This window comes from Gadus macrocephalus, chromosome 19 (genome assembly GCF_031168955.1).
Source record: "Gadus macrocephalus chromosome 19, ASM3116895v1".
Lineage (NCBI taxonomy): Eukaryota > Metazoa > Chordata > Actinopteri > Gadiformes > Gadidae > Gadus > Gadus macrocephalus.
Genome location: NC_082400.1, coordinates 1,381,591 through 1,525,769, shown reverse-complemented (window position 1 = coordinate 1,525,769; position 144,179 = coordinate 1,381,591). Strand labels below are relative to the sequence as shown.

Here is a 144,179-nt window from a genome sequence, read left to right as displayed (position 1 = left end):
CGCCATTACCGGAAGTCTGGGTCTAACAACATTCTTGACTGCCTTTCAACAAATTCCACAACATGATAAAATCTTGCTCTTCACTGCGTGTCTTCCTGTATGTTCCATGCTTTGACTCTCCATCTTTCCTGTAGCTTGAATGGTAATTTTGACAGGATCAGCTTTAAGTTGGATGGGGTGTCAAGCTCAGACATCTCCGACAAGTCTCTGGCTACGTTACAACAGCTTCTTAAATACAGGGCATAGCTGTGCAGCTCTTTTCCGTCCTCAGCTCTAATGACATTCCATGCCAGGGCCTTCTCAATGTAGGCATTTGTGAGGTGATACGGATCTCCAAAGTGAGCATTCAGCAGACGCTTAGCTTCTACGTACCCATAATTTGCATCCATATGTAGACAGCTACGAACAAGCTCTCTTGGCTGACCAGATGTGTATTGCTCCAGGAAATAAAGACGGTCGAGGTCACTGTCTGTCTTTCTTTCCACACAATGTGCAAAAGCCTGAATAAATGGACGGTAGCTTAAAAGATCACCATTAAAAACAGGTATTTCTCTTATTGGCAGAGAGGCTTGTCTTTGTTGTTGAATGATTAAATTTGCAAGATAATTCTGTGTGTTTAGTGGACTGTGTGGCAGTCCAGGTTGCAGATCGAGAGGGGGGGTCACATGTTCATGTTCTATCCGATTACGAATCCTTGCTGGCTGGTCCACATTAACGGTGGTTGAAGTCTGTGCTTGTGCTTCTGTTTGAACCGTTAATCCAGTATTGAGATACATTGTTTTTGGTGCCTCTTCAATCATTCTCTGGAGAGGTGTTTTAGGAACAGCACCCAGTCCTGTGAATTCAGCTGGGGATTTCTCCTCATAGCTTTCCAAATATGCATTCATTCCGTCACCTGGAATGTGTAAAGTCACTAGTGGATTGAAGGTGAACACTTGAATCTTAACTTTCTAAAGCTTTCAATTTGGCATCAGCTGCAGCCATTTTAGTTTGAATATCGATCATCTCCATTCTGGTTTGGAGTTGTGCTTGCTCAAGTTCGAGAGCGTGCTTTTGCTGCAGCCCTGCTGCAGTGGCCGCAAGGGCTGCTTTCTCCGGATTTGCTTGTGCGCGCATGGATGAGAGAGAGGAGGAGGCCTTTGATCCAATCCTAGACGCACTGTCTCCGGGCGTAATTTCACTCTGTAGAGCGGTTTCTGTTTGTAAATCCAATCGTTGTGGTTCTACTTTAGAATGTGTCCACTCATCCATATGATTTACGTAGCTTTCAAAGTCATTTCTTTTAGGTTCATACCATTCAGTATGATCCGTCTCCTTCTCTTCCTCGGACATCAAAGCTTGAACGGATGCGTGCGCCTCCTTAAATCCACTCATTGCACATTTTAACGCAGCAATGCTCTCGCTTATTATTTCAACACCTGAGTGTCCATCAAAAAGAACCTTAGTTTCCTTCATTTTTCTCGTGCATATTCCCAGTTTTGCACGTCGGGACGCAATTAAATCCTTTAGTTGCTTCATTTTTCAATCCACGTCTTTTTCCAGGTTAAAGTTCCACAGTTAGATTTAACTCCGTTTTAGTTATTATTTGTCGCTACTTTCAGCGATCTATTTTCAGCATTTGCAGTCAGTTTGTTAGGACAATATTTACAATCTCCTTCGGAATAGTTGGCTGTGGTTTGAATAAGGCATTTTATTTCTCTGTAACAAACGTTTTACTCACGGACTGCTGTAGGATGCGTCAAACAATCCTTCTAATGCGTTGTCTTTGTATCGGCAATCCAAAACAGGCAAAGTCCTTTGTTTGCGAAAGTTTGTTTCCTTGGCTCAAATCCACAGACTGACACGGAGGCTTGTTGATTGATTCTGAGAGTTTTTGACTTATATTGTGGCATCCAACGCGATTCATGGCCTATGGGGAGAGTGACAGAGACAATCCCGGACAGCAGAGGACATGTCAGACGAGTGAAGGTCAAAACAAAGAGCAACATCTTGGAGAGGCCCATCACTAAACTATGCCTTCTCCTGGAGGCCTGAGTTGATTTGACTCTGACTGACCCTTACGTAGACACCGACACTTAATTAATCTTTTCTTTGCACTTTACAGGAAATTAACATTATTTTTGGATTTTGAAAGCCTTTTTTCGAAGAAGAATGAATAATTTTTTCATTGGACTTTATTATGCAAAATATGTGGACTCTTAACATTTAAGAATTGCGAAATGCTCCATGTTTATTATTGTATAATTGTCAATTGGATATTATGGACGATTAGGGGCCGGGATGTTGGAGCCATTTCTGCTGTTTATGATTTATTTGTGATATTTATCTTGTTTGGTAATTTCTGTTATTTTGGAATATTGTAAGTATCGCGATCTAGACTCTGATGTGATGTTTGGTGTAGCCTGTGTCACAGGGTGCTTAGTGTTGGGCACCGATTGGGTGTCTAAGCCCCGCCCTTTTTGGTGATTCACCTTTACTTACAGGTAACAGGTGGTGGGTTGTTTGAATGAGTTGGCGGGTGTAGAAGGACACAGTTTTTGACCGTGGTCTATATCGTGTTTGTTGCAAACCCTAAGTTGTGTACAATAAAAGCTGAAACTCGAAATACTGAACTTGCGTACTGAACATCTATCTACCCTCGTCAAAGTGGATCCATGCGAAATCGCGTTGGATACCACAATAGGGTGTGTCCGATAAAGGCAGCCGGCTTAGTGCATCTGCGTTTGCATTATCCTTACCCGCTATTGATGTAGAAAATAACCGAAATCTATCATTTCAACTAACTAAGAGAGCATGAGGAATCGAGGAGTCTGGATCAAGTATGACAAGAGACCTTATTGCTGCGAACAAGCAACAACAAAGCCGAGTGAGGTTTGCCAAGACACTGACAGATCATAAGATCCCGGCCTTACACATTCAAAGCTATACTCCATATGGTATGATCGCCCACAGCATGCATACAAGATCTCCTTTCATGGTAAGGCCGGTCAGCCACACATTCCTTTAAGTATGTGGTCATCATCCGCAGTTATTCTAAACATTAGGTGGATGTCAGTACGCCTTGGCCCCAGACTCTCTGCATCCGTGTGAGTCTCTCCTATGAATTTAGAGGTGAATTTGCTGCTTTCCACTATTAATGTATCTATATGATATATAAGCCTTATAATACTCATAGTTAAGATAAAAAGTAATGGTTAATTTCTCCCATACTCTGTAGACAATATAGTACTGGTAGGCTGACAGTGTGAGTGCCCAATGCTGTATCGTGGCTGATGCTAGCGGGGGAATGCATCGGATTTCACTGAACAGGCTCATTAGTGGTTTATGGTCTGTATAAATTGTGAATGCACGACCATAGAGGTACTGATGAAAGCGCTTAACAGCATAAACAACAGCCAAACCTTCTTTGTCCAGCTGTGAATACCCCTTCTCGGCTGCAGTCAGTGTATGTGAAGTGAAACCAATGGGCTTCTCTGATCCGTCCTCCATTACATGTGAGAGCACTGCCCCGACGCCATATGGTGAGGCGTCGCATGAATGATTGTGCAGCAGCTTGTACAGTGGAGATAACACCTTTGAGAGTTCAGGCATGAACTTGCCATAATAATTCACCATGCCCAAAAAACGACCTGAGTTCTTAGGGCTGGGGGCCTCTTTGATAGCTCTCCCTTTATCTTCCAGCAGGCAGATCCCATCAGCTATGATTTTGTGTCCAGGATAAGTCACACTCTGCCGCAGAAACTGACATTTGCTGCGCTTTAATCGCCGCCCTGCGTCTGAGAACCTCTTCAGCACCTGTTCTAAGTTAGCCAGACGCTCCTCCTCTGTGGCCCCTGTGCTCCCCAAGATGATCGTGTCGTACTCTTTTGAATCTTCGTCGAGAAGGAGCTGCTGGTAAGCCTGGCTCATGTCCAGCTTTGTGAATAGCTTACCTTCTGCCAGAGTTGTAAACAGGTCCTCCACCCATGGCAATGGGTACACCTGCAGCTTAGAGACTTGATTTACTGTGAGCTTATAGTCCCCGCAAATCCTAGCAGTTTCGTCCTGCTTCAAAACCGGAACAATGGGGGCCGCCCACCTTGAAAATTGGATGGGCTCAATGATACCCAGCTTCTGTAAGCGTTCAAGCTCCTTCTCCACTTTGCCTTACATGGCATAGGGCACCGATCTTGGCTTGAAAAAACGTTGGGTGGCCTCAGGGTCAACACAGAGTCTCACTTTCACGCCCTTTAGTGTGCCCAGCTCATCCCTAAACATGTTCCTGTACCGCTGCAGGACATCCTCTGTTGTGTGTGAATACTTAACTTCATGCTAGTTCAGTCGGATCTTGCGAAGCCAATCACGGCCCAAAAGACTGGGCCCTCCGCCTTTAGCGATCACCAACCTGGTCTTTCCCTTCTGTCCCTCAGCTGAAATGTCCACAAATAGCACCCGTAAATGTGGTATGGGCTGTCCCGTTTAAGTCCTGAGTTTGAGCTTTGACGGCCTGAGGGGAGGCAGGTTAGACCCCCATGTCCTCCTGTAGGTCTCCTCATTGATGACTGATGCCGTGGCACATGAATCAATCTCAAACCTGCCCCTCTACCGTGACTGTTGCATAATAGGGTTCAGGCGGTTCCTCATCGGTCTCCACTCCAAACATGTTATAGGAACACTCAGCTTCCTCTGCTTCTCTGTCAAGGTGGTGTGTGGCTGCCTGAGAATTTTGTGTTTTCCCCTGTCCTTTTGAGCAACTGCATGTTTTAGCTAAATTACCCTTTTTGTTACATGCATGGCAAACAGCATCTTTGAATTGGCAGTAATTTGCGTAGTGTGCCCCTCCACACCGAAAACATTCCACCACCTTGCCGGTTTATCAGTCTCTCTCCTGACTTGGTGCACTAACACTGCCTGCGGCACTCGGATATCTCTTACATTATTAGCTGCCATTTCCATGCCATGGAAAATCTCTAGGGCTTTCTTAAAAGACAATGGAGTTGTTTCCCCCAGCAGGCGGCGCTGTATGGCATCATTATTTATCCCACACACCAATCTGTCATGGAGCATATCATCCAACACTGCCCCGAAGTCACAATGCACCGAGAGCTGCCGTAACTCGACCACAAAGTTGGCAACAGACTGACCTTGCTTCCGGAAAAAGCTGTGGAATTTAAACTGCTGGACTATCACAGACGGTTTTGGATTATGGTGGTTCCCCACCAGCCGGACAAGTTCATACGGGATCTCCCCGGGTTTCCGCGGTGTGGCCAAGTTCTTCATCAGCTTGTAAGTCCTGCCTCCACACGCACTCAAGAGCAAGGAAAAAATGTCCCAACCTTTCCTCATACTCCAGCCAGTCTTCGTTTCCCTCCACAAATTCACTGATAGTCCCAAATACAGCCATTTGCACTCGAGGTCCCTCGTCACCGCTCATGTAGCCACCGCGCTAGCCGTCATGCAAGCCTCCGAGCATGCTAACAAAAACATCGGGATGACACGTCCAAAAATACCCGTTCTCCTCGTTGCCAAAAATATGTGGTAACTTCTGCCAAATACAGGCAGGCGGCCGAGTTGTAAAGGAAGAATACTCGAGGCGTAGTGACCGTTAATAACTTTATACGTAGGGCACATATCACGGTACACATCAACTGGTGATAGCAGGAAGTCAAACTCGAAACGACAGAAGCCCCGAGGTTTACATTCAGAATCAGAATCAGCTTTATTGGCCAGGTTTGCGTAAACAAACAAGGAATTTGACTTCGGCAACCATTTGCTCTCCAAGTACAACATTCACTAGTAAGTAAGTATTATAGTATTATAAATTTACAAAACGAATACACAAGAACAATTCAAGAAATGGTGCAATCAGTCAGTTACTGATTAAGATTTAAATATAAATTAAAAAATATATATATATATACAGTATATATAGACGGTCAGATTTAAGATTACAATATAAATATAAATACAGTGCAAGGCAGATCAGTGCAGAGGTAGTGTTAACAATATTTGAATTGTAAGTTTGAGAGATATACATGAGGTACATCACAATTGTTAATGGACCTTATTCAGCAACAGGATGTGGGAGTTCTGAGAGTTCAGGCGTGGTGAATGTGTTTGTATGTGGCTGAGTTTTGCACGAGTTCTGGAAAGTGAGAGTGTAGGCTACTATGGAGACCCTTAAAGCAAAACAAATCTGCGCAGTCGAGAACTGTTTTTAAATCGCGATTTTGCGGTTCAGCCATTTCACAAACGTACGTAGGAAAGTTAAAATGCAAATTAATCAACTTAATCGAAAGAATCGCCCAGCCCTTGTCTGAGGGTAATGATTAGTAGAGAGAGTTTGCATCGAGTCTGAGGGTAATGAATAGCCCTCTCCAACTGTTTGACTGACATCAAGACCTGGATGCAAAACAGCTTTCTCAAACTCAACTCCAACAAATCCGAAATCCTCATCATTGGTCCTGACACCCTCACTCACTCCACTCTGAACTTCACCCTTAACATTGACGGCTCCACCATCACCCCCTCCACCAAAATCCGTAACCTTGGAGTTATCCTGGACCCCACTCTCTCCTTCCTCCCCCATGTTAACCATATTACCAAAACTGCCTTTTTCCACCTCCGAAACATCGCCCGCCTTGAGGCTCCGCCCCAACCTGTCAACTACCGCTGCTGCGACACTCATCCACGCTTTCATTTCATCCAGGCTTGACTACTGCAATGGTCTTCTCTACGGCACCACCAACAAAGTCCTCAAAAAACGTCAATGTGTCCAGAACTCAGCTGCACGCCTCCTCACTGGTAGCCGCTCCAGAGAACACATCACACCTGTCCTCCGTGAACTCCATTGGCTTCCAATTAAACACAGAATCAACTACAAAATCGTACTCATCACCTACAAGCCCCTCAACAGCCTAGCTCCCCCCTACCTTGCCGACCTCCTCCATCACCACGCCCCCTCCCGATTCCTCAGGTCCAATTCTGCCAACCTGCTACAAGTTCCGCGGACTGAGCGACGGACTTGGGGTGATCGGGCCTTCTCAGTTGCTGCCCCCACCCTTTGGAATTCACTCCCCTCCCACATCAAAGTCTCTCCAACCCTCTCTTCTTTCAAATCTGCCCTCAAAACATACCTTTTCACACTAGCCTTCCCCACCTCACTCCCACCTTATTCTTCATGTTTAACCTCTGTTTTTCTTTTATTCCTAGTCTGTCTTACATAGTTTTGATAGGGCAATATGTAAAGCATCTTAGAGTACCATATTAAGCGCTATATAAATTTCATTTTATTATTATTTATAGCAGTAAAACCTCACATTTATTGTGAAGATAAGGAATAGTAGGGGGATCTCACACAGTGACTAATTGTAAAGAATAAGAGCTTGGCTATTGTCATACAGATAGGAAGTCATTTAGAGCGCTCACTTATGGTTTACAGATAGAGAGACTATTATAATTTATCTTCTATTTTGCGGCATTTATCTTCTATGAGTCTGGGTGTATCTTAAGGGACAAAGAGAGATAATGTGTGTGTTTGTTGGTATCTGGATATGTGCTGCTTGTGTGCATGTGGAGGTATGTCTGTTGCTTCTACACCACCACGCATCTTTAATTATTCCTCTGTTATTGTTGTTGCCTCATTAATTTTTCTCCCCTCATGAAGGTCACATTAATTTACTTTGAGAGAATCAGCCGTTGCTTGAGCTGTATGAGCTCAGTAAAGCACACTAACCTAGTGATGTAGGACCGTAGGCCCAAGAGCTGACTGGCCCTTTACCGTTGTAGAGATCCTTGTAAAGCTCCATCATCATACCAGTACTGTGGCTTACTGCCCTGAGAAAAAGAACATTTATAGCATCGTCAGCTGTCATGTTGATGAGCCATTACAAGCTACTTCAAACCTATGTCGCTGTAGGAGAGATTTTAATTCATTGATTGATATTGTTCGATATATTTTAGATGTCATTATTATTTTCTTTATATGATCTTGCCCATCCTTGTAGTTTGGATCGGTGGTGGACATCATAGCGTGGCGTCTGTGTAGCTGTTCTTGTTGGCAACACGAGCCAATTAAGGTTAATTTAAAACACTGCTTTGAAAGCATTGGTGTACTTCAAAAGGATCGTAAAACTGAGAAAATAGTACATTGTGCAAAGTTTCAAAGAAATTGCACCGCAGCACTGGCGCTACGCAAGAGCATGCAAAGAATGATAATAATAATAATAATAAATTAAATTTATATAGCGCTTAATATGGTACTCTAAGACACTTAATGATGATAATGGATGGAGAAAATACAAACCCTAACTGGAGTACATGACTTCATTAGCAGCTAGCTATTAAGAGAAAGAACGCCAATGGTTTAGGTCATTTCAAGTGGGGGAATCCTTTCAAATGAACGTACACAGATGGACGTTTCAAAGGACAAACCATTACAGGTACACAGTGGTCAACAAAGGGTGGCAAGATCTGTTAGGGTGCCACCAAATAAAAAGGATTGTGGCACCGTTGCCTTTAGTAGAACATGTCAGTCTTGCGCCGTGGGGTGGTTCTGAAGCAATATTAACGATTGCAAAAACATACATGAGTTGAAGAATAAATGTGTAAGGTAAAGGTTCTCCTGGGGATGGTATCTCTGGTCGGTCTGAGATGAGCCTCAGTGGAACCTCCTTCTCCTGGAGAGCTGGCTTCTCTTTCCCTACTGCTCTATTCTCCTCCCTTCCCTCCACTTGTCACTACCCTTGTTGTGTTTATACTGATTCTTGAAGGAGCTCAGCATCCCCACAATTGGCATCCGTTTGTTGGTTGCCACGCTAACCTACTAGGGCGAGATATTTATAGCCCCGGATCAACACAAACCCCAGATCAGCACCACGCTGACTTTAGTTGTGTGTGTGTAATATATGTGCTTGTGTGTGTGTTTGTGCGTGTGTGGTTGTGTGTGTTTGTGAGAGTGTGTGTGTGTGAGGGTATGTGTGTGTGTGTTGTGTGTGTGAGAGGCTGTGTGTGTTTGTGTGTGTGTGAGAGAGAGAGGTTTTGTTTGTTTGTGTGTCTTTGTGATTGTTTGTGAGTGTCTGTTGTGTGTGTGTGTGTGTGTGTGTTTCTGTTAGTGTGCGTGGGTGTTTGTGTGAGGGTGTGTGTGTGGGTTTGTCTGAGGATGTGCGTCTGTGTTTGTGTGAGGGTCTGTGTGTTTGTGTTAGGATGTGTGTGTGTGTGTGTGTGTGTGTGTGTGTGTGTGTGTGTGTGTGTGTGTGTGTGTGTGTGTGTGTGTGAAAATGTATGAGGGTGTGTGTGTGTGAGGGTGTGTGTCTGTGTGTGTGTGTGTCTTTGTTGTGACTGTGTGTGTCTGTTTGCGCATGATGCCCGTCAGGGTTGCTGTTGTCCCTCATCAATAACCCTGTGTCTACCACACACATTACATGTGTGCACAGCACACATGGTCATTGTTAGTCACACAAAGCTAATAAAGTGAGAAAATCCCAGAGCCTTAACTCCAACAAACAACAAATCACAGATTACAGAAAAGATGAGTAAGACTATAACTATTAAATCAGGTTCTAAATATACACAGAAAGCTGAAATAGACTCCAGTCTTCAGCGTCAGCACACAGATAGATGATGTTAATCACAAGCAGAGATGCAGTGTCAGCTACACCTTTAGATAATCATAGACTACGATAATTAAGGCTTACTCCCAGGACAACCACAAGTCTACTAGTCACAAGCCTCCTGTCCATAGCCAATAGTCTTGAATAACGCCTGAGACCTGATTGATCTACATCCCTGCTGCAGACTTCATGCGGTCGCTTGTTTCACTTTGAAGCACGACACCTACAGAGTACGTCTAAATGATGTTCAGTGTTCTGCTCAACCCTGGGCTCCCCCAGGGTAATCGGGGGTCCCGTCTATGAGTCTGGGACCCGGGCCGTGATGATGGAAAGGCTCCACAGACAGACAGACAATCAGAGACTCACTTCTCAATGGCAACTCTCAGTCACCACTCAAAAATATGGAGTCTAACCCTAACCCTAACCCCAGAACGTGCTACTGTTGGCCTAAAGGCCCAGAATGAGGTCCTGTTGGCCTGGCTTAGGGCCTATAACGTAGCATTGTTGGCTTGAGGGCCCACAACGTGGTACTGTTGGCCTAAGGCCCCAGAACATTGTCCTGTTGGCCTGTCAGTGGGGCTGAGGCCCCAGAACTTTGTCCTGTTGGCCTTTCACGTTTCATTATGTGGTACTGTCAGTGGGGCCCCGGGCAGCAGAACCTGGAGCCCACAAACAGACGTCAGCAGAGACAAGAAGTATTGGATCACAACAGCAATGATCATTTACTGTACAACTATCCAACATGAACATGCAGAAACCACATCAGGCAGTGTGTAATATTAATGTGCAGCATCTTGCTGTTTCCTGTGTGCATTAGATTGTGTCTGGCTTTGAGCAGAGTCCTTAGTCCATCATTATGAAGGAGGTAGTAGTACATTTAAAAGCTCCTCGCTGCCTGGATAGATGTATGTTTGTGTGGAATTTATTATTCAGTGTTCAGTCTGTGTGTGTGTGTCAGTGTGTGTGTGTGTGTGTGTGTGTGTGTGTGTGTGTGTGTGTGTGTGTGTGTGTGTGTGTGTGTGTGTGTGTGTCGTCGTGAGAAACACTGATCACAGCCAAGGCCGGCGCTTCCCGGCCAGCCTGTCACGTTGCCATGGAAACCAGTCCTGCTCTGGAGAGAATCTGGGAAACCAAGTACCCCGAATCAATACACTGCTTCACACACACAAACACACACGCACAAACACGCACAGATACACATATACACACACAAACCCCCAAACACACAAGCACACAAACACACACACATATAACAATGTAAACACACACAAACACACTCAAAGCCAAAGAGTAGCTTCACTAGTGCTGAGTTTCTGGCCACAGGCCTAGGTATTCTGCTCTGTTTTGGCCCTCAGCCAGATAGAAGAAGATGTGGAAGGATCAAGCGATGGCTGGGTGGATAGTGAGGATGGGACGGTGAAATGTGGATGGGGGCAGGATCGTTTATAGACAGTATTTTTGGACTGGTTAAGGGGTTTTCTCCCTGCCCAAAATAACCCTGATTTATTATCGATTCATCCTCCTACCAGCCTGTACCCAGTGCTCTGTACCAGCTGATCCATCCATCAGACATGTCGGTTGACCCTCCCACTTGTTTTGTCACTAATGGGTCAATTTTGAACTGGGCCCCGTTTTCTGAAAGCATCGTTAGCCTAAGTGGATCGTGAAGGGCGTTGTACGAGCATCGTACAGTTTTCACACCGTTTCCCGAAAGCATCATTGGTAACGAACCTCGTGAAAACGCTCGTAGCTAACGAGGACTCCAGGGGTACTCGTAGGATGCTAGGAGCATCGATAGCCTACTATAGCCTCAGTGGCGTCACCAGCGGACATTCCGTGTATTGGATTGGCGTTTTATTAAAACGCATCCAATACCACGGAATGCCCAGCTGGCACAAATTCGCAACCAAAAACAATGGTTACTGCCGATATATTACTCATAGACTACTGTTAGATTTAAACAGCAAAGATAGAGACATGTTAGAAGCCAACAACAACATCATTTATGCAGCAATTGTTCAAACGCAGTGCCGCTGCTAGCTATTTTGGGGCCCTAAGCATAACTCCTTTATGCCCCCCCCCCCCCCCCCCCCCCCCGAATTCCCCCTGCCAGCCCCCTGCGCTGAATTGTTGAGGGGGGGAGGGGGGGGTGGTAGCGAACAATTGTTGACGGGGGGACGGGGGGACGGGGGTGGTAGCGAACAATTGTTGACAGGGGGGAGAGCATACGTGGCCATGTGCGACTCCTAACACTATGGGCTGGTGGATAATTCTATATTTATTTATTTTTTATTGCCATGGGCCCCCCCTCTGCCTTGGGCCCCCCCACAACTGTCTCACTTTCCCCCGCAGTCCGTCGGCCCTGCACACAAGTATTGGAATGTCCAAAATCTTTTAAATTAAATAGTTATCCATAAATACAAACTTAAAACCAGAAGATTTTTTTTTTTTTGGGGCCCCCCTGAGGACTTGAGGCCCTACGCGCAGCGCGTAGTGCGCGTTATGGGAGCGGCGGCACTGCGCAGACGAAATGTACCGATCAAACGCCACGTCACAAGGCATATAATAAAATCTAATGATTCCATTGCTCATGTGTGGGAGGTCGCTTTTGAGCTGCACTTCCTTTCTCCCTCTGATTTTTATTCAACCATCGTGGTTAAAATGTCCTCATGTTGATCAATGACAGAAGACATAGGCTACTAGACATGCATCATGCTGAGACCAGCGGGTGTCTGAGAATTTCTGAAGGCGTTTTTTGTTGCGATTGTTTGCATTAAGATAAGATAAGATAGTCCTTTATTAATCCCCCTCTGGAGATATTCACAGGTGACCAGCAGCACAGTGGGAAAAGAGAAGTGCGAAAAGCAGTATATATACAATAAATTTACTAATTTAAAATAAAATTATAGTACAAAACTATTTGAATAAGATAAAATAAAGATAAGATAAAACAAACATACTATATACATGTAACTGTCCGTTTGTAGGTGACCTGTGTGTTAAGTAAATAAATAAATAAGTGATGAAATATGAGGTATAATATAAATATAAGTATAAATATAAATGTGCCAAATGTGCAGTGATAATAAATTAATAATAAATTAATAATATTATAATATAATAATAAATAAGCACTGTAGGCGCTTCGGTGAGGCTGTGATGAAGTTCACTATTTATTGGACCGTGTGTTACCTTCACAGCTTCCACGCTCCGAACCGTAGTTGGGAGCGAGCTGGGCCCCGTTTGCCGAAAGCATCTTTAGCCTAAGTGGATCGCAGAGTGGTTCGTACGAGCATCGTACAGTTTTCACACCGTTTCCCGAAAGCATCTTTGGTAACAAACCTCTTAAAAACGCTCACGAGTCACGAGTAGCTAACGAGTGCTCCAGGGTACTCGTAGGACGCTAAGAGCCTCGTTAGCCTACTATAGCCTCAGTGGCGTAGCCAGCGGACATTCCTAGTATTGAATGCGTTTTATTATAACACATTGGTAATGGTGTATCACGTGCGTCTGAGCCTAATGTGGGCCATTATGTTCTTAGTTTGAGAGAGACAGTCCAGGAAATGTTTGAGCAGGCAGGGCACTTAAAATGTGTGAGAGAAAGTGGGGGGGATTTGTGCAGACTGACATAGGCTACTCATAAAACGTAGCATAAAATAATGTAAAAAAAAAATTACAAATTAAAAAAAAATTACAAATTAATTTCTTTTATAAAAAACAAGTAAAGGAGCAGGCAAAAGGCTGGGATATGGTGGGGATTGGTCACGTTGACGGGAATGTTTAGTGACATGCACGTCTTTGACGTGCATGAAAACCAGCCGCGTAGTTATGAGGGAGGCCGTCCTCACACCGATCTTCCTCGTCGCCATCGTCCTCAATGTCCTCCGGTTCAACCAAAGCTACCCCAGCTTTAGCTGCAATTTTGTGCAACATAGCTGTCATACATATCACAGCGCATGACTTGGCCGGCGAAAACTGGAGCCTCCGCTGGACTTGTGAAGGCATCTAAAGCACAACTTCCACCTCCCGATCGTGCGCTCAGGATTAGGACTGATATATATGTCGGCCTAGGCTTAATCAATTGTGTTTTAATATCTTTAGCATTCATATTATTGCAATCTATTCTTTTCGTAGGCTACTCTGCGGTTGGCCTTGATGGGGAGATATTTTAACCCTTTTTAACCCCATTTTCCTCCGACATTCCTGCGTCTCCCCCTGCGTCATAGCCCGTTTCAGCACCATGTCAGTGGACAGGTACAATCCTACGATCGTCGTGAGTGCAGCGAATGCACGTTCACGTTAAGAGGAGTTTCGGGAAACGCTCCAAAGAAATTATCGATGGTTCGAAAGATCCACCTTTCGAACCATCTTACGAGCGAAGATCCATCGATATCGGGAAACGGGGCCCTGGTCTCATACTAATGACTTGGCTCGTTGCAGGTAGCTTGCGTCTAGTGGTCCGGGTTAACAGAGCCGAAGCACAAACATTGAGGCGTTGGTTGGTTGCACCAATATGAACTAGGCTTTATTCCTTCACAGTAGTACATTCACGAGCATCAAAGGCACTTGCTTGCTAGCTTTCAGCTGGATATTGGATTACACTACTATCACCTTGCACCGTAGACTCAGACTGGTTCCCGCGCTGTGATTTGTTTTCCTTACCCACAACACACCTGGGCCCCGTTTCCCGATATCGATGGATCTTCGCTCGTAAGATGGTGCGAAAGGTGGACCTTTCGAACCATCGATAATTTCTTTGGAGCGTTTCCCAAAACTCCTCTTAACGTGAACGCGCATTCGCTGCACTCAAGAGGAACGTAGGATTGTACCTCACTGACATGGTGCTGAAACGGGCTATGACGCAGGGGGAGACGCAGGAATGTCGGAGGAAAATGGGGTTAAAAAGGGTTAAAATATCTCCCCATCAAGGCCAACCGCAGAGTAGCCTACGAAAAGAATAGATTGCAATAATATGAATGCTAAAGATATTAAAACACAATTGATTAAGCCTAGGCCGACATATATATCAGTCCTAATCCTGAGCGCACGATCGGGAGGTGGAAGTTGCGCTTTAGATGCCTTCACAAGTCCAGCGGAGGGCTCCAGTTTTCGCCGGCCAAGTCATGCGCTGTGATATGTGTGACAGCTACGTTGCACAAAATTGCAGCTAAGGCTGGGGTAGCTTGGATTGAACCGGAGGACATTGAGGACGATGACGATGAGGAAGATCGGTGTGAGGACGGCCTCCCTCATAACTACGCGGCTGGTTTTCATGCACGTCGAAGAGTGATTGAGACTTTTTTTTAACCCCCTCCACCCTCCCACATGTCACTAAAGATTCCCGTCAACGTGACCAATCCCCACCATATCCCAGCCATTTGCCTGCTCCTTTGCATTTTTTTAAAATATTTTTATAATTAATATTTTTATTTTTATATATATATTTTTATTTTTACATTATTTTATGCTACGTTTTATGAGTAGCCTATGTCAGTCTGCACAAATCCCCCCCACTTTCTCTCACACATTTTAAGTGCCCTGCCTGCTCAAACATTTCCTGGACTGTCTCTCTCAAACTAAGAACATAATGGCCCACATTAGGCTCAGACACACGTGATACACCATTACCAATGTGTTATAATAAAACGCATTCAATACTAGGAATGTCCGCTGGCTACGCCACTGAGGCTATAGTAGGCTAACGAGGCTCTTAGCGTCCTACGAGTACCCTGGAGCACTCGTTAGCTACTCGTGACTCGTGAGCGTTTTTAAGAGGTTCGTTACCAAAGATGCTTTCGGGAAACGGTGTGAAAACTGTACGATGCTCGTACGACCCACTCTGCGATCCCCTTAGGCTAAAGATGCTTTCGGGAAACGGGGCCCTGTTCTACTACGTCACACACATGCGCTACACACATATTTTCCCAACAAGCCGCCAGGGGGAAGCAGAGATTCCAACACGTGTCTAGACAGTAACGAAGGAACGATCCCTGACCATAGTTAATCGCGTTTGTAGTCTACACTCAGACGTGAACTCATTATTCATTCATAAAAAATTTAAACATTCGGGGGTATTGCAATAATACAAATTGTTCTACAGAGGTCTAGACTCCGTGAGCAGCCCCGCCTTCTCCAGTGAACCAAGAAAGCCCGCGCCGTGACGACCAGGGGTTGACCCCCTCGGTTTTACACAGGAAACTTGAGATAAGAAGGTGAAATCGCCGGGTCTGCCAAGCTGCGGCTTGAACCGGCTTGGCAGCGTAAAAAGACCTATAGCCTACTTCATCCTCCCCAACAATATGGGCAGGATCTAGACCAAGCTCTCCTAATCGGTTCAGCAATAGCCGTGTGTCAATGCCTATTCTTTTCGTAGGCTACTCTGCTGTTGGCCTTGATGGGGAGAGATTTTAACGCTTTTTAACCCAATTTTTCTGCGAAATTCCTGCGTCTACCTCAGTACGGAGCCCATTTCAGCACCGTGTCAGTAGACAACAATCCTACGAACGTCGTGAGTGCAGCGAATGCGCGTTCATGTTAAGAGGAGTTTCGGGAAACGCTCCAAAGAAATTCCCGATGGTTCGCAAGATCCATCGTGAGAATGATCGTAGGAGCGATGATCCATCGTTATCGAACGATGGACACCCAACATGGTGGGAAAATAGGGACCCCTTAAAAGTTTGAGTCTGTGTTTCCACTGTGATGCTCACAGACGTATAGACTGAGGCATACAGTTAGAAGTAAGACTGGGGCTGTGCTATAGTCAGTGTGGTGATTCTGAATTTTGAATGCAAAGCAACATTTCCATAAGTTAGGAGGGTGTGTTTTGTTTAGTTACTGATTTGAACACAGTTTATGCATTCAGTGTTTAAACTCATTCATGAGCCTGGTGGTGAATTTTGGAACGGTAGCTTTGTGTTGCCTTGACCAACTGGTTGCATTTGAGAAGCTCGGTGGGGAACCAGTGAATTTGTGTTCAGTGTCTCTTTCTACGTACATTCATTAAACCAGGAACCAAGCACCTTACTTCGATTAAGAAGCGAAGGCTTAGGCTGCATTCCAATCAGTTCAAAATCATCGCCTCCTACCCTTACCCTTGCAACTTATTGAAATGTTGCTCTGCACGCAGAAATTCTGAATGATCACACTACCTATAACACAACCCCTGTCCTCACACAGATTCCTCAGTCTCTAGGTCTATGAGCATCACAGTGGAAACACAGACTCAAACTTGTGGATTAGTTTGATTGTGGGCACTATTAGAGAAAGTTGGTATGAGCTTACTGTGGTTGGACAAAACAAAGATAGAGCTATGGGAACCGATAAACAGTCGTTTGGGATGTGACTGACCAATTGATGGCCAGGTGCCTAATGTTTGAACTGGTCTACAACACAAGAGGAGTTGAGTTGAACAGGAATCATGGTGGACTTACATCTCAACATAGATAATGTCAACACTTTGGGTCTTAACAAACCTTAACGAATCTTTTAATATCTCACAGAATGTACTCCAGTGGTGTATTACATCATCATCTTGATGTTTACCTTGTGAAGGCGAATGATGGAGGCTGCAGGGACGCGGGAAGTGGGGGTGCTTAGGGTGCTGCGGCACCCCCCTGGCGGTCCCTGGCTGTAACTGCAAGTGAGAACGTTTTCTGAACAAATCAATATTTTTTTTTTTTAAGAGTAGAATTTTATCATACAACATGATTTTTCATGAAATTATTGACATCCACCCTTTTTGTTATATTTATCATATTAGCATTTCATTTTATTTAGGACATTGTCTGTGTAGGTTGACGTAGGCTATGACGCAGAACGCAGAACAATGCTATGTGCGCGACGGGAAAATTCGAAATGTCAAGCTTGTTGTGTGCAATTGCAACAAGTGCAATGTGTCACAGAAAATAAGTATTTTCCAATTTTTTTGGCCCCAAGAAGGCAAAACTTCGCGATCAAAACACCAGCCGGACATCCAATTCCCTGCATTCCGTATGTAATCTGTCCATAGCTGAATATGGTACTATGCTGATTGTACATAAGCATGTTGGTGTTCAACATCTGTTGTAGTGCAAAACATTCTAAAACTGGTGTAAAATGTTGCTGGCCATATTAATAGACGCGTTGAATGTTATCGTTTTGATTCTGGAATCCCGCAAATAAACTGGTTGCCAAAAAAAGAGCAAAGACGGACGGTTCACTTGACGGAGAAATCATCACTTTCCTCATATCAGACAACTCGTAACTCTGGATGAAAATGAAGGCTTTCTTTTACTGTCACTTTCCTTTGTAAACCTTTAGAAATAACCTCCCGAATCCTTGTTATAAAGCTGTGTATAATCCCGGACCGCAACAGCTTGTCGGCATGTTGTTAGTGTGTGAAATTCAGCACAGTATCAGCCGAGTTGTCTCTAATTTCCACATTGTTTACTTGCTAACGTTTGTGAATAACAGTGGCTAGTTGGCAGAGTTAGTCTTTTTACACACCAGAAGAGTGTTTATCAGAGCGGAGCCCTGAATGTGACTTCACCCTTCATCTCGTCTCTGTAAACATTGGATGTTGCGCAGCATTTATTATGACGTCATTATATAAACTCTCTCTCAGCACCCCCCACTCGGACTGACTTCCCACGTCCCTGCGTGTAGCTCTCTACACCCCATCTTCTCAATCAATATTCAATTTGTTTGGTCAAATATTTTCCTTAATGGCTTTAGAGTCTTAAGTTCTGCTGGAGCAGCAGGGAAATCCAAATTGAGTTGTATATATAGAGCTGGTTGGCCACTCTGAGCTTTAAATGTAATCCATACACACACATCCACCCATTCAGACTCACATCCATATACACATCCACCTATTCATACACACACCAATGCAAACATCCGACCATTCATGTATACATCCGCCCATTCATAAATGAATTTGAACACACATTGACCCATCCATAAACACACATCCACCCATCCATCCATATATAGCTTTAAAGCTATCATATTAAAGTTAAAGCATGAAATTAATCACACAACTGAATATCAGCAGTTCCATGGCTGTAGAAATGTTCCAACCAGTCAGGTGGAGCCCAGCATGACTCTCTCCTCTTTTCTATCTTTCATCAATCACACGTTTACCCAATTCTAAATATAGCACTGGAAACCATCCACTCCTTCTGCAGCTAAGGAGTGTACCACTGAGGAGGATCTACATAGAGAAATACTCATTTTCTATTTTTGCAGCATTTCTACTTTCCGCCCAGTTTAAATGTGTGTGATACCAGAGTGGAGGAGAGAGGATGTACCAGAGAGAACTGAGCTAAGGAAGAGAGAGAAGAGTTACGTCAGAGGAAAGTCACTTTGAATGAAATTGTCTAAATTAATTCCTTTAGATATAAAGTTAATGAAAAGAGAGAATATATGAGAGGGCAAAGTTAAGGAAGGGAATATGAAGGATGAGGGCGGGGGGGGGGGGGGGGGTACAAAGTCTAATGTGGCGTGTTTGCTGTATCTAGATCACTTAACACCCCTATAGCCAGAACCCCCCATTACACTCTCACTCCCCCTACCACTCCCATACGTTTCTGCTGGGAATATGTGTTTTAATCTCAGAATCCCTGCTTTCAGCTCAATTTAGATACATTTCACATCCACATGTCCTCATGATCTTCATCCAGAGCAGTTTACAAGCAAGGCTTCAAAGTACACTTACTACAGGAGCTACAGAGAAAGTGCTGCATGGTGTTAAGAACAGAGTAGGACAGTCGATGATGTTTATGGTTGTTAGCACTATGTTGAAATCACATTAAAGCCAAACAGGACTAAGCAGTTTGTCAGAGGGGGCTGGGGATATTTTGAATGAAAGTAAAAAAAAATAAAGAGAGTGGTTGCTCATATAGTCAAGCTGTTTCACCCTTCAAAGCAACCAAGACAGGCTGGAATAAGGGATGCCCTGCATTTCAATCTTCTTTTGTGCGTTTCCATTGGGAGATGCTGCTCCTGTGTACAGTAACCAATGTGTTGTGTGTCAGATAAACAAGACTTCTGTTGAGTCATTCATACTCTGGATACTTCCACTAGAGCCTCGCTCTGCACACCACACAGCTGCCTGGAGTACAGACACACACAGCTGCCTGGAGTACAGACACACAGTACTGACACACACAGCTGCCTTGAGTACAGACACACAGTACAGACACACACAGCTGCCTGGAGTACAGACACACAGTACAGACACACACAGCTGCCTGGAGTACAGACACGACACACACCATCCTGCAGTCCTGCCTCCAGACAGTGGGGATTCGGAGCAGCAGTGGATGACTTTGTGATCTCAATTAAGTAAATAACAGAGAAATGTTTAAAAGGAATATTCAAGTGTTGTGGGTTGCTCTGTGTAACGGTTGTCATTCAGTGAAGAACTGATGGGACAACGGCGTGCTTTTTATCTTCTTTATTTTTAAAGAAGGCCGGGAAACAGAAGACAACAGACAAAATGTCTTCATAATGGTGGTGTTGATCTTTACAGGCTCTCTGTCTCATGGCAACACTGCTCTACCTTATTATATCAAAATATTTATTTTTTTTACCTAAAAGAACACAATTATTTCTTAAACATTACAAAACAAATACAAACAGTAGTCATATAAAATAATAAACAACAGCATTGATATAAACTGAAATACAAGATTGCTATTTATATATTACACTTTGGAGCATACCTGGAAAGAGAAGACAACACACAAAATGTCTTCATAAAGCGTTGGGGTGTTTATTTTTACAGGCTCTGCATGTATGAAAACAAAATGAAATGCACATACCTTCCAATGCAGTAGCATTACTGTGTTAACAAAACCAACTTTTAAGCTATTTAGCATGCACATGGTCTGATATAAATAATAATAACAAACGTTTCATTAGTTAATACAATTATTCCAAAATCATCACATTGCATGCTAAAACAAATAATACACACACTGCATTAAAATATACCACCAAAATTATCTCTTTCTCCTTAAACAAAATACAATACAGGGAGAGCTGTTACTATGCACATACCTCTGGCTGTTTCCCAAAGTGAAGGCTGCAGCCTTGCTAGGACGCGTCCTTGCTAGTCGCATCCTATGGAGATGAGACTAGAGTGCTAGATCAAGTGCTTCCTAGCGTTTGTAACGTCGGACTTTGGGAACGACTTGGTAGTGTGGAAGCGCTTCCGCTTCCGCTTTTTAATACTGCGTGTCCGCTTGTAAACACATGTGCGCTTATGAATAAAACATGGCAGCAATCAAGCTGATCGATATTTATTTGACTTTTGTCTGTTATGAATGCGGTCATGTCTCCTTCGCATGGAGCCTCTTTGGGGAAGTCACAAAAGCTTTGTTGTGGTTGATCGAATTGTCTTTATTAAAAGGAAAATCCATTAAATTTTTATAAAACTAAGTGAAATTGTCTGAGAACTTAAAGGCACCCAGTGCAACTTTCGAGGCTTAAAAATAAACATTCAATTTCTAGTCTTTTTTACACGTAGTAAGTTTCAATAACTCCATACCATTACATACCGACATTTAAGCAGCAAAGATGAGACGTCGTTGTGTGGTGAGAACTGATACAAAATCGATAACAACAACAATGCCGCCATTTTCTTTATTTTTTGTAACCTACAATAAATAAAGCAGGCTTCCAGTCAATGGAAAAATGGCTTCTCCCCACCGGCGATTGTTGTTGTTTACGATTTTCTATCAGTTCTCACCACACAACGACGTCTCATCTTTGCTCCTTGAATGTCGATATGTAATGGTATGGAGTTATTGAAACTTACTACGTGTAAAAAAGACTAGAAATTGAATGTTTATTTTTCATTGAATGTTTACATAAAGTTGCACTGGGTGCCTTTAATTCATGCATCACATTTACAGTACGGTTGATTAGTATTATGCAGGGGGAAAAAGACAAAGAAAGAGATGATAAACGTGTATTTATTTGGATATATTATTTAACTGATCTGATTCATTCATTCATTCATATAGGCCTATGCCTACAATCTACCAATGCTTTGAACACATAAGTATATCATATAAAATACAATTAAATACGTTCATTAAAAATTACAAACATTGCAAATGATCGGTTGTGCATTAATTGTACAACATTGGATAGTGGCACTATCCCTTCCACCGGTAAACAAATGTTTGTGCGCCACCCTAAGGCGCACAAAAGCCTCCGTTTGCTGGGCTGACCCTAAAAAAAACCGATTCAACACAAACATAAATAGGTATACATAAATAATGTAATCTTGTGAGCGAGTAAATTTACATTGGTGACAGTGGTGTTTAACACCAGCTACGTCCATGCAAAATATAGCAACGTATCATTAAGTTGCAAAAACGTTTGAAAAGTGGCACAGGTCTTTAGGCTTGATTATTTGCATTAACATGATGAATCTATAAAAAGCAATACGGCACAAAATATTTCTGAAAACTAATATAACTTCACTTCGTTTGAACGTACTGCTCTGCCATTTTCAAGAACCCGCCCAGTGAACGCAGAGGATTGTGGGTAGTTTTGGCTCGTCTAGGATGCAGCGATGCATCCTTGAAAAATCTCGGAATTCTCAAAAACAAAGGACGCAAAAATGGCGCGGCTTTCGAGTGTCCTCAACATTGGAACAGTGCTTGTCGGCGTTCTATGACGTAGCGTCCTTAAAAGGGCGGCCGTTGAGCATGCTTCCTTGACATTGGGAAACAGCCCCTGTCTCATGTCAACACTGCTTACAGTGTTGCCAACTCTTCAGTAAGGAAAGTAGCTATTGGCTCTCCTAAAAGTCGCTAGAAGTCGCTAGATGACGTCATCGCCTAATTTGCATAACTGGAAGTAAAAATAAATAAACTAACCCTCCTCCTTTATCCGGGCTTGGGAAAAAAAAATGTGACCAAAAAGGGACACTGTGGCAGAGTTACTTAGGTGTTTTTTTTTGTTGTTTTTTATTTATATAATTTTTTTGGTTTGGTTTTTAACTTTATGGTCCACTTAGGAGCCTAAAGGTACGGCCACACCAACCGCGTTACTCGCGTTAGGGGCGTCGAAAATCGGCATTTTTGCATAGGGAACCATTGGTTTAGGCGCGTAGACGCCTTACACGCGCTGAAGCGTCGCGTTAGGGACGTTAGACGCGGCAGTTGCACGTAATTACGCACGTAAACGCAGTAACGCGCCCAACGCACCAACGCCCGGAGTTCAAAAAATTGAACTTTCAACGCTCCAACGCATGCCGCTTTAGCCGCGATAGCCAATCAGCGTGGAGCTTGACCCGACGTCACTGGCAGAGAGTAGTGACGCTTGCACAGAAGCATACGGCCGACATCTTTCTTTATTCTGGGTGGAAATAGTAACATAGTTACGCCATTAAATTGAACCACCACACACTGATCAAGCGTCAGGTTAGGCGCGTTACTCGCGTTATCCAACGCGAGTAAAGCGGTTGGTGTGGCCGTAGCATAACAAGTCAACAAGGATGTTTGGTTTGATAGTTATGACGCAGAGGGAACGCTCCATTCACTTGCATGGACAGCTTGCTAAGCAACCTCAACGTCTTGGCGGACTATATCTCTGCTGATCAACACTACGAATGCTGGAAACACACCAGACACACCATGTGAAGTTATTTAACCCGATTATTGTTATTTATATCCGAGATTATTTAATCTAACCCGATCTAAACTCTATCATGCACCCAAACACTGCGGCGTTTGGGTTTCCTACCTCAGACTCCATCGCAGCCACAGGCGCGTTGGGCGAGTTGAACCATTTTTGTGACACACAATGATCAAGCATCAAGTTACGCCTCGTTTCCACATACGTATGTTTTTCATATCCGTGCTTCCGTCAATTTACGGAAGTGGTCGCTAGTGTTTTACGTACGGACATGAATTTATTTACTCCAGACAAAAAGATGGGGGAACGTATGATAATGGCCGTTTTTAGGAGACCGGTACTTTGGAACATGAGGATCGACATATACAGAGATAAAAACTAAACCAACCAGACTTTGGCCTGCCAGGTACTTACATGTTTTGTGAAAAACATAAAAACTTTCATACGGTATCTCCGTAAAACGACGGCGAAAGTTAAATTTTTTGAACGTATATTACGGACATACCAGACAGAAATTTTACGGAGGGGAGGAGTCTCGGAGGTAAAACGGACATTACGGAGAATCACATAGGAATGAACGGACTTTCGGTCGGAGGCGGTTGGATCGCATACGAGAATGTACGTATGTGGAAACGAGGCGTTAGGCACGTTACACGCATTATCCAACGCGAGTAACGTGTTTGGTGTGGCCGTAGCATAACAAGTCACAGTAAAACATTGACATTTTTAAACATAAAATTTTTTGGTACACAATATACATTAACAATCTAAATGGACCCACTCTTGCAGAGTTAGTCCTTCTAAAGTTATTTTTGTTATTGTTTTTATTTTAATATGTTTTTATTTTTTTTTATTTTTTTTATTAAGTTAACCTTATGGTACGCATAGTAGCCTACAACAGGTCACATTTAAACATGAACATTTTTAAACATAACATATTTTTGTATACAATATATATTAACAATCTAAATGGCAGAGTTAGGCCAACTCCAGTCCTCCCTCCACACACAGACAGGCTGTGCTAGCTCACAGAACCAGTGAGTCATCGTCACTCTGGTCAAGGCTCTCTACTGCAGGTTCAGCTGAAGGAGCTACCTTGAATGAATAAGCAGCTGATGTTCCAAAAAGCTTCAAAACATGATCAGGCAGCTGGTGCTCAAAGCAAGCATCACCTGACAGCTCCATATCGGATGTATGGGATGGAGTTTAAGGTCTGCAAGGACATCCGGTTCCTGAGTTTGCTTTTTACCACACTCATCTGGCTGAACACTCTCTCAACTTCTGCATTCGAGTGTGGTAAGGACAACACAGACACAGCAGCCATGGCAAGTTCCTGAAATGGGTTGATACCAGCTGCGTCCCTGAACTTCCAGCTCTCACTCCAGAAGCCCAGTGTGTTTTTTTTCTCCATCCAGTCACTGAGATGGATGGCACGCCATTGCTGGACAATCTTGTCGATTACTTCAGGTGCGTAGCCAAGGAGCTTGGCTATTTTCACCATTTCTCCAGGGCTCTTGCTGTATTTAAGAGTTTCCTCTACATTGAAAACTGACATGTATTTCAATGTCTCAATGTTGTCCGGCAGTCTCATCCTCAACTCATTTGTGAGGGACATTGTGTTCATCGTCAGGCACGAGGTGGAGCTCAGCTGCCTTTGAGTCAAAAAGGTAACCAAGGTATGGTATTGGACTGATGTATCCATCTATTGGCCCTTTGAGAACATCAACCTTTGCCAATGGATTCAGGACCCTGCTGCTCACAGACTTGATGAGGCTTACCAAGCTGTCAAGTAGCTTAAGAGGATCTACCTGCTCTCCCTCAAAAGCCTTCATGGCCAACTGTACCTCACCCAGCACTGACTTCAAAAAAGTCAAGTACAAGACATTTTGAGGATCACTGTACGGAGTATAAAACTTCAGCCATGAACTTGGTGACCTCAAAATGCAGCTTAAGCTCCTCCCACTTGTCCAAAATGCGTGACACTGCGGGTTCAATGGAGAGCCAACGTGTAGCACACACCTTTGTAATTTGTAAGGGTTTCTCCCCACAGTTAATGGTCTCGTAAATGGCCTTGTAGGCCTCCCTGCGTTTGGGAGACACCGAAAAATATTTATATGTCTCCCTTACCAGATACTCCACACTGCGTGGGATTGTGTCATTGGATGCATGAGTAACCGCAAGCTGCAGGGAGTGACACACACATCGAATGAGGACAAGGTCTTTAAGGCCATACTCATGTTTGGGAACTGTATGGACCCCATTATTTTTCCCTGTCATTACAGAGGCATTGTCAGTGCCTATCCCTAGGAGTTTCTCTTTAAAAAGAGAGCACTTTTCTAAAAAAGCCAACAAAGCACGGGCAATAGAATGGGCATCTCCTCCGTCCAACTCAACAAGCCCCAGAAATGTTGAAACCACTGTCCCTTTAGTTTCACTGAAGTATCTGATGACAACACCAAGGTACTTAGACACACTGATGTCTGTGGCCTCATCGAGGAGGAGGCTAAAATGCTGCTCACCCACATCTGCCACCAACTTTTTCAAAAAGTAAGGTGCTAGGACACCATTGATCATTTCAGTGCACTTAGTCGGGAAAAGCTGACCTACATGCTTCCCCAATGTGGTCACATGCTAGGAGGGAGCAGTGTTCAGCAATTGCTAACGCTATAGTAGCCTCAGCCTTTTTGGAGACATCAATTTTGCTTACCATAAATGGCAGCGTTGTTTGAGCTGAACTGTAAGGCTTTGCCTTTTGAATATGCTTTTGGGTTGAACTGTGTTTCTTCACATCACTGTGTTTGGCACAGAAATCGACCTTGCAATAGCTACAGTATGCTCGTTTATCGTCTCCAATAAACGGCTTTAACCAACCCTTAAAAGCAGTGTTTGCTTCCCACTCTATTTTTGTTGGTAAAGTTTTGACTGCGACACGGTAAAGACACACACACACAGGGCCCTATCTTGCATCCGGCGCAAGTGACTTAGTCACTGGCGCATGTGTCGTTGCTAGTTTACTACTGGCGCAGAGCGTTCTTTTCCCACCACCGCCACTCGCCGGTAAATTAGGGATTGATCATGCGCCCCAAGGGGCGGTTCGGCGGAAGGAGGAGGCGTGTTCTGGCGCAAACGGTATTTTGCCGTTTCTGAATACCATTGCGCTACTGACCAGGAAATACCTGGTTTAAAGTCAGTGGCGCGTTGTTCAGATGCTATTTTAAGGGCGCATGCATACATGCGCATGCGATGCATACGGATTGCTTGTGCACCTCGCGCATACACTTTGCTTCTCTCATCTACCTAGCCGCACATTCTTGGGAAATTATTTGGGAAAGAACAGCTGATGCAGCGGTAATAAGTTGTACTTTTAAATCAATGCATCTGCAAACACCGTACAGCAAACACATATTTTCTTGACACAGACATCGTGTAGGCCTACATGCCCATAACTTTTAGGATTGATGAGTATTTGATCGTGAAAAACATTGTTTTACCGCGAGTGAGTGTTAAAAAGAATGAATGAATGCGGGCGTGTGTGCTCTGTTTAAACACACGCAAACTAAACACGTAACGCATAATACAATCAATGGCAATGTCTATTACCGCGGGGACACATGCATATTAGGATAGCATACAATACTGATAAGAAACAATGTTTATAATGTATTGCGTATATCATTAAATAGAACCACAGTTACCGCATATCATATGTTATATCATATACGTTTTCTTTGCCGAAATTTATTTGAGGACTCAGTATTTCTGAAGTTGTGGAAGAAAACCCCTTATTCCATGTGTGAATTAGGCCATATTATTTGGCAATAAACTGAGCCATTTGCAGTTTGAAATTCATGTGCATCTGTCTCATCGGAGACTGCAGACGCGCTGTCAAAATATAAACTCGTCCGATTCAAATGCGCTCATGGCTCTTAAAGGCACCCAGTGCAACTTTCGAGGCTTAAAAATAAACATTCAATTTCTAGTCTTTTTTACACGTAGTGAGTTTCAATAACTCCATACCATTACATACCGACATTTAAGCAGCAAAGATGAGACGTCGTTGTGTGGTGAGAACTGATACAAAATCGATAACAACAACAATGCCGCCATTTTCTTTATTTTTTGTAACCTACAATAAATAAAGCAGGCTTCCAGTCAATGGAAAAATGGCTTCTCCCCACCAGCGATTGTTGTTGTTTACGATTTTCTATCAGTTCTCACCACACAACGACGTCTCATCTTTGCTCCTTGAATGTCGATATGTAATGGTATGGAGTTATTGAAACTTACTACGTGTAAAAAAGACTAGAAATTGAATGTTTATTTTTCATTGAATGTTTACATAAAGTTGCACTGGGTGCCTTTAAAGGGGATGGGAGCTGGCACTCTCATTGGTTTGTTGGACGTTACGCCCAAACCACACCTACAGGTAATTAGGCTGCTTCAGACCAACCCTTTTGACACTTGCGCCGCGACGCAAGTGTCATTTATCCGCCTGTAAAATAGCGATAGCGCCGTAGAACCGCCCACAAAGCTACTTGCGCTTTGCGCTTCCCACTTGCGTTTCAGACCGTTAAAATAGGGCCCACACAGTGGACGAGGTGAGGTGAAGTGACTGAGCCTGAGGCAGTGTGAGTCAATGTAACACAGCGATTTATTATTTTATTTAGACAAAGAAAATATTACATTTTCCCGCCCTGACTGTACGTCAGGGGGCGGGATCAGTCGGCGGTGGCTTGCTGGCCGGGACGCGGATTCATTTGCAGCCCGGATGCCGAGGCATGAACGTCTCCTGTTAGCTCCTGCTAACAGAGCAGCTGGGAGGGACTGCTGCACGAGGACTGGGCTGCCTGTAAATGCTTTGAGACGGGGGAGGGGCCGCGCAGGCACCCGGTGCTCGTTGTGAAGAGGTAATAGCGATAGTGCTTTCACCTAAAAAAGTCGCCAAAAGTCACCAATAACAGCTGAAAAAGGAGCTAGATTTGTCGCTTGTCGCTGTTTTGAAAAAAAGTCGCCAAAGGGGTCTGAAAAGTTGCTAAATATAGCGACAAAATCGCTAAGTTGGCCTAAGTTTTGCCTACAGTGCCACCTCCAGGCAGAACTAGGGTAGTTACCCGTTCCAACCACTTTTTTGCGAACTTTCTAAAGATTCACATCACCTTTTTAGATGGAAACGCAGCTACTGTCAGTCCTGTGTGTTCAAAGTTCGCTACGTCACAGCTGTTTCGAAAAGTGTGTTTCCATCTCCCATTTTGCGAATTTACTCTCTTTTGCATTTCTCAAAAACCACCTCAACCGAGCGGATAAACTTTTTTGATTGATTAGGCCTAGGCCGACATATGCTATATCAGTCCTAATCCTGAACGCATAATTTTTTTCACGGCATTTCCCCCCCCTGAAATAATTCCATATTACAAAAATCCAAAATAGCAGCGTGACAACTACATTTGTCTTAATGTGCTGATTTCTGAAAACATACTTTGCGCAGCAAAGAGCCGACTTTATCTGATTCTGCATAAGGTTTCATTGATTGGCTCTCTAGTCTAGAATATTTGTAGACATAAAAAATGCAACGTTCCATTCATTCATTACATTCAAATGCAGAGGATAGGCATTGACAAACGGCTATTGCTGACCAGATTAGGAGAGCTTGGTCTAGAATCCTGCTAATAGGGGGGATTTGGGTTAGGGTTTGGGGGGGGGGGGGGGGGGGATATTGGACGTAAATATGGGCTATTATGACACGGCTCTTCTCAATGCCGTGGAACGCTCCGTTGACTTGCACGGGCCCTTCACAACAACGCCAGCGTCTTCGGTTGCTAAGCGACGTCAACTTCTTTGGCTAATTATTTCTCTGCTGATCAACACTACGAATGGTAACAAATAAATTGTAAAAAGACACCTTGTGAAGTTATTTCTTTCGTTTGGCAAGTAGCCGCTCATTACCGAAAATAAGACCCTTCAGGTCGAAGCACCTCCGTTTCGCGTCGGTGTCCGGTTCGCCCTGTCTTGGCTTATTTTCCCGGTAATGACCGGCGTTCTATTATCCCTTACTTAACGTCAATATTACTCTCCATGTGGAAGTGAAAATAGCTTTATTTGTAATAACAATATTATGCTGCTGTATTTTCAGAGACCACCACAGATATTTGAGTTTGCTGCTTTGAGCCAGACCGGTCTCTATCGGAGCTCAGCTCCCACTGGCTCCGACCTAACTCGAACCCTGGCTATAGGTCTTTTTACACTGCCGAGCCGGTTCGGTCGCCGCTTGGCATGCCGGGCGATTTCACCTTCTTATCTCAAGTTGTTGGGAAAAATAACCTGATGAGCACATCACATGGCAGGCACATTAATATATAGTCGACTCTTGCTCTAAACTCAACGAACACATAACACAAACATGATAATATAGTTAGGTCAAGGCCAGAGCCGAAGGCCCCATTTCCCAGGCAAATGGTAGACACTCAGACAATGCACCAGTCATCCTCAAGAACGGGAGAGCCACATAAATTTATCACACAGGAGACATTTTGAGAGCTCTCCCCCGTTAGGAGGAACCAAGAGATACACCTGCCCATACATGGCCTGAGAGCCACATTAAATTATCACACATGAGACACTTCGGGGGGGCACTCCCCCGTTTTAATTTATCACACCGGAGACACGAGGAGCTCTCCCCCGTTAGGAGGCATGGACCAGGGCCTGGGAGCCAAGGTCCAGCGAAAACACACAGAACCACACATATCTCAAACGCACACACCTCATCGAGAGGAGGATACAGCTTAAGACTGTATCACACAGGGACTCATCATCTTCTTCTGAAGCAGACCTTCCACGGAGGCGAAGCTCCGGACTAACCATCAGCGCTGATTAGGGACTTAGACATATTCGATTTCTCACGCTTTATGACTCTGTATAACCGTTGCCACTTTACTTAATAAATCCAAGGTCCTCGTGCCGACAGACTTTATTACCTCTCCGTCTCATTTCATCTGGTCCAGTAACTAGACAGATCGTTTTTCCCCTCAAAGTTAAGTTACGTGTGTAAAACCGAGGAGGTCAAATCCCCCGTTCGTCACGGCGCAGGCTTTCTTGGTTCACTGGGGTAGGCGGGGCTGTGCACGGAGTCTCTGACACCTCTTTAGAATAATTTGTATTATTGCATATGTGACCGTGGCAAGAATTTGTTAGATGTCGACAACGCCACCTAGGGGAGGGGATACCCCAGGACCAGAACTGTGCTAGCTAACACGTGCTATAGCCACCCCCGAGACGCTACAAAAGCTTTAGGCAATACAAGTTCGTACAATCTGGGCCAGAGACTTGAATTCAAATGAATATAATTTATTAGAACTACTGGATACTAATTACACACAAGATGTACACAATAAATGTAGCAGACTGGACGAATAAACTAAATGAAAAGGAATGAAAAGAACCGACAAATTAAACAAACAAAAGCATAAAGCAGCATGCAGGTCAAGCAGAGAAGATGGGCAGCACACCACTGCGTAGCATTAACCTATAAAGCAAAGAAAATAGAATGCGCATGGAGGTCAGCAGAGCCAGGAGACGCACAACACTGCATAACCACATTAGCACATACAGTAAACAGCATGCCATGCAGGGCAGGCAGGGCAGATGGGCAGCACACCACTGCGTAGCTGAATACCATAAAACAAAGAAAACAATAGAATGTGCATGCAGGTCAAGCAGAGCCAGGGGACGCACAACACTGGACAACCACGTTAGCACAAACAGTAAGCGGCATGCCATGCAGGGCAGGCAGGGCAGACGGGCAGCACACCACTGCTTAACTGAATAAACATAAAACAAAGAAAACAATTAAGTGCGCATGCAGGTCGTCATGCATGTGAGAGTTAATTTGTGGCGCAACAGAACAGCAGCCCTTCGGTGACGTCGGGGTAATTGGCCACGATCCACTTCAAGGCATGGGGCCGATGAATGCCTCCGTTTGGAACCGCCGGTCATGGAGAGCGAAGTCGCAGCTCATCTACGGCTAACAGCACAACCGGAGAAGGGCTAGCCTTTGGTTTACATACGTTGACTGACGAGAATAGTAAATTAATAGCAGCCTACCTCCAGGTGATCCCAAACCAGCACCTAATTCGTAAGCAACCAACTTCCAGCCTACGCCACCGAGTAATGGACGCCCCGGAAGCAAAACAACGGGTAGGACATATCCCTCCCGATGACGTCCACCGACCTTATATTAAAATAAAGTCCGCCCCCCTAATCAGGATGGCTATGGCTCGCCCAATCATACTCCGAGACCAGCCAGAGGTATAGCTCAACCTGCCACATTCTACCCCCCCCTTTTTGAGTCGTCGCCCCGACTCAAAATCCTGTGAGACAGAATTTCAGCCAACTTGAACGGGCTGGCTAACGCTACCCATGCATAATCAAGGTACCTAACCTTCAGGACCTTTCACAGCTGGCCTTGGAAGGTGGTAGACGTTGGAGTGCTGACCGGCCCTGGAACGCCCCGTCTGCCGCCGGACCGGCAGGGAAAAACTTGGCGTTTCACCGGAGAAGTCAAACGGCTCCCGGGGTGGGCTACCATACTGAACTGAGCCATGTTCCAAAACTGGCATGTTCTGTAATGGTGTTGGCTCAAGGGGCCCCGAGGAACTTGAGCCAGCATGACAAGGCTCGACTGGGGCTGGGCAAGAAACAATAAGCCATAAGTCCTCCTCCCCAGGAGGATCGTCAGCCGCTATGGCCGAGGTGGATTGGGTTGGGACCTGAGGTGGTTCCACAATGGAGCTTGGGGGGACTTGGCCCTTTAACATATCACGGTGGACATTTCTTGTCTTATGCAAGTTGTCCACTGGAGCGATGGTGTACACAGACCCCTGTCCCATAGGTACTGTAAGCACCTGATGAACCACTGGACTCCAAAGATCCTGGATCTTGTGTCGTCCTCTAGCACTGTGGTCCCGAAGGTATACCAACTGGCCCATCTGCAGAGGTGCCTCATGAACCCTTTGGTCATGTCGCTCTTTCCGGCGACCAGCAGCTGCTACTAAGCGCTGCTGTGCCCCCTCAAAAGCCAACCTGAGCCGTGTTTGGTGCTCCACAACCCAGTCCTGCACAGTTCCCGGTACTGGTTCCTGGACACGTCCCAAGAGGAAATCTATTGGGAGCGTTGGTTCTCGACCAAACATTAAGAAAAATGGGGATTCTCCCGTGGTTTGGTGAGGAGTGGTGTTGTAACAATACACAACCTGTGGGAGGCAACAAGTCCAGTCTCGTTTTCGTGTTGCTGGTAAAGTACGCAAGAGATTGTGCAGGGTCCTATTAAATCACTCGCACTGCCCATTACCCGCTGGATGATATGGCGTAGTGTGAGACTTCCCCACACCATATAGGGAGCAGAGCTGCTGGATCAGGTTGCTTTCAAAGCACCTACCTTGATCCGAGTGAATACGGCTAGGGACACCAAACCTGTAAAACCACTCATTCAAAAGCACCCGGGCAACTGTGGCCGCTCGCTGGTCCCGTGTAGGGATAGCCTGCGTGTATTTGCTAAACAAATCCGTTATAACCAGCACATTTTCGACCCCATTCTGTGTTGGCTCCAACTGGGTGAAATCAATAGCCACAATTTCATTGGGCCTAGATGCCAGCAAATGGCCCATGAAGCTATGGGGAACCGGTGCAGGGTCACATTCTCGACACCACTGTTTGACATCTGCATACAGACCAGGCCAAAAACAGCGGCGGCGTACAAGCTCAGTGGTGCGCTCTGCCCCCTGGTGGCCATGGTCCTGATGCAGCAGTTTCAAGACTTCTTGCCTGAGGGCTGCAGGCAGGAGGAGCTGTAACGTTTCCTCCCCCCCATCGGGACGGAAAACCCGACGATGCAATACCCCTTCCTTTTCCACCAATCGATCCCAGTAGCGCAGGAAACCCAGAGCTGGTTTAGAGACACAATGTCGCTCCTTGGTGGAAGGTGGCACCTGTCTTATCCAGAAGGCCAAAACTTCTTTCAAAGAAGGATCGTTGGCCTGCATGTAGCGGATGTCAGAGGGGGAGTGACCTGGGAGGACTGATATTATTGACTGTGTTGCCGACACCACAGGGTTTGGTGCAGAAGCCTGCTGCAGGCAGACTGGGACCAAAGTTCCAGGGAGAGCCGACCCACCCAAGTTCGCGCTGGACAGGTACTGCCTTGACAGGGCATCAGCATTTTTATTGCTGCGGCCAGAGCGATACTTGATCTCAAAATCAAAAGACGCCAGCTGGGCTGCCCATCTATGTTCAGTGGCCCCCAGCTTAGCAGACTGGAGGTAGCTGAGGGGATTGTTGTCAGTGAATACCACACATTTGTGCCCCAGCAGATATTCCCTGAATTTCTCAGCCATGGCCCACTTGAGGGCAAGAAATTCCAGCTTCATTGAACTGTAGTTGTCCATATTGCGCTCAGTGGGCCGTAGACCCCGGCTTGCGTAAGCAACCGGCCGGACCACTCCCTCCTGTTCCTGAGAGAGGACGGCTCCGAGACCGCTATGGCTCGCATCCACCTCCAAGACAAAAGGCAGGGCAAAATCAGCATAGGCTAAAACCGGTGCGGATACCAATCTGGTTTTCAAAGCCTCAAAACTCTCCTCATACAGGATCGTCCACGCCCCTGCCAGACTACGGCTGGATCCCCGCTTGCATTTTGTGCCAGAAAGGTCTGCCACTAGCTTGTGCAGAGGGCCAGCAAGTTTTGCAAAGCCTGCCACAAAGCGCCGGTAATAACTTGCAAACCCCAAGAATGAGCGCAGTTCGGAGACGTGCTGCGGCCGCTGCCACTTAGCCACTGCCTCGATCTTAGCCGGATCAGTAGCCACTCCCTTATTGGAGATCACGTGTCCCAGGTAACTGACCTGCTGTCTGAAGAAAGCACATTTTTCCAATTTGGCCTTCAGCCCTTCTTTATGAAGACGTTGGAGAACGACTTCCAAACGCTGTAGGTGTTGAGTGACAGAAGACGAAAAGACAACAATGTCGTCCAAATAAAGGAGCAGGGACTGGCACTGTTGGTCCCCGAACATACGCTGCATTAAGCGCTGGAATGTGCCCGGGGCGTTACATAGTCCGAAGGGCATCCTGTTCCATTCGAATAAACCAAATGGCGTGCAGAACGCCGTTTTAGGTATATCCGCTTCAGAAACTGGGACTTGATTGTAACCGCTGGCAAGGTCCATTGTAGAGAACCACTGGGCCCCTGCGAGTGCATCTAAGCTCTCCTCGATACGGGGTAGGGGAAAGGAGTCCTTGCGGGTCTTAGCATTCAGAAGGCGGTAGTCCACGCACATGCGAAGGCTCCCATCCTTCTTTTTGGCCAGAACAATAGGTGATGCATAAGGGCTACAACTCTCCCTCACTACCTGCGAGTCTAGAAGCTGATTGATGTGAGCTTTTACACCCTCGTAATCCGAGGGTGGGATACGCCGGTGCCTTTGCCGCACGGGTACTTCGTCGAGAAGTGGGATGTCATGGGATATTAGATTGGTGCAACCCAAATCAACCTCATGAGCTGAGAAAACAGTACTATATCTGTGCAACAGACTCCTAGCCTCAGTCTGCTCTTGTTCAGACAAGGCGGACAGGTCAATTGCATCAATCCGATCCTGTGCGGCGCTAGAGGCTACTTGGGAGGACATAGTGGCGGTGATGGGCCTGATCTCTGCCACACCAGCAGGTAAGCTTACAACTTCTACGCTACTTATGGAGCCCAGGGTAGCTCGGGGGTAGAGGAGGACTTCAGTCAACCCTACATTAACCACTGGGACATAGGCTGTGCCCTTGAGGACCTGGACCAAGCAGGGGGACGCCAGTAACCCTGCTGGCAGCCCTGAATTAGGAGGCTCAAAAAATGCAGTCTGCCCTGAAAACTCCTCTGAACAGGTACTGGCAACAAATTTCATAGTACCCCCGGCTATGCGAACAGCCCGTGGTCCTCGGAGCCGGGCCACGCCCAAATGCATAATCGGAGCCTTTACGGCCGCCCGATGGCACCGCTGTAATGCCTCAATGACGGGACCTGGAGCTTTGGACACCGACATGGCATCAAACAGAGAGGGGCCATATGCCCCAAAAAGCTCATGGTAACAACGGCTAATCACGTTCATACCAAGTACCCCAGGGACAGCAGGTGGACCTCCAGCAGGATCCTTGACTACCAGGATACCACAGTGAGTCATTATCTTACCACACAAAACAACCTCCAACTCTAAGTAGCCAATATACGGAATGGCCAAGCCATTCGCCGCATTAAGCTGAAGCCAATGACATGACTGGAGCCGTTCCTGGCCCCACGGTTCAAATTGGCGTAAAAAGAAATCTTCCGTTACAGTGGATACCATGGAGCCGGTATCTATTAGACAAGGAACAGTGACTCCACCAATCAAAACATCAACATTTGGACAATGTGACATAAGTTTAGGCACCTCCCCGCCCCATGAACCAGTAAACGCCCCAACTGAGCTGTGGCTCGGCAGCTCAGTTGGCCTCAGTTTCCCGGCTGCTGGGAAGAATGGGATGCGCTCACTTGACCGGGGGGGCGGCCAGAGGTGGAATTGGCACGAGGGCGAAAAGGGACTCGTTCCCCGTCACAGTCACTGGCAAAATGACCTGGCTGTTGGCATCTTCTACATATCAAGGAACCCGAGTGTTGGGGCCTACTAGGGAAAGAGGGGTGTTGCTTACTAGGGAAGGAGGGGTGTCGCAAGGAGGCCACCATCTGAGTAAGCTGGTTAAGCTGTTCCTGTTGTTGCCTTAAGAGCTCTTTCAACTCCCCAAACTCACCCCCAGATGGAGATACTGGGGAGCCTGAGCGAGGACAGCCCTGCACACCATACTGTATGCCATAGGCCGTTGGAAGAGAGAAACTACGTGCCCTAGCAACCCCCGGATATCCCTCCTGTTCCCATCTAATTGCTTCCTTGCGTACTTCCAGCAGGGTGGCCCGTGGCTCACGACGGGTTAACTGTTTCAGCTCTCTACGAAGAGCACCGTCCAAGACATGCTCAATAAATTGGTCACGAAGAAGTACCTCGGCATTAGGTACGCCGCCACTAGGGGCACGCTGTTGGACCCGATCCATCAAAGCCAACAGGGCTAGGGAAAACTCTTGCAACGTCTCACCTTCCTGCTGCTGTCTAGAAAAAAAGGCTTGTTGCAGGGTCAGGTATGACTGATTACAACCATACAACTCCTTTAAAATGTTTAAGACCTTAGCAGGGTCTGCTCTTTCTGTGCTAGGACGATACTTAATTTCGTCCTTCGCCTCTCCTTCTAAATGATCAAAAATATAGAAGGCCTGTTCAAGCAAAGACAGACGGCGAACGCGCATGCAAGCCTGCAACTCCTCTATCCACTCTCTTATGTCAATGCCAGTCTTACCATTGAACACAGGGCATTTTCTATCTCGAGGAACGACCACTAGCCGCTCTGTGACAGTGGACGGCGTAGCCAACGGGTCGGGCGCTGATCCAGGATCAGGGGGAGGCCGCTCTTGACGAAGGCGCTCGTTATCTGCCTCTAACTGGCCAATTATGCCTCGCAATGCTTGTAAGTCTTCCATGATAAGCAGTGGAATACTAGCTTATTACTGAAAATGGACCAAACCCTACCTTAGATAGAATTTTGGGGACCTTGGAACACGGGCTGCTGCTCTGTTGACACCACAAAGAAACAAGACTCACCTCCAGAATCTCAAATTCAACCTGAACAAAAAGAAAAAGAAAAAAACAGAAAACAATTTTAAGAAAAGAAAGAAAAGAATATATATATATATATATATATATATATATAAATATATATACACACACACACACACACACACGTATATATAATGAATATGCGCAGCAAATCAAAAAAAATTATATAAAAAATGAAAGAACCCAAGTCTCAGCCTTTAAGGAGTGCATCCTGCCGACAACGCCAATTGTGACCGTGGCAAGAATTTGTTAGATGTCGACAACGCCACCTAGGGGAGGGGATACCCCAGGACCAGAACTGTGCTAGCTAACACGTGCTATAGCCACCCCCGAGACGCTACAAAAGCTTTAGGCAATACAAGTTCGTACAATCTGGGCCAGAGACTTGAATTCAAATGAATATAATTTATTAGAACTACTGGATACTAATTACACACAAGATGTACACAATAAATGTAGCAGACTGGACGAATAAACTAAATGAAAAGAAATGAAAAGAACCGACAAATTAAACAAACAAAAGCATAAAGCAGCATGCAGGTCAAGCAGAGAAGATGGGCAGCACACCAATGCGTAGCATTAACCTATAAAGCAAAGAAAATAGAATGCGCATGCAGGTCAGCAGAGCCAGGAGACGCACAACACTGCATAACCACATTAGCACATACAGTAAACAGCATGCCAGGCAGGGCAGACGGGCAGCACACCACTGCGTAGCTGAATACCATAAAACAAAGAAAACAATAGAATGCGCATGCAGGTCAAGCAGAGCCAGGGGACGCACAACACTGGACAACCACGTTAGCACAAACAGTAAGCGGCATGCCATGCAGGGCAGGCAGGGCAGACGGGCAGCACACCACTGCTTAACTGAATAAACATAAAACAAAGAAAACAATAGGGGATTATCACGCTGATACGTAGTACTTCCGCATTCGGTGTTCATTGTGCACTGTGACATCCGGTGAACCACTCATCACTCTGGCGAACTGATGATGGAGGACCGGCAGTTCACTTTCACGACATCCCTGGTAAATGTACCCAAAGTCACGTTTTCTGAAGTTCACAGACTTACCGAACAACACTCCATAACAGCCCGCTCCAAACTGGACAAGGGATTGTTTATTTTTCGAGAAATATAACGACTACGAATGCGAGTGTCTGCTAGCTAGCTTACGCTAGGTAGGTTGGCTTATGCTAACGTCGGTTTGGCGTCAGCTCTGTCTGGAGGGATGAAATGATAAGAGATGAAAAATAAGGTAGATTTGTACTTCTTTGGTACATATATGAATGTGTATCTTCAGCAGAAAGTGAAATGAATGTGAAATGAACTGAATGAATAAAGGAACTGAAAGAATAAAAGGATTTAATTCATTCTCTTTTTCTGAGTACATCATTTACTACATTATATATTAACATTATTTTGAATACTTTCAGGATGGACTGACTGGACTTTAAAATTGATTATAGATGAAAGACTTCTCATTCAATTACATTACATGTCATTCAATATATACAATGTTTTCAGTGTACAAAATTACAGCTCCGGAAAAAATGAAGGGACCAATCCAAATGTTCAGTGCCTCTCGTTTTAATATTTATATTTAATATTTATAGGTACATGTTTGAGTAGAAACACTATTCAACAGGGATGTAGCCTTTTAAATCAAGTGGTCCCTGGAAGTTGGTCATCACACAGCAGACGGTCCACAGCTGATTGACTGTCGCAGACAAGGTGAAAGGACAGTGTGTTCCCAGATGCGGTATTCCTTGACTCTGCCTATTGCTCTTTCTACGAGGATTCGAAGTCGAGCGATTGCTTGTGTTTTCAGAGCATCCTCTTCAGTGAACTGCGCAGTGGTTAGAGATAAATTAATTAGTAATATTATTGTGAGTGCTTCAGTCCATCTTAAACATTTGTCTGCATATCTTAATGGTCACATTTGGGTCAAAGTTTTAATTTAAAATGTTCATTCCTTTCATGCCTACCTGTCATCTTGAAGGGTGGTATAATCAGCGTTGCCCCACGATCAGCTAGTGGCTTCTCGATGGTGAAACCCTTGTCTGCCATGCAGCCATCTCCTGGCTCCAGTAAATCCAGCAGTCCACTTCGTTCAGTCAGCTCTGGGTCGGAGATGGAGCCGGTGAAGAGACTTGACACAAAAGTCACAGCACTACAAGGGGCAATCCCAATCAAGGCCTTAAAGGTTGTTGTGTTCTTGTAAGATGATGTTCGGGTAATCATCGACTGCACCTTGGTGCAGTCGATGATTACCTGAACATCTGGACTGTACTGCACAAATTATCTTGGCATGGTGTTCTTGACTTGCAGTTTACTCATCCAGATGGGGAGGGAGCCAAGGAGCAGGTAACGGTAGTTGGCCCACGGTATAACAACATGGTAGACAGTGGACACACTGACCTGAAACATGTCAGCCAGCACCTTCTCTTGCAGGCCTGCAGCAACCCGGCAGCAGAAGAGAAAAAACTCAACCAGTTGCAGTCTACACGTTGGACTGGGAGAAATGGGTTCAAATGTTTGTATCTTTTTCTGAGCTTTCGACCAATAAACCAACATGGAGGCAGATGGTTGAATAACCTCCCAGAAGTCACAAAAAACATCTCTTGACGTGAATCTGGTGTAAAAAAGGATGTCCGCGTCTGAGACACAGAATCTGTGAAAATGCACTTGAACCACTTTCAGCTGTGACAGCTCTCATCAGCTCCTTGACTGTTTCTTCCAATTGCTGTATGTTTACAGCAGCAGCATCCAGTGCACCTGTATGAGATGAAATTAAAACATCTAACCCAGATTTTGGCTGTGACTTGCATATTGGAAGCAGTTTGGACCTCTAAAGAAATTGCTTTTTGTAGCTCAATATTGCTTTTAAATTTTGCTTTTTATAGCTCAATATTCACCTTTACAATTAATTAAGTAAGATATAAAATGCAACATTTGTACTTGTGATGAAGCTTTTCACATTGTGGTTTGGTCAAATGCTGGGACATTAATAAGACTAAACATGTTGTGCCTGAGTTCTGAAAAGTTGACCTACCTCCTCGGTATAACCTACTAATAGCCAATTCTGTGATTAAACCATAGGTAGTACATCCTGTCAGGTAGGTGGTTTAAGAACAGTATGGGGTAATAGTAGGCCAATATTTCAGAACACTAACAAACACTGACAAACCTGGTTTAGGAGCAGAACCGAAATCATGTTCTGTCATCACCACCGAAGCTGAGATCTCCTCCATCGGCTCTTATTCACAGGGCAGCGGTTGCTCCAGGGGAAGGGATGGGTGAACGTCATGGCCTAAGCGAGTTGATGCTCTTTTATAAACAGACCCCCTTCTTGGCAGTCCCCAGTTGTTCCACTGGAAACGGGAGGGTACAGACCCAATTTTCAGTCGCTTGGTGTGACCCCGGTTGGTTGCTAGCTGTAGCGTTTGTAGTCTGATTCACTAAAGTGCCGGCTACAAACAAACATGCTACCTTGTTTTATTTTAAAGTTTGGCCCTTCATCCCGGCGAACCGCTTGAATCCACTTCTTCCTTAGACTCATTTCAGTCGGGAATCCATGAAAACTTAAGTAGGGTTGGTGTTGTTTGTTAGATGTACAAAGTGGAACAGAGAGCAGTGACATCTCGCCTTTGTTTCAGCCATGGTGGAAGTGCGCCGGAAGTGTTCATGCACAACGAAGACAAATCCCGCCACCGGAACCAGGAAGCGTGATAATCCCCTATTAAGTGCGCATGCAGGTCGTCATGCATGTGAGAGTTAATTTGTGGCGCAACAGAACAGCAGCCCTTCGGTGACGTCGGGGTAATTGGCCACGATCCACTTCAAGGCATGGGGCCGATGAATGCCTCCGTTTGGAACCGCCGGTCATGGAGAGCGAAGTCGCAGCTCATCTACGGCTAACAGCACAACCGGAGAAGGGTTAGCCTTTGGTTTACATACGTTGACTGACGAGAATAGTAAATTAATAGCAGCCTACCTCCAGGTGATCCCAAACCAGCACCTAATTCGTAAGCAACCAACTTCCAGCCTACGCCACCGAGTAATGGACGCCCCGGAAGCAAAACAACGGGTAGGACATATCCCTCCCGATGACGTCCACCGACCTTATATTAAAATAAAGTCCGCCCCCCTAATCAGGATGGCTATGGCTCGCCCAATCATACTCCGAGACCAGCCAGAGGTATAGCTCAACCTGCCACACATACTCCGAATTTTTTAATTAGCATCCTACGAGTAGGCCTACCCCTGGATTCCTCGTTAGCTACGAGCGTTTTCACGACATTCGTTACCATCGAGGCCCAGGGCAGTTTCCCGAAAGCATCGTTAGCCTAGGATCGTGAAGTGCGTCGTACGAGCATCGTACAGTTTTCGAAAGCATCGTTGGTAGCGAACGTCGTGAAAACGCTCGTAGCTAACGAGGATTCCAGGGGTAGGCCTACTCGTAGGATGCTAAAAGCATCGTTACACCTGCTTCAAGTCCACCACTCGATTTAAATCCTATTCGATCGCTTTTTACTACATTTTATTTAGGACGCCTTGTGTAGGCATACTCTTTATGAGCGTACATTTGGGATTTTATGTTTCAGTTTGGCAACTGCTACAATTATTTGCATTCAATCTAAAGCTAAATTAACTGCAGTGGCATTGATTTGAAACACTCATTAATTATGAAGACTTTGAGGTTATTGTACTAAAATATATTTATTTATTGTTTGTATAAATTCCTTCCGCCTTTCTTCTTGTCGACTCGATCAGATTACACTCACTCAACATTCATAATTCATTCATGGAAAAAAATCGGATTGTTGACCTGGTGACAGGTCTGTCTGGGGCACGGGGGGGTGGACACACTGGACGTGTCGGACTCGGACAGACAGTCGATAGACCGTATACGTCTCGTAGGGTCCCAACGTGAACCAGTGCGCTTCACCGTCCAACCATGCGTGTGCGTGTCTGCTAGCCACTCCCATCCTACGTCACAGGCACGGCAGCACACATTCTTGTCCACGTGCACGAGCAGTGAGTGAACTGTACGCTCGCACACACGCTGCGTGGTAGTCATCACAAACGGAGAAGCAATGTGGCTTTCCTGATCGATGGGAGTAGTGGTATGAACGCGTTTGGAGACCATTTCACGTGTCTCTCTTGGATGGATTCAGCCTCCTCCCAATACGGTAAGACCTCAGCCGAGCGCAGACTCTGTGTGTTCACCTCCTCCACCAGCACCGCCGTGATGTGCTATTGTCTGTCTGTGGCCATGCCTGGGCAGAGGGAGAGCGGGCACGTCCGGACATCTGGGAAGCGGAGCGTCTTCTCTGTCTTTAAATGGCCTCCGCTTCGGATGCATGGTCGCGGAGCGGCGATGGACGTTTTTGTGAATGAAACACAATGCACATAGGACGTATGGTTACTATGGTCGTGCGATGGGATCGGTCGTAGTCTTAGCGGCTCGGATCGATGGAGGAGATGCGAGATAGAGCTTGATAGACACCTGCTGTCCCTGCAAGTAACCCCGACCTCATACCCGGCTGGGCTCAGCAGAGAAAATACGAGGGCGACAACGAGGAGACTACAGAGGATTTCTTATTGACTGCAATCAGTGATTAGCGGCAATTAGTCGTTTCTAGTCCCCATATAATGTGTCTTTGGTCGGAGCACATTCTCCTTTCCCCGCCCCCCAACCTCCACATTCCTATTGCAGACCCCCGACTGTTGCTAATTCGGACAGGATTCACATCTTCCACCGAGCCATGTGTTACAGTGATGCTGATGAGATAAGGCATCACTCTGACCACGACTACTGGACGTTATTAATCTGTGATCATTTAAATGTATAGTTGAAAAAACTCATCAAACCTAATACTAACCTACTACAGTCTAGCGAGCCAGACACTTTTGATGATATTGACTTTCATAGCAATATGATTATTTCTGTTTATTATAGCGTAGTTGCATCCCCGTACTCCAGATTTGGTGGACGTCCTTATGATGGTATACGCCTGTATTGGGCCTGTTGCTTCTATCACTCTTACGTTAAAGTATAGGGCTCTGAGTCATTATATCATTATAATGCTCGGTGTATTTGAATGACACATAATATATGATTCTTTGAAGTTCTGACATGTGATGGAGATGGAGGGCAGATTAACAATCCAGAGGAAAATAAGACGTGTTGATTCTTTGTATTTGTCCCACGTGACGTGCCATATACTTCTCCAACACAGCAGGACCTCAAACATTCATCATTGTGACCTGGAATGTTAATGGCAGATGATTTCTGTTTTATTCATCATATCGCACACAAGGATAATGTGGAACTGTTGCAAATGTGTAACGTCAGGTGAACACAAGTATTAGAATATAGCCTAGCTAGATACTACCTGCGGCTATAGTGCCTTCCTGTGTTTTGGGGCTGACCTTTGATGGCCAATGTGGCTACTGGTGAGGTTTATGAACCACGTCCTGCGTGCTATACATCTTGGTTGTGTGTCACACACAGAGGTGTCAAAAGTATTCACATTCATTACTCAAGTAGAAGTATAGATACTAGCATTTAAAGATACTTCTGTAGAAGTTGAAGTATCAACTCAAGCTTTTTACTTAAGTAGAAGTATAATGGTACTGGTTTCAAAACTACTTAAAGTATTAAAGTAAAAGTAATGCAAGGGGAAAAAATGCCATTAAGGACAAAAGCTGAGGGTGTGCCACAGGGCCCTATAGAATTACAATCAGCTTTTTGCCAAGTATGCTCACACATACAAGGAATTTGGTCACTGCATTTATCCCATCCGTGAATTAGTGACACACACACAGCACACCTCTATAGCACATTTCCCAACTTCCCCCAAAAAAACATTTTGCTAAAGGCCATCTAATGACTATAATGTTAATGTTGAAAAAATTGGGATGCACCTGTTTCAGACACATTTATGCCCATTGAAAATGAACGCATATTAGTACAATGCAAATACATTAAAGAACCATATATGTGTATTACTGAGCATTAACATGTGTTTCATGGAGCGGAAGATATGATGACTAGTTCCCTGTAACTATTGGAATGGTGCAAAAAGTCAAACTTCAGAGGCATGTTATCAAAAGCCTTTATTGGGAATGTAAATGTATGTATCCAAGCATAACTGCAGGAATTTAAGATGTAACGAGTAAGAACTGAGTTGTTTTTGCATCCAACCATTTCAAAAAAATCTTCCAGGTACGGCCAGGGATGTAGAAGGGTTGGCTGGTCTTCTTGGCTACCAACCTCCTCACTGGTGCTTGGTTGGGACATTTCGCTCATCTACGTCTGCTATTTCGTAGCTGGAAATGGAATGTGGCGAGATTTCTGTCATGTCAGAGAATGTAGACGGGCTCTGGTCATGCGCAGGTGCCATGGATCGCGTATAAACCAATTGTCAGAATGGTATATGTTTCTATTCTCATCCAACCAATCAAATTCACTCTATCCGATGGCGCGAAATATCTGGATAGGTCTTTTTCTTTGTATTTTTTTTAACGCCGGCGGAATAAAAACAAGCCGAAATTAAATAGGAGTAACGAGGCCATTTTTTTTAATTAAGGAGTAGAAAGTACAGATAAGTGCGTGAGAATCTAAGAAGTAGAAGTAAATTATAGATACCCAAAATTTCTACTTAAGTAAGTTAACAAAGTATTTGTATTTTGTTACTTGACACCTCTTCACACACACACACACACACACACACACACACACACACACACACACACACACACACACACACACACACACACACACACACACACACACACACACACACACACACACACAGAAGAAATAGCGCTCTTTGAAAGACAAACACCTTGGAGAAAGAGGGAGAGAGGCTTTCATGAGCCTGTATGTGTTTGTCACACATATGCTTATTTATCCAAACAGGGCCGATACACACAATGTGTCCCTTAGGCTTGTACTACTTCAGGAGGGATATGGATGTTATGACCTGTGTTAGGTTTATCTAAAGCAGATTAGCCAAAGGCTAGCACTGTTACCAGAAGCTAATATGACAGACAAAAAAGGAGTCTTGCAGGATTTCACCAGCCTGACAGGTTTAACCAGTGGATGGGTTCTTTATTAGCTTGGATTACTTTGTGACTGGCCCATACTCCATAGCCAGATGTTGGAGCCAATCAGCCTCATTCAAACACTTAATAGAGGAAGGTAGTGAGACAGGAGAGGTATAGGAGATGGGGGAGAGGGCGGTAGAGAGGCAGATGGATAGAGGGAGAGAGAGCTGGAGAGAGAAGGAGATGGCATGAGAGAGAGTTGTAGAAGGAGAGAGAGGTCAGAGAGACTTGTGATATATATACGAGGAGCATTTCACCGGTGGAAACATGAATCTGTATTGAAAGTGGGTTATATATGTAGTCGAATAGTAACATACATTTCTCATTTGGTGCCTTCTTGACCGAGAAAAGGCAGACAGTGACTTTTTGGCGTTTCTGGATTGAAGACGACAATGCACAGCTCAACAGGCCACCCCCCTGATCTACAGCCCACTAGTCCGACGTCCCTTTGTTAAAAAAAATTAAACCCTCTGTTCCGACATCCCATTCCGCCACCGGGGCTCCGCAGCCGCCGGGGCTCCGGTGGGAGTCCGGGCGCTCTGCACCGGGAGAGCTTTGGTACCTGACGCCATGGTCGCTACATGTTAGTTTATGCAGGTTTCTGCAAGTGTAGTCCCACACACTGACACTGATCTGTAATAAGTCTGTAGCGTCAGTGGGTCCCACCCCCTATAGGCGGGTTTGAAAATGAGGAACTAGTGCTTGTAGTCTTAGAATCCCCCCCTCTTACATTTCCTCTTTTAAATGATGCAAAAAACGTAATTATTTGTCATTTAAAGCAGGATGTGTTAGAGGTAGATACAGATATCTCCTGTCTCAGGGGCAAATTAGGGAATGATGCACGACCAAAAGCTTAACGCAAATGGGCGAAGTGTTCCTTTAAAGGAAGAGCGAGATGTTTGGAGAATCTGGAGATCTACTTTATAGGCTGTTGCCCGCCTGAAGTTTGCTTATTGAAACTTTCTTAAATTGGTCTTTTTCCAAAGTGCCTTGCAGGAACTTCAGCTACAGCTGATTTCGGACATAGGGGTCTTCAATAAATCGCTCCATTTGGGAGTCGTACCCTGTAACTGTTTGTTTCCATGTTGAAGCTGTTAGCAAGATTAATGGTTCATTAATTTGTGTCACCCGCTCCATGAGAAGCACAATGACATGGGCGGCACTAGCTCAGGAGGTAGAGTGGGTTGGCTGGTAACCGCAAGGTTGCTAGTTCGATCCCCGGCTCCTCCTAGAGTGTGTCGAGGTGTCCCTGAGCAAGGCACCTAACCCTAACTGCTCCCGACGAGCTGGCTGTCGCCTTGCATGGCTGACTCCGCTGTCGGTGTATGCATGTGTGTATGAATGGGAGATTGTGTGGCAATATTGTAAAGCGCTTTGGGTGGCCACTGGTTACAGATAAAGCGCTATATAAATGCAGACCATTGACCACAATATTCAAACAGCGTACAGCCATTCACATCTATTTCCTTTGGATCTATGCATATTTCACCATCTGTATTCATCCCAATACCTTCGTAATTTTCAGTGTCTGTCTGTGTTCTATATTGGTTTCATCAATTGACAATCAATATTTATTTGTATTCTCTCCCATGTTTAATTTACCTGTGAACCTGCCAAACCTATTGGCAAATATATATTATTTTGCTTACGTCTTACAGTCAGCAGGTGTATTTTGGAAAGATCCTCTTCAATGAAACGGTATTCTTGAGACACAGTGATTCCCTTATTTAGCTGGGAATACTACCAATTCCAATGCAGGAGGTTTTTAAGAAGAAAATGGCGGAAAACATTGAATATATTATGAACAAGGGCTTGTTTGATCTAAATTTAGAGCCAATCTGAAGGGACACACACACACACACACACACACACACACACACACACACACACACACACACACACACACACACACACACACACACACACCCTTACTTTTCAGACTGCACACAGTGAGGCTTATTATTAAGACAAGATCATGTGATAAGTCACTCAAGATATACCAAGATAGTGGTATATTGATCAGTATCTTTAGCCTCATAAAGTACAGCCAATGTCCTCTTTTAAGTTGGTATGGCGCAGTCAACCATTACCATGGGAGCATAATCTAAAAACACATGCATACACACATTCAAAAACATGTGTACGCCATTACACACAAACACATGCACACACATTAACACACTGACGATGTGTCAATCAGACAGAGCCTGTAGCGGACCCACAGCGCTCCAGGACCTGGGGTCCAGTGGCTGGGTCAGGGGGCCCCAGAGATCTGGCCCATACCATCCCCCCCCCTCTTAGGTGCTCTGCCATCAAATACTTCCTAGCAATCCATCTCAATGACCATCTGGACGTAAAAGAGAGAAGGTAAACCATAAGAACAGGCCATTCTGTACAGAATGTCTGTGTTTCGTTCTTTCTACTTTGTTTCCTCTTCTGTTGTCTCTTGTATGACATTTCAAATCCTATGTTTTTCAATCCTTCTGCATAAGGGAGTTGAAGGAAGCCTCAACATGTTGAGGCAGTCATCTGTTCACTACTTTGACCAATAAGAAGTGCTTATGTAATGTATGCACTATGCAGTAATAAACACGTTAAATAGGGCAAGGTCGTCATCGTTTGTCATTATAGTGTTTATTTGTCATTATTCCTGCTGCCTGCTCTGACGAAAGTGGGAAAAAAACCTTTAGATTAACTAAAGTTCAAATTAGGGCTGTACGGTATGGACTAAAATTGATATCACGGTATTTTGAGGCATAGACGGTAACGGTATTATATCGCGGTATTTTAATTTTATCTTTTAGTTTCTATGTAAATGCTTCTGAATTGGTAAAATACTGGTTAGGCAGCTATTACAGTACTTTTGTATTACTAGGACACATTTCACATAGTACAGAAGTGTTGAAATACAATATAATCAAGCTGCACAAAGTTAAAATACAAACTGAATTCAAGTGCAGCTGGAATGGAGGTATCGTTCCCTCAACCAACTTGAACAAAATAAAACTACCACAATGGTATATTTGTTGAAACCAAGTAAGTGACTCTTCTTCAGCAACAGTATTGCAAGAACTGTCATAATTGCACATTGTGTCTATGTTCACTTGGCCTCATTGCTTTTACCCTTAAAACAATAAAATATAGCAGCATAATATTAAATTCAATAATAGCAGGAGAGAAACTTTTTCCCCAAACAATAAACATGATTCAACAACTCTCATAACACAACATTAAAAATAAGTTGCTGCTCTTCAGTAACAAAGCATGAATAGGCCTACATAGTGCAACAAACAAAAAAAGTACAACAGAAACAAACAAAATTTGCTTAACAAATATTGTAATTTAACATCGCTTCTTATGACTCATTCATTTCTGAAAGTGGCTGTTGTATTACAGGTTATTAGCAAGGAAGACAAGTCTGTCAACTGTCTCTGGCTTCAGAGCAGATCAGTGGCAGGTCACAATGTTGCCACCAATGCTGAATGCCCTCTCTGAAGGGGCACTGGTGGCAGGAATACAGAGTTCTTCGGTAGAATTAGCCTGTCTTTTCAGCAGTGACGTAATCTCTGCTGCAGCTTTATTTTTTACATATTCTTTCCTGTCATCTGCGATGTATGTTGCTCTGAAACTTGGATCTAGGAGGGAGGCCATGTCTAGCAGGTCATCTGTGGCAGCCTCAGAGTATTGTTCATTTAAATACTTGAGGATGGACTTCTTCATATCCTTTGTCAGGTCTGTGTCATCTTCAGCTGGAGTCAGGACAGTGTTGTTGAGAAGATGGAGCACAGGTTTGAGGTATGATACACTGACATATTCTTCTCCGGAGAGTGCATCAGTGAACTCAATCAGGGGGCCAAGGGTCTTGCTCACTGACTCCAGAACATCCATCTCTTGCCATGATGGCACCAGGTGACGGGTTTTCCTTTCAGCCCTAAGGACCTGAGATATGGCTTTTTCCTGTTCGATCACCCTTTGGATCATTTTCTGGCGAGATCCCCATCTGGTTGGTGTTTCGGTGATGAGGCGGTGAGGAGGTAGTCGAAGTTCAGCCTGGGCATCAGCCAATTCTCTCTTCCTTTTCCATGAGTAGGAAAACGCACTCACAATCTTCTTACATATGCCGACTGCACGTTCAACAACACTCTGGCACTTCTCTCTGTAAAATAAATAATTCATTATTCTATATGTACACACATCCACATACATTTTATGTTATTTGAGAACACGCAACATAAAATAATATATATTCATAAAATGAATAAAGGTATGTGCATATATATATAAAGAATAATGATAATGATTAGGAATTATTCTATATACACACATCCTGATAATTTTTGAGAAAATAGCCTGTCATGCATAATTGCAAATTCACACTGGTTGTGTATACAAATCAAAAATTTTAAATATAGGATAACCTGACAGACCAGAAAAAAATATATTTAGAAAGACGTTTTTAAAAGACATCCTCACCTATTACAGTACACTGACTGAAATACTTACAAGGATATATGAACAGTGTAAAATGAACCATTAGGTGGAGATAATGCCCCGTGTAGTTGTACATTAAAAATAGAATTAAAAAAAACATTTAGACCTACCGATGGCGAGGTGCAGCCGGTGGCCAAAGCACTGCAATCTGGTCCAGTCGTTCAGTGCCACTGCCTTCACAACATTTGCGCCATTGTCGGTGGTGATGCATACTTGCGACTCTTCTTTAAGTCCCCATGATTCAAGCGATTCCCTCAAGCCTTGGACGATTGCATCCCCAGTGTGGTCATCGGTGAAATATGACGTTGGTAAACACTTGCTGCACAACTCCCACTTGTTGTTGATGAAATGGATGGTCAAACTGTGATAAGGCTCCATTGTCCGACTTGACCATAAGTCAGTGGTCGTTGCATAATGTTTGATGTTTCGGATTTCTTTCTCCACTTGCTCGCGGACCTTGACGTACAGTTTCGGCATCTCAATTCGACTGAAATGTGTTTGCGCAGGTAACACGTACCTGGGATCCAGTGCCTTGACCATATCTTTGAATCCCTTTCGATCGACCGTTTGAAATGGAACCATATCTTTGCACAGGTAAACAGTGACGGCGTTTGTTACCTCGTTCCACCGCTGGCTTTTTTTGTCGCAAGGACTGCCTCTGGAAAATACCTGCGTGAGCGATGTTTGAGACGTTGAGACAGCTCTTTTCTTCCCGCTGCTAGTCTGCGGAGGCCGCATCCTTTGGCTCTCTTCATATTCCAACACGTGATTTCTTTGTAAGTGATGGAAAAGGTTAGTGGTATTACCGCCGTTTGCCACCACTGTTTTCTTGCACAATTTGCAGTTGATAGTTTTCTGCTCGGTGTCTGACACTTTAAAACCAAACCACGTCCAGATAATGGAATGTGAACCCTTCTTTTTCACCAACTGCTCCTCTTCCTCGCGTGCTGTGCTTTCAGCCATATCTCCGTCTGTTAAGCCACTGCCGTTCTCTCGTGCATGTTGTGCACATTAGGGCTGTAACGATACACAAATTCACGATTCGGTTTGTATCACGATTTTTGACCCACGGTTCGATACATCCCACGATTCTTTTAAATTTAAAAAGCATTTTATTTAAACAACACTTAAATACCAATTATCTTAATGTAACATTTAATAAATAATTTGGAACACTGAACAGATTTGAACCGAAAGAATACTATTAAAGTATAGCTAAATTAATAAAGAAATAACCAAAGATTGCAGTTGGAGGATGCTTTTTGCTGGTAGGCATAATAGGGCCCCTTTAACTGTTTGGTTGGTTTATTCAAATATCCTTATTAGCGCTTCTTATTAGGCTATGTAGCTTAAATAATGACATAATCAGGCCGTATAGAATGCAACATGTTTAATAGCCTAACTTTCAATAGATGAGGAAAAATATGAACGTCGCAATAACGAGGCATAGTGTTACGAGTAGCATATGTGTGTGCGGGAGAATGGCAGTGTGCGTCTGCGTGTGTGAGTGACGTCAGCGAGTGAGTGGACGAGCGAGGAGAGCGAGCGGTAGCGCGTGTGTCTAGTGAAGAAGCGAACGAGTCCGGTAGAATAAAGTACCCATCCTGTCAATAATCGGTGGCCGCTTCATTCCTACCTATAAGCAGACAAACTGCCAGTCAAATCACACAAAACAATAGAGACAGGATCACACAGGCAATTTTTTTCGCGCTTGGCCCACTCTGGATAAATGTCGTTCATATCGCATATGAGGACTTCGAAGGCTGGGGAGAAATGCAATCCTCCGTAGCCACGGAGAGCTGTGATCACAGAGAGGGCATCTCGTCACATATTTACGGCATCGATAGGAGGGGGCGCTGTCAGCAGACTATTATTTAGACAAATTATTAGCAAATTTCAATCGGACAATTTGACCGAAGAGTTAGAAAGGGCATATCGCGCTTCTGCCTTCTCACACCGCGAGACAGGATCGTGGCTTTGAGTATCGCGATTTTCGGTTTGATACGCGTATCGTTACAGCCCTAGTGCACATGGATATGTTTGTAAACATTGTGATGCTTACGCGGGCTGCCTGGACGCATTGTGATGATGTCATTGCTTCTGCGCTCGTCAAAATAAAAGGGGGAAAAAAGAAAGTGTTCATCTACTTGTCACACCGGTCCCGCGGTAACGTCAAAATCCCTACCGTAGCGAAAATTCACACCGGTATACCGTCAGAACCGTTTATACCGTACACCTCTAGTTCAAATTAGCTCCTAACTTGTTTTGACCAATCATGTTCCTGATGTCGGGGATCTTTGCTTGTTTTTCTCGCCTGGAAACGAGTTGCACAGGCAGTTCGATTGGACAGATTTGATTACTGTGTTTAATGCCCCGTCCACACGGGAACGATCTTTTCCCTTCCGTTTTCCTTTGATGCGTTTCAGGAATATCTCCGTAAAGACGGAGTCATTGCGTGAATGCATAATAAAAAATAGTACAAATCAAAAATCAATGCAACTCTAACGTCGCCAAGCTGGTAGTGGGGCGATGACGTCATCGTTTGCGTTTCAGGCGTCCACACGAATCCTAACACTAAACCGCATAGGTCCGGTTTTATTTGAATCCACCCTGGCACCTGGTTTCAGAAAAGTGCGTTTTCGGGCACCGGATCCGCCGGCTCCGTCTGGACAGTCGGCCAGAACGGACGAGACTTTGTTCGTTTCACCACGAACAAAGGACGGGTGGACGGGGCCTTAGTTTTCTGAAGATCTCCTGCCTACTTACTGGGAGTGGCTAAATCGTACACAATATGACTTTAATATTAATCTTGAATATATGACGAAGTGCACCAATGCCACCAAAGTGTGTGTGTGTGTGTGTGTGTGTGTGTGTGTGTGTGTGTGTGTGTGTGTGTGTGTGTGTGTGTGTGTGTGTGTGTGTGTGTGTGTGTGTGTGTGTGTGTGTGTGTGTGTGTGTGTGTGTGTGTGTGTGTGTGTGTGTGTGTGTCAGGTTGTATAAAGGGATCCACTGTCGATAGAGGGGTCTGGTCAGGCTAAGATTCTACTACTTTAAACAGGCTCTTCAACCTGTCCATTGTACTAGAGGCAAAAGGGACTTAACACATATAATTCAACCTCTTTAGATCAGTGTTGAGGTTAAGGGGCAGGGGTAACAGGTGATGAGTGTGGGAGTATTGTGTGATTGCTTTTCATTAGGAAATGACACTGCTAAAGTGACATCACAGGTGAATGGTGGTGGGAGGAAAGAACCATGATGGGACTACTGTCTGCAAAAGCTTTTCATCATGCTCAAGCTCAGGATGTATGGCTGGAGCAGCGAGGAGGAGATGTGATGGAGACCGCTGGGCTGCTGCTGCAGAGGCATTAATAGAAGTGGTCATATGTGATCGCATTCACCTGGTCGCTTTTTCGGATTGAGGAGAGTGAGCTTGGAGTGAATTCTTTCTGTTGACCGCACTTACGCACGCCAATTTCACTGGTCACTGCAGAGTTCTTCAAGGAAAGAGGGGTCGAATCCAAAGGAATAGCTTTAAAGAGACTTTATTTGTATAAAGTATTTTCGGTATGGTAAACTGATGCTCTGAAGTAAAGAGAGATTGAAGATGTGCCTTAGCACGTGCAAGAGTATTCTCCTAGCTGAAAAATAGACCTAACCCTGTGTCTAATCGCTGCCGAGAGAGTTCTGAAGACAATGTGGATCTGTTGGCTGTTATGGTCTGACCAGCGCGGTCCGGAAGTAGTGGGGGGAGCCGATGTGAGATAACCCTCGGCTTTCTCGCCTGGTCTGTGGTGCTGCCTTCTGTGGCTAAAGTATGTATTACAGCCTTCAGTAAGGTCTTGCTCCCCTTGTGGCTATGTATGGTATTTACGGCTTATATGTTTGGTCTTGCTTCATTGGGTCCATGTGTGGGTAGCTTAGATTCTTAAAATACGTAACAACGCTGGGGTTAAAGTCACCGGACTACTACCAAAATGAACGGAGCGTTTCCGCGGCATTGAGAAGACCTGTGTAATAAAGGCCTATAATATTTCTGTTTATGGCATGGATTTCTCCTCAGATTAGGCCAATAAAAAAACGCTTGATCAAAGGCCCGGCCCGACCCGAGGATAGTGGTCGGAAATATCGGAGAAGGATGCACTTATTGTGCAGCAGGACGCAGGGTGCAAGTGCAGTTGGAAGTGGTCAGGCCTAAAATTAGAAGTCACGACTGAGGTGAATTCAGTGAAGCATAACTTTCCACTGTCCGATTTTTTCAAAAAAATGGAGAAAAAAGGATGTGCTAAATGCACACTCTGCATTAAAGAAATTAATTATGCCAGCAGGGGTGTACATGCCCTGTATGCACACTGTAAGGCATTCATCGGAGGAAAGTGACAACAACAATAACTACACAAAGTGTTGCACAGCTTCTCCGAAACCCAATGCAGAGGTGTGTGTTTGTGTGTGTGTGAAAATTAATTAACTTAGTTTAAAAAGTCACTTTAACTGAGTAACTAATATAGTTTTTATCTTTCTAGGCATATAGCATATAGCATAGGTCTTCTCATGATAATAGGATATCATGCCATCACATTTTTTCCGACTTCGGGTAGCTCTCTCTTTTTTGTCATACATGTGTTTGCATCCCTGAGAGACATTTACGTACCAAAGAATCGTTGAAATCGCTGTGTTAACATCGCCTGAATTTCCCAGGATGTAACGGATTGTGACCTCACTTAGAGATGCTAATTATGTGCAGTGGCATCACTGAGCCGTACTATCTGTTAACAGTGGCATCACTTACGTCACTAAGAGCTGTGAACACTAGGGACATCAGTAAGACTTACTGTTGACATGACATCGCTAGGCTTGCAGAGACCTCAACAAGGGTCTTCCAACATGGAATATCACAGCAATATCTGATCTAAGATTCAAGCTGAACCAAATGCAGTCACTCGTATCATTTGTATTAATTGGAACCGTCTATTTTCATATTGAGTCTAGTTTGTACTGGCAGAAAAACCTTGTGCTATACATTGTGCATGCAGTATCTCATTCCTCGTAGTATCGAATAAAGAGGGAATGATGTGAGATATAGGCTTATGCTACAGGATTTGAATGGCTATAGTTCAATTACATTCTTTATTCTTGTAACCTTATTAGCCCACCAGCCACTGTGGCAGGTAGATTTAAAAATCTACCAGCCACTCATATTTTTTACCAGCCACTTTTTATGCGCTATATATTTTAATATATGCGTACATTTTAAACAATATAATAGTAACAATAGATAAGAAGTGTTTTTCATACACATCATTTTATTCCATCAGAAGTGATTCTTACTGTAAGTAGGTGCTACCAAGGAACTGAGTTGAAAATGTTACACTCTTACCGCATATGATAAACAATACACAGGTATCTGCTAGGGCTGTAACGATACGCGTATCGAAACCGAAATCGCGACACTCGAACCACGAACCACGAACCACGAACCTGTCTCGCGGTGTGAGAAGGCAGAAGCGCGATATGCCCTTTCTAACTCTCCGGTCAAATTGTCCGATTGAAATTTGCTAATAATTTGTCGAAATAATAGTCTGCTGACAGCGCCCCCTCCTATCGATGCCGTAAGTATGCGACGAGATGCCCTCTCTGTGATGACAGCTCTCCGTGGCTACGGAGGATTGCATTTCTCCCCAGCCGTCGAAGTCCTCATATGCGATATGAACGACATTTATCCAGAGTGGGCCAAGCGTGAAAAAAATTGCCTGTGTGATCCTGTCTCTATTGTTTTGTGTGATTTGACTGGCAGTTTGTCTGCTTATAGGTCAGAATGAAGCGGCCACCGATTATTGACAGGATGGGTACTTTATTTTACTGGACTCGTTCGCTTCTTCACTAGACACACGCGCTACCGCTCGCTCTCCTCGCTCGTCCACTCACTCGCTGACGTCACTCACACAAGCATACGCACACTGCCATTCTCGCGCAAACACATATGCTGCTCGTAACACTCCAGACTAACTTTTTCCTTGGGTGCACTGGTGCGCCTAAATTTTTGATTTGGGTGCACCAGCACGTATTTATGGTGCACCCAAGTTGTGAGTTGTTGAGAGATTGGGGGGGGGGGGGCGTTGGACCGTGCCTGCCTTGCGCTGAGTTGTTGACGGGGGGGGATGTGACAGCGTATGGGCCCCCGGGCAGCTGCACCGGTTCCACTGTCGATATTTACGTCACTGATTAATAATATTTTGACCATTAAATAAATGCCTTCAGTAAGGGGTATACCAAGAACCTCGCTGAACATACCCAGGCTTTCTTGGGAAAACCTGGCTTCACAGAGCCGCAACTCGCAATCAGAGTTAAATGGTACCACGACGCTCACTTTAGATTAAATTAGTTGAACCAGGTTTTCCGCTTTAGGTTCAATGCGCGTTCACATAAAAGAGGCGTTTCTCGCGTCATTTGACTCACCCTTATGCAAAATAAATTGCCCGAGAGCGGTGTATTTCATACAAGGCGAGCAGCGTATTATTATGAACTCCTACGAGGAATTCCAAGTTCAAATCACAGCCAAGGGGAACAAGGTTGCCCATAATATGGCTAGGGTGGCGTGATGGCAAAAAATAGCCGACCGTGTTAATTCGTAAGTGAAAAGATTCTGCATATTGTCTAAAAAATTAGACAAAAATTAGACCCTTTTACCCCCATATATGTGGGGCCCCATGTTTGCTCCTACGAACATGTGGCCAAGTCAAAAATAAATATAAAAATATTATTCAATGTGGTAAGTTGTAAGCATTCATTTGAATAATTTCAGGTGAATCTAGCCTATGACTATGGAGGTGATTTTTCTTAACAATTCTCACAGCTATAATATGAATTTGTAGAATAAAAAATGCCTAGGCCTAATTGTGTCACTGACATAGCGGTTATATAAGGGATAATGGACAACACGGCACTTGACTATAGGTTAACTCGTTGAACGTGCAGGGCCACCTTCAAACTTGAAACACAGACACGCTGCGCAACACTAGCCTCTAACACTAGCCTCTTACATGGCACATCTGATCCGCATAGATTTCTATGCGGAATAGATCTGTTCCTAAAATGTGATCCCCTACTGTATACATGGCAGTAACAAAAGTGTCCGGTATGTCTCTCGTGCACACCTGACACATCTCTGGACCGGCGGCGACATAATGGACGTCTTATCACTATCTGGCATTGTGAATTTGATTTTAATGAAAGCACAGCAGGAGAGAGCTTTTCTCTGCCTGCTCCTTCAATTAAGGAGGACAGCACAGCTGCGTCCGATCTTTATAATTACACCCACCTCCGCCGCAAACAAGAGGAATTTGAATGCGGTCCGCAGCCAAGACTGGTGGGAGAGAGTGGTCTCTCTAAGTTAAGTATTTTAATGTTCAGCCTGCAAAAGTACTAGTAGTAGCCTACTCATTTACAGTTATCTCAGACGCGCGCGGACACTACGATACGTGAACACGTCATTAATAAACACCCATGTCCCGTCGCTTAGCAACCGGACACGCTTACCGGACGTGAATCAGGCAATAAATCCACTTTCCTTGACAGCGGTAAAGTTCGGTGTGCATAAGAGTACCAACGGAGTTCAGTGTGGACCAATTGCGAACTACTGCAGCTGCTCTAAATTAAACCCCAATCTGTTCGGAATAAGTGTATACATGTAGATTAAAACGGACTACACCACCTCTTCTACTCGGCATAGAATTCTATGCCGAACAGATAATTGTATTCCGAATGAGGCGTATATATAATAATTTTCTATTCCGCATAGAAATCTATGCGGATCAGATGTGTCCATGTAAACGCGGCTAGTAAGTGCACGGCTTCTTTGTGTAGCATTGACTACATACGGTCCAACAGGGAAGATCAAATAACCAATACCCTCTGATGAGATCTGTATCACTCATAAAGAATATCTTCAGACAATGCCAAGGGATCGGTTCTGTCCTGAAAAACCCTCTGTCTCTGGAGAGACGCCTGTACGATAAGTGCGCCGAGGTCCACGGGAAAACCCACAAATGGTGACGCCATTATCGGAGGAGGGGCTAGGAAGCTGCGCACGCCGATATAAGTAGCCGATCTCCGGGTAGACAGCTGAAAAGCTGCTCCCGACCAGGTTTGGTTGCGAGTGTTAAGTCACCATGATGATACAGTGACGCTTAAAGAGATCGACTTTCGTGGTACAGCTAACCCAGGCTTTCACATACCTCGCTAACCCTCTAATCGAGCTTCGTAGTACAGGCCCCTGGATTGGGCTTTGCGGGTTTGTTTACCGGCGTTGCTATGGTTACCGGTCTTGCGTGTTCCGGTTTATTAGGTATCCAATAAATCGCTGTCTAATCAATACTTCATTCACTGCCTCTTCCGTGGTCATTACAATATTATGAATAGACTGCTCTGTAAAAAAAATTATACCAGATAAATTTTCAGTCGCACTGGTGCGCCCAAATAAAATATTTGGTCGCACTACCCCGAATTTTAGGCGCATGTGCGCCCAAATTAGGCACACTCTGGAGCCTTGTATGCCCCGTTATTGCGACGTTCATGTTAGACGTTCATGTTTTTCCCCATCTATTGAAAGTTAGGCTATTAAACATGTTGCATTCTATACGGCCTGATTATGTCATTATTTAAGCTACATAGCCTAATTAGAAGTATAAAAAATAAAAAATACGAACTACAGATTACTTTAATTTCTTTGTTTGTTCTTGAATTGACGTAGAATGGAGCAAAGACTCCTGGGATGGGAAATGCATTTATCCAATAAACAGCTTGCCGGTCAAGTCCATTTTCGGAAATGTAGGGGGATATATGATCGGCCCCACGTCTAATGGCATGACCCTAAAGATGCGTCTGACAGAGAAAGCGGGCAAGTTCGTGGTTACTTGCTTGTTGTTTGCACTTGCACCCATGCACTCATGATAGAAGGCAAGAGGAGAAAGGAGGGGCTGAAAAGGCCAGAATAAAAAAGAAGCGGATGCTGGAGGGGAATGCATCTAAGTGCTCGAAAATATCGGATTTATTCCGAAATCAGGCATCAACGAGTCGTGCAGGTGAATTGACAAGAAAAACAGTTAGCCAGAGGCCAGAGCTCAATTATTGACGTTATTGCTAGGCGGGAGCTAGCACAAGCTGACAAGTTAATGACTTAACTGATCTTTCTCTTTTAATGGATGGAGAATATGTTAACATATTTGGAACATAGGCCTATCTGCCTAAGCCCACGTTGAAATAAACAAATTGATTTCACACTTGTTCATCAAAACCTCTCCCTGTGTCATTGTGTGTGCGTGTTTACGAGGTGCGTGCGGGGTTCTTGATTGACCGATTTTCGATATTATTATACAAATATTGAATAGTATTTTTGCCAGAAAAGCGCATCCCCAATTAATATCAATTCAATTTTCAATTCAATTCAATTCAATTTTATTTGTATAGCCCTTAATCACCATAACAGTCTCAAAGGGCTTAACAGGCCAAATATTTGTGACACCCCCCTTTACCCATGCCCCCACACGGGCATGAAAAAACTCCCTTGAATCAGCAAGGAAGAAATCTTGAGAAGAAACGCAGTGTAGGGGATCCCTTCTTCCAGGGATGGTCAGGAGTGCAATGGGTGCCACAATTGACATACAGGTAAATACATGCACATCATATTAAAATGGTGATGGGGTTCTGGCCGGTTATCCATGGGGAGAGTCCTGGCATCCAGTCCAGCACCCGCAGCACGCTACAACAGACAGAATAGTGAATTAATCAGTATAAATTCGATTTTTCACTGTTTTTGCATTTAAGATATTAAGTGTTTTCTTGCCGATGATCCATGGCTGCTGCGTTGGTGAATGTCGGCACACATCGAATAATCGATTATTCGCTCATACCTCCCACTGATTATTCAACCATGACCTATAGCCTATACAAGAAAAAAGTTTGAGCATTGTGATGACGCTGATCAGACAATGCTAGGAGAAGTCATGGCTACATAATGGATGTGCACACATTGCAAGGTGTACAACAGAGGATAGAATGCAGTGTATGCTAAACAAAATGCATGTGTTCATTAGTGAAATATGATAGGGAAATGTAATGATTGCATCATTTATGTGTTGCATTTAACCATGTAGTGGTAATACTGTTCATTAAAGCTGTTTCTATTTTACAATTTAAACCAGGCATAGAGGAAGATGATTTGTCGGTCAGTGCAAGGGAGAGTGAAGCCTCAGGGTCCAGGATGGAAACGGAAACTGATGAGGAGAGGGATGTTGAACGCAAAGAGGCTGGAGCAGCTGAAGAGGAGACTGAAAGTATAGAAGTTGGACAAGCTGAGGTAGGAATTGAGCGTGTAGAGGCTGAACCAGTTGAGGAGATTCCAATCTTCAATTATTTTGCCTGTCCTAACTCTAAAGATCTGTCATTCTTTTTTCAATATCACCCCCAACAAACCCCAAGTAGAACCTTGCCTAATATTTTTAATAGTAGGGATGGAATGAATCGCAAGTGGTTGACCTACTGTGAAGAAAGTCATGCTCTCTTCTGCACAGTTTGTCTAGCATTTTCAAAGCCCTCTGCTTATGATGGCCCTTTTGTAAGAGGAGGCATGCATCCTGGAAGCATGTAAATCAGAGAATTCAGGAGCATGAAAGAAGTCTCATACATAAAGACTATGTAGAGCAGGGGTTCTCAAAGTTTTGACAGCTGAGGGCCAATTTAGGAACCCAAATTTGACTGAGGGCCGCCAAAGAAAAAATAAAACAGAATTCAATTTGTAATAATTTTAATGACCAGGTTGCTCTCTCTACAAATCTACAATTACAAATAATTATACAATTATGTATTGGTCTGCATCCAGTCTAAACACAATTTAAATAACAAATTAGGCAAAACATGGCACAACTTCAGAAAACCTTAAGAAACATTGTAACTAACACACAATCCCTGGGGTTCTCTTCTAATTTGGGATATAACAGTCCTGTGTGCATTTCAGAAACTTATTTAGAACAGTCAGTCTCATTGTGCCTTCCTTTCTTGTCAGAATGGAGCTCCTTATTCAGGAGCAATTCCAGCTACCAAATCACCACAGGAAAACCTACACACACACACACACACACACACACACACACACACACACACACACACACACACACACACACGGAGGGGGAGAAAGAGACTTTTAAAATAGAAGCTTACCAAACAAGTCATCATCATCACTAATATCTACGACGGAGTATTAGGGCCACACGTGAAGAAAAAAAATATTTTTGCCGTGACGAGATTAAAATCGACACGAGATAAAAATCGACACGTCGACTTTAAAGTCAACATGTCGACATTGAACTCGAAATGTCGAGAATAAAGTTGAAATGTCATGTCGACTTTAATCTCGACGTGTCGACTTTAAACTCGAAATGTCGAGAATAAAGTTGAAACATCATATCGACTTTAATCTCGACGTGTCCATTTTCCGTTCCTCTTTCAGCACGCAGACGCTCCGGGCATCCTCCCAAGCGTGCAGCGGATGACACAAAGTAGTCATTCGCTGTAGTAGTACGGCATTGCCATCAGTGGTTGCATTGACGGTTTTAGTCGCTATATTGTTTGGATGGAGGCCTACACCACAAACAATGACCCCAGGGTTATTGCCGACTACTTCGTGTCATCCGCTGCACGCTTGGGAGGATGCCCGGAGCGTCTGCGTGCTGACAGAAGAACGGAAAATGGACACGTTGAGATTAAAGTCGATATGATGTTTAGTTTCAACTTTATTCTCGACATTTCGAGTTTAAAGTCGACGTGTCGATTTTAATCTCGCCATCGCAAAAATATTTGTTTTCTTCACGTGTGGCCCTAATACTGCGTCGTAAATATCTCATTGCCTGTCATCAATAAGCTTGTCATTAAATCACACATTATTTGTTACTAGGTCAACATACCTTTTTTTATTGGCGTGGGATTTGTGGTGCTGTTTTCGGTTGGCCACGATTCCTCTGATGTCCGGCTCCATCTCCGTTGTTGCAATACGAAGGACATCGTGTAGATGGCCATCTGTAAGCCTGGATCTCAGCTTGGATTTGTTGATGGCCATGGTGGAGAAGGTCTTCTCACAAATATATGTGCTCCCGAATAAAGAGACCATTCTGATGGCATGCTGGCGCAGTGCAGGGTATGTCGCTGGGGAAAGTGCTTTGTAGAACTCAATGAGATTCCTGTCACGATATGCTGCTCTGGCCTCGGAGCTCTCCTGTAGGTCGATGAGCTCAAACTGCATTTCTGCAGGCTCTTCGGCAGGGACACACGAGAAAGGATTTTGGAAGAGGTTGATTGACTTCTCGTGATTTCTGAAGTCGGAGAAGCGGTGTTCGAATTCCTCTCTTAATTTTTTTAAGAGGTTTTGGTTGTGGTCTGAACGCAGGTGACGCAGAACGTGGCGCCCATCTGTGTCTGTTTCATCTACGAGCGCCTTGCAGGCGGGAAAATGGGTTAGAACTCCCTGTTTGAGCTGTCCCTGCAGCAGTTCAATTTTTCTCTGGAAAGCTTGTTGTCAAATACGTTGTCAAATAGTGTGTAGTGCTTCCCATGGCCCTGCAGCTTCAAATTGAGATCGCTGAGACAAGTGTTCACATCAACAAGGAGCGCTAGGTCACAGAGCCATTTTCTGTCACTTAGCTGTGTCAAATCCTGTCCTTTTGACTCCATGAACTCTCATATTTCCTTCCTCAAGTTAAAAAAACGCTTCAATGTGGCACCTCTGCTCAGCCACCTGACAGCAGAGAAGTATATGACGTCACCAAAATCTGCCTCCGATTGCTCCAAAAAAGTCTTGAATTGGCGGTGATTCAGACCTCTGGACTTCAGGAAATTAACTGTCTTCACAACAATCTCCATGACATGTTTCATTTCAAGCGTTTGAGCAGCGAGGGCTTCTTGGTGTATTATGCAGTGATATTTGATTAGTTTCTCCCCTCCGCTGTTGGCCACTTTCTCAGAGAGCAGAGACACGGCACCTGCCTTTCTTCTGACCATTGCCGGTGCTCCATCTGTTGTGACACCGACCATAGACGGCAGCTTCACATTGTATGCTTCGAGACTACGACATACAGCATCACAAATGTCGACTCCCCTTGTTCTGTCTTTGATACTCTCCAAACTAAGCAGCTCCTCGCCTATTTCAAAATTCTCCGTGACCGTTCTGATGAAAATCAGCAATTGCGCTGTATCGGAAATGTCTGTGCTTTCATCCAGTGCGATGGAAAAAGCTCCCTTTCCTAGTCCCTCCATACGTTGTCCCAGTTGCTCTTTGAGATTGTTTGCCAGATCTTCGATTCGTCGTGCGACTGTGTCATTCGACAAACTTATGTCACAGAGCTTTGCTTTTTGCTCAGGGCATACAATGTCGGCCACTTTCAACATGCAGTCTCGCACAAATTCTCCGTCACTGAAGGGCTTGCTCCGGCGGGCTATTTCTTGAGCTACAACGTAACTAGCCTGTGTTACAGCTTCACCGGATTTGGTTAGATTTGTGAAAACGGACTGCTGTGCAGCGTAGCCTCTTTTAAGTTGTTCAAGCTTACCGGTGCGGTCCTCGCCGGTACATTTTTCGTAGGTTTTATGATTGGTATCATAATGGCCTTTTATGTTGAAGTCCTTCAGCACTGCATTAACCTGCTTGCAGATCAGGCACATGACTTTATCCGACCCGTGAGGTACGGCAAAGTAAGCGTATGTCCACTTATCTTGAAACCGCCTTTTCTCATCGCCAAAATTACGTTTCTTTCTCGAGGGGCCCGGCTCCCGCTCCGACTCCATTATCACAGCTGCAGTCAAGGTGTGACTGAGGCGGGAAACGCCGTAAGCATCGCAGTGGTGAAAAAAAACATTGCACCGTGGTCGTGGACCTCTGGGAGTGAGGTGAAGTGAGGTCTAAATAATGAAAAAAAAAAAGAAGCAATTAAAAAAAAAAAAGCAATTCAACTAGAACCAACAATGAAGCCAAGTGCTAGAGTCAAGGCTAAAGGATACATGGATGGTCTCCGACTTCAGGATTTTTGAGCAAACATCCCCCCTGTCCAAATACCTTCAGACAAGCGGGATGGATCTCCTGACCGCACACCGACTGGTAGTGGGAACAGAGGATAGGCTGAAGAGGTGTGTGCGAGACTTCAGTGGCATTAAAGAAGCTGCAGACCAGTTTGTGGGGTGGGCCAATGGTGAGCTGCTGGAGAAGGACTGTGAGATGGAGGTGGAGGTAGCACTACCTGAAAAATGGGTAAAGAAAAAGAAGATCATGCCAGGGGAGCTGGCAGAAGATGAGCAATTAACAGCAGCTGAGAGGGACTTTGAGGTGACTGTTCATAGTGTCATTATCGACACCGTCACCCAAAGTATCCATGAGCGCTTTGCTGTGAGTGGAAAGCTTTGCTCGGATTTTGCCTGCCTGGATCCAAAAAACTTTGATGCCAGAGCCACTACTGGTACCTGGTACAGGCTGAGCTGGCAAGCCTCGCCACACAGTGGGAAAGACTAAAGCTGTCCCCCCTAGAGGAGTACAATGTGCGGACCTCAGGAAAAGAGGATTCACCCGAAGGCACTGAGGATGGTGATGAAGCAGAACCATGCAAAGTGGAAGGGCCAGAATTGGTCAGTGTTAAGCAGAGGTGGGGGTAAGTCATTCATGTGCAAGTCACAAGCAAGTCTCAAGTCATAACCTTCAAGTCTCAAGCAAGTCCCAAGTCACTGTGGTGAGAATCAAGCAAGTCACAAGTCAAGTCATTGCTCAGGTCAAGCAAGTCACAAGTCAAGTCATACAAAAATCTGATGATCTAACCCAGTTTCCACATTTAAAAATCGGTAAAGAGAGTGGTTCATAAGTTGAGTTTTATTTCAACATTAACAATAACAATGTCTTAACAATAACAATAACTCAAACTATTAAAAACATTCCAAAACCATTATGTGCATAATTTGAAAATGTTTTTTATGATCATTACCTCCAACCTATGAACAGAATCAAATATAACCTCTAGGTAGCTGTATACGACAACAGTTCAAGTCAATCACTCAATCTCCCTACATGTTGTAGAATATTATTTGCAACACATGCCATCAGACATGAAAAAAAAGAATATTTCAAAAGTAATATCACATACACATACTGTAGGAAGGGGAAATAGTAATACACAAGCCTGAAAGCTGGTAGCAATCTTGCTGCCTCGCAACATCGACTTACAATGCATTGCATTTGCAAAAAAAATAATTTGACAGTACTTTGTCACTGAGTTCTGAATGATGCGGTCACATTATCACCCCACCATGGCTGAACACACGTTCAAGAGGTGCACTTGATGCAGGGAATGCTATAACTCGTACCTCCACCTTGAACAAAAAGACACTTAAAACCACTGAGTTAGAAGTAGCCTACTGACATGAAAATTAAACAAGTTAATCATCTGTGGAACGGGCAGGGCTCGAAAAACTCCAGCCAATGATTTTCAGAAACACCGAGTGGCATTGGACAGTAAGTACTAGGGATGTGTCGGTCGCGACTGATTCGTTACAACAAACGAATCCCGAACGTGAACGACAAGAACTGGTTCCCCAAAACAAGAAGAACTGGTTCTTTGATTCTTTTTTTTTTAACATAAACCAAACATATGGTCACGTAAATAAAATATACAAACGAACAGAGCTCCGTCTCCCCGCGACTTCCATTGATTGAGTCTACAACTTTCTCAAAGATTCAGCCAATGAGAGGTAGCAATGGTGTTGGAATGGCACCTGGGTGTAAACCAATGACAAGGCGGTACCGTCGAATATGCGCGCTTTCTCTGTCTGACGTATCTTGGGTCATACCATTCGACTCATATATCCCCCTACATTTTTTCGAAAATAGACTTGACCTCCATCTGTTTATTGGATAAACGCATTTCCCAATCCCAGGAGTCTTTGCTCCATTCTACGTCAATTTAAGAACAAACAAAGAAATTAAACTGCAGTTCGTATTTTTTATTTATGACCATGCAAGTTCTGTAATGCCTGAACAATGAAGAATTAAATGTAAAGTAAAATAAAATTATAAATATAAAACCATGAATGAAATATAGAGAGTAAGCAAGTGGTATAAATATTGGTGGGACGTTCGACATAATTTATAGCAGGCATCTCCAAACGGCGGACTGCGGTCTTGACGGTCCTATCCGGACCCACGACCAATTTAAAAAAAAATTATAATTATGTAAAAAAGTTATTTTATTTTTTATTTTTTTAAAGATGTAATCTGACATAACGAACGAATCAAAACGAACAAATCAAATAAACGAATCGTTATAGTGAACTGAACTGAAAGAACTAGTTCCCGGAAAAGAATCATTTTGCCCATCCCTAGTAAGTACGTCAATCAAACGGTCGTACTGCACTCCCCCCCCCCCAGCCGTGACCTCTTCGTGCACGTGCTCAAAGCTCTTGCCAGAGCAAGCTTCTGTTTGTTGTTATCCTGCGGTAGCTACTGGAGCTAGTTTACTTGCTAATCCACATTTGGACCTAGCGCTAGAATACAACCCTGAACTCCAACCTAGCTAGCCTGCCCTGGCCCACTCTCGCGCATCTGTGTTCGCGCTCTTGTGTGATTGCGCGTCCATGTACTTGAAATGGGTGGAGTCAGAGTCAGCGTTGAAGGAGTGGGGGTAGGACCATTTGAGTTGCGTCTTTTCAAAATCTCCTGGCGTATCGCAAATCACATATCCAACCTATAATCTAACTTTAGAAAAGTCATTTCGAGTCATCTGTCTCAAGTCTAAGTCAAGTCTCAAGTCATGAAGACCAAGTCAAAGTCAAGTCGAGTCTTTTATCAGTGTTAGTCAAGCAAGTCTCAAGTCCTCAAATTTGCGACTCGAGTCTGACTCGAGTCAAGTCATGTGACTCGAGTCCCCCATGTCTGGTGTTAAGTGTTCTATGTGTAAGAATTGTGCCATTTGTGTTTACCTTATCCTGGCACAATACAACTTAGTGAAAAACTCTTACCATGTAATTGGACTGGCCTACAAATTTCTTCTAATAATATCAACTACTCAAGTGGCCTGTGGAGAAGTTTTTCTACACTAAAATTTGGAAAGAATAGACTTAGGAGCACTATCAACCAGGAGCACTTGGAAGCCTTTATGGTCATGGCCACAGAAAAAAACATCCTCATGTCTTTGGACACTGATGGGGTGATCAACAAGGTTGCAGACACCAGTGACCTTCTGAGACGACAGCTAATGTTTTAAGGTAGGACATGTTTAATTTGTTCAAGATGTTTTGTTTTCAATACAATTTAATTGATTAAGCATCCATTCATTATGCTGACCAATTCTATTGTAACTTGCTGAAAAATGAAAGGCACTCCATCCTTTTCCCTGCTCATGTTTTTTAGGCCAAAACTCCAGCTTCCCTTCCCCTAACCCTGACCTCCATCTCAGAAGAAGGACAGAAAGGACACTTACTCTGAGCCCCTCAGGAAAGGACACTACTCTCTGTATATAATCAGATGTCTATAGTTTACTTTAAACCTATAGGCTACTCAAAATTCCTGAATAATGGTCTGTAGAACTCTCTGGAGCTGTCTATATGTATATATTTTAATAGTTCTCTACAAACGTATTCAATGTACCAGTTTTTCTTATGTTATGTTATTACCTGTAGGTTTAATAGGTTGGCATTCTCTATACTTTTTCTAAACTTAAACAGGCACCTTTTCGAGTGCTATGGGTCTGATACCCAGGTATATTTCCTTGACTAATGCTTGAAATTTCCATCCACCCACAAAGCTATTCTTATACTGCCCTTAAATATCTATGTTCCTTACAAATTTTTTGAATAGTGCCTGGTTTTCCAGTGGTTGAATGGCTTGTTTTATTGCCTTAGCACTATCCATAGTTCCTTTCTCAAAATGTCAAAAAATATGTATATGTCTACTATTCAAATGTATGTTGTTTATCCAGGTCTGTCGTACAATATTATATATAGTTGTATTCTTTTATTTTGATGTTATATTTTAGCATCTGTTTATTAATAGAAAACCAATAAAAGCTTTAAACCTACTCTTTAATATTGTGTCAATATTGTGCATTTGCGTAGTGTAGTGCCGTCTAGTGGTCAGATTTCATATTTCGTTAAGTCTTCCCCAAATGCGCAGACTTGGCTGGCGTTGGGGGGGGGCGGGGCCGGGCCGGGCCGGGGAGTGCCTGGCCCTGTTACTGGTATATTATCCCGGATGCCGGACAGTTGCATTTCAGCAAATGAGGCGTAGAAGAAGAAGGGGGCCGGATGTTGACAGTAATGGTTGTGGAACTGCACAGCGCCGTATAACGAACGTATTAAATATGCAAATTTGATCGGACCTTAAGTGACACAATTCACCCGCCACCATACAAATCCACCCGCAAATGGCGGGTGGCGGATGTTAATTTCCATCCCTGATATGTATGTATATATATATATATATATATATATATATATATACACAGCGCCCTCCATAATTATTGGCACCCCTGGTTAAGATGTGTTCTTTAGCTTCTAATTCATTTTTTTTCTAAATAATATAGGAACACAATGAAAGAAAGTGTGAAATCCAGCCTTTAATTCAAGTGCATTTATTCCGTGGGAAAAAAATCCCACATTAAGAAATAATTATTTAACATCATATCATGTGTGCCACAATTATTAGCACCCCTGATGTTAATACTTTGTACAACCCCCCCTTTGCCAACAAAACAGCACTTAGTCTTCTCCTATAATGTTTCACAAGATGGGAGAAAACAGAAAGAGGGATCTTCGACCATTCCTCTTTGCACAATCTCTCTAAATCATCCAGCGACCTGGGTCCTCTCTTCTGCACTCTCCTCTTCAGCTCACCCCACAGGTTTTCAATGGGTTTGAGGTTTGGGGACTGAGATGGCCAAGGGAGGAGCTTGATTCCGTGTCTGGTGAGCCATTTCTGCGTAGATTTGGCCGTATGTTTAGGGTCATTATCTTGCTGAAAAGACCCAGTGACGACCCATCTTCAGCTTTCGGGAAGAGGCCACCAGATTTTGATTTAAAATGTCCTGGTATTTCAACGCGTTCATGATGCCATACACCCTAACAGGGTTCCCAGGGCCTTTGGCAGAGAAACAGCCCCACAGCATCACCGATCCTCCCCCATACTTCAAAGTGGGCATGAGGTGTCTTTCTGCATACTCATCTTTTGTGTTCCGCCAGACCCACTTAGAGGGTTTGTTGCCAAAAAGCTCTATCTTTGTCTCATCTGACCCAAGCACACGGTCCCAGTTGAAGGTCATGTACCGCTTAGCGAACTCCAGGCGTTTGCGTGTAGGATTTTGGGTGCGAAAAGGTTTTTTCCGTGCATGCCTCCCAAACAGCCTGTTGGCATGTAGCTAGCGCCTGATGGTTGTTTTGGAGACTTTGTGACCCTAAGATGCTACCATTCCTTGCAATTCTGTGACAGTGAGTTTTGGAGACTTTTTTATTTCTCTTACCATCCTCCTCACTGTGCGTGGTGGCAAAATGAACTTGTGTCCTCGTCCAGGCTTGTTTACCACTGTTCCAGTTGTTTTTAACTTCTTGACGATTCCTCTGACGGTAGATATGGGCAGGTGTAGGCGAGTGGCTATTTTCTTGTAGCCATTGCCGGATTTGTGAAGGTCGACACATATGCCTTACTTGAACGGTGTGTTCCTTTGTCTTTCCCATGTTGAAGAGAAATGGCCTCTGTGGCACGTCATATTTATACCCCAGGAAAGCAGGAAGTTATGAATGACTAATTAAATGTTCCTACATACTCTGATCAACTTTGTAAACTACTGTAGAAATGACAGAAATACTTTAATGACATTTATATCCTAGGAATTGTTAGGGGTACCAAGGACCACGCGCTTGGTGGCCATTGGCCTGCTTGCGCTGTTGGTGTATGGTGGCATAAGAATGTGAGACTCAAGTTGTTTCAGGGTGTTTTGGTGAACTACAAAATAGTAGGGAGGGATAGTTATGTGAATAAATTTGATACAAAGCCACCAGTGGCATCACTAATTTGAAAGCTGGTGGGCAGCATGTCTTTGAAATGGACTACAAGGGCAGAAGGAAAGGATGCAAAGCCCATTAGTCAAATCAGGCCTACTCTTGATTTGTAAAAGTAAAAAAAAAAATCTGGTCCTATTTTTGCCCTCAATGACTGAAGTTATTGGTTGTAATTTACAGGGATGCAAACACATGTATGACAAAAAAAGAGAGAGCTACCCGAAGTCTGAAAAAATATGACGGCATGATATCCTATTATCATGAGAAGGCCTATGCTATATGCCTAGAAAGATAAAAAATATATTAGTTACTCAGTTAAAGTGACTTTTTAAACTAAGTTAATTTATTTTCACAAACACACACCTCTGCATTGGATATGTGATCACAGGTACAGGTACTGGCAGTGTAGGCCTGGCACTGTCCCTGATCTTATCTGCTGCTTAGGGGGTTTCTGGAAGAGGGTTTCGGAGAAGCTGTGCAACACTTTGTGTACTTATTGTTGTTGTCACTTTCCTCCGATGAATGTCTGCCTTACAGTGTGCATACAGGGCATGTACACCCCTGCTGGCATAATTAATTTCTTTAATGCAGAGTGTGCATTTAGCACATCCTTTTTCAATATTTTTTTGAAAAAGTCAGACAGTGGAAAGTTATGCTTCACTGTATTCACCTTAATCGTGCCTTCTAATTTTAGCCTTGATGACCACTTCCAACTGCACTTGCACCCTGCGTCCTGCTGTACAATAAGTGCATCCTTCTCCGATATTTCCCACCACTATCCTCGGGCTGGGTCAGGCCGGGCCTTTGATCGAGCGTTTTTATTTTTATTTGTATCATTGGTTTATTGGCCTAATCTGAGGAGAAATCTATGCCATAAACAGAAATATTATAGGCCTTTATTACACAGGTCTTCTCAATGCCGTGGAACGCTCCGTTCACTTTGGAAGCTAGTCCGGTGACTTGTTAACCCCAGTGTCTTCCGTTGCTAAGTGACGTCACCGTCTTTGCGGACAATTTATTATTGCACTGCTGATCAACACTACGAATAATAATAATAATACATTTAATTTAGAGGCGCCTTTCAAGGCACCCAAGGTCACCTTACAGAGCATAAAGTCATCATAAATCTTTTAAAAACAAGACATTGTGAAAAGATTATGAATGAATGCTGGTAACGAATAAATTGTAAAAAGGCGCACCATGTGAAGTTATTTTTTTAGTTTTGGCAAGTAGCCGTGTTATAAGCGGGATCATGTATAGAACGTCGCCGGTCATTTTCGAAAATAAGCCCCTTCTTCAGGGCGAAGCAAGACGCCTTCGCTGCACGTCGGTGTACTGTTCGCCCTGTCGGGTCATATTTTCCCGATAATGACCGGCGTTCTATACATTATCCCTTACATATATATTTAGCTGAGTAAGCCTAGTAACAAATGTGTACAAAGTTACATATGTGTTAAAATAATTGTCGGGTTGAAATCGGGCTAGGGCTCCTAATTACAGTTAATGTGTTGGGTCGGGCCGGGCTCGGACAGAACGTGCACAGGCTCGGGGTCGGGCTTGATTTTCTGAGCCCGATCCAAGCTCTACCGTGCGCATGCGCATCCAATATTTTGACGCGACGGCAAGGGCTGTGATTGGTCCCCTACCAAAATCATTTCCGGAATCACTTTTCTTTACCTCGAAGGCACGGGGGGTCTCAGTCAATCAGATTACGGAATATTGACACCTGTACGCGAGCACCGATCGATCCCCCCCCCCCCCCAAATGAAAAACTCTTTGGATCTGAACGAACCACACAGGTCCCCAAAATGTATGATAAAAAAGCGACTCGCGCCAAAAAGCGCGCCGTTTGCATGTCTGAATTTCGCTATGTTTATTTTCAGGTACAATTGTTTTAAGAAAAGACTGACCAAAAGTGATGCCATTTAAAATGCATCATTCACCCTTTCCACAATATCAAACAGAACGGTCAGAGTAGCAAACTAGTAAAATAACGAGAACATTATTCTAGATTCAACCTGATCTATAGGCATGGTGCCTAGCAAGGAAAGTCGCACAGCAGCACCAACGTGAACTTGACACTAGTCGTGGCGTTTGGTTGGCCTATCAAGATTTTTCACATCAGGGAAACCATAAACAGCCCACATTGGAGATTTGCCATTATTCATTAGCAAACAGGGCCAGCAATACAGTCGATTGCTAGTAATACTACCAGTAAGCCATGAGTACATAGCAAACCATGTAGCACCCACAACACTGACGTTGCCATTCATTTTGGTGATCTCGATTTTGCGAAGTGGTCTACCTTTTTCTTTGGTCGCTAACTTTGCACTGTAACTCAATGAATGGAATGCTTTGTGCAATTAAACATGAACAATGTCCTCTGTTTCCAATGTTTCTATTGTACACTTTATTCGCAAATGTTAGAATCTCGTTATCCTTCAGATGATTTCACCTGCTTTGCGTCTCTTAGACTGAGCGGCAATGCAGGCAGAGCAGGTTTGTTTGTTATCGACAGCGTTGCCAGATTGGGTAAATTTCCCGCCCAATGATAATTTTCCCAGTCTAAAGTGGTTAAAAGTAGCCCAATTGGGTGGGAAATCTGCCCAATCTGGCAACACCGCTCACCAGCCAGGGATCCTGCTGATTGGTTCATAGCGCAGCGCGACTAGATATTTGCGCGAATCAGACGCCTGTAAGGTCACACCCACTCAGAGGAGGACTTTCCTCCTCTCTCCCATTGAAACCCATGTTATTCACCGGCCGCCAGTACTTTTGGGGAAATGAATGGGAGTCAACGGAGGCTGAGGGAGGACCTTCCTCCCTGAAGTAATTGTCAAAAGGCGATAGGGGGTGCTAATGTCCCTTTACCCAGGGAAACGAACATTATATATTCAAAGGCATTAAAGTAGTCATATTTAAGGGCATTAATTCATTACAGTAGTCTGGGCAATCTAAATTTTTTTATTCTCAATAATATTAAGGAGGATCTTCCTCCCTCTCCTCAATGGAGAAGCCTCCACTGAATATATATGTATGTATGTATGTTAGGGGTGTGACGATACACTCAGCTCACGAGACGAGACACGATATTGGGTTCACGAGAACGAGACGAGATTTTAAGAAAACTACAATGACAAACTATATGACTGGACCAACAGACTTTTATTTAACCAAGTCGCGCATGCATTTTGAAATGTTTTATTATAACTCTGTACATGCATGAAATTGAAACTAAAACTAAAAACAATATTATGTGCAAACAATATTATGTGCAAAACCAAATCAAAGTACCTAAAATGTACTTTGATTAAATGTATTCGTTTTCGCGGTTATTCAGCCTCTTCTTCTCCGGAAAAACACGACCGCATTGCATTGTGGTATACCGGAGTGACATGTAGGCTACATCGTGTGTACACTCAAATTTTGGGTATTATAAGTGCACTATATAGTGCATGAAATTAACCACTGAGAATTCGAACACCACTACAAAATGGCGAGCACCCTATATAGTACACTATATCCGTGATAGGGAACGATTTCGAACACAGCTTATGGCTGCTTTCGATGCTTCCCCTGCTTCCCCTCCTTCTCCTCCTCTACTTTTCCTTCTCCTTCTTTAGGTTCTGGCAGGCTAGATGTAGCAAAGGCGCATTACTGCCCCCACAGGTGACAAATAGAAGTTTGGATAAATCACAAGTTTCGCGAGACCGATTTTTAACGCGACGGGTAATATCGTCGAGTTTAATCTCGCGAGATCTCGTGGCACGAGATCTCGTCACACCCCTAATGTATGTACATATACACATGTGTACGTACATGTGTACATGTGTACATACATGTGTACGTACATGTGTACATACATGTGTACATACATGTGTACATGTGTACATACATGTGTACGTACATGTGTACATGTGTACGTACATGTGTACATATGTACACGAGGTCCATGGCCTTTTTTAGCATCTGCTTCAGGGTTTTGTTAAACCGTTCCACCAGGCCATCCGTCTGGGGGTGGTAAACTGAAGTCCGGAGCTGCTTCACCTGCAGAAGCCTGAGTAATTCCTTCATTACGCGTGACATGTACGTACGTACGTACGTACGTACGTACGTACATACATACATACATACATACATACATACGTACGTACGTACATACATACATACATACATACATACATACATACATACATACATACTGTGGCAACTCGGTTCGGTAGAGGGGCTCAGAGTAAGGACCAGGCAGGGTGTGAGGGTCCAAAGCCTCAAACGGCGGTTTATTACACTCGGTTTCCAATAGCCACACAAGCGCACGCTACACATCAAAGTCGGGGGGTTGCTCGAGTCGTGGTCCACGTGTCCGCCGTGCGGCTCACTATACGGTGTCTTGATCCTCTGCGTCGTCCTCTCTTCCACTCGACTCTCCTCGATCTGTCGTTTGGTGGCCTCCTTTTAACACCTGGGTGCCTCCTGCCCAGGTGCTCCTCGTTTCCCCGATTGCGGCTCTCGGGAGGTTGGGATTTGTCGCCGGCTGTTGGCCACCGGCGGTATATCCCGGCCTCGACTCTCCCGAACAGGGGGCGTGGCACCGGGGGAATGCCACACACTCCCCCCCTTTGCCTATGCCCCTTCGTGCGCGGGGCCCAGCCCCCGCACGCATCTCGGCGGGTCAGAGCGTCGGCGTTGGTGTGTTCCCGCCCCGGCCTATGCTCCACGGTAAAGGAGAAGGGCTGGAGGGACAGGAACCACCTCGTTATCCGGGCATTCGTGTCCTTGGCGGTGGCCATCCACTTCAGTGGGGCGTGGTCCGTCACCAGGACGAACTGGTGTCCTAGGAGATAGTACGTTAGTTTAGTGACGGCCCACTTAATGGCCAGCGCCTCCTTTTCTACGGTGCTGTAGTTCCGCTCGTGGGGGAGGAGCTTCCGGCTGAGATAGGTCACCGGATGCTCCTCTCCGTTCCGGACCTGGGATAGGACCCCACCTAGTCCCACCTCGGACGCGTCTGTCTGGAGGGTGAAAGGGAGGTTAAAATCAGGGGTGACCAGCAGCGGCTCCTTACATAGGGCCCCCCGTAGGTCCTCGAAGGCCCTCGTCGCTGCCTCAGTCCAGTGGACCCTATCCGGGAGGGCCTTCCGGGTGAGATCGTTCAGGGGGCAGGCTAGGGTGGCATACCCCGGGATAAAACGCTGATAATACCCCACCAGCCCCAGGAACGATCTCACCTGCTTCTTGGTCTGGGGTTGAGGCCACTCCCGGATAGCCGCCACCTTGTCCTCCTGGGGTCGCACGTTCCCCCTCCCCACCCGGTACCCCAAATAGGCCGTCTCCTCCCGCCCCAACCTGCACTTTGCAGGGTTGGCGGTAAGCCCGGCCGCTCGTAGGCCGTTGAGCACGGCCCGCACGTGCTTGACGTGTTCGTCCCAACTGGCGCTGTGGATGATTATATCATCGATATATGCTGCGGCGTAACTGCTGTGCGGCCTTAGGACCTGGTCCATCATCCGCTGGAACGTAGCGGGGGCCCCGTGGACACCAAAGGGCAGGACAGTGTACTGAAACAGGCCCCCCGGCGTCGCGAAGGCCGTCTTCTCCCGGGACGACGGGGCCAGGGGGACCTGCCAGTACCCCTTGGTTAGGTCCAGCGTGGACAGGTACCGGGCCGGTCCCTGCCGCTCGATCAGCTCGTCTACTCTAGGCATGGGGTAGGAGTCAAAGTCAGACACTTCATTCAACCGGCGGAAGTCATTACAGAACCGGTGGGTCCCGTCCGGCTTGGGCACCAGCACGATAGGGCTAGCCCAGGCGCTACGGGATTCCTCAATTACCCCCAGTTTCAGCATCCGCTCCACCTCGGCTCGGATGGCGTTGCGCCGGGACTCGGGTACCCGGTAGGGCGGGATCCGAACCGTCACCCCCGGAGCGGTCCGGATCTCATGGGAGATCACCGAGGTCCGCCCCGGCACGTCCGAAAACACGTCCCGGCTCTGCAGCACCAGCTCCCCTAGTTCCTGGCTCTGTGCGGGGCTGAGGTCGGTCCCCATCGGGACGTCAGGGATCGCGGGCCGAGCCATCAAGGCCATGGGGGCCCGTAGGGGAGGGTCGTCCTCACCCCGCCACTGTTTTAACAGATTCACATGATAAACCTGGGTGGGCTTGCGTCTCCCGGGTTGCCTCACCTTGTAGTTAACGGGCCCCACGGCCTCTACTACCTCGTACGGGCCCTGCCATTTCGCGAGAAACTTGCACTCGCTGGTTGGAACCAGCACTAAGACCCGGTCGCCCGGTCGGAAGTTCCGCACGCGCGCCCCCCTGTTATACACGCGCGCTTGGGCCTGCTGAGCACGGGCGAGGTGGTCTCGGACTATGGGCCAGACCTTGGCCATTCGGTCCCTGACGAGCTACACATGCTCGATGGTGGTCCTGTGTGGAGAGGGATGACTCTCCCACGCCTCCTTCGCCAGGTCCAGTATTCCACGGGGTCTCCTCCCATAAAGGAGTTCGAAGGGCGAGAACCCCGTGGAAGCCTGGGGCACCTCACGAATGGCGAAGAGGACGTGGGGAAGCAACTGGTCCCAGTTCTTCCCGTCCGCCTCGATACTCTTTTTGAGCATCCGTTTGATGGTCTGGTTAAACCGCTCGACTAGCCCGTCCGTCTGCGGGTGATATACCGAGGTCCGGAGCTGGGAGACCTGTAACAGTTTCAGCAGCTCCTTGACTACGCGGGACATGAAACACGAGCCTTGATCGGTGAGGATCTCCTTTGGGAGCCCCACCCGGCTAAAGAGTAATACTAGCTCTCGGGCTACCGCCTTGCTAGTCGCCGCACGCAGTGGGAGGGCCTCGGGGTATCGGGTCGCATAATCTAATATGACGAGGAGATAACGATGTCCCCGGCTCGTCCTGGGGAGGGGTCCTACGATGTCCAGCGCTATTCTCTCGAAGGGAGTCTCAATAATGGGCATCGGAATGAGCGGACTCCGCTCCACTGCCCGCGGGGCTACGCGCTGGCAGTCGGGACACTCCTGGCAGTAACGCGCTACATCTCTACGCACCCCGGGCCAATAGAACCGCGCCACCACCCGCTCTCGCGTTTTGTCCATGCCCAGATGTGCGCCGAGCAAATGTGTGTGGGCCATGAACAAAACCTTAGACACGTACGGTCGCGGTACCACCAGTTGTTGTACTACCTCCCCCTCGCGTACGTCGACCCTGTACAGCAACCCCCGCTGAGTGCAGAAGTGGGGGTGGGTCAGGTGGCTCACTGAGTCCCTCACCTGACCGTCGTGGGCGACCACATGTCCCCACGCGTGCCGCAGGGCATCGTCCCGATGCTGGGCCGTAGCGAACTGTCCCGGTCGGGCCGAGTTCTCCCCCCCCGCCTGGGCGAAGTCCGATAGCTCAGTTAGGGGGGAGCTCTCGGGCTCCTCGGGGGTGTTCCCCCTCTCGGAGGCGGTAACGGTGTCGGAGCTGGGCCCCGCTCCGTCTCCCGGTCCCGGTCGCACCTGGTCCCCGGTAGATCGGGGCGGGCTTCCCGGCGCCGACGGTCCCTCTCCTCCGGAACCCGGCTCGTCGTCCGTCTCGGTCCGCGCGGCGGTCGGTCGGCGGGTCGCTCCCAGGGCTGGTCCGGGGTCGGCGGCGGTCGTCGGGACGGGTCCGGTCTCCGACCCGGACTCTCGCGTCGGCGGGCGCCTTGCCCCTCGCTGGGCCGGGCGTCCGCTTCGGCCGGCCGGACGGTGCAGCTCCCGTCCCCCTCGGTTCCCCCTCATGGGGCTCCAAAAGCGGGTGAAGATGGGGCAGTCCCGGCCGATCAGGAACGGCACCGGAAGGGTCGGTACTATCCCGGCCCGGGCGACGAAGACCCCCTGTGGTGTGCGTACTACCACGTGGCAGGTTTCGTACGTCCGGGTGTCGCCGTGTACGCAGGAGACCTGCATCGGGGTTCCCGGTCTGTCCCCGGCTAGGTCGGCCCTCACCAGGGTCACGGCACTCCCCGTGTCCACCAGAGCATGGGTGTCCTGGTGCATCACCTTGATGGGGATGGTGGGGGAGTCTTTGACGCTCTGTGTCCAGCAGGTCGCCAGCATACAGGTGGGGCGGTCTCTCGGGGCGGTGCACGCGGAAGGCATGGGGACGTCCTGTCGGTCGGGACAGTCCCGGACCAGGTGTCCCCGTTGTCCGCAGTGGTAGCAGCGCCGGGTCTCGGGTTCCCCTCGTTCTCGGGGCGGGGTGGACGGCCGGGTCCTCGACGGCGGTATTGGAGTCTCTCTCCGGGTGGCCCGGGGGCTGGGTCTCGGGCCCGCCGCCAGCCGCTGGGACACCTGCCAGTTCTCCAGCTGGCGCACGAGGTCGTCCACGGTCTCAGGGTGGTGGTGGGCCAGCACCCTCCGGGCGTCGGGGGGCAGCTGTCCACCACGACCCGATCCACGGGGCTGGGTCCCGCTCCGTCTACCAGCCACCTCCGGGCTAGCCGACATTGGTGGGCCACCTGGGTCCGTACGGGTCCTCGGACGTCGAACGTCCACTCGTGGAAATTGAGGGCCTTCGCAGCAAGGCTATGTCCATAGTAGGCCAACACGGCCGCCTTGAGTGCGGTATACCGGCCCGCGTCCCCGGGGTTGAGGTCCTGACTCGCCTGCTGGGCGGGTCCGGTTAAAAACGGGGCCACTATACAGGCCCACTGGGCCTCTGGCCACCTCTCCCGGGTTGCCACCTGCTCAAATGTTTCTAGGAAGGCCTCGACATCGTCGTCGGGTCCTAGCTTTGTGAGCCGACTCGTCGGGGCGGTGGTCGGCGGGTCGCGGGTGGCCTGCTGGGTCAGGCGGAGCACCGCCTCCGTCAGCAGGGCCAGGCTGGGGTCCGACTCTCTCGGGCCGGCTGGTCCTGCGGCTGTCCCGGGGTTCTGCATCTACGTCCGCGGGTATTCACCTCCGCGAACGGAGGAACCGCACCGGAAAAACCAAAAAAAAATCCAAAAACGAAGAGCCACTGCCAAAACGCGGGGAGGGGTCCTTACCGGGAGCCGTACGTGGACCGAGTTGCCCGCATCCTCCACCATATGTGGTAACTCGGTTCGGTAGAGGGGCTCAGAGTAAGGCCCAGGCAGGGTGTGAGGGTCCAAAGCCTCAAACGGCGGTTTATTACACTCGGTTTCCAATAGCCACACAAGCGCACGCTACACATCAAAGTCGGGGGGTTGCTCGAGTCGTGGTCCACGTGTCCGCCGTGCGGCTCACTATACGGTGTCTCGATCCTCTGCGTCGTCCTCTCTTCCACTCGACTCTCCTCGATCTGTCGTTTGGTGGCCTCCTTTTAACACCTGGGTGCCTCCTGCCCAGGTGCTCCTCGTTTCCCCGATTGCGGCTCTCGGGAGGTTGGGATTTGTCGCCGGCTGTTGGCCACCGGCGGTATATCCCGGCCTCGACTCTCCCGAACAGGGGGCGTGGCACCGGGGGAATGCCACAATACATACATACATACATACATACATACATACATACATACATACATACATACATACATACATACATACATACATACATACATACATACACATAATATGTCGCTGATCGGAAGAAAACTGGTCAGCAAATAACTAGCTGAACCTATCCTTGGCAAACCTAATGCTAAATTGCTAACGCTACACACGGAGACTTCATAGCCACCATGGCTAATTATATTCATAATATTATCTACACATAACAAATATGATCATTTTACACACATTTTACACACAGACAATATTTCTGACGATTTATATGGATCGTATATGGTTTGCTTGTCATCACAAAACATGAATGAGCAAGGCCATTGAGTAGCCTACTGACAACAACAAAACACCTTAGACCACTTAACTTGATAATTGTGTACAAACTCCTCCAAAAAAAACTTGTACCCCTTGGCAGCCTGGACTGTGGTGTTGCTGAGTGTGTCTCCACAATCTTCTGCACATCTTTGAATCGCGAATTGGGAAAACCCACCAGGGAAGTGGCGAAGAAACTATCCATTTTTGCATTGACGGCAATACAAAAATGACTGCCCAATCTGGCAACACTGCTCACCAGCCAGGGATCCTGCTTATTGGTTCATAGCGCAGCGCGACTAGATTTTTGCGCGAATCAGACGCCTGTAAGGACACACCCACTCAGAGGAGGACTTTCCTCCTCTCTCCCATTGAAACCCATGTTATTCACTGGCCGCCAGCACTTTCTGGGAAATGAATGGGAGTCAACGGAGGCTGAGGGAGGACCTTCCTCCCTGAAGTAATTGTCAAAAGGCGATAGGGGGTGCTTATGTCCCTTTACCCAGGGAAACTAACATTATATATTCAAAGGCATTAAAGCAGTCATATTTAAGGGCATTAATTCATTACAGTAGTCTGGGCAATCTAAATTTTTTATTCTCAACAATGTTGAGGATCTTCCTCCCTCTCCTCAATGGAGAAGCCTCCACTGATATATATATATGTGTACATATGTATGTACGTACATAAGTACGTATATATGTACGTTAGGGGTGTAAATCTCTGGTTTCATCACGATACGATATTATATCGATTCATTGGACAACGATACGATATTTGCCGATATCAAAAGTCTGCCGCGATACGATTTCGATTCAGGGGCATGCGATCGATATGAGACGATATCATATGCCCATTTAACACATCATTCATAATTTTATTTCTTTGCTCTTCCGGATATTTAAAACAAAAAAATCAATTTTTAATACAAATAATAAAGTGCCACATAATTGCATTTAAGTGCCAAAGGTTTTTTATGGCTTAAATTAAAGAGCCTGTAATGATCTTTCATTTTGAACGTAGACCATTCCCAACCTATCTGTGTGGATAGTTTTCTTCTAAAAACAAAACATCCCTCGGAATCATCTTGGCTGTTAAGATAAGCCGTCCGTGTTGCCAGATTGGGCAAATTTTTCAGCCCGATTTGGCTACTTTTAACTAGACATCCTCGCGCTCACACGTGCTCGCTGTTGCCTCGTTTAACCGGTGAATGGATACGAGCGGCTTGGCGCTTTGCGCAGAAATAGTTTCACAAACACCCGCGAAAGGAGATATATAATAATAAAAGGGTGTAATACTGCGATATGCATCGATGTTTGGCCGTTGCATCGATGCAGTTGGATCGTTCGCCAATCAATCGATGTATCGATCTACATCGATGTATCGTTACACCCCTAATGTACGTGTGTATATACGTACTTATGTACCTACATATGTACGTATTTATGTGGTGTGTGCACCATGGAACAGCAACAGAGTACGAATAATAACACCATGGCAAAGAACAAAGCTACGACAATGACAATACATCGCTTTTTGACTAATAAACTGAACCAAATATCCCTCTATCCCAAGTCCTGCCCTGTGTCCCAAGTCCTGCCCTGTGTCCCAAGTCCTGCCCTGTGTCCCAAGTCATGCCCTGTGTCCCAAGTCCTGCCCTGTGTACCAAGTCCTGCCCTGTTGGCTGTCACTCAAGCAGATGTGGTGATCTTGGAATCTTGTGTCTATTCAGCCTGACTGGAGCTGAGCTGTGAGAGGAGGGTCTCCAGCCAGGGAGACGAGATGGCCACCACCACCACCACCCCCCTGCGGAGCTTCTCCATCCTGCCTTGCTTCATCTTCGTAGAGGTAAGCTTCTTCCTCCCTCTATGTGTCTGAGAAGATACAATTGGTTGACTTGTGCATTCGAACCCTGGTTGTAATGTTGTTATAGCAGATACCAAGGTTTCTTAACTGCAAACTCCTTCCATATTTGTACCTATGGAACCTAACATAGGAACTGTTTTTTATCATGCAAATTCCATAACCAGATTTAAATGTGAATTTTAATGGGTTGATGTGATTGTCTGTGTATGTCACTGAGTGAAGAGTCTGTGTGTAAGGTTAGGGTTTGGGCTTTTGTATGATATGCATGAATCTAGTCCCTAACACACATGCACTCATATGCATATTAATGATCTGCATGTGAGAAGATGCTGCAGCTCCATATTAAATTAGTGTCAGCTCAAGACTTTAATCACAGCAAAGTCCCAGGACTCCTAACCTCTCTCCTAGAAACACACACACACACACACACACACACACACACACACACACACACACACACACACACACACACACACACACACATAGAGAGCTGTCATGCTGAGGGCATGTTGTGTGTTTCACTATAAAAGGATTCTCCTACCAGGTCTGGTGATCAGAGCTAGGCGATGTTGTTGACGAGTGTTCTAGGTTAGGCAATTTATTGAGAAGCATTTTCTTTTAACATCTCAGCAATCAATAAATGCAAACCAAACAATAATAAAATATTTGTGTTTGCGCAACATATTCTAAACCTGCCCAATCATTTAATTCAGCCGAGATTAAATTATTTGAAAACCTACCTGTTCCTCTACATCCAAACCTGTCTTCCTGTGCTCTGCTTGTGCTCTCATTGCATATGACTGCAGTCTCCCACAAGGCCAGACGGACCTTCTGCTAAAGCTAGTGAGCGAGTCATGTGTTTTGGGGGGCAGGCTTTGGAGGAAGGCTTAAAGGCAGGTGGGGGTGGGGGTGGGGGGATTCTTTGGGATGGATAATACTTGGTTTCTACAAATGTCCTACCCTAGCTTCAGCTAGATTGTTGTTAGGGTTAGTTCTTAATTTAGCCCTATTAGTAAGTGTGGTTAACTGTTCATGTTAGCTAGATTGTCTGCTAGTTTTGTTAACTAGTGTTTTTTTTTTGGGTGCATACCTTATTGTGTTGTTAATTGGTTTTAGCTATCGGTGTTATTTTTGAAGCGTTCTCTAAAAAACACTTCATTCACATGCCTTAATGTTATTTGGTTTACATTATGCTTTAATTGTTCTCAATATAAGATTCCAGGTTGAAGTAAAACGAAACAAAAACCACAAAGATGTAAAACACAGCATGGAGGTGCACGCTGCTGGAGTGGAGCAGTGGAGTTGACAGTGTTGACATTTTCACATGGTAGTTCCTTTTGATTAATCTTAAGTGGTTCAGTCTGCTAAAACAGATCTAGCAAATCTACAATATCGGGAATTTTGCCACATGGATGTCCGTACAGCAGAGGTTCAACGGAGCCTAACGTTTCAGAAAGAACACGGCTTCCGTAGCACGAGAGGAACCTGGAAATAAGGTACTCTGAAGACTGTGCAAAGTTTTGAGGAAATTGCTGGACATACTAGTGCTATTGAAGAGAAAACACACAGGTGCTGTTTGGGTGACCTCTATATCATTATTAATTGCAACATTCCAACATTACAATTAACTACTGTTTTCACAGTTTCTCCACATCGCATCTGATTAGAACCACAGATGAAGGTAGCCAAAATCAGAATTGTGAAGTTCAGATTCCATGTGAGTTGTGCTATTAACACTGTTCAGAAAACCTAGGATCTGAGCTGGTTTTAGGCCACTTCTGCCGTCAGTGTGAAGGAGGCCTGTGATCGCCTCTCCTCCTCCATCTTGGAACCCCCCCCCGATCCACTTAGCCGCCAGCCAGGAGACATCGGGGGTTGGTATCAAATGGCTCACCCAGTTATTGATTCCACAAATATCATCAATTATTCAAAACTGCTTTTTTTTTTCACCATGAATTAGGTAGCCATAATAGAATCATATAAAGGGAATAACAGACAATTAAATTCCTTTCCGCCTTTTTAAAACACTTATTTCATTATGTGTGAAAAATCGGGGAGCTGCACAATGATCACTTATCATGGGCCTGAAAAGTCTAGCGGTTGGGGGTTTGACTCCCCTCTGGAAGGTTCTGGGTTCAGTGCTAAAATCGACCCCCTTAAGGACATGCGTCTGAATTTGTTGTAAGTTGCTTTTAATTAAGAGGCCCGCCGAATGACTCCTAATTAATTAGTCATTAGTGAGCAGGCTAGTCCTGTGAGTGCTGGGTGATCTGAGATGCATCCTCTCATCACATGTCTATTCAGAAGACTAATAAAATAAAATAATCAAATATAATAATAAAATAAGTAAGAAATAAGTACAAATTAAAGCTATAAGCAGCATTTTACGGGTGCCATGCCTAAAGCCGACCAATTAGACCCAGACCGGTCCATTGTGACCCTGACAGACCATTAAGACGAAGACAATTAAGACCGTTTTTGTTTGCATACAGTTGACAACGCTGGAATAGCCTCAGCTTGTATCCGTTGATGGGAGAAAAAAAACTCATGACCATACGTCAAAACGCTGAGGAGTAATGATTCTTTAAAGTTTTCAATTGATCGCTTTAGCGCCCCCTGTAGTCCTATTTTGATTAACTTTAGCCTGGTTAACCTTGACCTATGCTTCTTTATATGCACCAAGTTTGGTGATGATTGACTCAAGTTAACCCCACCTTTAGTCATCTATCATTGATTGGGCTAATTTGGACGTCCAGCCACCATTTTTTTTACAGGTACTGGGTTTCCTAGGCACATTTGTACAAATGTCCACAGGATTTTGTGACTGTAGAAGAAAAAAGGTCAGATAATATGTCCGTCCAAAGTCTGCATTTTCAGTTAAGGCAAGGCAAGGCAACTTTATTTATTTAGCACTTTTCATACACAAGGCAGACTCAAAGTGCTTCACATATGAACATTGTCATACAATAAAATAAAATAATAGATAAGTAAAAGAAAACATATGCAAAGAAATTAGTAAAATAGAAAGTTAAAAAGGCATTTTAGTATTCAAATTGAAATTAAAGGCAAAGTTAAAAAAGCTTCTATTTAATCTATTTAATCTATTGCAATCTATTTAAGATATTTGTTGCATAATAACTAAATCCTGCTTTCCCATGTTTCGTGTTGACGCTGGGGATAATTAACAGATTGGTCTCAGAGGATCTTAGTCAGGCCCAGAGTGGCTAATCGGGAGGACCGGGAGAATTCCCGGTGGGCCGGTCTGACTTTAGGGCTGCGAGGGCCAATATATTATCAATTATTATTTTTATTTATTTTGTGCCGGTGTTCAGTCATGGCACTGAGTGGGTATCACGTGTATGCTGTTACCGATGTCGCTGGGCCGTCTCCACTTGCAGCTCTTTTCTTTTGTCATCTGTCATCATATCAGGGAGCTGGCGGTCTGTTTGATTATGTCAATGAAACTGGGACGAGGACGCAGGTTAAGGGCACGCCCACCAACAAGAAACAGACGCAGACGCAGCCTGACGTAACGTCCGTGCACGCCTCACACTTTCAGTGGTGTTTGTAGCCTAGCTCCAACCCCAGAAGTGCAAGAAAAATAATAATGCAAAATGGAAAATAGAAAGAGCAAGGGTGGCGCAGAAAAAGCGAGGATTAAAAAGATAAAACTCCTGGAGACACATGCAGCCAAATGTGCAAAAATCTGCAGCTTTTTCAATCAAACGTGCTCGCGGTCTAAAACGTCCAATGAAAACGATGAAACGGGTAAGACAAGAAGATGTTGAACAAAATGCAACTACCTGCAGCCTGTCTAACCTAACGTTACATAATTTAAATAATATTATGATGCGACACCACATAACTAGCCATAAACTTTGTCTTGTAGCCCCTCAAATACAAGATGCATCACCAAGCACCAGCCATGAGCCCACAGGTCCAGAGTGTGCAGGTAGGATTGCTCATTAAGTGAATATTATTAGAATTAATATAATGAAGAGTATTGTGTAGACCTAGCCTGGTCCTACCAGACTCTTACTTCATTTAATTTGCACATTTGAGTCTGGACCTACTCAATTGACAAACGTTAACTCACTTGAAGGCGGGTGTCTGTTGAAGTTTAAAACTATTTGATCTGCCCAGTGCCACTCTGGATCTGCCATAACCAATCGCTAACGTTTGGCCGGGAATCACGTTGCGCGCAGGCTGCAAACAAACGAAGCACTGTGCATGAAGATGTCCATAAACGAGAGCTGACTTTAAGGATTAGATATCTGAACACTAATTTGCTTGATATTTGATATTGCGGTAAAGGACATGCTGATGTTGTATTTGTGAAATATAAGTTCTTATTATGTTATTACAGAGTGCAACCCTTTTTATTTTTTCAAATTTAGTATGTAATATTTTATTTATTCTTTGTATAATTTGTTGAAAAGGATGTTGTGTTGCAAAGAATAATGGTGGAGATGTGCACTCATGTTGAAATAAATCCCCATTGTGAAGCAACCATTGCTTCCACTGAATTGGAATTATTTTAGAAAAAATACACAGAATTACAAGGCTTTAGAGAACAGTGCGCTATTGTATGCTTAACATGTAAAGTTAGAATTACATTATTTTAATATGATAGGTTGTGATCTAAAGTGGGCCGGTCTGAGGCATAAAACTCCAAGGCTGAAAATGAGTCCCACTCCGGCCCCGATCTTAGTGGTCTAGATGGCTTATGTAGTGGAAGCATATCAGTTAAATATTTTGGGCCTAAACCATGTAGGGATTTATAGGTTAGCAACATGATTTTAAAATCAATTCTCTGTCCTACAGGAAGCCAATGTAACGATTTAAGAATTGGTGCAATGTGTTCAAATTTTTTGGTCTTTGTTAGAACTCTAGCAGCAGCACTAGTGATAAAGGCATGTACACGTTTTTGTAAGTCTTTGGTGGACATGAGGCCCTCTAAGTCTTGCTACATTTTTAAGATGATAATATGCAGATTTTGTAACTGGTTTGATGTGACTGTCGAAAGGTAAATCTGAATCCATGATAACCCCTAGATTTCTGGCTTTGATTGAGGTTTTCAGGGACAGAGAGTGAAGGTGTTGGGTTACTTTAAGCCTTTCCGTTTTAGAACCAAATACAATTATCTCTGTTTTGTCCTCATTTATTTGAAGGAAATTTCGGCACATCCATTCTTTCACTTGCTCAATGCACTGGCACAGCAGATCTATGGGCTGATAGTCATTTGGTGACAGCGATACATAGATTTGCGTGTCTTCAGCATAGCAATGATGGTCAATATTGTTATTTTGCATGATTTGCCCTAGTGGGAGCATGTAGATGTTGAATAAAGAGGGTCCTAAGATCGAACCTTGTGGGACTCCACATGTCACGTTGGTTGATTCTGATACAAAGTCGCCAATGGAAACAAAGTAGTTCCTATTATGTAGGTAGGACCTGAACCAATTTAAGACTGTGCCTGAAAGCCCCAACCAGGTTTCTAACCTGTCCAGAAGTATGTATCGAATGCAGCACTGAGGTCAAGTAGCATTAGTATTGAGGTTTTGCCAGAGTCTGTGTTAAGACGGATGTCATTTAAAACTTTAATAAGGGCGGTCTCAGTGCTGTGCAGGGGTCGAAATCCTGATTGGAAGGTGTCATAGTAACCAGTTGATGCCAGGAAGTGATTAAGTTGCTGGAGGACAACTTTCTCAATGATTTTACTTATGAAGGGTAAATTTGATATTGGTCTGTAGTTGTTAATAAAACCCCTTTTAATTTTTTAAAAGGGGTTTAATAACTGCAGTTTTCAAAGCTTTTGGGAAATTGCCTGACTGGAGAGAGTTGTTAACTATCTGCACTATGTCTACTGCTAGGCAGTCGAAAACATTCTTAAAGAGGTTGGTAGGTAAAGTATCAAGGCAACAGGTGGATGGCTTTAGTTGTGTCGCAGTTTCCGCAAGAGTTTGAGAGTCTATAACATTAAAGCATGCCATCCTTGCCACGTTACTTTTGCCTGAACAGGGTGGTAGTCCAACATTTTTGCTTGAAGTGGAGATATTGATGGCGCGTCTGATGCCTTAAATTTTATCAGTATAAAAAGCTGCAAACTCATTGCATTTCTGCGTGGAATGGAGATCAGGTGGAATTTGTGTTGGGGGGTTGGTCATTCTGTCAACAGTTGCAAACAGGGTTTTTGCATTATTAGTGTTGGTTTTAATGATATTGGAGGAAAATGTTTCTCTTGCACTTTTTAAGTAAGTTGTAGGCACGGAGGCTCTCTTTACAGATATCATGGTGAATATGAAGTTTTGTTTTACGCCAGATGTTCCTGCATTCTTTTTTCTGTGCTGTTACAGAAGCAGCTTTTCTCCAGGGTGCCTTTTTCTTTCCAGAAATCGTTTTAACCTTATAAGGTGCAATGACATCTATGACTTTCAAAAGTTTCCTACAAGATCATCAGCAGAACATGGGTTGAGAGGTGGTAGCAAGGAGATGGCCTTTTTTAAAAGTACATTAGAATCTTCATTGATATACCGTTTTTGACAGTATTTGATTTTGTCTGTATGTCGGGAATAAAAGATATGTTAAAGAAAACACAAAAGTGGACAGACCAGGAAAGATCAGTCTCAGAGAGATCAGAAACATTGAGGCCCTTTGTGATAACCAGGTCTAGAGTGTGCCCCTTTCAATGAGTAGCCTCTTTCACATGTTGAGACAGTTCAAATGTGTCCAAAATGGTAAAAAGTTTTGGCACACTTGTCATTCAAATCATCAGTATGAAAATTGAAGTCACCAGTTATAACTAGACAGTCAAATTCTGTGGAGATGCTAGACAATAATTCTGTGAAGTCATCGAAAAAATTTGCAGAGTATGTGGGTTAGAGCTTAGATCGGGCCCAGAAAATAAAACCCGACCCGGCCCGAGCCCGTGCACGTTCTGTCCGAGCCCGGCCCGACCCGACACATTAACTGTAATTATGAGCCCGAGCCCGATTTCAACCCGACATTTTTTTTATTATGTAACTTTGTACACATTTGTTACTAGGCCTACTCTGCTAAATATACTGGTATATGTAAGGGATAATGTATAGAACGCCGGTCATTATCGGGAAAATAAGCCCAGACAGGGCGAACAGTACACCGACTCGCAGCGAAGGTGTCTTGCTTCGCCCTGAAGGGGCTTATTTTCGATAATGACCGGCGACGCTCTAGACATTATCCCGCTTATTACACGGCTAATTGCCAAAATGAAAAAATAACTTCACATGGTGTGTCTTTTTACAATTTATTCATTGCCAGCATTCGTAGTGTTGATCAGCAGAGAAAAATTTGTCCGCTAAGACGGTGACGTCGCTTCGAAACGGAAGACGCTGGGGTTGACAAGTCACCGGACTACTACCCATTAGTGGTGCAACGGATCACGGATTTCCCGTGATCCGTACGGGTAAACCCTCACGGGGCGGGACGCCCGTGATCCGCGGGTCAGCTGACAAATAATAGTTGCGCGTTCATGTGATCGGCGCAATCTTAATTAGTCTAGGCTTCTGAACATTTAGCATGGCATTATGGCGAGCGGCGGAGCGGAGGAGTTGGAGAGGCCTGCTTCATCATTTAAATCAGCTGTATGGGAGCACTTTGGCTTCCGTGTGCACTATAATGAAAACGGAATAAGGGTGGTGGACAAAACGGCCATGGTGTGTCGGCACTGTGGCACCAGAATGCCCTACGACCACGGCAAGACCTCGAGCATGGCCAGCCACGTGAGACGACATCACCCCGTTGTGTCGGGAGTCACGGGAGGGAAAAAAAAAAGATGCGCAGCAAATGCTTCTCCCCGATGCATTTAAGCAGTGCTTTTTTCCTGCAAGCTCCGACTGGGCAAAAGCCATCACCAAATCGTTTGGGTTGTTTATAGCGGCAGACATGAGGCCATACTCCGTTGTGGAGAATAAAGGCTTTAAAAACATGATTAAGGTGCTTGAGCCACGGTACGAAATACCCTCGTGCACCCACTTTACAACTAAGATCGTTCCCGCACTTTATGAGCAACAAAAAAAGATTATTGTGGATGAATTATCTAAGGCATCCTCCGTTGCCCTCACTACAGACGGGTGGACCTCTAGAGCCACTGAAAGTTACGTGACGGTGATTGCGCACTACATAACAGCGGAGTGGGAGATAAAGAGCCCAGTGCTGCAGACACGCCCACTCTACGAGAGCCACACCGGCACAAATCTGGCGCAGGTACTGACAGGAGTAGCAGAGTGGAAGATAGAGAGACCAAAAAACAACATCCCAGTCACCACAGATAATGCCAAAAACCAAGTAAGTGCAGTGAAGGAAGCTGGACTGGGGCCACAGATAGGGTGCTTTGCCCACGTGATTAATTTAGAATGCCAAAGGGGAATAACATCACACAAGATGGACAGACTGCTTGGAAGGATCAGGAAGGTGGTTTCATTTTTCCACCGCAGCACAGCAGCTCATGTGCTTAAGCAGCAGGCAGCTATATTCTCTGCACTGACTGACAAGGCCCTGAAAAAAAATATCTGAGACATTGTCACCTTGTCTGATAATGATATGAAAGTGGCAGAGGAGGTCCTCCAGGTGCTCAAACCACTCAAAATGGTTACAACCCTATTAAGCACTGAATCTGCTCCATCTGTATCCATGGTCCTACCCCTAAAAACAAAGATTATACAATCCATGGCCCCAAGTGAGGGAGACAGCACCATCAGCCAAGATGTCGAAGCTGCTATTAAAGCCGACCTGAACGGCAGATACACTGATCCCCCCGATCTACAGAACTATCTTCATAGATCGACTGCACTGGACCCAAGATTCAAGTCCCTGTCTCACCTAGATCCTGCCCTGCGCCAGAGAACATACAACGATCTCACCACTGAGATTGTGAGCAAGTTGGGCACAGAAGAACATGAAGAGGTAAAAACTATTTAAAATATGAGTGAGTTAGGCCACTTAAATATACTGCAGTCCAGTCTTAGTTATTTTGCTATAAGAATTGTCTGTCTTTTATTTTAAATTAATAATTTATTTTATTAAATGTTATTGCTGCAATAATAGTTCTGTGAATAATAGTATAATAGTTCTGTGATTTAACATCAAATAATTGTTTCTTCCAGGGTCAAGCCACAGAGCCGACAGGTGGAGGCGCAGGGACATCTCCACAAAAGAAGTCAGCCATGGAGGCGCTTTTCGGGGAGACCTTTGCAGGCAAGGAGGACACGGGCAAGAAGGCGTTTCTTGATGCCATTGAAGAGGAAGTGGCATACTACCGAGCAGCAAATGGCATTCTGGCTGATGGTGATCCACTGAATTGGTGGAACATCTACGAGGGCAAATACCCTCATGTTGCCATGATGGCTAAATGTTACCTTGCTGTGCCTGGCACTTCTGTTCCCAGCGAGAGAGTCTTTTCCACTGCAGGGGACATAGTGACTGCAAAAAGGTCTACACTCTCCCCAGGCAATGCAGACATCCTCATCTTTTTGAAAAATAATTTAAAGTTATAAATCCAGGTCCACAGTGCTTCTCTGTGCACTTTATTTTGTTTATGCACTTTCTTTTGTACAGCCTGTTATTCACTGTTGAATTTTGAGTTCCCAGCGAGGGTCTTTTCCACTGCAGGGGACATAGTGACTGCAAAAAGGTCTACACTCTCCCCAGGCAATGCAGACATCCTCATCTTTTTTAAAAAGAGTTTAAAGTTATAAATCCAGGTCTGCTGTACTTCTTTGTGCACTTTATTTTGTTTATGCACTTTATTTTGTACAGCCTGTTATTCACTGTTGAATGTTGAAAATAAAAACAAAAAAGCAATTGAAAGCTAAGTCACATTTGTCTTATCTTTTACGTCGTTGATGCGAAAATGATCCTCAAAAACTGTGACCCGATCCGAACCGTGAGTTTTGTGATCCGTTGCACCCCTACTACCCATGCAAGTGAACGGAGCGTTCCACGGCATTGAGAAGACCTGTGTGATAAAGGCCTATAATATTTCTGCTTATTGCACAGATTTCTCCTCAGATTAGGCTTATAAACCAATGATAAAAATAGAAAAAAAAAACGCTTGATCAAAGGCCCGGCCCGACCCGGCCCGAGGATAGTGGTGGGAAATATCGGCCGGGCCCGCGGGTCGGGTCGGGCTCGGGCTTGGGCAGAGAATCTAAACTCTAATGTGGGTGGCCTGTAAATAATTAATAGGAGAACTCTGGGGGAGCATTTCAATACAGCACTAAGGTATTCGAATGAAGGAAAATCACCAAATAACATCTGTTTCCCCTGAAATACATTTTTAAATACAGCAGCAACCCCTCCACCTCTTTTTCCAGATCTATATGCATCAAAAAAGTTATAGTTGGGAGGAGCTGTCTCTATCAAAACGATCACGGTTGTTATTTAGTTCCAGCCATGTTTCAGTTAAAAACATAAAATCCAGTTTAAGAGTGGTAATAAAATCATTAACGAAAAATGATTTGTTATTAAGAGACCTAACATTAAGTAGAACCATCCTGATCATGTTGTTGATAGGCTTTAAGATTGTTTTTGGTTTGGAGGCAATAGATATGAGATTTGTGAGGTTAGCAGTGTGTCTATGTTTCCCTTTGTTTACTCTCTTAGGGCCCTATTTTAACGGTCTGAAACGCAAGTGGGAAGCGCAAAGCGCAAGTAGCTTTGTGGGCGGTTCTACGGCGCTATCGCTATTTTACAGGCGGATAAATGACACTTGCGTCGCGGCGCAAGTGTCAAAAGGGTTGGTCTGAAGCAGCCTAGTTACCCGTAGGTGTGGTTTGGGCGTAACGTCCAACAAACCAATGAGAGTGCCAGCTCCCATCCCCTTTAAGAGCCATGAGCGCATTTGAATCGGACGAGTTGATATTTTGACAGCGCGTCTGCAGTCTCCGATGAGACAGATGCACATGAATTTCAAACTGCAAATGGCTCAGTTTATTGCCAAATAATATGGCCTAATTCACACATGGAATAAGGGGTTTTCTTCCACAACTTCAGAAATACTGAGTCCTCAAATAAATTTCGGCAAAGAAAACGTATATGATATAACATATGATATGAGGTAACTGTGGTTCTATTTAATGATATACGCAATACATTATAAACATTGTTTCTTATCAGTATTGTATGCTATCCTAATATGCATGTGTCCCCGCGGTAATAGACATTGCCATTGATTGTATTATGCGTTACGTGTTTAGTTTGCGTGTGTTTAAACAGAGCACACACGCGCGCCCGCATTCATTCATTCTTTTTAACACTCACTCGCGGTAAAACAATGTTTTTCACGATCAAATACTCATCAATCCTAAAAGTTATGGGCATGTAGGCCTACACGATGTCTCTGTCAAGAAAATATGTGTTTGCTGTACGTGCAGATGCATTGATTTAAAAGTACAACTTATTACCGCTGCATCAGCTGTTCTTTCCCAAATAATTTACCAAGAATGTGCGGCTAGGTAGATGGGAGAAGCAAAGTGTATGCGCGAGGTGCACAAGCAATCCGTATGCATCGCATGCGCATCTATGCATGCGCCCTTAAAATAGCATCTGAACAACGCGCCACTGACTTTAAACCAATTATTTCCTGGTCAGTAGCGCAATGGTATTCAGAAACGGCAAAATACCGTTAGCGCCAGAACACGCCTCCTCCTTCCGCCGAACCGCCCCTTGGGGCGCATGATCAATCCCTAATTTACCGGCGAGTGGCGGTGGTGGGAAAAGAACGCTCTGCGCCAGTTGTAAACTAGCAACGACACATGCGCCAGTGACTAAGTCATTTGCGCCGGATGCAAGATAGGGCCCTTAGTGGTTACAGCATGAATGCAAAAGTTGCCATGGTTTCACGTAGGCAACCTTGGGTTCAGCAGATTATGTGAAACTACCTTTATACTGTGTCTACGGCTGAACCCTTTTTTGTCTCAGTAATACTCAGGACTACTATCAGTACAGGGGGGGGGGGGGGGCTTGGGCGCCCTCCTCTTGGGTGTTATCAGCCTGTGGCCATGACGTGGCGATGCTATCATTGACACAGATGTAAGTTTGATGCCAACATATTCCAGTTTCTTAAATTCAGCTGGAATATCGCAAAGGGAGGAGACAGTGGAGCTGAAGTTGTTGTTTTGGCTATGGGAGAGATGAGGCTGGAGGTCATCGTCGATGGGGGAATGCACAGTGTCGATGGAGTCGGGCGGGCTGTTGTCTCTCTCTTCAAGGCCTGCCGATTTAATCTGCCGATTATAGCCTTTTTGAAAATAATCGACATCTGCCAAAAAGACGCAGATTACAACCGATTATTATTATTTTTTATTATTATTATTTTTTAAATGTTATTGCGCTTAGTATCCTGCAGATTGCGCTCCTACTCGCCTTGCTAACTAACAACTTTAGCTGGAGTTCAAAAGAGGAGATTGAATTTTACCGTACAACATGAAAGCCCGCTCGCTCAGGCAGCTGCGCACTCACCTCACCAATGTACACAAGACGCGTTGTTTGAGCATGTTGTGCCTGTTTTTCTTTAGGTCCCAGGCCATGTTAATTTGTTATACTGTAGACTCTAACGGTGAGACCATACTGCTCAGCACGCACGTGTTAGTCACTGCTCACGAGCGCAGCACATTGGGAGTTAGTTATTTATTTTACAGTTTACATTCCACTCATTTTTGACTGTAAATGTATTCTAAAACACTCAAAGGTTCTGCATTCAATTCACATATTCGTCAATAGTGTTTAAAGTATATTTAAGGTATCAAAAACTACGTTTTATAGGCTTTTTTTTGTTTTGCTTTTAATTGGCCGATTAAATCGTAATCGTAATTTTTCTCTGAAAATAATCAGCATCGGCATCGGCACTCAAAAATCAATATCGGTCGGGCCCTAATTTGCGCCCCCAGAATAAGTTGATATTGTCAATAAAGCCCCTTCCTCTTTCATTGCAGACTCTGGAAAACCATGTATTCAGTGCAAGTAGACGACTGAATCTGTTTATTCCCCTGTCAACTGCTGGTATGGGTCCACTGATGATTGACTTAATGTGTATTTTTTCCAGTGTATCCAAAAGATCAGTGTAATCCCTCTTCAGAAGTTCTGACTGTTCTCTTCGAATATCATTAAATCCTGCATGCACAATAATCTGTGAGATTTTGGGTTTTTTCCAATATGATTGTGGCTAGTTTCTGGTTGATATCACTAAATTCCATCTGGGAAGTAGCATGTTTTGATCTTCTTCCCAGTTATATCCTTGATGATTGAGTCTCTTATAATCAGAGTGTCTGGTTCATCTGCTTTCTGTGAGATGGGCCCTTGTTGGCTTGAGGTGGCGATGGCAGACGCATGCGCAGCCCGCCTCCGTGGCTACTGGTTCCATCTCTGTCCGCATCGTCCGTCCGGACACATTTCGGGGCTCAGCGGTGCACGGGTGGCCGACGCATGCGCAGCTCGCCTCCATGGTGACTGGTTCTTGTTCCGTCTCTGTCCGCACCGTCCGTCCGGACGCTTCTCGGGGCTCAGGGGTGCACGGGTGGCAGGTGGCAGGGTTAACTTCAGTGACGGGCTAATCCGGCTGATACATGCAACTTTAGCTTTGGGTAGCTTAGCATTTGGCATTGATTGAACTTGTTGATACAGTTTGGTATGATGTTTTGGCTTAGCGCCGACTCTGTGCCAGTGAGACGCAGCTGGACCTGTCTCTCTCTTGACCAGCTTCGGGAAGGATACAATGTAGCTTTGATCATCTTGTTGGTTATTTGTCTGAGTTAGCTCAGCAAACTCAACCATCGGAACTGTATCCTGGAGGAGTCCTTTGCATTTTTCTAATGCTGTTAGTCTCGTTTAAAATAAAGCCACTGTCTGTCGCAGTTTGGTGCAGTCTGTACATTTCCCTGTCTCCGTGCCTGTGATATCTGAGCACAGAGGCATTTTGGCGACAGGAAAGTCCAAGGCTTTTGCTGCGGTCTGATCCGGGAGTCATAAAAAGTGCCAAAATGTATTGTTGAATCGAGCGATGGAGGACGACGGAAACAAACTATATATTGTTAAGTATTATGATCATGAAATAAAATAAAATTAAATAAAGTAGATCTGAACGATGAATTAAGTAGTTTTTTCCAATGCCTAGCGGAGCTTCGGGAAACATGACCTCTCTCTCTGCTGCCTCTCTCTATTGCTCCCCCTATCGCACAATTTGGAGAGGTTGCATTTTCAGTTAATTGTTTTAGCGCTACCTATAGCCCGATATGGATACAATTTGGCTGGGTTCATCTTGACCCATGTGCCTTTGAGTTTGATGAGGATTGGTTTAAGTTTACCTTGCCTTTTGGCCTTAAGTTCATTTTGGACAATTTTGAGCCTCTGGCGGCCATGTTGTTTTGTCAATCAACTTCATTTTACCTGAGCAGTTTGAACTTTGGTCCCCAGCAGCCACTAAGTGGGTCCCGATCAAATCAAACATTCCTTATATGAACTGTGGTGATTTTAGTCACAGGCCACGCCAATTTCGATGCCACGCCCTAATTTAAAATATGTTGACTCTGCAACCCTGAGTTCAAAATATGTTGACTCTGTTGACTGAGTTCATTTTGATGTTGATGTAAGCATTTAAGACTTTACGTGTTTTAAACCACACCCTTTTTAGAAGTCAATGGCTCCTGGGTGCTTTAATCATTATTGTACATACTTCGCTTTATGTCAGATTGAAGACATTGGTCCATAGATGATATGTGCTAAAGATTTTTGTCTAAGTGAAAAAACCTAGGAACCTTAGGGAATTTAGTGTTTTTAACGAAATTCAAGATAGTTGTAAAGCTATCAAAATAATGTGAAGCATATTTGTTCACCATGAGGATATGCATGTGTGAACAAAGTTTCATGACTAAGTCAAAGCGGTTACGAGATATGTTTGTTCAAAGTTTGCATTTTTGGACTGTTGCTATTGCCCGACCTTTTGGACAATCAGTGTAATATTTTCTCTCTGTTAATCTTGAGTCAGCCTCTACAGCTGTAGTAAGTTTAATAAAAAGCGTGCGATCGGTTTAGGCTGTGTAAGTCAAACGTGGCGGAATAATATTAATAAAACTGACAATTACAATAGGTTGCCTTCACAGTTTGTGCTTGGCACCCTAATAAGTAAAAATAAGTAACAGAATTAAGTAACAGAAATAAGTAACAAATGTAAAGTGGTCGAGTGGTAGTAGTACCAGCCACGGTTGATTGCCGTGCAAAATACAGTGCAATGCAAAAGTGGCAATAACAGTTTATTTGTATTTGGATAGTCTCTTGTGGTATCATGCGTTGGGCTGGTTTGTGGATAGTGGATTCCTACAGGAGCCTGACTGCTTGGGGGAAAAAAACTCCTCATCCGCTGGGTTTTGGCCCCGAGGCTTTCGGTACCGTTTCCCAGACGGCAGCAGCTCAAACAGTTTGTGGTTGGGATGGATGGGGTCCTTTATGATTCCGAGGGTATTATGGTATTAAATGCTGAATAGCATCATCACATAGGAATTCCTCTTGTCAAGTTGGGTGAGGTCTTAGTGGAGTGCTGTGGCAATGGCGTCGTCTGTCGATCTGTTGTGTTGATAGGCAAATTGGTGAGGGTCCAGGGTGGGTGCAGCATGCTAGAGATCAACACCTTGATGAGCTTCTCCAATCATTTGCTCACTATGGGGGTGAGAGCAATGGGTATTGGGCATGTTGCCTTGCCCTTCTTTGGTACTGGGATGATGACTGATGAGGTGGGCACTATGCCCGTGAAGAGGGAGAGGTTGAAAATGTTTGTAAATACACCAGCCAGCTGGTCAGCACATGCTTTGAGCACCCGGCCCGGTATCCCATCCGACCTGGCCGCTTCGCGGATGTTGATGCGTTTGAACACCACACACACATCCTTCTCTGTGATGACCAGAGAGCTGGCTGTATTCTCTGTGGAGGAGGTTCTCTCTAGGAGGCTGGTGTGTCTGAGCTCAAAGCGGGCGTAGAAGCTCTTCAGCTCGTCTGGTAGAGTCAGTGGATTCTGCTGTGCGGCTAGGGGTCTCTTTGTAGTCAGAGATTGTGTGTAGTCCCTTCCACATTCTGCGTGGGTCATTGCTGTTCAGCTGTGACTCTATTTTCTTGCTATAATCCCTTTTGGCTGCCTTGATTATTCTTCTGAGGTTATAGCAGGGATTTTTTATATCAGTTGTATCTTTGGTTTTGAATGCCTTTTTCCTCGTAGTTAGTGCTGTTTATATGTCTGAATTAATCCAGGGTCTCCGGTTTGGTTAAACACAGACTGGCTGGCTGGCTGGCTGGCTTGCAAAATATTGCAAATAATCATGTTGGAGTAGAACGTAGAAATGTTTTTTTTTTTAAGAAATCTATTCATATTTGCCTTCCTCTTCCATCTTTCATGTCACGTTTGTCTATTTTAAATTGACCACTACTGACTGACTGACTGGCTGGCTGGCTGGCAAAATATTGCAAATAATCATGTTGGAGTAGAACGTAGAAATGTTTTTTTTTTTTTAAGAAATCTATTCATATTTGCCTTCCTCTTCCATCTTTCATGTCACGTTTGTCTATTTTAAATTGACCACTACTGACTTCTTGTGGCAGAAACATGAACCACACGTTTGGCCGCTTGAGCATGTGAACACAAATCAGACCAGCCAGGCTGCAGTCTGAATGACATGTATCTCATTGCAAATGGCTTTGGATGAAAGTTGCTGCTACATGAATACCATGAGAACATCATCTGGCACTTTTTGCATTGATGGAATGATGGATTCACTTATATGTATATTCAGAACAACACAACATCCTCCAACAACAACACTACACTACACATTACCATACAACACACTACTACACTCAACACTACACTACACAACTTAACACCTCTCCACGACGCACCACAACACACCACACAATGTACGATAACTGGTTACACTTTACAACAAGGGTACATTCATTGACCGTTAATTAACATGAGTTAATGAAGTAATAAACATTCGGTAAGCTAAAGGTCTGGTAATTATTTACTAATGGTGTTCAAGTCGATTATGGTATTAAGTTCAAATATTTGGTGATTTGCCCTTACCCTAACTTAACCCATACTAACTCCTATGCTAAAGCTATTTAATAATGATAATATACTAATAACAGATTTTTTTTAACGGATTACAAATATTAATTAATGCTTAAAAAATTTACCGTTGTAAAGTTTTACCCAATAACTCATCACTAGAACATCAGAATTATGCACCAAGCCACATTGAAGCCTTATATTATATCAAAGAAGGAGGATAGACCATACATCATAGCGTTGTTGGACTTAGTAGTGTCTCTCTTTTTCTTCCCTCGGTCACTCACTCTCTATTTCTATACCTCTATATCCATCTATTTCTATATCTCTATCTATCCATTTCTATACCTCTATCTATTTATATCTATTTCTATATCGCTATCTCTATCTCTATATATTTATATACGTATCTCTATCTATTTCTATATCGCTCTCTATCCATTTCTATATCTATACCTCTTATCTATTTATATTTCTTTATTCTACCTCCATCTCTCAATTTCTCTTTCTCTGTCTGTTCTCTTCTTTCCAAGGTATGGCCTTTTCAAAGAGTGCTATTTTGTGTGTGTGTGTGTGTGTGTGTGTGTGTGTGTGTGTGTGTGTGTGTGTGTGTGTGTGTGTGTGTGTGTGTGTGTGTGTGTGTGTGTGTGTGTGTGTGTGTGTGTGACAGAGACAAAGTGTGTCTGTGAGAGAGGGGGAAGGAATTCATTAAACTTTTGAATAATAAAAGTTAAGAGGGATCTTAAAAGGATGGAAAGAAAGACTGAAATAACTCTAAAGACTTTCTCTTTCCCTCTCCCACCCCCTCACACTCTCTTTCTCTCTTCCTCTCTGTCTCTCCCTGGCAGTGTTTTGTTTTGAAACATCGTACTTAAAAGATACCCTAGCCAGAAAAATATGTGGATGCCTGGAGAGAGAGAGAAAGTCAGATGGGGACGTGAGGGAGAGAGATTGAGATGGGGTTGGGGCCGGGTGGGGGAGGGGAGGGGGGCGAGGAAGGAGGAGAGAGCAAGAGAGAGCAGTCAGGGTAGATAATCCCTCTCTTCCTTTCTTCTCCTCAGTTCAGTGTCTGTGTTTGTGTGTGTATACTGTCGTTTTGATAAGTGTGTCATCTGGACATTCTGCAAATATATATGAGGTTTTATTTGACTATTCTATAGTATTCTACTCAGTTTATCCAAGTTGACTTAATCGTGTGTTCTTCCACGCTGTCTGCTCCTGATGCCCCATCCTTGGGGACCACTGAAGTATTGATCTGTCTCCCCCAGCTGGTCATCATGTCCGCCACGGTGCTGCTGGCTTACTACCTGGAGTGCACAGACTTGTTCGGCGTGCACGTGCAGGGCTTTTTCTGTCACGACCCCGAGCTGTTGAAGCCCTACCCCGGGTCGGACGAGGTCAGCTTCGTGCCTCCCCTCCTCCTGTACTGTGTGGTGGCCGCCACGCCCACCGCCATCGTAAGTCTCTGCATCTCATCTCAACTTCTGTCTTACCCTCTTTTAATGTCAAGTTCACCTGGGGTCGGGGGGGAGGGGTCCGTGTTTCAGTCATCATGAAGTCTGTCATAGGAGGAGGAGTCTGTATGACCGTACACCAACGGTCCGACAGATGGAACACGCTGGTCCTTACGTTGGGGCATCATAGCACGTGTCCAGGATGCCCCATTGCAGGCTTCTGACCGTATCACCCTACATGGGGAACGAACACCCGTTCTCACGTCCCGACGTTCAACACTTCCGATTTCTGACGGTGAAAGATTGTCGGCATCGGCAAACCGAGTTTGAATCCGACTATATTTGTATTTCACTGATTTGTGATCCTGGCTTAAAGGAGAACTTCGGGCACCATTTTCCGATCTTTTTGGGTCTATGGAAATAATATGGGCAACTATTTGTTTTTATCAGTATTCCAGTATACAGGGAGAACGCTGCAGCTGTTTAAAGGGCTGCCATGAAAACCTTTGAGCAACAAAGGGCCATCAATGTCCTGCCTCGAAAGGGGCTTCATTTATCACTCACTGACTGACTGCCACTAATTAAATTATATCAGGAATACTACGAGAAATACAATTTATGCTTGATTGAAAGGAAACCTTTGGATTTTAGAACCTGGCGCCTGTGTTCCTGTCATGTTGGGACTATTGCAGACAACAGTCTTCGACACTGGTCCAGTATTGATCGATAATGTTAAATTGAAATTTCCGAAACCGAATGCAATGTAATCCTTTAGGGCAACGCATCCCGTAACTGTATGTCTCCTAATATTGCAAGTATTGCAACTGAAATGCTCTGATTTGAATTTACTCTGGAACAATGTACAAGAGTGTTGTCTGAATTAGTCCCCAAGGCCCAAAATGAAAGAAGAATAGGCTCAAAAATACAAAAGTTCTCCTTTTAACAAGTCACTTATTAACATGAGCTCAAATCTGTGAACAGAATGCATCTTGGGCACAATGCACCATGAATGATGTAGTAGGTTGACCATCCTGATGTACCTCTGTTAATGCAGCTCATTGAGATATATTCAGAAATGCCAAGGAAAACCCAAACATGTTCTGTAGTGACTTGCAGATCAGTATGCAGTCGGAAGTTAAACAAACCACCAGGTGGCAGTAATGCTCCACTTATGTTGACCTATAACACATTGACGCAGTCTCCCAACACACACGATTATTAAATACATATTTCCTCCTTGAATCAAGGTCACTTTATTTTGAACAAAGCTCATCAAAACCTGTAGAATTTAACAGTGGTTTCAGGGTTGCACAGTCAAGTCAGTATGAATCTATCTATCTCAGCCCAGAATATCCGATCAGTCTCTTTCATTTTGCCATGGGTTACTTTAAAATATCAATTATGTGACCTGTGGTATAGTGCTTGTTCATAAGTAGTTAATATTCATGCAATAGAGAGGATATGAATTTGAATATTTAACTGCGTCATTCTGTTTTCCATGAGGTTGTCTGGTGAATGAAATGGTATATGCTGTGGCTGTTCAGCTCAGCATTTCACTCTGATGGTTATGCTTAAAACATATATTTCTTCTACCTCTTTTGTCTTATATCTATTTCATCTCTGTATCCATCATCCATTGTATAGCTATTTCATCTTGTGCATCTCTTCTATCGGTTCTATTTCTTGCAAATTTCGTATCTCTTGCTCCTCCATCTCATCTATCTTTTGGATCTCTTAAATTTTGCGTCTACTTGATCTCTTCTGTCATGTCCTAACTCTTCTATATTTTGTATTTGGAAGAGTAAGTTCCATCAACCAATGGAATTATGTTTGGCTCAATTCCATTGGTTGAATCATCTATGCCTTTGCTTTACTGTGAATATAAGAAATATATAATTGTTTAATCTGTGTGTGTTTTCCATGGTGGAGGCCAGCTCGGATGTCTAGAATAGAGCTGAGCCAGGGTTCTCTCTCTTTCTCCCCCTCTCCTTCTCCTTCTCCCTCTCCCCCTCCCTCTCCCCCTCCCCCTCCCTCCCTGCTTCAAATACTATCTTAGGGAGTGGTGAATAAAGAGAGTGTAAAATGTATTTCCTCGGTAGCGCTGTGTCAGCGATAGCAGACCCTTACTGTCGCCGCCTTCTCCCTCTCTTCGTCCAGCCGACGTCATTTAATCATTCAGGACCACAGAGTTGATCAGTGGTCCTCCTTGAGTCAGCAACTCTACCGCCACACCTAGACTTACACGCTAACTGTGGTATTAGCAGGCATCAGCATGTATAATGGATGGTTAGGGTACGGAACTCCAAGCAAAGAAGTTCTTGATCAAAGCCTGATGTCTGCAGTCTGACCTGTAGGCAATGTGCACAACGCTACAATGCCTTCCACCTCTTAAATTACTTTTATCTATATCTAAGTCGGTTATAGTAACTGCTCACATTGATTGCAGTTTCACTTAGCGTAGTGATTAACTAATTGATTTAAATAGAACAAGTTGACTGCAATTGTCACCATGTCAAATTGTTATTCTGTTTTATTGATTTTGCAATGGTGTTAAATGGTAAAGGGTCTTTTCCTTCTTTCCTCTTTCCTCCTCTCCCTCTCCCTCTGTCTCTGTATCCATCAATGGGGGGTCTTCCTCGCCACAGGGGTTCATCCCTCCTCGCCACAGGGCTTCATCCAAAGCCCTGTCCAACCTGTCCTCCAAGAGCCATCAGACTCAGTGCGTTTACATGCAGTCATTATCGGATAAAGAAACGAATAAGACCTCAACAGGATTTTTAAAATGCATGTAAACACCTTTACCCGATCTACTTCGGACAGAAATCAGTACATGAACGGACAAGCGAGATCGGATAAGAACACCTAGATAACTCTATCATAGTCCGGTTTCTACCTGCATGTAAACCCGCATCGTATCTCGGATTTGGCGTTCTGTGCACACTCGAGATCTTGCGGCCGGGGGACGTGAGCCAGAAGTAGAAGGAGACAGTAGTCATGTTGATGTTGCTATAGACATATAAACAATTCTTATTTCTTTATAAGTATAAATATTCAATTATTTCTTTATATGTTTATGGTTGTCGCCGTCAGAAAACGAGAAACAGCGATTTATTTAAAAAGGTGACGCAGAAGATGGAGGAAGCCGGTGTCATACCATTACCCCCTATCAGAAGTGTATCATCATCAACATGCATTCAGTACACACTACACTTCGATTTCACCCAAGGCTGAATTAAAAGTACATGTTTTCCTAAACGTTGGTCATCAACGAGGTTGTAAAGTATCTTCGGGCACATCTGTCAAAATAAACGTTTTTTTCTTCTGACGTGTATACAATCTTTATTCATTCATTGCGCCGCGACCAAACTGAATATTCCCTAATATTATGAATTTTAAAGACTGCGTCGGGTTCTCCGACTCTGGTTCTTCCACAACAAAGACTCGTAGTGGGGGTTATCTCGGCCACGGTGGAAAAGGAATTGGGGGGGGAAAGGAATTTTGGCTTTTACTCTCTGAAGTCCAGATTGAAACGCAACATGGAGGAGAAAGAGATTGTTGCCGTATGCGGGACAGCTGTCAGTTCACTTCGGGGCCATGTGATTTCTCCGATGCTGCAGTGTTCCGACCTCTCGGTCTTATGCGGACTCCTCCGGCTGGATTCCTCCCGCGGCTCCGCCGCCGGAGGAGTCCGCATACGACTGAGAGGTCGGAACAATGGAGCGTCAGAGGAATGACATGGACAAGTGAACTGACAGCTGTCTACTGAAAACATCTTTCTCGAATACCGCCTGAGTTTGTTGTTGCTGGGACTTAGGGGTCAACCAGAAGTGGCTCTACAACCACTTGTTGAAAGGGCTACTGCGCCACCTAGAGTAGGGGAATCAGCCATGATCCGACCATTATGCGATCTCTTAAAGGCCATGTACGTTTGGATAATGACACGGTCCGTTCGAGTAGCACAATCGGTATAAGGCTTCATCCGATCTAGCTGTCCCATGTAAACACGCTTGGTGTGTCCGCTCCTGACTGCTCCTCAGGGAGCCTCTCGCTCTCTCTCCCTTGCTCCCGCTCTTTCGCTCTTTCTCTCTCTTCACGCTCTCTGTTTCTCGCTCTCTCTCTTCACGCTCTCTCTCTTCACGCTCTCCTTTGCTCTGCCTCCCCACCCTTTCCAACCTCATAAACCAGCAGGTGTCAGTATCCAATCATGGTTAACGATGGCACCCTGGGGAATATCAGCCAATTAGCTGAGAGCTGGTAATTGCTGCGTAATGTTGCGTGTAGGAAGGCATCCAGGGCTGAAGATTAAATCTATAGGTCATCAGCTATAATGCTGCTGGTTACAACAAGGCCTCACCACAGTGCTTGGTCAGGAGTTTACTGCACGTTTGTGGTTTAAGAAGGACCTGAATTTAATTAAATGGCATATCATCATTCATTTAAAAAGGACATTATTTTAATAAAATAATTGTGTGTGTATTTGTGTGTAATATAGTGTCTGTCTGCAGTTTTTGTCTGAGAAAGTTGACCTTTCAACCTCTCCTGATAAACCAATCGAATGTTTCAATCGTGTAGAAGCTCACTGACTTCTGCATGTGTCAAATATACCTCCAATATATATCTTATCTTATCTCTAAACTCGGACTGTTCGGACAACTAGCTCCAGCTCAAAGTGGATATTCCACTAATAAATACAAAACGTTACCCAGTAAAATAATAGGTTTAGTTCTCCAGTCAAACTAAAGCTCATGCTTGATTCTGCCCCAGGTGTCTCTGCTAGATAAGAGAAGCTTGGCTCTTTATGGCCGAACAGGCTTCTTCCCAGAAACCCTGAAGGGATGGCCTCCTCCTCCATGGTCCTGAGTGTGGAGGCTGCAGTGCCATCAGACATAGCCTCAGAGGTGATGTAGCCTCGGAAGTGTGCTGAAGTAGCCTGGGAGGTGGAGGTGGGCTGACGTAGCCTGGGAGGTGTAGCCTGGGAGATGTAGCCTGGGAGGTGTGCTGAAGTAGCCTGGAAGGTGGAGGTGTGCTGATGTAGCCTGACATAGCCTGGGAGGTGGGGGTGTGCTGGGGTAGCCTGACATAGCCTGTGAGGTGGGGGTGTGCTGGGGTAGCCTGACATAGCCTGTGAGGTGGGGGTGTGCTGGGGTAGCCTGACATAGCCTGTGAGGTGGGGGTGTGCTGGGGTAGCCTTGGAGGTGTCCTGGCGTCACCACACTAATTCATGAAGGATTATTTGTCTGGAGCCCTCAGTTCATATTCAAGGGGAAATCACCGGCGCAGACCGGACTGCCTCTGGATGATACTGGAGAACCTTTCAACCAATCAGAGCAGCAGAACGGGTCAGGCATCGGCGGCCACCTCTCTTGGCCCTCGGGTACACTCTGGAGGGGAGCATCCACTTCACTGTCATGTTCGATCGCTCTTCATTTCTTAGAGTAGTGGCCTCATGCTGGACTGGTGGATCTCAGAGGGTTTGATGGCCTTGTACTCCGTACCGATGCTCCCTCACTGCCCTCACACTGATGACCTCCCAGGTCCCTCTCCCCCTCCCCCCCATCATCTAGACCAGCTGTCTCAGTTCCCGCCCGACCCTCTCCAGAAGATCTCCCGTTGGTTTGTTCACATGACACCCAATCATTCCCCTACTTGGTCACTTACCAAACCCTGGACCAATGAAACGGGGACCGCTTCCGTATGCCGCTGAATAAATTCCTCTTTAAAAATAGTTTCAATGGTTTCTAAACCAACATAAAAATAAATGCAGTATGGGGAATATAGTGTAACAATATTACAATAACATAAGTGGTGGCTCTTTATCTAATAATGTATTGTTGTATCTATTTCTGCCTGGTCCTTTGGTAGTCAAGGTGTTGAAGCGCAGCACGTGGCTCGCATTAGTCTGTTGTCTGCTCTATCTCTGGTCCATTTTAAATGCAGAATAATGTATTTTATTAGTATGATATGTCAAGCACTTTGCATCTGCTTAACCTTCCTGTCGTGTTCAGGTCAAATTTGACCGATTTCCATTTCGATGAATCATAAATATTGTGTTTTACATTTATTTGTCTCAAGGGCTTATGATTTCCTCCACACTAGGCATTTGAACATATACAATTGAATTTGTTCTCTGTTTTGATTGTCTTTTTTTTTACAATAAATGTTAATTTTGGAATCCAACTTTCAATTTCTCTTGTCTATTTAGTGCAGTTATTCATGTAAACCAGTTGTCTGATATATTGTTTACAGGTTTAAAGGGAGTTAAATACAATTTGGTGATGATCAATGGTTTTTGCGTTGATGTAAGAACTGGCCGGTCAAATTTGAGCACCAAAGTGAGGGGTGAAACGAATACGACACAAAGGTTAAAAAAAATTGATATTATGTTTTATCAAAATACTTTTGTTGTAATAAACGTAGAATCATAAAATTATCTACAGTTGGCCAAGGGGTTTGCATATTTCCAGCAATACCAGTATACCCTTTATGTATGAGCAGACGCAGTTCGACTGATACAGAGAGACAGACAAACGTACATACTGCCATAAGGGTAAGAGTTCTAGATGATTGAGTTCATGCCTGGAGCTAGAAACGTTTTGAATGCACAGTCTGGCAGCGCCGTTCTCCTGGGGGCGATTTAGGAAGAGGTTGATATTTGTGTCCATTAGGGTCTGCATAATCGACCACACAGGCACATAAAACACTCTGCCTGTCTAAACTCTACACTGGTTCCCCCCCCTTGTGTGTGTGTGTGTGTGTGTGTGTGTGTGTGTGTGTGTGTTAGATCTTGGTGGGCGAGGTTTGCATGTACGTGATGCGCTCCACCAGGGACGCTCTCCTGGTACAGGAGAGGACCATCGTGACCGGAGACTGCTGCTACCTCAACCCTCTGGTCCGCCGCATCATCCGCTTCATAGGTAGACGGACCACCATGTGCCGCACACATGCAATTAAAGGGGCTTGCATGTTGACCCCACAAACACACATTTACCCCACATACACACACTGACCCCACATACACACACTGACCCCACAAATACACACACTGACCCCACAAACACACACTGACCCCACAAACACACTGATCCCACAAATACATACTGACCCCACAAACACACACTGACTCCACAAACACATACTGACCACGCAAACACACCCACAAACACACTGACCCCTCAAACGCATTCTGACCACACAAGACACCCACAAACAAACACTGACCCCACAAACAAACAATGACCCCACAAACACAAACTGACCCCACCAACACACACTGACCCCACAAACACACAATGACCCCACAAAGTGACACTGAACAAAGCTATTTGTGGGGCAGGGGCAGCACCTGAGCACAAACTTGAGAACACTAGAGTCAGTTTAGCTCATCAAAGCAAGTAAGGAAGCACTTTGTTGGGTAGCAACATTAAGCCAGCAGGTTATGTATCTAATGCCACTTTTCCACCGCACATGTAGCTCGACTCGACTCGACACGACTCGACACGACTCGACACGACTCGACACGGTAGCAGCACGGGTCCTTTTCCACCGCAAATAGTACCTCCTGGACGTGGGCGGGGTCGGCTGCGCGAAAGGGCCGTGACTTATTTTTGTATGCGACGCAAACAACACCTACGCAACCCACACATGGACAGAACCCAAATAACAACAATGGAGGACATCGATGCGATGGTATTCGTGTTCGTATTATTAGCTGGCATGTTGAAGAAGTTGAAGAAGTGGAATATGTTGGCTGCGGCGCTGCTATGGCTGTTACCGGCATGGTTGCCATGTCGCTCTCGTGACTTCGTCACACTCTCTGGCCAATCAGTGGCCGGCCGTCTGCCGACGTCACCTTTTAGCATCGGCTCAGCTCGCTTGGAACCTAGAGCGAGGCGGTACTAGAAAAAGCAGCCACTTCAGATACTTCAGGTACCAGATACCATGTTTTCGCGGTGGAAACGCAAAAAATGCGAGTCGAGTCGTGTCGAGCTGGTACCATGCAGTGGAAAAGCATCATAACAAGTCTGTGGCTAAACCACAATTGTTGCAGTCTGAAATTCCTAAACAGGCTAGAACTACAGTTGTGTGTTTGTCAACAACAAGACGGTGAACCAAAGTGAGAGCAAAATGTGCTTTATATTCAAGCTCAGTCATACTATGGTGCTTCCACGCCCATTGGATAGGAAGAGGAAGGAGGGTAATTTCATGGACAACCGCTCCACACAATCATCATATTTCACAGCCATCAGTGAGCATGCCCGACCGACGTCACACCCCTTAGTGGTTGGGCAGAGCTTGCAGTCTCCAACATACAGAGTAATAAATCATATTCATAAATAAAATGCCTTTGTTTCTCATATTAAAATATTATTATTATTATAATGTTACTCGCCATTAACCTACTATATATATATATATAAATGTATGTTCCTACCCTTTACTCTATTTTATTTTTGTAGACCCTCCACTGTACTGTACGGTTTTACCTCTATACTCTGATCCATTCTCTTCACTCTGCTCTCCACTACTGTACACTATCTGTTCTCTACCCTGCTCTACTCTTGGGTCTGTACTGTATATATATTTAGTCTGTGCTCTGCTCTATCTCTTCTCTACTCAAATCTGTGTTCTCTACTCTAATCTGTGTTCTCTACTCTAATCTGTGTTCTCTAATCTACCGTATTTTCCGCACTATAAGGCGCACCGGAGTTTAAACCGCAGCAGATAAATTTAATTATGTGTACATATATAAGCCCTACTGGACTATAAACCGCAGGTGTTTTAATGTTTCATTACCATTAGGGCTGGCCCGAATGCCATTTTTCAGGCTTCGAATACTCGTTGGTTTTTCCGAGCGAATATTCAAATACTCGTTCCAGAAAAAAACAACATCAAAAACAACATAAATAATCCCTATATACTTCCTGGAACCGATTTTGACAGTATCGGCATATTTTTTTGGAAGATTTAATAGCTTTTGAACGTTAATTGATGGCCTGAGTAGGTTGAAGTTCCTTAGTTTTTCCCCGTGAAAGCGGACAGCTGTTGCTCCGTTCCAAATCAGCTGTCCTCTGCCATCTCAGCCCTTACGGGAGCTTTTCAATTCATCCTGGAACGTGCATCTTTTCAGGGAATTTGTACAATAAATGGGTATCTAATACCGAATCCATAACAAATACCGAATATTGATTGTCTTATGTGTCCATATTATATCCATTATATTGTCTGGGTATTCCCAAGACGCTCACGCTCTGCAGCAAACCAGTCACAGTTGATTGGCGCGGCGCTGTACAGCGAACGTAAACAAACAACTAAGCTAAGGTTAGCATTTCGCTAAGTATTACTTTTCCTCCCGAGATCCCGCTAATGTTGTGTTATAAAGTAAAGGGAAACAAGATATCTATTCTTCCTCCACCTCTTTCGCTTCTCTGCTTGGTGTCGCTGACGCTTATAGTTTGCCTCCCTCGCTCTGGTAACGTCACGTAGCCTACGTGAAAAAAAACAACGAAGCTCCGAATACTGATTTAAGCTTCGAATACTAATTTTCCGAGTGGCCGTTAGCTGTAAAAATCCATATATTAGCCGCACCGTTATATAAACCGCAGAATCGAAAAATGGGAAAAAAGGCGCGGTTTATAGTCTGAAAATGACGGTAATGTGTTCTCGATTCTAATCTGTGTGCTCTTCTCTAATCTGTTCTCTACTCTAACCTGTTCTCTACTCTAATCTAATGTGTTCTCGACTCTAATTAGTGTTCTCGACTGTAATCTGTGTTCTCTAATCTAATCAATTCTCTACTCAAATCAGTTCTCTACTCTAATCTGTGTTCTCTACTTTAATATGTGTTCTCTACTCGAATCTGTGTTCATGACTGTAATCTTTGTACTCTAATTTGTTTTCTCTAATCTGTGTTCTCTACTCTATTGTGTTCTCTACTCTATTGTGTTCTCTACTCTACTCTGTGTTCTCTACTCTACTCTGTGTTCTCTACTCTAATCTGTGTTCTCTACCCTGTGTTCCCTGCTCTAATCTGTTCCGTACTCTAATCTGTTCTCTACTCTAATCTGTGTTCTCCACTCCAATCAGTGTTCTCTAGTCTAATCTGTGTTGTATTTTCTCTACTCTACTTTGTGTTCTCTACTCCAGGTGTGTTTGCCTTCGGTCTGTTCGCGACGGACATCTTTGTTAATGCGGGCCAGGTGGTGACTGGCGGTCTGTCTCCCTACTTCCTGTCCATCTGCAAGCCCAACTACACTGGCGCCGACTGCCGTTTACACCAGCAGTTCGTCGCCCATGGCAACGTGTGCACGGGCAGCGCAGCGCTGGTGGAGCGTGCACGCCGCTCCTTCCCCTCCAAGGATGCCGCACTCAGTGTGTACGCCGCCGTCTACCTGACGGTGAGACACACCACCCATAAACACACGCATGCACACACTCACACGCGCACGTAGACAAATTAACACAGACACACACACATACGCATACACGCAGTCACACACACATACGCATGCAAGCACGGAAAAACACACACGCACACACGCATGCAGACACGCACATACGCATGCACGCAAGAAAATGCACACACGCACCCACGCACGCAGACACAGTAAATATTTTTATTTTTAGTTTAGTAACATGGGGTTGTTAGTTGAAACCCATGTTGAACCACCCCATGTTTGGCCCTTCTGATGATGGCTGCCGTTACCCAACTGAGGCTGTAAGGCCCTTAGTCTCAAACAGAAGTCACGCACCCTTCCTTGTTTCCTACAAGTTCTTTCCTGGGATCTAACTTGGCTTTTTAGATTAAATGAAACCCAACCTTCCACCTGCGCTTTGAAATATACCACAGGTTGTAATAATATTGAAATTATGATAAAGAAAATGTTCCCATAAAAAAAAAAAAAAAGGAACCAAAAGCATTTGCATACTGAATATTCGATTTGATTGAACGAATATCAGAATATTCAAATATTCCGGATTAGCACTAGTCGTAGACCATGTGTTTAAGGGGCTACAGAGAGACACACACACACACACATGTATGTACACATGCATTCACTCATCTATCTAAGTATCCACACACACTCATACATGTACACGTAAATTACTTGTACAGAGGCTAGCATCCCTATCCTATTGGTTGGGATATTAACCCCATCTTCTTTGGCTTTGGGATATAACCACTTAACACATTTCTGTTAAAGGGGGATTTAAGGCCTTTAAACTTTGTAGGACAACTTATTTATGTATTCCTGACATTCATTCTCAATGAGGCAAGAATGTTTCAGTCAATTTTCCTTTCAGTTTTCATTTAGTCTCTAATATCCTTCATGGTCTGCTGAGCTGGTGCTGGTGGAGGACTTTAAGGCAAATCTTTCAGTTGCCAATTAAGCAAAATACTGTACTTTTTAACAAAATAAAACGGCATAGTTACAGTTGAATGACGTTAAGAACGTCTTTCAAGACCTAAAAGAAAAGTACTTTTAAAGGCGAACAGTGTTTATCTAAAACAGAGTTACGAACTGAAAATTACCAATAATGTTTGGGACCTTTGCAGTAGTATCATGTATTATTAATATTTCTCTCTGTATTCCGACTGCTGCCGCAGATCTGTTATCACAAACATCTAAAGCTTTTAAGTAAAAATAAGGATAATTAAGTATCTTTTCTTGAATAGCATTACACTATAAGGGGGAGAAGTCTGAAAGAAGAAAACAGACTGCCACTCCTCAAGTGTTGAGATTGTGTGTTATGAAGGCGATGGCCCTGGGAGGAGACAGAGCCTCATCCTGAAATGGATAACCATATTGTGGGAGCAAAGCTAAAACATAAGTGTACGGAGAGGAGGAGGAGTAGCACAACATAACAACCTTCTAAGGGCTGAGGAGGTGCATCCAAATGTGGGGTGTCATGAACTAGGAATGCATTTGAAATATATTGAATTCAGAGAATTCAGATACCAGTCATCAAGGGGTAGCTAGGAGCCATGGCGTCTCGCTCATCGACGCTTGGAGGCAGACTGCACTGGGGAATAAAACTCTGTACCTCCTGGGAATTGTACACCCTCTGACAGCAGACTTTCCACCTTATATCTTGAACAAAGCGTGCGAGCTGCAAGGGTTATTTTCTGGTTAGGAACGGACTGGCCGTTGCAAACATAACACTAAATAATATTATCAACTATTAACTATTGTCTGGTTCGGAAATGATTATTACAAATAAACTGATGATACAATGCTGGTTTAAATGATAGTATGCTGAAGTCACCCCCACGTTGTGTATGACTCTCCACTGCCTGCCTCTCCCTCTCTTGTTAAGCATATTTAATTGCATACTTTAAGTAAAGTGAGCTATCAATGGAGCATGCTGTAAACACTCCTAAAAACACACTTCACTTAGGAAACACTCTCACCAGGGGCCCTATCTTCTACCCAGCGCAATTTACTTTCTACACTGACGCATGTCTCGTTGCTAGTTTGAACCCGGCGTGAAGCTGATTTTCCCCCGCAGCAAACTCGCACCACTACACTTCAGCCCTGAGAGGCGTGTCGGCGAAAAGCAGAGGCGTGTTCCTGCTCAAATGATACATGGTGCTATTTTACTGATCGAAAAAGCCATTGCGCCACTGACCGAAAAATACCCGGTCTAAGTGCAATAGTGGATAGCGCAGTTGGTGTTGCTAATTTGACGTACCATGGCAGGTCAGAACTGCAACATTAGCCTTCACACCAGTAGGCTAAACACAGCACAAACATGCAAATGATTAGCCTAATTTAAATATTATGATGATGATGTGGGTTGTGGAAAAAAATTAATCCATAGGGTTGCATGAATTAACACTAGTAGGCTATGCCATTCGTTATAGAATAATAATAAACTCAAGCAAAGTAGGCTATATCCCAGCCTTCCAAAACAAAATCGAATTAAGGGTCAATTATAACGTTGGTTAAAGGTCCCACGGCATGAAAATCTCACTTTATGAGGTTTTCTGACATTAATATGAGTTTCCCTTGCCTGCCTATCGTCCCCTTGTGTCTAATACTTGCGTTCGGTGTAAAACGAGCAGTAGGTATCCTGCTCGCCGTTGAAAAAATGGAAGCTCAGGCGCGCTGATTTGGAATGTGGCCCCATATGTCGTCATAAGGGGCCAAGTTACCTCCCCTTTCTATGCCTTGCACGCCCAGAGGATTTGGCCCGCCAATTAGACAATAAGCTACGACTGTGCGAGCTCTGAATGTGTGTGTGTGTGTGTGTGTGTGTGTGTGTGTGTGTGTGTGTGTGTGTGTGTGTGTGTGTGTGTGTGTGTGTGTGTGTGTGTGTGTGTGTGTGCGTTACAGTGTGTGATTTCACACACTGTAACGCAAGTGTTGTTATTTGGATAACCGTTCTGCTGTTGGTGTTATGGCGCATAACACGTCGGTTCTTTGACGTCTCTGGTATTTCCACAACAAGACTGTAGTTGGGGTTATCTCAGCCATGGTTGAGAAGGAACTGGGGGAAAGGATCTTTGGCTTTGACTCCCTGAAGCACATGAAATGCGACATGGAGGAGAAAGGGATTGTTGCCAGCCGGCAGCGGGCTGCATGCGGTTCAGTCTACTTCAGATTGATATGGAAGTGGAAGAACCAGAGATGTCGGAGAACCCGAGATTCATAATATCGTCTGGAGGCGCACACAGCTTTTGGCCGTGATAATATATATTATATGATATAGATATCTAGGTATTATATTTTATTATTTAGATATAGAGCTCCAGGATTCCCGCCGGAGCACCCGGAGTGTTCTAGAATGTTCACAGAATTTTTTTATTTACTCTCCTCCTCATTTGCATTAAAGCTACGGACACCGAAACGACGCGTTTGGGGAAAGCTCAATGTGCGACTGACTCGTAGTGGCTATAATTCTGCACCACAACTGAATTTCGGGAAAGTCTTCAAATACTGTGTTAGGAGCCCACTTAAAGCATCCATAACGTAGCATGCCATGGGACCTTTAAATTATTTGGGAAAGAACAGTTGATACAGCGGTAAGAACTTGGATTTAAAAACAATGCTTCCGCAAACACCGTACAGCAAACACATATTTTCTTGACATAGACATCTTGTACAAGCCCATAACCTTTAGGATTGATGAGTATTTGATCGTGAGAAAACATAAGTTTACAGCGAGTGAGTGTAAAAAAGAATGAATGAATGCGGGTGATGCTTTGCGCGTGTTTGTGCACCCATCTGTTAAACACATGCAAACTAAACTCGTAACACATAATACAGTCCATGGCAATGTATATTAATGGGGGGACACTTGCATATTATGAACACAAGGCGATAACGATAATGTTTACAATAATGGTAAGTGTGAGAAGGTGAAATCCTCCCCCTTCTCACTGTCTCGCGTTAGAGCAATTAGTATTATTAGTATTATTATTATTGTGTGTTTGTGTGTAATCCGCCCACAAAGCTACTTGCGCTTCGTGCTTCTCACTTGCGTTTCAGACCGTTAAAAAAGGGCCGCAGGTCAAAAAAAAAAAATAATAATAATAATTTTGATGGTGATTTAAGAGAAACAACGACAAATACAGTTCTCCCCACCTCCTTCTCTGTGGAGTGACATTAATGAGGCATGCGTTGTTAATGTCTACCTCAGCTCTAAGGAAAGTTTACATCTCTTACATGTGTCTGTCTGATTTGGAATAATGGATTTAGAAAGGTGTGCATTCAAAGCCTGACTGCGCATGGGTAGAAGGTCCTGTTCAGGCCCTTTGCCTCTCCCCCTGAGGGAGGGATGAGGATCTGGGGGGGAAGGGTCCCTGGGCGTCTTCAGTGCTAACGTGCTCCTCTCCTCCAGATGTACATCACCAGCACCATAAGGACCAAGTCCAGCCGGCTGGCCAAGCCTGTGCTGTGCCTGGTCACGCTGTGCTCCGCCTTCCTGACCGGCCTCAACCGCGTGTCCGAGTACCGCAACCACTGCTCGGACGTCCTGGCCGGTTTCGTCCTGGGCACGGCCGTCGCCCTCTTCCTGGTGAGACTCCACTCAACTTCACAGGGGTCTGGTTCAGATAAGGTCACCGTCAAAGGCTCCCTGCTATATTTCATCTAGACTATCTGTATAATATTCCATCTATGGTTTTATCTTCAGAGAGAGTGAGAAAGACACCGCGAAATAGATGCTTTATCGCTGTATCTATCTGTCTATCACTCCCTTTATCAAGCTTGCTCTCTCTCTTTGTCTGTCTCTCTCGTCTTCTCTCTGCTCTCGCTCTCTCTCCCGCTCTATATCTATATCTATAAAAATATACATAGATATTTCTCTCTCTCTCTCTCTCTCTCTCTCTCTCTCTCTCTCTCTCTCTCTCTCTCTCTCTCTCTCTCTCAGGGCTGTCAAGCGATTCAAATACTTAATCGCATGTTTTCCATAGTTAATAATCACACATCATTTGTTTTTATCTGTTCAAAATGCACCACAAAGGGATTTTTTTTTACTTGTATATTTGTCCATGGGAGTCAACAAATAATGCTAGCTAAAAATGTATGTTTATATTTTATTGTACATCAAGTAAGAACCTAAACACAATTTAGTGTGTCCAACCTTTTGTCTAGCCTTAACAAAAAAACAACAGGCTGAAACCATCTGGGCAAACATTTACGATATGCTTAAATCTCGACTTACAGCATTAGAACGATGATTAGAAAGATGCTTGATGATTTAAGACCTGCTGCTAGCCCTCTTCTTTTTATTTCCAAAAAAGCTCACATAGCAACTGTTGATCAACGGTATATGTATTTTTAGTATTCATTGATTGGGATTTATTCAAGTTTTGCACCCGTTTTGCACCCGTGGAATCAAGTTGATCAATGCATCATTGGGTAAGGAAGTGAGTCAAAACAACAGTAAAAAATGTCCTCATTAATAACAGTTTGCTAAAGGAGCCTATACAGATTCAAGTCTTTCATCGCAAGCTTATTCTTGTTTTTGAAGAAAGCCTAGTTTTGCTTCCCGTTTAACTTTTGACATGCAAGTGTGCTTGGTTCATGCCGTTTAGAGACCTCATTATTTTGGGAATCATTCGCTGATCCCCCATTAAAGTCAGTTTCACATAAAGAAGATAGCAGCAGGGGGAGCAGCCTTGTCCTGTGAGGGTATGGATACTTCAATAGTTACAACCAACAGGGGATGTGTGAATAATGACGAGCACAGGATTACTCTTATATGCTCAAACCTAAAGAATGAAACCCACAGACGGGGGGAGTGAAGCCTGCTTCCAGTGAGATGCAGGCTGGTTATTCCTTTAACTCAGATCAATGAAACGGTCTATATGTTAATGGTTCGGTGTAGCCTGCCTCTATGAGAGTTTTGCGATTTTAAGAGGAAGTACGTTAAATGATGGACAAACATAAGTTGCCTCGTCTTGTGCACATTCGACTTTTGCACCATAGTTTGTGAGTCCCCTGGTCGGCTCCTGTAGCTGCTCATGGCCATCTGACCATAAGTTCACGCTCGTCTCTCGATGAGATGGAGGTCTAGCTGAGCACGTCGCAGCCGTCTAAAGGGCCGTGTTAGGACGTCAATGCATCCACATTCATTGTGGCTTTCACAAAAATTTGCATCAACATTATTATTGCGTTTATCACCCTTAATATCTATATATTGATCTAGATCTAGAAATATTTAGATATAGCTATATATATGTAGATATCTATATCTATATAGATAGATGTATAGATATATCTATCAATCTGGTCCTGTCTCGCTCCACTGGCAGAGCAAGGCATACACACTGCCAGGGTTAGGGGTTTGATTCCCACCGGGCCCCCAATGAATTGTACACAAAGGGGTCATCCAACAAACGGCCAAGCCTGCATATATACTGGATATTCCCCATCTCTGTGTGGACGTTGGTCTGTTACTCCGCGCGGCTCCAAAGGCCAAACCGGTTCATAGTATAGCATGTTGCTGCTGCCCTGACCTCTGGAGGGTTGGGTGAACCCAAGCAACACGCGGCCGGAGGGCAGAGCGTGTCTAGGGGTGAGGGAAACAGGTTGAGAGGCGGGTGAGAGGCGGGCGAGAGGCAACTTAAAATTGCAACTGTTTTGGTTGACTAGGCAACCGAATTGTATCCATCCAACCTCAAAATAAAATTGGGAGCATTTGTGCAAAATGTATTTTTATCCATACAAACCCAAGTTGACACTCTCAGTATGTGCCCTTGTTCAGATTAATTCACTTTGTCTTTTTTGTTGGTACATCAATCAGTACATTAAATGAAACCTGTTCAAATTAAATACACACCATGTTGCGCTGCCATTGCGTGTTTGTAGGGGTGTTCCCGGGGGAATGTACCATTTCGGTGGGGTGTTTATTGGTGAATACTTAAAATATGCAGGGCTACATTGTAAGATCTGAAATTGTTTTTTATGGAAACATAATGTCCATAAGTTTAGGTGTATTGCTCTTTTGTTAAGTTTCAGTAGGATAACTTGCCGAATATACTAGCAAATGTTGAATATTGTTTTTGGATTGCTGGATGTAATTCACTTAGTACTCTAAAACATTTATGTTTAAGCTTTATTGTGGGAACTTTTCCACCCCAAAAAAATCTATTGTTGATGCTCCCTACTCTTCATTAGGAGGTGCCTCTACAGGTCTGTGGGTCCTCCTAACTTTATGAAGATGGGCGCAACAGTCCTTCCAAGCAAAAGGATTAATGTGGAGCTCAGGGCGGGTTGGATATTACAGGGAGACTCAGGGACTGCAATGCAGGGGTGAAATGGATAAGAAGAAAGTGCAAGGGGATTGTAGAGAATTATGAAGCGTTTCTGAATTAATATGGGTCCCAACTGTATTTCATGAAACGTACGTGGAGTGCTAAGTATGTTTTAAGGTATTGCCTTGTTCATTTGAAAGTCAGAAATGAGAAATGGGATAGGAATGGTCGTTCAGTTATTCTGTGGTGAACGTGAACAGGTTTCTTAGAAGGGGATAGACTAGTAGAATCAGGTTACGGTATTAGCAGGTTTGTTTCTATAGCTCACTTCAAACACAAAGTTCTGTCAGATGCCTTTACAAAGACTCCTAAAATGCAACAGTGCAGAAATACATTTGAATAGAAAAGCCCCTTCAGAAGTGTAGTGTCTATAGTAGTTTAGTATATGCTACACATGAACCTCCTAAAATGGCGCAAATTAATTGGTTCGCGATCTCGGGATATTGGGCAATCCCATAATTGAGATCTCAAACTCGGGATATTGCGTGGAGGTGTTCTCGTCACGCTAATAAAAACAAATATATCCTGGCAAAAAGTGTTATCTTATTTAATACTTCAGGCTCCATGAATAGTGGGGAATAGTCTGTGAAAAGTGGGGAATAGACCCCTCGACCTTCAGTCTCAGGGGCTATTCCCCACTATTCATTTCGCCTTCGGCGAATAATTGTTAAATAATATTATATGATCCTCTAGTATAGAGGAGACCCTGTAACGCGGCATTGGTACTGTGGTGAGGTGCTAAGGTTGTCCATGCTGCTGAATACCAAGAAGAAAGCCAAGGTAAACACGCAGAGCTGACCTCTGCAGTCTCCAAACCGGGGGCCGACCGACTAAAAGAAAGGGAAAGCTATCTCAGAGAGCCAGGCTATCGCATCCTCAGAATGTCTGACAGCAGCAGCCTCCGCATGCCAGACGGAGAGACACACAGGAGGCAGAGGGCGCTCCCTACATCACCAGGCATTTATTCAGCCGTCGGTCAAGCTTTATTGAACACAAGGGAGAGGGAGAGAGAGAGGGAGGGAGAGAGATGGAGTGAGGGAGAGACTAAAACCAGACTAAAACAAGACCAGACTTAAAAAAGACCAGACTATCACAAGACTAAAACAAGACCAGTCTATCACAAGACTAAAACAAGACTGGGACAGAGCGGTCTTAAGCGGGTCAGAGCGGCCAGCCTTCCCCCTCTGCTGTGCTGAGTGTGTTGCCGGGCTGTCAGACGGTGTTCAGAGGGAGTCAGCAGGGTGAGGGGCAGCCTCTCTTATCACATACTCCTCCTTGAGGGCTGAATGGTTTAATCCAGAAGCCGCTGCTGTGATCTAGTTTATTCCTCACGCCTTGTACATGTGCTCTAGTGGCATCAAAGTAGATTGAGGACCTAAAGGAGGTTGCCGTACATTTAATACCGTAGCTTAAGGGCACACAGTCCCCTCGTAAACTGTCGGAATTGACGCTGGAAGAAGGGCGGAATGTTTTTTTTTAAATAATACCTGATTATTTACGTTGTTTGGCAAAGACAGAATGTTTTAATGTAGACTGACTGTAGTTAGTGAGGCGAACTACAGTCAAAGCAGACAATCAACATTGGGTTAGCTAAAAAGAAAAAGAAAATGCATCAGTGCTGCTCAAACTAGTTTCATAAAGAAAGTAGTGGACAGAACCAGAACCACGTCTGCGGCACAATAGCTGTTCATGTTCGAGTATGTTCTGGGTGTTATGACCAGTAGACATTGAATTTGTGAAATGTAGAGAAATGCCTGATCCATTTTTCTTCGGACGTTGAGTGTGAAGGATCTGAGCAGATCCTGGCCAGAGATATTGATGATGGTGCAGGTATACACAGCAACCCAGGTCTATTAGCTGTACGCTCATAAATAGTGGCAGTGGGGTGATTAACAGGCCGTGCATGGGCTGATCAGGAGAAAGGGCTCTGAAGGTTGACAATGATTAGGAACCAGTCCCTGCTTCTATTCCAGGGTTCCTACCTCGAACGAGTGGATTCCGGTTCATGTTTGGTTTGATGGAAAACCAACGTTTCCAGAGTGTAATTCAAAGGCATTGTGTTCAAGTGCGTCCAGTACAATACGCGCATGGTATGACCCACTTCACCTGGGCATCTACAAAATAAGTTTAGGAGGATGTGACAGACACTCATCAGCAGGTGGAGAGAGAGAGGGAGAGGAGGCATGATAGGTTAGAAGAGATGGGGAGGAGGTGGAGAAAGAGGGGGAGGAGGCATGAGGAGGTGAGAAGAGATAGAGGAGGCTGATGAGGAGAGACGGGAAGAGGTGAGGAGAGATGGGGAGGAGATTAAGAGACACAACGAGGAGAACCAGGATGAGGTGGAGGGATGAGGAGGTGGCAAGGAGAACGTTTTAGGATTGGCAGAAGGAGAGAACCTGAAGAGGAGGGGAAGAGGGATGAGAGATTCAGAGGGAGGGGGGGAGACATGGAGATAAGGAGAGGGAACTGATGGTATAGATGATCAATGATAATTTCTCCGATAGCTGCTTCTCAGCTGTAGGTCAGCATCACCCAACAGTGAAGACATGTTACCTTACTCTCTCTCTCCCTTTGTCTCACTCTCTAATCGTGTGCGTGTATGTGTGTGATCTAATCATAGTGGGTAATGACCCCCTTGAGGTGGGTGTCGACAGTGAACCATGTGATGGACGGCCATCTTGGTCCTCAATAATTGGACAGAACACACACACTCTCTCACACACAGACCGAGATTGTGTCGCCTCTGGAGTTTGATTAATCGGGTAAATGCAGCATGTGCATTTACCCAAATGAACTGAACATGTGCAGGTTCAGTTAAAGTTATGCGACTGGGATGGGTTCAGTCAGGTCGTGCAGGTGTGATATTGATCAGCTATTAAGCCATTTCATAATCTATCACCGGTGGGAGTCTGGGGAGAGGCTCCCACTGGACTACAGCACTATACTACAGCTATTCTCCAAAACAATCGTGTTCATCAATTGTTGGGCTTCTATCGTCTGCTCTATGGGCTGTTTCCTTCCTCGTTTATATCACACCAAAGTTAACAGTGTAGCATCAAAGTATTCCTCTAGCACCCTTGAGGCCCCCCGGGTGTATGGCTGTAGGTCCGGGGGTACTGCCCAAGGGGGGAGGGGAATCATCTATAGGTTTGGGCGGACAGGGGACCCCAACCCCTGTGACCGCACTGCAACACGGGGGCAGAGCCAGCCTTCTAGAGCTTTCTAATATACCACGGCGCTCTACAATACCATATACAACGCGAGGCCTCTGTCAAACATAGTTAAGTCAATTTACTGAGATAACCTTTAAAGCAGCATGAGAGATCTTTACTGATCAGCCATGCAGCTCTTTCTTACGTGGCGTAGTGACGCCAGAATAAATGGGCCATTGACAGTGCAGCAGATAGCGGTATGCAACCCTTATGGATGTAAGCCACCGGTAGACTCGCCGAATGAGAGGAGCCCCCTTATTCAGCAAGTGTCCAGTTTCCAGACATTGTTCAAAGACTGAGCTTTTTTGCAAACAAAATAAGCTGTATTGATACTGTTGTCAAATCACAGATGAAGCATTTTGATCCCCGTTCCCATTCATATATGACCCTATGCAGGAAATTAAAGTTAACATTTCTGGATTAGAAATGCATCTGAAATATAACTTCCAGACCTTTTTACTGATTAATAACTGAACTAGGTGTTCAATGTGATCCTGTTTGCCATAGCTTTCTATTACAAATGACTGCATGGGAATATTTATTATTCAATCTTCTTATACCTTTATTATACATTCATCTTCAAATTCTTATCTTATTTTATGATTTAAATGTCTTTAAAAGGTCACCCCTCCTCTGAAGAGAGCCTGAGTCCCTCCCTTCCACAGTCCGCCACGAACCATAGAAGAGCACAACATAGTCGACAGCTAGAGACTGATCAGTCCCTGATACAGTTTGGACTGGGCTGAATTACGCAGAGGATTTATGTCAGTTAAAAGGAACCTAGTCAAGAAGGTCCGAATTTTAAAAAAAACGGTCCTAAAACAAAATTATTATGGCTACAAACCCAAAAGCCACGTAAGTGACGTTATAAAATGATCTGGAGTCGCTGTTGTTGATGATTTATTTGTGCAAGACAAGAGATGTAGTGCACTTCACATAAAACTAAATGTTCGTATTTTTCAACAAACTGCGACTTTCTTAAAGGTACATATTATACCACCAGATGTGAGTGTGATTAGCCTTCGCAAGCTGTTTTGAAAAATCTGCCTCTTCTGAAGGTGGACATGCCCACTTGTGATGTCAGAAGAGGCAGATTTTCCAAACGGCATGTAACGGTTAATCTTAGTAACATCTGATGGTATAATATGTCACCTTAGACTTCAAAGGTATCTTTTGAATTCGTAAACCTCATACATGGCACATTTCAAACGGAAAGAAAAAATGGCTTCTCTATCGCCCGTGACTACCATATACATATTCTTTCAGAAATGCGGTCGGATGGGTGACAGCAGAAGGGGAGGGCCTTTGTGATTGAAGGATGTCCGCCTGCCTCTAGTAGAGATGTACTATATGGCTGTTGTAGAAGGTTCCTACTGCATATGAACTGGACAAGTGTTTTGTGAACTTCTAGGTCTGTGTTTGAGGGAGGTGTGTTTGGGTGAGGTGTGGTTGGGTAGTGTGTGTTTGGGGGAGGTTTATTTTGGGAGCCATGTGTTGGGGAGGTGTGTTTGGGGAGGTGTATGTTTAGTGGAAGTGTGGGTCAGGTTTTTGTGTTTCGGGAGGTTTGTTTGGGGAGGCGAGTGTCTTGGGGGGCTTGTTAGTTTTGGGCGAGGTGTGTGTTTGGGGGAGGTGTGCGTTTGGGCGAGGTGTGTGTTTGGGCGAGGTGTGTGTTTGGGGGAGGTGTGCGTTTGGGCGAGGTGTGTGTTTGGGCGAGGTGTGTGTTTGGGGGAGGTGTGCGTTTGGGCGAGGTGTGTGTTTGGAGGAGGTGTGTGTTTGGGGAGGGGTGGTTTGGGGAGCTGGCTGCTGAATGGTTACTAGGGCAGGGTTCAGAAACCTGATCAAGGCCAGTTCAGCTGTTACAGATCATCCGGCCTTCTGTTATTAATACCTCCCATCCCCTCCCCCTCATCACTCTTCTCCTCCCCTCTCAACCCCTATCTCCTTCCCGCCCCACTTCCAATCTCCCTCTCCACTTCTAATCTCCCTCTCCTCACCTCCGACAGTTCATCTCCTCCTCTCCCACTCTCCTCCTCTCCCCCTCCCCCTCTCTTCCTCCCCCCCTCTCTCTCCTCAGGGGTGGGCCCATGGTGTTTATGGAGGTGGTGTTTGTGTTAGTGCTCTGTGCTCCTCTCGCTGCTCTCCTGTGTAGTTAACACCACCTCACCCTCGCTTCTCTCCCGACTCAATGATGGAACACAGTGCTGGGTTGATACAGGGGCATTTTGGGGGGGGGGGGGGGGTTGGTAAGCTGTAGTCAAACGTGACGAGGGGTCTCTGGTGGATGTTTAGTGATTTATCCGTCCATTAGTGGGTGACAGTGTGACCAGACCCCAACAGACAATACTTTCTAATTTATTTCCAAATTATAACATTAAATGTTTCATTATAAGTTGCATTATTTGGTCGATTTTCCCTGCAGTTTAACGCGATTAATAGATCTAGATGACTCAAACTTGCATTCAGAAGATCATAGAGTGGTATCACATCCACTTCGACCCAGATACAGTGGCTGAAGCAGATCCACCGGCTGCAGTAGGGCTGGTGTTGACAGGTTACACATCTACCACGGCTCACCGTCACATCACACTATTCCTCTTTTATTTGATCAAGTGTTGGGTGTGATCTTAATCATAGCCTTAATATAAAATATAGCTGCGAGCAGCAATGTGGGTGTCAAGCATAATGGGACTCGGTAGGCTAATTCTGCCGGATGGACGTAATCGGCCAGGGGGCTACATGACGACCGTCTCGGAAATCGGCAATACCGACAGCCGGTGGGATGAGCATTATGTGGGAAAATGACCCCACCGTGATTGACGGTGGGGTCAGGGCGCAATACAGTGGTAAGGGCGCAATACAGTCTGCCTGACAGAACAAATGTCACAAATACATAGGGGTATTCGGAACAATATCCCTAAAAGAGACACAATGTAAACAAGCATCCGTTCTGGAGGTGGTTCGTGAAGCATCTAATCCAGTGGGAATTGCAGTTTATATAGTAGGTGGGCGGAATGGTAAATATAGTCATTGTTGCATTATACATTAAGTACCGCTTGTCGCCACATGAGTGCAGTGTCTACCCATTAATGAGCGCCACACGAGTGCAGTGTCTACCCATTAATGAGCAACGTCAAGTTTGATTGGCTGTCACGGCCAAACGGTTTTGAATTTGAGAAAGCTGTTTAACATATTTGTTCAACTTGGTTTCATGAAGATTTCATGAAGTTTCATGAAGATTGGACATCATTTGTGGCCTGTGGAAATTTACAACTGATTTTGACAACTTTCAACATGGTGGCCAAGTTCTGATGTTGCCATGAGAAATAATTTATAAGCTATATGAGGAGGTCTGACAGTATCATCACACATTGAAAATAAGTTTGAAATGTACTCATGTGAAGAGAGAGGATAATTATAGCGCCCCCTAGAGGTCAATGGTCACCAAATTCAGTGAGTGTCCCCATGATGATGTTATGGGGCTATATATCAAGGTTTGTTATGATATGTCAAAGGGCTGCTGAGATATTGGCATGTTTCCGGTTTGGGGGGTTTGGCTGTCGCGGTTATTTCTGCAAGAAGTAATATATGAGCTATATGGGGAGGTCTGATAGTATCACAAGACATGGAAAATAAGTTTTAAATATACTCATGTGAAGAGAGAGGAGTCAAAACACATCGACATTAATAACAGCGCCCCCTAGAGGTCTATGGAGTCAGTTTCCTGCCATAATTCAAACCTGAAAAAAAAAGTTTCAAAGGCTTGTAAGTCTGGGTTTGAAAACTCAACACCTTGTAAAAAAGGTTTTGCAACACTGAAAAAAGAGATTATAACCTGAAAAAAACTAAAACTAAAATTCAAACATCTGTAAACATGATTTTGTGTTCTATTTTATCTTCATCATTTTCACCAACACATTTTCAAAGTTCAAACAATTTCACCAGCACATTTGCAGAGTTTCAAATCTGGCACTGTTCTAACAGTGTATTTCATTGTTGCCCGGTTTTGAAACCTTGTAAATGGGATTCTGCCAACAGGTGTTCATACATTGAGAAATACGTTTTGAAAGGTTGAATATTTAGTTTTAAAAACTTGTAAAGGTGTACGTTTACGACATTGCAACGTATTTTTTCAGAACTGACTTTTCAGAGATTTGACCACACAGGCGCAAGCTTTGAGTCACGTGAATATTGGCAGTGTTCTGACGCCACTCGTTTTGAAACTCCTGACAGTCGAATCTGAAAAAAAAAAAAACGTTCCTGGGGGCGGGACCATTTAGCTCTAAACCTATTGGTTGCTCTCGGCTGACGTACATTCCAATCACATGTGCCGTTCACCGGGCTGTGCGGGATTATCACGCTTCCGGGTTCCGTTGGCGGGATTTGTCTTCGTTGTGCATGAACACTTCCGGCGCACTTCAACAATGGCTGAAACAAAGGCTAGATGTCACTGCTCTGTTCCACTTTGTACATCTAACAAACAACACCAACCCTACTTAGGTTTTCATGGATTCCCGACTGAATTGAGTCTATGGAAGAAGTGGATTCAAGCGGTTCGCCGGGATGAAGGGCCAAACTTTAAAAGAAAACAAGGTAGCACGTTTGTTTGTAGCCGGCACTTTAGTGAATCAGACTACACTAACGCTACAGCTAGCAACCAACCGGGGTCACACCAAGCGACTGAAAATCGGGTCTGTACCCTCCTGTTTCCAGTGAAACAACTGGGGACTGCCAAGAAGTGGGTCTGTTTATAAAAGAGCATCAACTCGCTTAGGCCATGACGTTCACCCAGCCCTTCCTCATGAGCAACCGCTGCCCTGTGAATAAGAGCCGATGGAGGAGATCGCAGCTTCGGTGGTGATGACAGAACATGATTTCGGTTCTGCTCCTAAACCAGGTTTGTCAGTGTTTGTTAGTGTTCTGAAATATTGGCCTACTATTACCCCATACTGTTCTTAAACCACCTACCTGACAGGATGTGCTACCTATGGTTTAATCACAGAATGGGCTCTTAGTAGGTTATACCGAGGAGGTAGGTCAACTTTTCAGAACTTGGGCACAAAATGTTTAGTCTTATTGATGTCCCAGCATTTGACCAAACCACAATGTGAAAAGCTTCATCACAAGTACAAATGTTGCATTCTATATCTGTAAAGGTGAATATTGAGCTATAAAAAGCCAATTTTAAAAGCAATATTGAGCTACAAAAAGCAATTTCTTTAGAGGTCCAAACTGCTTCCAATATGCAAGTCACAGCCAAAATCTGGGTTAGATGTTTTAATTTTTTTTCCTCATCTCATACAGGTGCACTGGATGCTGCTGCTGTACGCATACAGCAATTGGAAGAAACTGTTAAGGAGCTGATGAGAGCTGTCCCAGCTGAAAGTGGTTCAAGACTTCAAGTGCCTTTTCACAGATTTTGTGTCTCAGGCAAGGACATCATTTTTTACACCAGATTCACATCAAGAGATGTTTTTTGTGACTTCTGGGAGTTTATTCAACCATCTGCCTCCATGTTGGTTTATTGGTCAAAAGCTCAGAAAAAGGAAACAAACATTTGAACCCATTTCTCCCAATCCAACGTGTAGACTGCGACTGGTTGAGTTTTTTCTCTTCTGCTGCCGGGTTGCTGCAGGCCTGCAAGAGAAGGTGCTGGCTGGCATGTTTCAGGTCAGGGTGTCCACTGTCTCCCATGTTGTTGTACCGTGGGCCAACTACCGTTACCTGCTCCTTGGCTCCCTCCCCATCTGGATAAGTAAACAGCAAGTCCACCATGCCAAGCAAATTTGTGCAGTACAGTCCAGATGATGATTACCCGAACATCATCTTACAAGAACACAACAACCTTTAAGGCCTTGATTGGGATTGCCCCTTGTAGTGCCGTGACTTTTGTGTCAAGTCTCTTCACCGGCTCCATCTCCGACCCAGAGCTGACTGAACGAAGTTGACTGCTGGATTTACTGGAGCCAGGAGATGGCTGCATGGCAGACAAGGGTTTCACCATCAAGAAGCCACTAGCTGATCGTGGGGCAACGCTGATTATACCACCATTCAAGATGACGGGTAGGCATGAAAGGAATGAACATTTCAGATTAAAACTTTGACCCAAATGTGACCATTAAGATATGTAGACAAATGTTTAAGATGGACTGAAGCACTCACAATAATAATACTAATTAACTTATCTCTAACCACTGCGCAGTTCACCGAAGAGGATGCTCTGAAAACACAAGCAATCGCCCGACTTCGAATCCTCGTAGAAAGAGCAATAGGCAGAGTCAAGGAATACCGCATCTGGGAACGCACTGTCCTTTCACCTTGTCTGCGACAGTCAACCAGCTGTGGACCGTCTGCTGTGTGATGACCAACTTCCAGGGACCACTTGATTTAAAAGGCTACATCCCTGTTGAATAGTGTTTCTACTCAAACATGTACCTATAAATATAATATATAAATATTAAAACGAGAGGCACTGAACATTTGGAGTGGTCCCTTCATTTTTTCCGGAGCTGTAATTCTGTATACTGAAAACATTGTATATATTGAATGACATGTATGTAATTGAATGAAAAGTCTTTCATCTATAATCAATTTTAAAGTCCAGTCAGTCCATCCTGAAAGTATTCAAAATAATGTTAATATGTAATGTAGTAAATTATGTACTCAGAAAAAGGGAATGAATTAAATCCTTTTATTCTTTCAGTTCCTTTATTCATTCAGTTCATTTCACATTCATTTCACTTTCTGCTGAAGATACACATTCATATATGTACCAAAGAAGTACAAGTCTACCTTATTTTTCATGTCTTATCATTTCATCATCCCTCCAGACTGAGCTGATGCCAAACTGACGTTAGCATAAGCCAACCTACCTAGCGTTAGCTAGCTAGCAGACACTCACATTCGTAGTCGATATATTTCTCGAAAAATAAACAATCCCTTGTCCAGTTTGGAGCGGGCTGTTATGGAGTGTTGTTCGGTAAGTCTGTGAACTTCAGAAAACGTGACTTTGGGTACATTTACCAGGGATGTCGTGAAAGTGAACTGCCGGTCCTCCATCATCAGTTTGCCAGAGTGATGAGTGATTCACCGGATGTCACAGTGCACAAAGAACACCGAATGCGGAAGTACTACGTATCAGCGTGATAATCTCTCTGCCGATGACACGAATAACAAGCGACTTTCGCGGTTGATTTTGATTTCCATTTTCTGGAACCATAGTCTCATCTCCATAGGACGCGACTAGCAAGGACGCGTCCTAGCAAGGCTGCAGCCTTCACTTTGGGAAGGAACCAACAGCCATGGTTCCAGAAAATGGAAATCAAAATCAACCGCGAAAGTCGCTTGTTATTCGTGTCATCTGGAACCAACAGCCATGGTTCCAGAAAATGGAAATCAAAATCAACCGCGAAAGTCGCTTGTTATTCGTGTCATCGGCAGAGCACTGTCAATCACGCACAGCCCGGTGAACGGCACATGTGATTGGAATGTACGTCAGCCGAGAGCAACCAATAGGTTTAGAGCTAAATGGTCCCGCCCCCAGGAAAGTTTTATTTTTTTCAGATTCGACTGTCAGGAGTTTCAAAACTAGTGGCGTCAGAACACTGCCAATATTCACGTGACTCAAAGCTTGCGCCTGTGTGGTCAAATCTCTGAAAAGTCAGTACTGAAAAGTCAGTTCTGAAAAAATACGTTGCAATGTCGTAAACGTACACCTTTACAAGTTTTTAAAACTCAATATTCAACCTTTCAAAACGTATTTCTCAATGTATGAACACCTGTTTGCAGAATCCCATTTACAAGGTTTCAAAACCGGGCAACAATGAAATACACTGTTAGAACAGTGCCAGATTTGAAACTCTGCAAATGCGCTGGTGAAATTGTTTGAACTTTGAAAATGTGTTGGTGAAAATGATGAAGAAGATAAAATAGAACACAAAATCATGTTTACAGATGTTTGAATTTTAGTTTAGTTTTTTCAGGTTATAATCTCTTTTTTTCAGTGTTGCAAAACCTTTTTTACAAGGTGTTGAGTTTTCAAACCCAGACTTACAAGCCTTTGAAACTTTTTTTTTCAGGTTTGAATTATGGCAGGAAACTGACTCCATAGAGGTCAATAGTCACCAAATTCAATCAGTGTAACCTTTATGAGGCCATGGGTCTATGTACCAAGGTTGGTTATGATATGTCAAAGGGCTGCTGAGATATCGGCTTACTTCCTGTTTGGCGACTTGGCGGTCAAATTTGATTGGCTTTAGCGGGCAAACGGTCTTGAATTTGAAAAGTCTATTCGAGGTTTTTTATAATGCATGGCCTGATGACCATGTGTGCCAAGTTCCGAGATGATTGGACAAAATTTGTGATAGAAGTAGCATTTTGAAGGTTTTTGACGTAAACCAAGATGGCGGAAAATCCATCATGGCGGAAAATGACGTCATAGGGTGCGTTGAACTTGGCTTGGACCAAGGAATCCAATGATACCTAGTTTGTGAATATAGGACAAATGGGTCGAAAGTTATAAACATGAATGCATGTGCAACTTTGACCTGTTGGTGGCGCTAGAGCTGTTGGGCTAGCGATCTGACATTGGCTTAATGGGCTAATGGGGCTGTCTTGAACCAGTGTGCCAGATTTCACAACTTTTCGCCAAGCGGTTCTATGGGCTGCCATTGACTCCCACTGAAGGATAATAATAATAATAGGAATTCATACAAAAACAATAGGTTGTCTCGCAACTTTGTTGCTTGACACCCAATAATTATAAACGTAGATTTACAGCTGAAGGAAATGCATTAGGGGATTAATTGAATTGAACTGTGTGTTACTATCCAGGGTGTGTGTGTGGTGAACAACTTTAAGGGTGTCCACGGTGCTGTCACTCAACAGAAGACTGAAGATTACCGCGGTCTCCCCTTAATGACCTTCCCACGGGTGGAGAGTCCTTTGGAAACCCTTAGTGCTCAGGTAAGCAGAACCACTTTTTAACATACTCTAACCCTTAGTGCTCAGTTATCCAGAATTCCTTAAACCTGCCGACACCCCTCAAACCTACTGAAACAATTTAAAACTGGCAGGTTGCCACCCCAAACTAATCAAGGAGTAGAAGTATGAATCAAATTGATGTAAAGACTAAACTCACAGTTGTGTGTCTTAAAAATAACAGCTAATATTTTTTTGTAATGCAACTTGCAGAAGCACGCAACTATACTGAATTAGACCCAAATGCAGTCCAAGGTGAATACCCATAGGACAGATGATTACTGAAGCATGCTGATTGACAACCTCAGGCTGAAGGACATCTTGACAGCTGAATGACAACCTTTTGACTCATGGTGCCTACGTACGTTTTCACCTCATTATCTGATACAATAGGCCCAGTGCTCTGTATTAGTTTGCTATTTTTGGCACTTTGCTCGCAATAAATTTATCCTTTATCTTCTTTCTTTCTGATTGAATGGTGAATTTATAAAAAATGTAAACCTGATTCCTCTCTAAACATTCTGTAACACTTAATACTCGGGTACCTAGAACACCTTAAACCTAGCAAAACCCCTTAATCATCCTCTAAAACCTACTGACTCCCCTCTCTTTCAAACAGCATAGAAGAATCTAAGGTGGCCTGTAAGGTGCCTGAAGTTACTTCAAAAATGATGTTAACATCTACCATAGCATTTAGCAGCCAAGGGATGAGGTTCCTTAATAGATAAGAGGTTTTTTTTTACCTTTTTAAAAGTATGGTCATAGCTTGCAAGTTAGATAGCGACTTATTTTAAGGCAACGAAAACGCAACGATTCATATACATAACTATTTATGAAAAAATTAATATTAAAAATAGAATAAATTTGTGCCAACACACATTCTATACACTACACCTTTAAATCTGCTGAAACCCTATAAGCATGCTTAAGCCCCTCAAACATAATGCAACCCTTAAGTTTTCGCTTACACAGAACCCCCTTAAATCTGCTGAAACCCCTTTAAACCCACTAATAACCGTTAAACCTAAATAAACCTCTTACTCAGCCCTTAAACTAAATGGAAGGCCCCACCCCTAACCGACTGAACATTTGTGTGTTTGAGTGTGCGTGTTTGTTTGTTCTTATAAGCGTGTGTGTGTTTATGTGTACGTTTGTGCCATTTTTCTATGCGTGTTTCTGCCGCTATCTGTTACTTTCCTTCAGGATACTTTTAGTACTGTGCATTTAAATGTAAAATCTATACCGCAAATATTTTGTGGTTAATTTCCAAAATGTTGATGGAATGTTTTGTGCTCAATATTCATATTCATTCTTCTAGAGACATTCAAACTAGATTATCATTGTTAGTCTGAGTTGCACAACTTGATCCATTCGATTCCTCAATAATCGCTTAACAGTGATTGACAGTACATTGGTGTAGACACACAGTCACATGTCAAAATATCACAAACCTGTGTTAATCATATAATTATATTCCAGAACTCATCCTATATAATGCCTAATTCTTTACTTTCTTTCGCTCTATTTCCTTTCCTCTTTCCTTCTTTCTCTATTTCTTTTATTTATATTTTCTCACTTGCTTTCCCTTTTACTTTCTTATTTGATCCCTTTTGCTTTTTAACATTCTTCCTCAAACACACACGCACACGCACACACACACACACACACACACACACACACACACACACACACACACACACACCCAGAAGAAATAGCGCTCTTTGAAAGACAAACACCTTGGAGAGAGAGGGAGAGAGGCTTTCATGAGAGTCACATCCCTGCACACAGACAGCCTCCCTCTGTTATTCTTCTCCTCATCTGCACACACAAACACAGTAGGGCGAGCAGCAGCCCAGACGTCTGCCCCTTGTTGTGTGGTGATAACTGGTAATGGATGGGAGTTGGAGGACACACAACCTCCTCTGTTCATTCCTCGTGTTGCTCCAACGCTCCCCCCTGGTTAAAATAGTCTATTTAGACCTTATTCCTCTGCTCTCCATCCATCAAGATGATCTCCCAGGCACACAGACAAACACGAACTGAGGACCCTTTGAATTGACCGCAATGCCAATTCCTTTCTGTATTGACATGAGTTGTTTCCCCCGTTTCTTCCGCCCTCCATTTGTTTACTTCATTATCCATCACTCTTATCTTTCTCTTTCAATTGTACACCTCCTCTCTTTCACCCACACCATCACTCGCCCCTCCTCCTCCTGACCTTCAGAACCACTCGGCGTCGATGACGGAGGTCACATGACTAAGGGGTCAGCACCGGGTCACGTTTGCGTCTCCGCAGCACTTCCAGACACAATGAGGTGGACGCACGGCCGCGTGGCTCTGACTGCTAACCCTGCTGATCGGCTGACCCCAGCAGAACGCTGGAGAAACCCTACACCCCACAGGGTTAATACCCTGTGGGGAGGAGAACATACGGCACGTTTTAGAATGGTATCAAACTAGCTCACAAGCTATCTTAGCTCACAAACTAACTTTGCCCACAAACTATTGTTAGTTTGTGCAGTTCACAAAGAAGTTTAGCTTACTAATTAGCTTGGTTCACAAATTATCTTAGCATAGTCACCAGCTTATTTAGAAAACAAACTTATCACACAAAGTAGCTTAGCTCATAAGCTTGTTTAGCTCCCTTTGCTAGCCTGCCAAGCTGAACCCTTTGCAACAATTGACTCAAGAAGAATTCAACAGTGGTTGTCGGGTTCGGGCAAGCATTTTTAAGGATGTGTAGGTAGGATATATACAAACACAACCACCTCTTGCCAGCTAAACCAACAATAATGAATAATTTGAGCAACAGAACCACACTAGCAGAGGTTTTGGTATACCTTTGCTTTTCTCCCGCTTTGCCTCTGGACCTAGCATACAGATCGTACAGTTTAAACATATCATATCTCAACAATCTAACTAATGGTGGGGGGTTTGTTGGCTATCCACATTTCCTTAAAATCCTGCTCAGATCTTGGTGTTGGCCGCTGAAGCAATTTTTGTAAAGTGCCCCTATTAAACCTCCAGGGTGAAATTGATTACCAATTACAAGCCATGTAAAAATCTAATATTCTGTGTCAATCCAGATGCATGATGGATTGATCAGACCAGACCAGTTTGTACAATCCGCCCAATAAACTGGCAGGTTGCTCTCTATCTTTCATATATCTGGGTAGACTCCCACTTTTGATGTCACAAATGGGTGACTTTTGTAATGGCTTGTAAAGGCCAATAGATTTTCCAAATGGGGGCTCTTTAAGTCCCTTGAAACCATTTGAAACCTGGAGTCGTCTGCTTCCTGTGTCGGTGTGAATATTTGTAGTTAGGAAAAAAAAACAGTGTTTTGTACATTTTGTAAGAGCGAGTGCTGTAGCCAATGTTGACAGTCACAGTTGCACACTTCCTGTCAGCTGACTCACACTGTTCGGCATCAAATCCTGTCAGGTGACCTGCCTGTTTGCTCCCCCATCATCTTGTTCCCTGTGGCACGAGAATAACAAAACTGTTTGTTAAACGTTGATGTTGTCTTGTGATGTTACTCATTTTTACAGAATAATAAGAAAATGTCTATTGTTTCCGTTTTTTTTTTTCATTGACTGACATTGACTGAATTTTTGTAAAAAAAAAAGTCAGTCTGTATGATTATCATTATGATCTGTTTGGACCTGCTTGCCTGCTGTAAACATGGATAAGTTATGGTATCACACTTGCTGTTCAGGGCATGAGTCCCTGATCTCCGAGTGAGGAAATGGGGAAATAATACGAAGGGGTCTATTAACGATGTCACCATGGGGCGTGGAAACGACAGCCATTTTACTCTTCTCAATCCCCTATAGTCAGGATTGAGTGTGAGTAGTTCCAGCCAATTCCCCATAGTGAAACATCGCTAAAGAGCCTTTCCTTATCCACCATTTCCTTCTAAAACCCTCCACCCCTCTCCCCAGCGCACCAGTGGATTGTAACACTGTTGTGATTCCACTTCCTGGTTTGTCCCTATTGGACGCTTTACCCAGCATGAGGGAAGGAGAAAAATATGTTTATAGATATGTTTCATGATTTGAATACTGTTACAATGATCATTGTCAAATGAGTGTCACTTTTCTTTTCTAAAAATAAAAGAAATGCATTTCTTTTTTAAATGCTACATATATTTATTTTCTTCGGTTCGTCCACAAATTAAATAGTCTGTAGCCAAAATGTGTGGCTACTGGCTATCTCTTCTTCTCCCAAACTTGACATATCATTCGGTAATTCAACATGTTTTCTGCATCCACTTCAGGGCAGGGCTTAATGTAGGGGCTGAAGGGTGAAGGGTGTTTATAGACAGGTGAAGGACTGAAGGGTGTGTATCATCAGGTGAGGGACCGAAGGGTGTGTATGAACAGGTGAAGGACTGTATGGAAATGGAATTTTTATTTGCTGCAATAAATTATGTTGTTGACTTCTAACATGTCTCTATCTTTGCTGTTTAAATCTAACAGTAGTCTATGAGTAATATATCGGCGGTAACCACTGTTTTTGGTTGCGAAATTGCGCCAGCTGGACATTCCGTGGTATTGGATGTGTTTTAATAAAACGCATCCAATACACGGAATGTCCGCTGGTGACGCCACTGAGGCTATCGTAGGCTAACGATGCTCTTAGCATCCTACGAGTACCCCTGGAGTCCTCGTTAGCTATGAGCGTTTTCACGACGTTTGTTACCAACTATGCTTTCGGGAAAGCATTTTGTTTGAAACCAATTTTGTTTTGGGTGATATATTGTGTAAGAAATAACATTGACTATGAATAATTAGATGTATATATTTGTTTTAATAATCGTATGGTGTAATTGAATATAAGACTTGGACTAGAAAGACTAAGGAGATTAAGGTAATCAAAACACCCTAATTTTCAAAACTTTGAATTTGGCGATCTTAATGGAGACTGTTAGCTCGCATTTCTCGGCTCAAAGCTTATTGACCACACGTCAAAGAAGTCGTGGTCTCAGCATTAAAAAAAATAAAACATTAGGCTGAAGTTATTCTTTTCAGATTCTCTGCTTTGGGATCTTCCATCACCTTCTGTGTTTAACGCTTAACATGCTTCGAGTGTTGCATGGAAGTAAATCTGTGCCATCGGATTTTGAAAGTACAAAGCCATTGAATTCTAAGCACTGAATATTTATGCATTGAAATAATGTATCTGGATTTTTTGCTTCTGAATTGAACTCTTAAAGGGGACTTATTATACCACCAGGTGTGAGTGTGATTAGCCTTACAAGCCGTTTCGAAAATCGGCCTAATATGACATCACTAGTGGGTGTGTCCACCTAGATCTGTGCTGGATAGATCTATCTACCAGCCTACCCAGTGGACTGAAGTAAACATTGCTCATCTATCCAGCACAGATCTAGGTGGACACACCCACTAGTGATGTCATATTAGGCCGATTTTCGAAACGGCTTGTAAGGCTAATCACACTCACACCTGGTGGTATAATAAGTCCCCTTTAAAATTTTCAATAAATCATTTTCAGCTTTATTTTTCAATGTAAAAATATTCAAAATCATATATTCAACGTTATTCAATGGCTGAAAATTCAGTGTTAACATCCGGGGACCCAAGAAAGAGCAATCGATCCTAGATGCTAGATCGCGGTCAAGCAAGGAGAGCAGGAATAACGCCTCGTGCCCACTACCTCCGTCCGTTGACTGATCCCCATTGACTTTGAATGGGGACGGACGCGCAATGCATTGTGGATCCGTCCGTTTCGTTGGAGCCTTCGGCTCCGTCAAAAAGTTGAAAAATTGTCAACTTTTTCGGCAGCGACGGATCCATCATCCAATCAGATCGCGTATGCAAATTTAAGCACTGTGACGCGACTCGGGCTCTGACGATACCAGCGGGAAAGCGGGTCATCTTGCATCGCAACAAGCAGGAAGAAGCGGGAAGAACCCGGCGAAGCGATTTGATTAGCTGACGGATGCCTCTGCAAAGACTACTCCCCCATCCGTCAGCCACGCCTTCCCACGTCCGTTGACTGACGGTGCAGTGGGCATGTAGGGTAAAGGTGCGGACACACCAAAAGCGTATCCCGCGTACCATGTACGCGCGTAACGCAGCTAAAATGTTGCTTGACCATTTTGTGTCAAAAATGGTCCTACATACGCAGCTACGCGCCTGTGGCTGCGCTGGATTTAGGAGTCCGAGGAAGGAAACCCAAACGCCGCCGTGTCTGGGTGCATGATAGAGCTTGAATCGGGTTAGATTAAATAATCTCGGATATAAATAACAATAATCGGGTTAAATAACTTCACATGGTGTGTCTGGTGTGTTTCCAGCATTCGTAGTGTTGATCGGCAGAGAAATAGTCCGCCAAGACGTTGAGGTTGCTTAGCAACCAGAGACTCTGTCCATGCAAGTGAACGGAGCATTCACTCTTCGTCATAACTATCAAACCAAACATCCTTCACAGTGAACATTATGAAATTAAAATGCACATTTCTCGCTAAAAATGTTTCCATAAACGCATTTAATGGCGTAACTATGTTACTATTTCCACCCAGAATAAAGAAAGATGTCGGCCGTATGCTTCTGTGCAAGGGTCACTTCTCTCTGCCAGTGACGTCGGGTCAAGCTCCACGCTGATTGGCTATTGCGGCTAAGTATCACGCGTATGAGCGTAAAAAGTTAAATTTTTTGAACTCCTCGCGTACGCGCGTATATGTACGCGCGTATATGTACGCGCGTATATGTACGCGCGTATATGTACGCGCGTATATGTACGCGCGTATATGTACGCGCGTATATGTACGCGCGTATATATACGCGCCTCATACGCCCCTAACGCGAGTAAAATGTTGCTTGGTACGCATGATACGCGTGTACGCACCTCATACGCGCGTAAACCAATGCTTCCCTATGGAAAAATTGCCGATTTTATACGCGTGGTACGCGGGTAACGCGTTTGGTGTGGCCGTACCTTAAGAGCGTCACTCGCTGGGTCTTTCTTTCTTGATGCAAACGTTAATTCTAAACAGCATTTTACATAGTACCCTATAATAGGAAATGCTCAAAGGTAAATCAACTTCATTAAACACTGACTGTAGCTTTTTATGGGGAGAGAAGCCAACGAAAAGCATGACCCCAGGGGGCGCTGTTGTACATTTTCTGCGACATGCACGAGTTTGAAGCGTAGGCAGGCATGAAGTCATTCACGTACGGAAACATGCCCAAGCTTAAAACTCAACGCCTCTATCGTCATCGATCACTCGGATTGGGGGTAGGGCTATTCTTTTAGTGACACCGGGTGCACGTTAAGTGGCTGGAGCAAAATGGTTGATATGGTGGCATAACAAGAGCGCAACGAGCGCGCAGAGCCAACACTATTCCGCACCGAGTGACATGATACAGATAACAAATTAAAAGCAGGTTGCTGTCGGGCGCCTCTTCCCGAGGCACGCTGTGCTTCCACTGGAACTGCAGGCTGCTGCCGCTTCAGTTGCGCAATACTGTCGGCTCTGCACTCCCGTTCCACAGTGGGCAGCGGGCTTCAGCATCACATAACAGATCGCCCCAGCATCACACCAAACGTAGGCAAAGTGACCTCAGCGGATTGCCCCAAATTGGTGCCCTAATAAATTGGGCTCCTTGACCCTATACAATTACCCTTACGCTGCATGTAAATCCAACCAAGTCACTGCAATCACACACACATCTCATGCAGGCATTAGTTCATCGTTTATTTCACGGTGCAGTAAAAAAAACTGGTGTACATTATAACAAAAACATAAATAAGACATAAGACCCCCCCCCCCCCCCCCCCCTCACCTTGTTATTAAATGTGCTTAATAAATACATTTGATTTGATTTGATTACCATTTTACAGACACAATGGATAGGGCGTTTAGTAAGGTCCACCACCACCTTGTTGCTTCTCTCCCCATAAAAAGCTACAGTCAGTGTTTTAGTACTTATGAGCATTTCCTATTATAGGCTACTGTGTAAAATACTGTTTAGAATTAATGTTTGTATCAAGAAAGAACAAACCAGTGAGTGACGCTCGATCTTATTCTCGCTCTCCTTGCTTGGCCGCGATCTAGCATCTAGGATCGATTGCTCTTCCTTGGGACCCCGGATGTCAACACTGAATTTTCAGTATTAGATATATATTATACAATATTAGATTTAGAATACACTATTAGATTTAGAATTTTTTAACATTGAACAATAAAGCTGAAAATTATTTATTGAAAATTGTAAGAGTTAAATTCAGAGGCAAAAAATCCAGATACGTTATTTCAAGGCATAAATATTCTGTGCTTAGAATTCAATGGCTTTTTATATTCAAAATCCGATTGCACAGATTTACTTCCATAGTGTTGCATCAGAACTGGCACCTTGGCACAGCCTGACCCAGATTGGATCCAGGAGTAGGTTTGGTCCGTTGAAAGGTCTCCCCGGTGCGAGGCCTCTTTGTCCATCTTTGCACCCATTGTCCCCAGCGTGACAATCCTTACCTTATTGCCCACTGCGAGCCAGCCTTACCCAGGAGGTCAAGCTCAGCACAAACACTGCTGAGCTGGACTGGAATACAGCAATGAATGGACTTGTTTTCAGGAATGCATTCTGAGGGATTTTATTCCCTGTGCATTTATGTCTTGAAGGGGTTGCCACGTTGATTTCACAGTTGTTTATGCCATGGATTAGTACAATCTGAAAGAAAACTCACCGCACTGACATTTACGGTTCTTCTGCACTGTCAGCTTCTGTCTGGTAGACACCAAAGTATTAGCAGATAAGAGGGAATATGGTGTTTGTGTGTGCGTGCGTGCGTGCGTGCGTGCGTGTATAGTCAGTCTTTGGTTTTGTCCGTCTGTACGTATTCCCTTCTGCCTTTCAGTTATACAGTATTTGTATGAAATAGATATTCTAGCTGGGTCGCAGTGTTGCTGTTTATGAAACCAACTGCGGGCATTCTGCTCTGTAATCAAATCCTTTGGGACAGGAGTAATGATGCTACAGGAAGTGACATATGACACATGCAGAAGTAAAAGTGTAATAGGTATTAACAATAATCATCCCCGCTGTCACAGACGTCCCCTAGCCAGATCAGCCAAAATTTATTATATTGCTTATTGGTGGTTGTTGAAGTGTGTGTGGATGATTGCTGGTTTAAGCAGCCTCTCCTGGTCGAGTCTGATTGGACCCTAGGGCTGGGTGAAGCTGCACACCTCTTTCACTTTGAGTAATCAGTGTGTACTGGTTAAACCAGTCATCTCCACACACTCATGGAGAGATCTCCTGCATTAAAGCATGGAGCAACATTGGCATCTATCATCCACTGCATATATCATCCTCTGCAAAACGTACAATGAACTGGCTTCAACATCACCACCATGTGTCCGTTGTCTGGAGGGGCCCAATAAAAGTCACCTAGGTGGAGTGTAGCTTTGGCATTGTTACAGTGGTGTTGAAGGCAAACATGTTCTCAAGATGATTCCACTCAGTCACAAATGAACTGTTTTGGGACATTTATTATCAGGTAGATACCTAAATTGGTCAGGCTACACAGTGAATTAAAACTAGCATTTGGTATTAAAACATGTGAGATGAGTTCAGATACCATCTGTACCAGTAAACGTTATCTGAAGGTGTATAGAAAACAGGAGAAAATATTTTCGTCCATCTCGCCAATCATACATTATTTAAATATATACTTTTTTACAAAGCATACGTATAAGCCATAACTGAAGTCCAACTTTAACTTTTTAAAATGTATATTTAATGACATACCATACCAAAGGGACCATACCAAAATAGTTACTGTAAAATGCATAGTCAGAATAGTCAGAATCACATTTATACCATTCAGAAATCAATCTCTTTTTTGTGTAATTCCTGCCAAGTGAATTTATTTTCTAAGGCTTGAGCAGGACTCAGGATAGAGAGGTATAGCTGGCTAGGTCAAAACTCAGATCCTCCACATTTTCAGTGAACACATTAAACATGGGCAAAGGAGGCCGAACCATCCATCAAAACACAGAGGGAGGTTTGTATTATTGACCGCATACAATATATGAAACCGTAAAAATAAAATGTGCATCAGGTCATATGAAAATGAAAAAATCCAATGAATGCATTTGTGAACGTGAGGGGGTAAAGGTGAAACAATGGGATATAGTAGAGAGCAATGAATGAATGTAAAAGAGAACAAATTATGTGGGGGCATGAAGGGGCACATGAGGTGGGTGGTTAATGGCAGCGACGGAGAAGCGACCAGTTTGGTGAAACACAGGTTTGATTCAGCAGCTCTGTCCTACGGTCCACTGGAGTAGCCTTCTGCTCAGGACAGGTTTTCGTCTGAGATGTTCCGTCGTCAGAGAGGCATCGGGTGAACTTTAAAACCACTCAAACTGTGTTTGAGAATAACCTTTTAACTCCAGACCCATGTGCAAGATTTCTGTTCATAAAAATCCCGGTTCAGAGATTCTTGTTCTTGAATCTCAGAGAAATGCCGACCAGCTGACTGGCCGCAGCAGAACCCTCAGAGCTCTGGGAGTGTGTTTGTGTGTTGGATTGTCTGCTGGTGGGACTGGCTGTACTGAGTCAACTGGTTGAGCTGCTTGGACGGCTGTGAGGCAGGCTGCTTAGCTGCAGTATTAGCAACAGTAGTCTGGTTAGTGGGCTGGTTACTGGTGGACAACTGGTACTCTTCCAGCTCCCTCTTCCTCCTCATGGCCGTCTGGAGCTGCTGCTTGATCACCAGGATCTGGCCCTCCAGTTCTGCCAACTCCTGGACCAGGGGCTTCCGACCCGGCCCGGCCCCCAGGCCCGGCCCGCAGTCCCCCAGGCCCAGACACTGGACCGGGGCCACGCCCTTTCCGGAGGCAGCAGTCAGTCGGCCCAGACTGGAGCCGGAACCCAGACACAGGCCCAGGCGGCCGTTGGCGTTGGTGAGTAGGGACAGGTGCTTCCCCAGACAGGGGAGGGAGCTGGTGTTGGCCAGAGTAGAGGGGTGAGGTCCGGGGGGGAGTTCCTGAGGAGAGAGGCACTCTAAGTCATTCTTCTGTACTTCCTGGGGGGGGACCCTACGGCGGTTGCAGTGGGAGGAGTCGGTGGGAACCCAGGAGGCCGATTGGTTGTTTCCCTCGTTGCACCTGGAGATTGGACAGAGATAAGAACAATGGAAAGGTTTCCTTGCTCAAGACTGAAACAAAAACGTGCCCTGATAATCTATTATGAATAGGTCCTTATGCTTCCCGAAAACCTTCTCCTTGAACCTCATGCAAAAATAGAGACAAACATTATAGTCAAACTACCCAGGAAAACCTTGAATACTCTTAAGAATTTCTAATTCATCTTATTACTATAAATTGGGTTTATTTCTGCTGGTTACCAATTAATCAACCAAAAAATCAAATGAATTATGCTTTAGTGTTAGTGTGCTGCTATTAAGGCCATTGATCCTTTTGATCACATTGAAACACTCTAGGTTCAGGTTTATTCCTTATATTTTTGGAGATAACGGTAATAATGGACCAAATAGTCTCTGGACCAAATTGTCTCTGGTCACGATACAAATACAGACAAAAGATAATTGAATGGGACTCTCTAAATAAAAAAAACTTTTTATATTTGATTTGCTATTAATTATAGATGACCATGGTCCCTTCAACAAATACCGGAATATCAGTAATAATGAAACACAAAAAGACAATAATATTAGCCTTTGTCTCCAGGGTGTGTGCATCAATTACTAGCCCTCCTTCTCTGCTTTGGATTCAAGGAGCTCTCCTATTCATCTGATCTCCACTTCCTTTGTTCCTCGGGCACAGGAACCCAAAGCCATCAAAGATTCAACACCCTACCCTAACCAAAACACAGCTAGTCGTCCAGTTGGAATCAAACTTGCGAATACCAAAATCATGGTTCATGTCGAATGCCAGCCCCGTACTGCTTCAATTAAAGAGGGATTGCAGCTGCCCCTCCCATACAAGGCACTTGTAAAACAATACAGTGGAACGATACTTCACGTGAGAGGGATATGCTTTTAGTCCCTGGGGATTGGATCTGCATAGCATTGGAGTGTTTTGAGGACACTCCAGCAGGGTGATGTTATCCTTGGTTGGAATGGTCTGTGTGCACACTCGCTGAGGCAATCAGCAGACGTGTCGCTCTTTGTTTGAGCGCTGACACGTTAACAAGCCCAATTCCCTTTCATGTCGTCTCACAGAGATCAGAGTCTGTGTCTTACACGGAATACAATGCTCTGAATCCTTCCGATTTCGTGATTTGTGGATGTTTCTTCGTCCATCAACAGCTGGTGGTTTCCCTCCCAGCTAGAGATTTTGAGTTTGGAGCAAACCCTCCTGATCTTGGTCCAGCAGGCGAGACAGGGTTCACCACGTCATGCTGGACCTCTCTTAAAGGTCAGTCAGTTTGAAAGGCAACATATCAGCTAATCACATCAATGTGTAAAAATAACAAACCAGAAATTATATGAAGATCTATTGAACCATGCAAACGTTAATGTCTGGGTTCTTTTATACAGATCACCATGACGACCACAAACGAACATCAATATTTTTACATGATTCAATGATGAGCCAAGCTTGTAAAACAGCTCAGTGAACAGCCCACAGAGGTTGTCCTCACAATAACCACGGTGAAATCAGCAGACACCGTCTCCCATGCTCCTCAGTCTCAGAGAGGGATTTACATCAGGGTGCTATTAAGGTTTGGCTGTGTCAGGAAGCACAATGAGGAGTTAACCCCTTCCCTTCTAAAGAACAGTCATCATCAAAAACATTTTACAACTTTCAGTTTGAACAAGTTACACGTTTATTCCTGGTTCTCTGCTGCTATATTGCAGTCATACTGAAAGAGTACAGGCATAGAAGACTTTCTTACGAACCACGTTTATACTCCTGAGTATGTATGTTTGTCCGGGTTGATGACTATGTACGTGTTTAAACACGTTTAAAGTACATTCATCACAATTGAAAACCAAGGGATTGCTTCTGTTTAATATGAACAGCAGCCCAACAGAAGAATACAGCCATAATAAAGTGCATGTCTTACTCCATGCCGGGACCCACAGGCCTGTATTCATACAGAAACTCTTACCCAGAGGTTGTTAGCACTTCTTAGGTGCACAGCGTTCAACATTCCCAGCGTCAGAGGAGGTCCTCCACTCTTTATCACTGATAATCACCCTCCACAGAATGTCCATCCCCTTGGCCTCCTTATAGAACCCCTCCTTTGGCCACCAGTTAGAACTTAAGTGAACTCATATTGGCAGACAGCTGATTGGCTGAATGGGCCTTTAAGGGGTGAGGGAATTGTTTTTTGCTTGATAAATGTTTTTTAAGGGAGATTGAGGTTCTTACACAGAACTACAGAGGCTCCGCGTCATCTATGATGAGGTGTTAAGATCACAATCTGCTCCATCTGATGAATGATGTGTTTGTTGCTTTATTTGTTTTTGTTTTGTGAGGGCAGATCGTGTGTGTGATGTTAATGATGATCAATACATACATTGAACTTTGACCTATCTATGGACTGTGGAACAGGCTAGTGTTGGGGCCTGGCCCCCAGAGTGCCGCTGTAAGCGTCCTAAACCCTACTTTCTACCCTATTTTCTTAATGAGGTGTCTCTCTAGTCACACATACACTGTGTGTGTGTGTGTGTGTGTGTGTGTGTGTGTGTGTGTGTGTGTGTGTGTGTGTGTGTGTGTGTGTGTGTGTGTGTGTGTGTGTGTGTGTGTGTGTGTGTGTGCGCGCACCTTTTCTCTGGTTTGGTGACAGTTGGGAGTTTGTCGTCGGGGAAGGTAGAGTTGAGCGCACGATGCAACCTCTGGAACACAGAACACAATATCCAGGGTGACCTCTGACCTCCCTATAGAGCACTGGGCCGTGTATGAACACGTGTCTGTCTGTTTGTGTGTGTTTGTGTATGTGTTTCCGTTTGTGCGTAGGTGTGTGTGTGTGTGTGTTACCTTGCTGGTGTTGGTCTATACCTGACTTATGTGTGTTACCTGGCTTCTGTTTGCGTGTAGGTGCGTTGGTGTGCTTGCGTGCATGCTTATGTGTGTGTGTTTGTTTATGCGTAGGTGTGTGTGTGTGAGTTCATTCGTGCGTAGGTGAGTATGTATGTGTGTGCGTTGGTTCTTTGTTGTCTTGGTGCATGTGTGTGTGGCTGTTTGCGTTCATTCGTGCGTAGGTGCGTGTGTAGGTACGTGTGTGTGCGTTTCATTGTGTGGGTGTGTTTGTGTGTGTGTACCTGGCTGGTGTGCAGCCAGTATCTGAAGCGCGGCTCCTTGACACGGGGGATCAGCAGCCGGTAGACCATGTGCTCGGCCAGCGTGGTGATGAGGGAGAGGGCCACACCTACACACA

The 144,179-nt window shown here is 44.5% G+C and overlaps 2 protein-coding genes and 1 long non-coding RNA gene across 8 annotated transcripts in view; 1 reads left to right on the top strand and 2 right to left on the bottom strand.

The window, feature by feature from the left end:
* Nucleotides 1–38,304: 38,304 nt before the first annotated feature.
* Nucleotides 38,305–40,697, bottom strand: LOC132447560 (uncharacterized). 3 transcript variants are annotated; one of them, XR_009523114.1, is made up of 4 exons: nt 40,147–40,697; nt 39,231–39,734; nt 38,945–39,079; nt 38,305–38,805 (listed from the first exon to the last, which is right to left on the bottom strand). It is a non-coding gene; the product is annotated as an uncharacterized LOC132447560 (long non-coding RNA). The 3 variants fall into 3 exon arrangements; XR_009523116.1 differs by having other exon boundaries at nt 38,945–39,129; nt 39,378–39,734; XR_009523115.1 differs by having other exon boundaries at nt 39,378–39,734; nt 40,147–40,695.
* A 1,196-nt stretch (nt 40,698–41,893) lies between these two features.
* Nucleotides 41,894–134,246, top strand: plppr1 (phospholipid phosphatase related 1). Of its 4 annotated transcripts, none has more exons than XM_060038838.1 (8): nt 41,931–42,151; nt 81,173–81,288; nt 99,664–99,852; nt 106,631–106,763; nt 109,993–110,243; nt 114,691–114,867; nt 129,652–129,783; nt 131,508–134,246. In XM_060038838.1, exons 2-8 carry the CDS (start codon nt 81,223–81,225, stop codon nt 131,511–131,513), a joined length of 954 nt encoding a protein of 317 aa, XP_059894821.1. In that variant the 5' UTR covers nt 41,931–42,151; nt 81,173–81,222; the 3' UTR covers nt 131,514–134,246. The 4 variants fall into 4 exon arrangements, with proteins under 4 accessions (XP_059894823.1, XP_059894821.1, XP_059894820.1 ...); XM_060038837.1 differs by having other exon boundaries at nt 41,932–42,151; nt 131,505–134,246; XM_060038836.1 differs by having other exon boundaries at nt 41,944–42,151; nt 132,023–134,246.
* A 5,294-nt stretch (nt 134,247–139,540) lies between these two features.
* grin3a (glutamate receptor, ionotropic, N-methyl-D-aspartate 3A) overlaps nt 139,541–144,179 on the bottom strand; it is a 106,540-nt gene continuing 101,901 nt past the window's right edge. Inside the window, exons 8-10 of the mRNA XM_060038834.1 lie at nt 144,064–144,179; nt 143,567–143,637; nt 139,541–140,938 (exon numbers count right to left, since the gene is read on the bottom strand). The exon at nt 144,064–144,179 is cut by the window's right edge and continues 46 nt beyond it. Coding sequence (XP_059894817.1) covers nt 140,326–140,938; nt 143,567–143,637; nt 144,064–144,179 — 800 coding nt within the window. The 3' untranslated portion in view covers nt 139,541–140,325. The remainder of the gene's footprint in view (nt 140,939–143,566; nt 143,638–144,063) is intronic.

What these genes read in the sequence shown, in the direction of transcription:
- plppr1 (XM_060038836.1), top strand. Translation starts at nt 81,223, where the DNA reads ATGGCCACCACCACCACCACCCCCCTGCGGAGCTTCTCCATCCTGCCT. An exon ending in CTTGCTTCATCTTCGTAGAG is followed by an intron (nt 81,289 to 99,663) that starts GTAAGCTTCTTC and finishes TGTCTCCCCCAG; the next exon opens with CTGGTCATCATGTCCGCCAC. An exon ending in ACGCCGCCGTCTACCTGACG is followed by an intron (nt 110,244 to 114,690) that starts GTGAGACACACC and finishes CCTCTCCTCCAG; the next exon opens with ATGTACATCACCAGCACCAT.